The following is a 142,111-nucleotide window of genomic DNA, read 5'->3' on the forward strand; positions in this document are numbered from 1 at the left end:
ATTAAGGACTTTGACCAGACTTCCTGGAATTGTGGTTTTAAAATGCATTCAATCAGAAACCAGCAGACAGTCACGAGTTAATCATCTGGAGCAGGTTAATTTATATAGCATGAAAGAGCAAAATTATGTGACTTCTATCACTCACTGCCTGTTTTTAACCATCCCATAAGAGCATCCCCAACTCGTAAGACTCATGACCTTCTGATTCCTTTCATTCACCTTTTTGCAAACTAAACATTAAAAAAACTGCATATTTGATGTTTATTTATCTCAAATTTTGAATAATCCTGCTTAATCTCTACTATGGACCTCTTTACATGTGTGTCAGTGTCTGTGTCTGCTTCAACCCCCTTACTCTGCCTGTATGTTGATGTTTTGGTGGTTTCAGGACATCTCTGGGTGGAGAGTTGATGTCATTACATCAGCCAATCACAGCACGCCTAGTGCACAAGTGCTTTGAGGAAGCTATCCAAAATGGCTAAGATGGAGGAGGAAATTTTTTTATATTTTTTATTATTTCTTTTTTTTTTTTTTTTAATTTTGCAAATGTTTGATATTTGAAAATTGTTCAATTTTTTTGCAGTCTGAACATTTCATTTTTTGTTTTAATTAATATTTTTGGGGGGCATTTCTGTCATTTTTACAAAGTTTCTGAATTTCAGTTATTTTTTTTATTTTTTTTTAATTAAAAAAATATCAAATTTTTGAAAGATTTTACAAAATATTAATACTTTTTAAAAATTCTTTTCTTTCAGAAATTTGCAAATTTTTGAAATTTCAATTTTTTTTATAATTTATGCTACTAAACGTTCATAAATTTTGCTTGAAATTAATGATGTTACTTTTTTTTTTTTTTTTTTTAAATAATTTCAAATTTATTAGAAGTTGAAAACTAAGACATGACATGTACAATTTCATAAACACATACAAAAATTGAAATAGAAATAGAAATACATTATTTATCCCTGAGGGGAAATTCAGGAGTCGCAGCAGTAATCAAGAAAACAAAAGTAAGAAAGTGTACAGAAAGTGCAAAAAGGTCCACAAGAAAATAGAAAAATAATAATAATAATAATAATAATAATAATAATAATAATAATAATAATAATAATAATAATAATAATAATAATAATAATATAATATTTAGAAATATAAAAATAATATTGTGTAGATAATTATTCACCTGATTTTTACTATTTTTACTTTTTCTTCTTTCATTTTTTTTTCACTTCTCGTCTTTGTTGTGAAGATAAAGTAGATTTTGTGACTCCTAAATGACTTTAATCCAGGTGAGTTGAGGCAAAATGGCTCTGATGAAAGTAAATGTTGCAGTACCCTGCCATAGAGGGTTAAACTACTGAGTCAAATTGGCTGTTTTCATGGCAGTGATTTTACTTTTTCATGAGGTGCAGTTACATCCCTGCTGGTGACAGTTCTGGAAACGAGGTGAAATGAGAGCTCAGGGGTCAGAGGTCAAACTGCTGCTCCTGGAAAGTTTGTTTCATTGCCAAAAAGTTAAAAGTCTGGAGTTAAAAGACCAAAAAAATCACATATGTTAAAAATAAAGTAAGACTAAAAAGTAAATTTACAGACTAATTCAAAGTCATAACATGAATCTAATGGGCTCTGTTGGTTTCTGGTCTGAAACTGAATCCAGTGCCGTGAGTCCTGAAGTGGAATTCAGGTCAGATTGGAAACCCTTCGTCTCATCTCGGCGTGGAGTGTGATCCTGCAGACAAAGTGAGCGGCGCAGTTATTCTGAATATTCATTCAGCGATATCACGTAACACAACATCATTAAGCTGTGGCTGGGTTCAGTTTCCTGCTCGTTTGAAGAGGAGGCCGATCAGCTGCACGCGCTCCGATAGAGTAACAGAGAGGACGAGGAGTGATGGAGCGGGATGGAAAGAAAGCTCACTCCTGACTTACAGATACGCAGAGGGAGACTGGGATTTGTTTACTTGTATGTAGCTTACGATCATGTGTGTATCCCTAGGCGTGTGTGTGTGTGTCACAGATTTAATGACAACAACAATCACCTGATATGTGTGTGAGAGTGAGACAGTCTATAAACGGCAGCACATCACGAGGATGTAATGTTTCCTGGAGTGTGTCGTGTTGGCCAAAGTTTTTCCTTTCAAACTGCTCAGACTTTGTTCCAGAATAAATCCTTCCTCCTGTTTTCAGCAGAGGAAAATTTGGCACAAACAAAAACGACCAAACAGGAAGTGATTAGCCGAAAATCAGCATCTTTAATTTTTGACGGCTGAATTGTGGAATAAAAACTTATAGCTAGTGATAAATGTGTGTGTGCGATGTCAGTTCAACCCAACACCTCCATCTCCTTGGGGGGTTTGACTTTGGCTGCTCCTAATTTCAGACATCAGCTGTCACACACTTACACACACACACACACACACACACATGCACACACACACATAGACTTAACACCTTGCTCTCACAAGTGTGTTGTGATGTTGTCACAGAGTCAGCGGCTGCAGCCAATCAGGAAAGTGTGTTAGTGTGTCTCCTTTTTACTACAAATCATCACGTTCAGCTGTAAATAAGACAGAGATGGTTTAACACACACATGCACATGCACATGCAAACACACTCTCTCACACACACACACACACACACACACACTCCTTGCATGCAGAGGCGCAGATGGCTTGCTCTTACCCTGAGGCTGCCATTAGCAACATGAACGGTTTGGTTGACTGTTGTTACTCTGCACACGCACACACACGCACACACACACTTTGGACACACACAGCTTCTAGAAACCATGGAGAAAGCTCCACATGCTGACAGAATGAATCCACCAAACTCCTTAAACACACTCAAACACTGACGCTGTGTTTGCTGTTTTCTTTAATGCCATGAGCAGCAGACATGGAAACACACCACACTTCATTTTCAGCTCTCACAAACTCACAGACACGAGAACACTGAAAAAAAGAGTCAAAAATGACCATGATAAGAGTGTTAACAGCACAAAAAGTTTGACACAGAGACAGAAAAATTGACGAAAAGATGTAAACATTACATTTATCAATAAATTACACCACAGGTCAAAAGTTTCATGGCCTTATAAAGAAAGTTACACCAATTCTCCAGTGTTTTACTTTTCACATAAGATACATTGATGTGCGAAATCCTAAGCCTGAGACAAAGTGCAATGCAGCATGGGAAACTGAGTCCACCATCATCAGAAAGGGCTGAGGTAGCATGCAGATAAAGAGCATACACTGTAAAAAAAAGAAATGGACGTCCACTTGCTCGGTTCGAAGTGAGGTCGCCACAAAAACTGCTCCCCCCAGTGGCTGGCTGCAGTATAGGCTAAAAAATCCATCTCCCCAGTCATTCCAGATGGGCTGTGGTCAAACTTTAAAAAATTATTACACCTGGTAGAAATGTTTCTCACATCTGATTGTTGTGGTGATTTGAAGATATATTTGGCTGCTTTGTATTCAAGTCCTCTTTTTTCTGAAAAGTTTCGTTTTCATTAGTTATAAGAGGTTAAAAACAAGTCTTTACGTAACGTTTAACGATGATTGACAGCTGACGTTCACGTGTGTATTTTGTAGAATATGGGGATTGTAAAATATGTCGGCAGGTAGAGTCAGGAAGTGATTAGACTCTCGAAAGAAAAAAAATGGTATTATTTTTGTCACCAGCTCCACTCAGATTCTCCCAGAATCCCTCACAGTCTCTGCTGCACAGACTCTGGCTGCACAACTGCTTCAATGGCTGCGCCTGTGACGGGGTATTTTTTTGATACAGTTTCTGAAATCCTGCAGGTCCATCTTGCAAATTCACTCGGCTAAATTCTAACCGGCCCAATCAGGGAAGAGAGGTGGGAGCTGTGGAAGTGATGAGCAGACGTGATGTCAGCAGACTTTCAAACTTGTCAGCGTTCCTTTGATTCCTAAGTTAACTTAACAAAAACAGCAGCAGTCGTCTAACGCCATTATCACAGCTGTTTCTCGTGTTCCTGTAGTTGTTCATCTGTTGTTTCTCAGCAGCAGCACACATAAGCTACATCATACCGTGGCTTGTTATGGATTGGTCTGTGGTGAGAGTGTTAATCAGAACGGTCGTCCAATCACCAGCTGCAGATTTTTTTGAAGTTCCTGGCTCTGAAAAAAAATCTGAAGAACTGCTACCCAGATGGACTAGTGAAATATATCTGTTGCGATTATATATGAAACTGTCCATCTGGAGTGTCAGGTTACTTAAAATCACCAACAAAGAAAATAGTAAAGCAAAAACTGCAAAACAAATGATACAAGTAGCGAACTGAAGCCTCATTTTTCATAAAAAATTATGCTTTTAACAGTGTCAAAACTCACTTTTGATATAGTTTCACTGCTTGAGGGCTGTTTCTGGGTTAATGCATGCAAACTTAACCCATCATGCATTGTGTAATGATCAGAAATGATGATCTAATGTAAACATCAGCATCCACTTTCTTTCTGCACCTCTGTTTGTTGAGCTCCTACACAGATAAAGTTGTAGCATTTAAGTTAGCATAACTTACTGTGCATGTTAGCTAGCTTCCTAAGCATCAAATTAACATTTTTAACATATAATCATAATGTAAACAAACACACTACCTCTTGGAAAAACACATAAAAACACTCTAAAGATAAAAAATTTATATAAAAGAATAGAAGAGAGGGGGGAAATGAATGCTAAGGAGGGGCTGTCTATTCAAATATTTCGTTTTTGCAAATCTTTGAGGTTCTTACAGTTAAATTCAGACAACTATCAGATATATTTTGTGTAATTATACCAAAAATTAGATCTGTAAAATACACATTGACTTTTTTCTCTGCCTTTACAGACATAATAAGCTCCAAATAAGGACAGCGAGCTAAAAAAACCCAGCACTCCAATCTGATTTTCAAGAAGTAAAGAGGGGCTGCAGTTCTTCAGTCCACCTCTAGGGGGCAGTGTGGAGTCCGTGTCTATTTTTAGCTCAGCGTCAGTTAGTGGAGAAGATATTTATAGCATCAGATCTGTGCACTGTTATCCTGCTGAGATTTAGCCCACACACACACACACACACACACACACACACACACACACACACACACACACACACACACACACACACACACACACACACACACACACACACACACACAGAGGAAGATTGGTTTATAAACACACACTTACGCCCATGCATGCAGTCATTCAGAGGGTATCAGACGCCTGAAGGTGATCCTCTGCTGCAAACTGCTGCTGATGGAGAAAAAGGCAAGCTGATGTAAGCATTATGAAGCAGCACACACACACACACACACACACACACACACACACACACGCACGCACACACACACACACAAAGAGAAAGGAACACATCATTTAAACGAAACACGAAGGCTTTAATGGAAACATACAGTCCATCGAGGGAAAAAGACTCACATGAAACAGAGAAGCACACATCTCCCTACACACACACACACACACACACACACACACACACACACACACACACACACACATGTTCATGTTTTTATAAAACTGGCCTCCACATCCTCCACACACACGCCACAACATGCGACACAGAGCTGGCCTGACGTGCCTCCACACAAACGCAGCGGCAGCATTTGTTCGCTAAGTGCCACTCTAAAAGCCCCCAGACCAGTTCACACTCCAGTGCACGCTGGAGCTGGCTAATGCTCCCTGTGGAGACGCTCGGGACAAACACACACACACGCTCTAAACACACACTCACACACTCATGTCTGCTCAGGTTCCACAGGCTGCTGCAGACCTAAACACAGCAGCCAAAACACATCAGCTGACATGATGCTGCAGCTGAGGTTGGGAGAGTGCAGACAGAGAAATGTGACCTACATTTGTTCAGCTGAGAGATGTTTTCGAAGCATTATCACATCAGAAGAGGTTATGACTAAAAACATTCACTGAAATAAGAAAAATCAGCCTTCATGTGCACTGTTTCTGACTGTTGCTGCCGTCGAAAGATGTTTGTTTTTAAAGAAAGAAAATCAACACTAAGACGTCAAGAACTCCACAGAATCGTAAATCCAGCTTTCCATCACCTCTCTCTGAAGCTAAATCGATGCTGTCCATCATAGCTCCACCTTCTGTCAGACCTGAACTCTGACCACAAAACCTGGTGGAGCAAAAGCACAAGTTGTGCTGTATACCTGGATTATCAGCCCAGAAGAGAGCTGCCCTCCATAGGAGACAATAAACCCTTGCTTTTGTTGAATGCAGTGAGAGAAAAGTGGTTGACCATTCCTGTGCAACCTGCAGAAAGACAGACATCGGGTGGTTTTTGTTGTTGTTTTTTTGAGAAAGCTTTTAGTTCCTGGTACTACATTCGCCCAAAGACCCAGGTAGATTATTATTGTTTGGTAGTTATTAAAGGTCCCATATTCTGCTCCTTTTCTGCAGTTTAATCTGGATAAATGATGTCTTCATGAAATGGTAGTAACATATTTTGGTCCAGAAAGCCAATAAATCAAGCACAGCAGCATTGTTTCCAGGCTCTCATAGCCCCTCTGTTCAGAACGCTCTGATTTAGTGGGCGTGGCCTTCATATGTAAATGAGCCACCGCTGATACGGCTCTGCTCTTCTGCATCACTGAGAGCGGCGCCACAAGCTCCAAGTGCACAATGTTTAGAAAACAGCGAAGCGTGTTTACCGTAACATCACAGGCTGAAACAACAGGCCAACCGCAGCTAAAGTTAGCATCCTGAAGCTAACACAGAGACAGGGGGGACACTGAGGAAAAGCTCTTACATCTGCTCCACAGCACACAGCATTTAAAATACTCACATTTCCAGGGTCCCAGGTTTGTTGGTGGATGGTTGGTAATGCGCCTGGATTCAGGACCAGTCTATTGGCTAGCCCTCTGTTGTACTGTTCAAAATTGGAAAAGCAGTCGGCTGTGAAGTGGCTAGCACACACATGCACAGTTTTACTGAGTGTAGCTGGAACATTTCCTTGATAAATGAACTCTAGACACTTAGTCTGTCTTCTTCCGAGATGGGAAGCTTGTGCATGGAACTATGTGGCTGTTTACAGCCAGAAACAAAGCAGTGATGGCTCTTCAACTTCAGCATTCTCCTCCAGCAGTGGGGAGGGAGTTCGGAGTATCTGCTCTGGTGGACCAATCAGGTCAGAGAGCTACAATGTCCATCAGTCAAATGACTTAAGCGGTGTCTCTGATTGGTCAATCAAATGATTTTAATAACTTTTAAACCACAGAGTAAGAGAAAAATTCACTCACTGTACAGTGTGAGGCGATAGTGAATTCAGCATTTTAGACCCAAGCCGTTTCGTGAACCAGGCTGTAATTATGTTTTTAATGCCGTAAAAGTCTGTTTTTTAGCAGCCAGACTCAAGGGGATTCTCGACAAACAGCAACTTTTAGCACTTCCTCATAGGCTTCATTTTTCTAAAACAGATGTTGCCCCTTGATAAAAAGTTAAATGCTTCTAACATGTGGTCATAACCACGCCTCTTCATCTTCTTTGCCTTGAGAAGAGGTGCCATTCAAAATTTTAGGTTGCACGTAAAGGTATCTTCCCTTTAACTTAATCTTTGAACTGTTAAGCCAGGTAACACTGTTTTCTTACCTCACTTATCATGAATGTGTCAGGCTGAAAATCTATAAACTTGTGGGATTTGTTAAGTAAAGCTTTTTTTTTTTTCTTTGACTCCTCAAGTTATTTTTTGAAGTTAAAACTTTTTAAATTAAACAGAATAAAAATGTCATTTTGTTATTTTTATTAAAACTTTCTACTGCAATACTTTTATACATTTTGAAAATGTTAAGTTGACTTAATTTAATTATGTCAGTTAAATAAACTTGTAATTTTAGTGAAATGGACTTAAAATTTTCAGTTTAATATCTATGGAAAGTAATTGCCTGGCATTTAGTTTGTTGTAATGAAAAATGAAGTTAAATCCACTTAATTTTTTATTATACTAGCTCATTTTTTTAAGGCAACAGGTTTTCTCAAATTTTTTCACAAGCTCTTCACAAGACTTGCTTAAATGATGATGTTATCATGTAAGGATTTTCTGATGGGAGGAGTTAGCCCAGGCCCCGCCCACTGCAGACCTGTAGAATGCTGACCAATCAGAGTGAAGCGGGTTTGTGGACCAAGGAGCCTTAAATCAACAGCAGCTAAAACAGGAGGCTGAAAAAAGTTTTCTCTATAACACCAGGGAGTGAAAAACAGAGATTATTCTGAGCTGTAAATCATAGTAAAGAAACTATGGGAGCACCAGAGGGACAGAATACAGACTAAAAAAAGCACAATCCCCTTCTGTATTGTACAACAATCAGTTGGTTATGCTAATGACATCTGCTCACAGGGTTCCTGAGCCGTCAAAATAAAACAGCTTTAACGTCCAGAGAGTCCAAACAAATCGCCGTCTCCTCTCAGTTATTCTGGCGTTTCTCCTGGAGTCCTGTTGTTTCCTTAAAGCCACTTAAAGAGCTCACAGAGGCAGACTGCTGGCTCAGTTTCTGCCCCCTCCTGTTTGTGTTTTCATGTCATTAATATCTGTCAGCTCGCCTTTTTCACTCCGCCGACACGACTGAGCACCTCAGATTGTTTTGTCTGGCTTCCTCCATTTAGCATGTCGTTTCTGCTCTGCTAATGAAGTAAAACAAAAGATGTGCTCCTGACGGAAAGAAGCAGCTTCAGAGCACCTGTGGATGTTTCATTTCTGCTAATGGCTCAGAGAGCTAACAGGTAAAAGCAGACAAACAGCTTCTGGCAGGTGCAGAGAGAAACACATCGAGTGTTTAGGTCTGGCTCAGCTACAGGAACATAATCGAAGCAGAATATGAAAATATTCTGTCAGAACATTCGCCTGTTTTCCCTTCAGATGGAAATATTTGTTGCCAAGCTTATTTACATTCATGCAGCAGGTGAACTGTACACTGAACTCATCCCTAACAGAAACAAAGCTGCTCACAGCGCGGCATACAAATGGATCTGTGTGTGTGTGTGCACTCAGTCACTGCAGCTCTCTATGTGCATTTATTTTGCACTCTGCTGCGCTGAAAGTGTATGAAGATGAAAGAGGAACCGGTGAGCAGTTCAAACACACACCTGCTGCTCGACGACAGCGGCGCAGAGAAAATGTGGATTTATGAATTGTTTGGTTATGCACTGTGGTGAAAATGAGAGAGGAGGAGGAATTGCTCTAATTCAGGAACAATGACTGGAAGAAGATGAATGATGCATGGGAGGAGGTGGGAAAAAACCACAGAAGAAGAAGAGAGGATGTGCAGAAGATACGGATGATGCAGTGACCCCTTATAGGGCAGCTTTAGCTTCATGGTTTGAGACCTGTGAGGAGGGGCTTGGTTCACTTTGCAAACACATGAAGTCATTACGAATCCATCAACACCAGTTTGCACAGAGTAAACGGCTCAGAGGACCAAATCTGTGCAGGTCTGAGTCTTATTTAAGAGCATCACAGCCAAGCTAAAGACCAGTAACCCCCTGCCTGAGTGAACCCTCTGACACCAAAGTATCATACAGGCCATCAGTGGATTCTTCTCTCCTTTCAGCTGCTGTTTGAATTTTTCTCTTGCCCTAATAGTTCAAGAGTTATGGTAATGAGGACAGCTTGTATGAACTATAACTATAAAATGTCATATTTTACAGGAATAATCCTGCTCATTTGTCTCCTATGGGCCTTAATACATGTGTGTCAGTGTCTGCCTTGAACCCCCCTCCTCTTCCTGAATGTTAATGTTTTGGTGCATCGGGACGTTTCTGGGTGAAGAGTAAGTATGGTTACCTCTGCCAATCACAGCGCACCCAGAGTACAAGTCACTTTACGTGTTGATTAGCAAATGGAAGAACCTATCCCAAGTGGCTAACATAGTGGACGTAGCACGGAGAAACAACCAAATAACCAAAGTGGAACATAACGCCAAACAGACAAAGCTTTTTCCTAAACATGGGTGAAGCTTGCCCTGACTTTCACCCACTTTTGGGCACTTAGAGAGCAGCGCGGGATTAAGAGTGATGCAAGTGTGGGTGTGGGTGTGTGCTGCTGCTGGCTCTGAGCCAGTGGCGATTTCTCTAAGACTGTAAGGGAAGCTCAGCTTCCCCTAAAACGTCCCTAAAAAAAGTGGTGACATGCACTGCTGTGTGTACATGTCATTGACAAAATATGAGCTAGAATTCCTTCATCTTTTGTTCAGAATCAGCTCCTATCACAGGTAACTGGCTCCACCTCCTTCTCATTCATCACCGCAGCGTCTCTGCACTTTAACACAGTCGGACGCTGAGCGTCTTCTGACTTCAGCGGGGAAGCGTAGAGTGGGTTGTTCCACTGTGGAAACTGGACGGTCATTGGATAAACGCTGGGCTTTGTCCCGCCCTCGGACGCTGAGCGTCTCTAGGGGTCTATGAGGCAGTGGGCTGGCCTGGACGCTGGGCTTCTGCATGATGAATGGATGATCTGTCTGAGGCTGAATCCCTTTTTGATCGACAGTGAAATGAGCCAGTCAGCGATCTTGAAGTATAACCCTCCACTGGAGCATCTTCTGAGTTGTACAGTCAGTTGTTCTGGACTGATCCGGAGGCTTTATCGATCCCCAGCGACTTTTCCTCTCATAAAAACAATGAGTGTTGTGTTTAAAGATTCTCTCTCTTTTCACCAATAAGCAGCTACAGCTACAGCTGCAGAGCTTCTCCCCCTGTCACTCACACTTACAGCCTGTCGTAGTCTCACGTAGTGAGCCCAAAAGTGAGTGAAAAGTCAAACCAAGCTTCACCCACGTGTAGGAAAAAGCTTAATCTGTTTGGCGTTATGTTCCAGTTTGGTTAATTGGTTGTTTTTCCGTGCTACGTCCACTATCTTAGCTGCTTGGGATAAATTCTTCCACTTGCTAATCAACACGCAAAGTGACTTGTGCACTGGGTGCGCTGTGATTGGCTGAGGTAACCACACTTACTCTCCGCCCAGAAATGTCTCCAGCTGCTAGCAAGCTGGCACGGCGGGTAGAATTTACGTTTAAATAAACAAATTTATGATGTAAGCCAGAAAAAAGTAAGCTTCCCCTCCTTGACTGAGCAGCAGCTGCCACTGCACTGAGCCAAGGAGGAGGAGCCCAGTTTAAATGTTGTGTTTACTGACAAGTAACGAAAATTTCCTGCAGACCCTACATTTAAGGAGCTGGTCTATCTATCTATCTATCTATCTATCTATCTATCTATCTATCTATCTATCTATCTATCTATCTATCTATCTATCTATCTATCTAAATAGATAGATGGATAGCTATGAACACATGGGTGATTGAGGAGCACTTGTAGAGAAAAGAAACTGAAACTTAAGTATCAATCTCATCACCTAACACCCACCCAATACTGATCCCAACCTTGGCGTCAATATATCAATATTTTAGATTGATCAGCACACCACTAATAAAGCAGGGTCTGTGTGGACATTACAATACATTTTTCGTCCGTTTGAGCTCTTCTAGTTCTTGTATCGTGGACCAGTTCCTTCACTTTGACCTTCTGGTTCTCCAGGTGTCCTTCTTGGTGATATGACGCTCTGTCGTCTACCCCTCATGATTTGGAGCTCATTAAAGTCCCTCATATCTTTACATTTTCCCGTTTCTTCATGCTTCCACATTAACTCCAAGGACAAAATGATCAGCTGTTACTTACCGACAGGTGACACTGTATCCGGAAAATCGATGACATTAACTTCACCTGTCAGGACCTTTAATGTTCAGGCTCACTGGTAAAGATCTCCTCTTATCTGCACTCATTTCGACCTTTAACGCCCTTTAATCCAGCTTTTCATCGCCGCAGTGGGACATTAAGAACAAATGTTCTTCATTTTGTGAAGGTGTGAACTGACTCAAGGACACGGAGCAGGTTTCTGTTAAGTTTTATTGAAGCAACACAGTCAGCTCACAGCTGTCCTGACAGATACTACTGCTGCACTGCACACACTCCATCTGCTATGTGCTTACCTGTGTGTGTGTACGGTGTAAATTTAACATCATAACTTTGGCAACACTTCAAAGACTGGATGAGTCAGCTCAGGTCATGTAGCCCTGCGGCATCAAATAAGTTAATAAAGCACGGGTACAAAACAATAAGTTATCAACAGAAAGGCTGTACAGACGGATAAACCGGATCATCAGCAGGTTAAACATGACACACGTCACATAATCATGAAAGAATCATGACTGAATGATATGAACAGAATGTACAGGATTATAATCTGCTCTGAAGCAAGCAATACTGACAAAGGCAGAGCTCTCTTTCTCTCACACACACACATTCACACACAAACAAGCAGCTTCAAGTTACACTCCAGCTCTCTGAAGTCTCCAGCACCCTCTAGTGGTGAAAGATTGTACATCTGAAGTTTATGGATCAACGTTTCCCTAAGGCAGATCCCACCTTCTCTTATCCTTCATCAGAATTAAAAACACCTTTACACAAAGAAGGACTCAGTCTCAGAACTCAAAGCTTACAAGCTTACAAAACAACATCAGTTGTTTCTTAGTGTTTTTAACATCAGATTCCACCTTTAAACGCTCCCCTGTCAGGGTGGACTCAGGTGAATAAATTCTTTGTTTTCCTCTCTCTGATTCACCTCGAGGACATTTGGTATTTTGCTTTGATGCTAACATATCAGACACAAACAGCTTCCCGTCCCTCCTGCTGCGCCGCTCCGCCCTGACATTCAAACGTTTTGGGACAGCTGAGCTCCAGCTGAGCAGCTGAGAGTCCCAGACTCTCGGCTGCTCCACATCCTCAGCAGCTGATACAGCGTGACACAGTTAGGGGGAGAGGATTGATCCAGAGCACGATCATGTGACCACACTTTATGAATGTCACAGTCAATCACTGACAAGACGAGAAACTGATTTACATGTCCCTGTCTCTTGATTCTGTGTGATTAATCAGGGCAAACAAATCCAACAATTAAAAACAGTTTGGTTAACCAGAGGTGAAACTCTTATCAGCAACCTCAGTTTCTTCTTCAATGGTGTCTGTTTCTACGCCTTACAGAGTAAAATGAACTCTACATTCAGGGTTCAGACTCTAAGAACTCTAGAAAAGTCTGAGGAAAAAGTTAGCATTCGAGAAAAAAAGAAAAAGAAAAAAAAGTTGGGACTCAATCTAAAATACAAATTCCAGGAAAAATTCTGTGATAGGTTAAAATTCTAGACACATTTCTGAATTCTTACTCAAATCTCAGAATTCTAGAAAAAGGACTCAATTCTAAAAATGTGGCAGAATTCTGGGAAATTAGTCAGAATTTCAGAAAATGTCAAAATTCGTAAATAAGAGTCAGAATTCCAGACCACAGTCTGAAATCTGATATAAAAGTCAAAATCCTGAGATTAAAGACAGATATTTCAAAAAGTCAGAATCTTGAGTGAAAAGAATTCTAGAAAAGGAAAACTCAAAATTCAGACTTCAGCCTTAGGAAGAAAAACTCAAACTTTGAGACTGAATTCAGAATTCCACAATAAAGATAACTCAAATCCAAAACATTAAAATCTAGAAAAGAAGAAGAATTAAGACTTTGATCTTGAAATGAAGCAGAAAGTCTGAATCTTGAAATAAAAATCAGAGTTCTTAGATAAAAGTCAGAATTCCAGTAAAGTCAGAATCCTGAGATCAAAGTCAGAAATCTAGAAAAGTCAGAATCTTGAATGGAAAGAATTCTAGAAAAGGAAAACTCAAAATTCGGACTTCAATCTCAGAAATCTAAGAAAAGCTCAAATTTTTGAGACTGAATTCAGAGTTTAAGAATAAAAATAATCCAAGTTAAATTTTAAAACTCTAGAAAAGTCAGAATTTAGACTGATCTCAAAATGAAGCAGAAAGTCTAAACCCTGAAATCAAAGTCAGAGTCCTGAGATAAAAGTCAGCAATCCAGAAAAGTAAGAGTCCTGAGGTAGAAGACTTCTAGAGAAGGAAATATTTAAAATTCTGACTTCAACCTCAGAACTTTAAGAAAAACTCAATTTTTGGGACTGAATGTGGTATTTCTAAATTAAAATAACTCCAAATCAAATATTTAAACTCTAGAAAAGTAAGAATTTAGACTTTGATCCCAAAGCAGAAAGTCCAAATCCTGAAATAAAAGTTTGAATTCCACAATAAAGTAAGAGTTTCATCTTTAATAAAGAGAAGTGTAGGAAAATATAGATTTTTGACTTGAATCTCAAAATCTGTTGTAAGAATTCTATAATCTCATAATTTAAAAAAAAAACAAAAACAGAACTTTGATATTAAAGTTGGATCCAGAATAAAGGAAGAACTTAAAGATTTGCTTAAATCTTAGGATTCTTTTTAAAGTCTGAGTTATTAAAATTTTAGACATGTTCCCCTCACTGATTGAACCTAAAAAAGGGCCTCTTGTCATTTTCTTATTCCGACTCTTTTGGCATTAGACATAAACAATCCTCTCAAATTTGAAAGATATTTAGACCAGAATCAGGCAGGGATTCAAGAGAGGGGTACGATCAATGATCTAGACTCTGGATCATAAGATAAGATCAACTTTAGAGCAGGTTGGATGTTTAATCTAAAATAGATATTAAAAACACTCTTATTGTGACGGGATGGGGGCGAGTCTGAATGATGAAGAGGAATCTTTTGGCAGAACTGGAAAACAATCTTTTTCAGTATCTTATTTTTAAGGGCTGAGTTCAGAGGTTTTATGAATCAGCCATAAATATAAACTGTGCTTTCATTGTCTCAGAGACAGATTTTGAAACATCTCTTGTGTGTGAGTACGTAAAACACACCTGGGTGCTTTGTTTACCTGGCTGACTGATTCTTCTCAGGGTACAGGTTTGTGAACTTTGTGTCATGAAGACCCAAACGCTCGCGAAGACGACAGAAACAAGTTTGATGCTGCTGGAACTGAATGTTCTCACTGTCCAGCCAAATTGCAGAAATGTCAGAGCCAGACGGGACCTGCATTGAATTAACAGTATCCATGGAAACTAGCAAAAATCAGGTGCTCATAAACACGGCGGCTGCAGCTCTGCTTTTAAAATCATGATTACCTCCTCAGCTGAAAACTTTGAGGAGTGATTTGGAGTCCTGCTGAGACAGAAAGAGAGAGGAGAGGAAGAGAAGAGGCTACATGATAACTGCTGCCTCCTCATGTCCTTTCCTTGTTCCCCTCCAACATTTCTCTGAATAAATTCCTTCCCTGCCTCTTCATCTCCTCCTCTCCTCCTCCTCCTCCTCGCTCTGTCTGCCGGCCCTGCAGACATCTTATATTTACATCACATTACACAGCCGGAGATGATGAGAGCACGGTGTACCTGTCAGCCTAGATACAGTGCTGCTGCAGCCTTCAGGTTAGGAGGTGGAGGAGACTTCACACACACATGCACACACACAAAGCCTTGAGCTCAATTTCTCATCACACACACACACACACTCACAGTTTCTCTCTGTGTGTCTAAGTGCTGCAGTTGGCTCACAAACACTAACGAGAACATTCAAGTCGTCCTTCTCCTCACACACCTCGGCGACGACCTCACACTCTTCCTGGTCGTCTCCTTAAGTCGTGGCGAAAACACATCAGAGTGCAACTCAAACGTCCGCCTTTGTCCTTCATGTGAACATTCATATTCCATCTCAGCACGGTCCGGCTGCAGTGCATATTAGCGAGACAACGCTGGACCACGAGCACCAAGGCTGCAGCCTCCTTCATTTCATCCAGTGCGTCATATATTAGCACGAGTAAGGCCGTGTCCACGCTAAAGTGGACGTGCAAATACTGTAGATATGTCTGCTGCAGGTTTTCAGTCCACAGTGAAGCATGTAAACGTCAGAAGAATCATTAAAGTCCTCTGACGCACAGGAGGTCAAGTCATTTTGATTCTCAGCTGAAGTGTTAAAGGCATTACAGGTGATGTCTTCCAATCCTTGAACTTATCAACTTGTGAGTCCTGCTTTTGCCACTTTAAAGCATAGCTTCTACACTATTTAGGGAAAAGAGAGTTTGGTTTGTGTCTAAGTAAGTGATAAAGTGACTCTAGAGATGCTAAACTGGGATAAATTCCACCAGATCTGTCTCCAGTCCATCTCCGATCTATCGAGGCTGGTGCACCAGGTATCAATCAGCAAACCACAAACTTAATGAAACAGGAAGTCAACATTAAAACATCCTGTAGACTCACAAAATATATAATATTAAGACCATATCGTGTTTAATTTTTGAAGGTGACAGCGTTACAGATCAACTCCATCACATCTGTGTCTGGTCTTGTCAGCCAAATCACAAAAAAGCGAGAGATGGACTGAAGACAGACCTGGTGGAAGAGAAGTATCTGTGTCTTATTTTCAGTAAAAATGTCTTTTTAGACTTAATATGAGCCACATTCACCCGACCAGTCCAGAAAAATGTCCCATTTTAAGTTTTTAAGGACAAAATGAGGTCTGAATTGCTTGTAAGAAGTTGAAAAAAAATCTGCCAATGGACCAAGAAAAAAGTTACTCATATTAAGAGATTATTCAAATTTTAAGAAACTTAAAGAGCACATTTTTCTTGTTCCATTGGCAGTTTTTTTTTTGCTTGTTTAAAGAAATTTAGACCTTGTTTTTGTCTTTAAAATACTTGAAACGAGACATTTTTCTGGACTGGTCAGGTGAATGTGGTCACATCAAGTATAACAAGACAATTTTAATTAATCAAGACAATAACACTTGATAAGATTTTTGTTAAAATTCTAGAAACAATTCTGAAATCTTACTTAAATCTCAGAATTCTAGAAAAAAAAAGTCCCAATTCTGAAAAAAAAGTGGCAGAATTTTTGGATTTGAGTCAGAATTTCAGAAAATGTCAAAATTCTCTGAAAAGAGTCAGAATTCTAGTCCAAATTCTGAAATCTGAAATGAAAGTCAGAGTCCTGAGATAAAAGTAAGAAATCTAGAAAAATCAGAATCCTGAGATAAAATAATACTAGAAAAGGAAACAGTCAAAATTCTGACTCAAATTTTGTGACTGAATTCAGAATTCCAGAATAAACATACCTTTAACTTAAATATCTAACTCTAGATAAGTACGAATTTAGACTTTGATGTCAAGATGAAGCAGAGTCTAAATCCTAAAATTAAAGTCAGAGTCCTGAGATAAAAGTCAGAAATCTAGAAAAGTCAGAATTTCGATATAACAGAATTCTGGAAATAGTCAAAATTCTGACTTCAACCTAAGGAAGAAAAGCTCAAACCTTGAGACTGAATTCAGAATTCCAGAAAAAAAGTAACTCAAACCAAAACAAAACCAAAACCAAAACAAATTTTGATAAGTTTAAAAAATCAAGAATTATCCTTCTTAATCTTTGCTGATACTCGTGATTTTACAACCTGCTGCTCTTGCTCTGGCTGCCTTCGTCTTTGGATTTTGAAAATTTCCTCACAAACAGGTCATGATTATTCTGATTAAAAAGCCTCTTGATGCAGTTAGGATTTTTGGTTGTGAGAGTTAAACTGATGAGAATGAAATGACTTGTACGCTCCTTTTTCTGCAGCTAGAAGTGAACTTCCTTCACTTTCAAAATAAAAAGTCAAACTTCGTCAGTAACACTGTTGCTGCTTGGGTTAATCGGCTCAAACGTCTTCATCTTTCTACTGGAGGTCCGTAATGAGAAGCAGGAGAAGCTACACAGTAGAAACACCGCCATCTAAAGCCGTCTCAGCAGAAAGATGGGTACACACCGGGTGTCCCCGTCCCCACCGCCATGATGGAGAGGTAGTTGGAGGGGACGTAGCCTCTCTGCCCTCCTCTCGCCTCCACCAGACTCCACTCAGGGTTCCCTCGTTTGTCATGAGGCTCCAGGACGCGCACCGTTTCGCCGGCTCGGACGGAGACTTCGTGGTTTCCTCTTGCGTGGAAGTCGTAGGCTGCAAACACCTGGAGGGGAAGAGGAGAAAGAGTCAGCTCAATACAGGATGAGAAATAAATAAAGGGAACACTTAAACAACACAGTGTAACTGCAAGTCAATCACACTTCTGTGAAATCAAACTGTCCACTTAGGAAGCAACACTGATTGACAATCGATTTCACATGTTGTGCAAATGGAAGAAGCAACAGGTGGAAATTATCAGCACTCAGCAAGACACCCCTAATAGAGGAGTGGTTCTGCAGGTAGAGACCACAGACCACCTCTCAGTTCCTGAGCTTTCTGCTTGATGTTTTGGTCACTTCTGAATGCTGGCAGTGCTTTCACTCTAGTAATCAATTTGATTTCCGATGATGATTTTTGTGTGATTTTGTTGTCATCACATTCAACTCTAAAGAACAAAGTATTTAATAGGAACATTTCATTCATTCAGACCCAGGATGTGTTATTTTTAGTTTTCCCTTTATTTTTTGAGCAGAGTATTTTGGGGTGTTGCTTCTATGTGATTCACTTCCTGCTGTAATAGCAACCTGCGATTCGATATAGAGGCGCTGTGACACATTTTCACCCTCCGGTTCAAATGGGGCGACTTCTAATAACAGCTGAAACGCCAAACTCCAGTTGCCAAAACAGCAATCCAGAAAGCAACGGGGTGCTTCACGAATAGAGGGCTTTGGGAAAGTGGAGAGCAGGAGAGCAGCAGGAGGATCTGAACCTGATCCAGGAGCCTGAAATGACCCGCAAGGAGATTTTCAACTTCTCACCGAGTTGGTCCATTAAACGCCTCCCTCACCCTGTCCCAAAGAAACCTCACCCTGACCGTCCACAGACCAGTTAGTCTGATCCGTGCCGTGATGAAGTGAGTCTCCTCAAGGATTTCATCACCATCTCACCAGCTCTGATCCTGATGCACACACCCAGGTACAGACGTGACACACACAACCTCATAAGCACAACTACAAATCACTGTAATATCCTGGGAAAAGGTTAAGCCTGCTAGTTATGTCTTGATGAATCTCATTCCTGCACACACACACACAAACACACACACACACACCTACGTGTAGAGAAATGAAGGCCTCCTAATGAGCGCCGTGTTGGTGTGACAGAGGGCTTCAGTAGTGCTGATAGCAGAGTTTAGCCGGCTGCTTGTGTCATTAAAAAACCTTCACCTCGTCTCACCTTCGAGCTACAAACCGACGCCGTCCTGACGACTCGACCAATCAGCATTAAATTAGCATCCAGCCCTAAACGGACGGCGAGAGAGGCAGAGCAAAGTGACCATCTGAGGCTGTGAGGGAGCTGGAAGAATATCACCTGCAGTTACAGCTCTGATGGAAATGAAGGGTGTAGAGAGCGTTGGCTGAGGCTTTCTGGAATTTATTGATAATATTACCCTTTTCCAGGATGTCTCCTCGCCGCGGTGACTCCACTATTCATGCTTTTTGTACAGAAGTGTGAGGAAATGAGGTGTTAATTAGATCATTCCAAACAAAAGGTGAAAGTCTGCTCAAAGGCAAAGAAGCTCCATGATTTAGAGTTACACCTCCAGAGAGAGAATGACGATTAAAGTTCTGTTCATGATGGGATGTAGATCACAGTTCAGGGGGGAATGAAGCATCCATCCACAGAAAAACTACTTTTTTCCAGCTTCTGCTCGTTTCTATTTCTGTGTCAAAGTGGATCTTTTTGATTCGCCAACAAGATATGTCGATCTAGTCTCTGCAGGATGCACACACACTGTTTAAAGATCTATAAAATATTGAAATCATTGATAAAAAAGACTTAAAAACTTTAAATGTATTACGCGAGACCTATCTGCAATAAGGGTCATGTTTAAACATGTATAAATTTGTAACAAAATATGTTTGATTATGATCAGCCATTTTCATCATTATATATACTGTTTTTTTAGTTGCTAAACTTGCATTAAATTCACAAATTTCCTAAAAGAGACAAAAAACTACACTAACATGTGTCTTGTCATATTGGATCCTATCAAGTCATATTTTTTCCTCCTGACGCAAATTAAGGTTGGGTGTATCAGGCCTTTTCAATGTGGCTTCTGTTGACTATGGGCTTAAAAGCTCTATATCAGCAATGAATTGATGACATCACAGAGACTTCATCTACATATAACAGTGTCTACAGAATTGTCATATGCCATATTGTATCAAACCGTGCTGTGTGGTGTCATATTATAGCTGTATTTCTAAGTTATTGTTCATAAACTGATTTTTTTTTATCATGTGCAGCTTATTATGACGTGTGTTGCTGCCTTCTTGACCAAGTGACCGTTGTAAAAAAGATCCTGATCTGGGTTTTTCACCTGGTTAAATAAAGGTTTAAATAGAAAATAATAATTATAATAAAATAGTATATCATCTTATAGTGAATTGTAAATAGGGTTGCAAAAGGTTGAAAAATTTCCGGTAAATTTCAGGAAAGTTTTGAATATTTCCATGGGAAAACAAGCTCGGTAATATTACATTTTTAGGATTTTGTTGCTGTCAAATACATTGTTCTAAATATTTCTTGGAAGTTTTGGGATTTGTTTTTTTTTTCCCTTGTTATCAACTAAACCAAAGTTTTCAAAAATGATCTTGGTTGAACAACATTATTGAATGCCAATGCGTCTGTGCACTATGAATCACATGTGCAAAGCACATTTGATCACCATCACTCACTACTTCACCAGCCTACAGCATTTCCATTAAGACCACACACATTACTGGATCTGGAGCCTAAAGCAGCGTTTCCACCAAGCAGTCCGGTTCAGTCCGGTTTGGCACAGATTAGTACAGTTAAGCCTGATCCCGTTTGCGTTTCCGCAGCAAACTGTGTCCTCTCGTGGTAGGCGGCGTGTGAGGCAGATGCCGAAAGCCACAGCTGTCAAACAATAGCGTGACGCCGTAGCAGTGAGACACAGTTTACCTCGCTAATAAATCCAACGAAGAAGAAAAAACGTAACACAGTAAACAAAGAGCATAGATGAAGACATGCAGCATTTCGTCCTCTCTGTGATTGACATGTAGCTCTTTGATACAAAGTGCAATCAAGCTTTGTTTCAGAGAAGTCTGTGTGCCGCCAGGAGAAATGCAGCAGCTGATCCTTTCGACCAATCAATGGTCTGCAGTGTTGTAGCTCCACCTTCTGAGAGAGGATCAGTTCAGAATGGCACCCATACAAAAGGGTCCTAGAAAGTGGGATGGCTTGTCTCTGTTATTTGGGGATCTGTCCCGGGATAAGTCAGTGGAAACGCCACAAAATGTGCGCCGTACCGAAACAAACCAAACCAGTCTGCTTGGTGGAAACGGGGCTTAAGAGTCCTGTCAGGGCGAGTTTTGACAATCGAACTGAGGTGAATATATGTTGTGGTCAAAATAGCTAGCTAGCTAGTTTTCTGTTAGCTTAGCCATATTAGACCACTAACTGACAGACACAGGTAATGTGAAATTGCTATGAGCTAACATTGGTTGGTAAATGAATAAAACTATAGCTAGCTAACACAACTTTGTAAAACTTTTTACTGAATTATATTGACTCCCCTTATTTAGCTAGCTAGAAAGAAAAGTATTTTGTCAGTTCCTGATCTTAAGTTGAATACATAGCCATTTATTGCTAGCTAGCTAGCTTGGTATCTGCTTTGGTGGACCAATCAGGTCAGACTTGCTCCCGATAGGTCAAAAAAGGGAATCGCTGACGTCGGCAAATCCCCAAAATCCAAACAGCTCGTTTGAGGTCAGGATTTTACATTCAGAGGCACTACTAAGTACAGATTTTGTCATTAAATATCACATTTTGTGGGCTGGGAGGAAAGACAAAGACCCACAAATTTCACTAAAAGACTTAATAAAGTGATTTTTTCACAATATGGGACCTTTAATAATATTGTTTTATATCATGAGATCATGTTTTACCACATTGTTTGGTACAGGGTCGTATTGTGTCCTATCCTGTTTCATCCCGTCACAGGGAATTCTACCATACCAAATGAAATTGTACCGTGTCATATGATATTATATGTTGCATTGCATAAAAAAAGTCATTTCATATTCAGATGGTTTTTAAGCCAACCTGCAGTCAGAGTTTCTAATATGAGAGTGTGCTTCAGGGATGATACAGAAGACCATCATGCTGGGTCACAGAGAGGTTGGAGGCCATCCTGACATTGGTACTGGATAAGTGTCAGGATACACTCAGGGCAAATCACTCGGTATGTCACCCACACAGCTCCACGGCCACTCTTTGTCTCAGAGGAAGCTCTGATATAAAGAGATGGATCATACAGCTGCAGATAAACGATGAAACGTTTGGGAACTTGATGCCTCTGACACTCCTCCATGTCTCTCCACTGAAGTACAATAACTAAAGCATGTTACATTGAAAGTTTGTGAGGTTTTAGTTTGCATTAAGGAGAGCAGGATGTTGTTTATGTGGACTCGTGAGGACCGGGTCTGAGGGTGTGTACATCATGTGTTTTCTACATGAGCAGACTCAGGGTCATCGGGGCTGGATGCTGGGGGAGGGGGGCATGAAAAACCGCCTCTGTGAGGTCACGAGAGCAATCACTCACTTTAAGAGGCAGCGTGGAGGCATATCTCTGTCACACACACACACACACACATATACACACTTGACGCAATCCCACTTCCTCATCCTCTCATCTAAATCTCCCTCTTTCCAGAACACACACCCACATAAACATCACAAATTTACAAGCCGTGACACTCTCCCCTCACACTCACATGTGTTGCAAATGTAAATCAATCTCTGCTCACACACACACACACACACACACACACACACACACTCACACACACACACACATGCTATCTCTTTTGTGCAGCGCCGTGCTGCATAAATTAACTCCGACCCTTCACATCGTAACCCACTTACAAGGTTAAACTGCTAATTATGGACCTCTCCATTAATAACACACATGCGTGCACTATCTTTCACATGATTACACACACACACACCCTCACACACATGCACACACTCTCATAGTCAGACATGAGGCAGATTGATGCTTAGGTTGCAGGATTCTGTCACACACATCAGTCAAAGCTTCACACACACACTGTGGTGATGGCGTTTTATGAACATACACACACACACTCAAAGTTTGGAGTCAGATTAACTCAGAGTCGAGGTCTGAGGTCAAAGCAACTTCCTGTCTGGGTTTGGAGAATTAATATGACAAACTGAGTGAGGAAAATATGGAGATTGATGGTTAAACATGACGCTCATGTCTTTATTTAGAGACAGGAAGTGTAAGAAACCTGGAAGGTGAGGACGATAAGTTCCCTTTGAGGACTCTCACCTCTGCATGGTGGGTTCACAGTCTTGAAGATTTGGCTCCTAGAGAAGCAGCAGCTACCCTCATTAAGCACAATACCATTGGGTCAGATTGGAGCATGCACGTTCAAGATGTGCATTGCATCCTGTTTTGATGGAACAACTAACTTTGTGGGCTCACAACAGCTACACCACCAGACTATGGTGAAGAAGCTCTGTTTTTTATTCAGAATTCAGGTCCCTTCTATCTGAGACCAGGGGCCTGTACTACGAAGCTGGATTAAGTCATCCAGGATAACTCTGCGACAACTCGCTGAACTTCACCGGATCTCTGTCATCCAGATCTGCTGTACTATGAAGCTCGTTTTCAACTTGATAAGTGAATCCGGCTGGGATCTGTGCGCGCACACATAAAATGGGCGTGGTTAGCAGCCCCGGAGTATTTTCCACAATGGAGAAGAGAGCAGCCTACGTTACGGCGGAGGCGCAGCAAATAATACGAGGAGTACCACAGTATTATCCAAGCCGGAGGGATTGCTGCAAAAAAATCGCAGACTCTGTGAGTGTGTAAATTTCCAAATTGCTGGTATTAATAGACCTATCTCATCGTGTGACGACACAGGCAGTTAGGTCCTTATTCATTCATGTTGTCAGTCAGTGTGTGTGTGATCAGCATCATATCCCACCTCATAATTAGAAAGAGTCCACTTTCCTACAAATCGTAAGGAAAATGCTCATTATTGGCAGTTTGTATTGCAGATGCAATATCAGTCGGGAAAAAGGATGTGGGAGCAAATAAAAAATAAATATAAAAACATCCTTCAAAGTGGTCAGTATGAATTTCCTGAATTTCTCTTTGGGATAAATAATGTATTTTTCATTTCATGAAAGATTCCATTTGCACACATTTCTACTTTTCCCTGACAATGTCTCAGTTATGATGATCAGTGAGATATTGTTTGTTCACAGCCCATAAGAAAAAATGTTGGGCCAAAAAGACAGGGGGCGGTCCCGCGCTGGAGGACTTCACTCCGGCTGAGCAAACTGGTGACTGTGCGGTCTTTCATGCCCGCCCAAGAACCGATTGGTCAGCGGGCGGTCTGTCACACCCCGTGAGCTCTTATCCTGGAACTTAACCTGCTCCGGACCAGGTTTGGCGTTCAGCATCAGTTACCGGGGCAACGTGTCTGGATAAAAAGAGATCCACATTCATAGTACGGAAAACCCAAAACTTATCCTGGAAGTTATCTCTCTGAGAGCTAATCCAGCTTCGTAGTACCGGCCCCTGGTGTCTTACTTTGTGTGGGACTAGACAGCATTTTAATCACTTTTCCATTGAGATGATGTCCCGCATTACATCGGCTATTGCTCTCAAAAGTGTGTCAGTCTCCGTTCTTTAGGCATGATTTTCATCCAACAGCTGAAAGAGGGCCATCACTATTACATGTGTCTGCTGTCAGTCAATATTAACGTACATGTGGGGTCAGGAGTTCATCAACCTGTCACTTGTGTCCTTCTCACCTCTGCCCACTGACACGAAAAACAAAGGTAAAAGTGTCAGACACCAAAATGCAGATTTTGTGGAAAAACACAATGTTTCTTGGAGGAAAAGGAGCTAGGAAAATATTTATCTAAGCTCGAAACCAGTGCAGGGTGATTCACAGTGAGTGTTTTGGGAACTTGTTTTGGGAAAGTATAGAAGTGAGTATGATGCGAAGCGACACACGTCATGATGCAAAATCTACAAAAAAAGGCTTTTGTAGAAAGTTAAAATGTTGTCACTCATGCCTTTTTGTTTAATTGCGCACAGATTAGTCAACCTTTAGGAGCTGAGAATATACACTGAATGTAAAAAACAGCTGATACTTCAAATGTAAACAATTACAATATTTCACAAGCTCTGAGAAACTTGTAGTTTCTTCGTTCATTTTTTTTAAAAGTAGCTTCAAGTAGAGGGGGAAAAAAAAAACACAAATGTACAAACGGTGTGCAACCAAATCAAATTGTTGTTACTAATATAAGCTTGGTCTCAATAGAAATATAAATGTTTGTCCCACATGTGGCTTGTCAGCTCCTGGTCACCCTACGTCTATCTGTAAACCTCATAACAGTTGGATCAGACATTCCCCTTTGAAGAAGAAACGTTTTAAGGACACGTAAAATGGCTCAACTTTTTCCAAAATATCTCACTTCCTTTATACATCTCAACATGTTGTTAGGAGACTTATTTTAAGTCTTAAGGACCTGAATGTGTGAACAACAGACCTGTCCTGAGAGGCTCAACCCTTAAAAACTGCTAGAGGGCGCAAGTGAGCCAATTTCATCCATCCATATTGGACAAGTATACATTTTCATGAGTTTTAGATCATGTTAAGCATTTTTTTTTTAACACAAAATAATTATAAAAATAGGCTTTCAAATTACAAGGCAAGGCTGCTCAGGCCGTAGAAGAGTGTTTTCCAGTTTAGATTTATAAATACACTGCTGATGCTGTCTGCACTGCCAAGAACTGAAATCTTATCAAGTGTTTTTTCTCTTATTTTAAGTAAAAATTCTCCTGTTATACTCAATATGAGCCACATTCACCTGACCAGTGCAGAAAAATGTCTTGCTTCAAGTTATTTAGAGACAAAAATGAGGTCTGTACCAAAAATCTGCCAATGGAACAAGAGAAAAGTTACTTGCATCAAGACATTAATCTAGTTTCAAGCAAATTTTTCTCGTTGAAAATAAGAAAAAAACACTTTAAAAGATTTCAGTTTTTCAAGTGTGCAATTTTTGAATTTTGAATTTCTGAAAGTAAATCAGCATTTCAAAAATAAAGGCCACTTTGAGGATCTGAACTGTATTATGACCATTCAGTGAGAGTACAGGTCTCTCTGCGTGCAAAAATTCCTCGCAGCGGGTCACATTTTAATCAGTTTACTGTAAAAATATTAAGATATAGTTTGAGGAGATGATAACCTACGTCCTTGATTCAGGGTTAGAGGTAGAGTGATGCATGAATAGACAGTTAAGTCTGCTGTACAGTTACATTTTGTCTCTTAGGCTCCTCTAGGAAAAGGACGAACACCCTCTACTGCCACCTGCTGGTTGGATCTTGTAGTCTGCAATCAAATGCATTTTCTCTGCCTAGAAACAGTTGATGTTTCTCTTTCAGTGCTGATGATTTGGAGTGATTGAGGCTCACTTATATCTGATTAATTCATGCCACACAGTCTATGTTTAAAGGTAATCACTCACCTGGAAGCAGGGCTGGCTCATGACGCTGAGTGGGCGACCCTCAGGTGTGTACGAGTGTCTCCTGATTCCTGTTGCAGTATCAGGTAAGACCAGGTGTGGTGAAGGAGGCGGGTCATCAGTGGGCTGATGATAACGAATCAGCTTGGACGATGGAGCGTAGCCTCTTCTACCTGCAGGAGGAACAGACAGTTAAAGGACAAGTCGTAGTTATGCTGATTCACGAAAATCAAATTATTTTTCACAACTTTTTTTTTTTTTTCAAAAAAGAAACATTTTTATCAATTTTGTCTTTCTCCCTTCTTTATTTTGCAGTTTCTGATATTTTCTGTTTTGCTCTTGGTATAAATAAGCCTACTTTTCCTTGTCTTATTTCTGATGGTTGCAATTACACCAAACATCCAGAGGATGGTGCCAAAGATCTGCATTTAGGTGTTTGTTTTCTATACCATCTGTTTCTCTCAGTGTGGATAAAAATAAATATAATTATTGGTCTTAAAATCAGTAAGCATCCCTAGCATCACATTTATTACTTTTTAAAAAGACAAACTGAAGTAGAGCTGTGATTCTCACCTCCTGCGTCTACGAGCCATCTCCTTTTGTCCCCTCTGGTGTCGGACTCACTGATGACGGCCACCAGCTCTCCTCTGGCCAGATTCAAGTCCAGGTCCCTGCTTCCAACCACAGCCGCCACCACCTGGTAGATCTTTCCAGAGCCGTGTTTGTCAGTCAGCTGCTTCAGACGGCGCTGTGAGGACGGACTCAGAGGCTACAAGGCCAAACAAAGACAAGGAAGAGAGAGAAACGAGGGAAAAGTTATTTAAATGGATCTGACATGAATTAGAAGTAGAAAATTGTTTTGGTATTTTGACTTTAACTTTAGAGCTCAAGAAAAATCCATGGAAATTTTTCCTTAGAAATCTGAAAAAGGTACAAATTATGGCTTTTTTTCTCAGACCTCTAACTTTCCTTCCAGAATTTTAAGAAAAGTTTAGTCAGATTAGTCAGACTTCTGAAGCTTTAGCAAGAATTGTGAATTCTACATTTTATTTAAGAAGTCAAAGAAAAAGAAATCAACATTATTTTTTCTATTAATTCTGAAAAAATCTCAGATTATTTTACATTTTTCCTCAGAATTTGAAGACAAAGTCAAAATTTTGAGAGGTATGAAAAATATTCCCTTTTTTCATCACTATTCTAACCTAAGTCCAAGAATTCTAAAAAAGCTAATCAGACTTTTTTCACTTCATTTGAGGAAAAAATGTCTGGATTCTGGGTAAAAAAAAGTCAGAATTTTGACTTGTTTACTCTAAAATCTTCAGATAAAAGTCAGGAATTCAAGTTTTTCTTTGCTCAAAATTATACCTAATCTCAGAATTCCGAGTTCAAAAACAATACTTGAACTAATTTCTCTTATATATTTTTCAGATCACAGTAACAATTCCCCCCCTTTTTAAAAAAAAGAATCAATTTTGATTTTGACGCTTCTCTTAGGGCACCATGAAATTCAGAGATTAAAGTCAGACATGTCAGGAAAAAAATTCAGTGTGGATTCTGACTCCAACGTCTGAGTTCTACGGAGGCCTGAAAGTGACAAAAACAGAGAAAAAAATCGTTGCACACACTAGAAACTAAACTTAATGAAAAAGTTTCTTATAATCACACAATAATTTACTGTCAGGAAGAGAAAGTATTATGTGCGAAAGTTAAACAGATTCCTTCTTTCTTCTTTCATTTGTCCACTTGAGAAGCTGGCTGGATGTTTTCATAAATAAAAATAATTTAATGATCAAAAATGGTGGAAATAAACTGCAGGTCTTCAAAACCATTTTTAGTTGATGCTCTGGTAGAATACAGTGGTAACAATTTGCTAGTAGAGCCACCATGTCCTTATAGCTTAGTGTAAGGTAGAAATGAAGCTCAGCTACCTCAACTGTCTACGGTGGCCTGTAGGTATCAGCCGATTTGCAAAAGCAACAACATAACGGAAGTTAAGAGGACAGTTTACCTGACGGACACAGAAAAGTTGTGAAAGTAGGTGAAGGATTGTTTTGTTTTTTAACTTAAGCTATGATAAATAAAACTTTAATGCTACATTTATCATGGATGAAGTAGAGATGCACTGATCCAACTGTTTTGGTCCCGATACTGATCCGATACCAGTTTTAAATAATCAGCTGCATGCTCTACTGTGGGATAAGATTGGGAGTGTTTTGAGCAAAAGACATAAAATGGGTACATACGGAATTCCTGAGGTTGATATTTATTTAAAGGTCCCATATTATGCAAAAATCACTTTATTAAGTCTTTTAGTTAAATTTGTGGGTCTTTGTCTTTCCTCCCAGCCCACAAAATGTGATATTTAATGAAAAAACCTGTATTTAGTGGAGCTTGTGAATGTAACATCCTGACCTAAAACGAGCTGTTTGGATTTTCCAGGATTTGCCGACTTCAGCGATTCCCTTTTTTTGACCAATCAGGAGCAAGTCTGACCTGATTGGTCCACCGGAGCAGATACCCCCGAACCTCCTCCCCGTCCACTCCTCTCTCCGGAGGAGAATGCCAAAGTTTAAGAGCTATCACTGCTCTGTTTTTGGCTGTAAACAGCCACATAGTTCCATGCACAAGCAACCTTTACCTCAGTGTCCCCCCTGTCTATGTGTTAGCTTCAGGATGCTAACTTTAGCTGCAGTTAGCCTGTTGTTTTAGCCTGTAATGTTACAGTAAACGAGCTTCACTGATTTCTAAACATTGTGCACTCGGAGCTTGTGGCGCCACTCTCAGTGATGTGGAAGAGCGGGGCGGTATCAGCAGTGGCTCATTTACATATGAAGGCCACGCCCACTAAATCAGAGCGTTCTGAACAGAGGGGCTATGAGAGCCTGGAAACAATGCTGCTGTGCTTGATTTATTGGGTTTTTGGACCAAAACATGTTACTACCATTTCATGAAGACATCAATGATCCATATTAAACTGCAGAAAAGGAGCAGAATATGGGACCTTTAAACTGTAAGTGTTTAAATGTTTGACAGAAGTTTGGTTAAAACAAAGTTTTAGAACTTACAGAAATGATGAGTCACTTGTAAATTTTATTCCCTGTAGACTAAATCATAGTTAAGCCTTAGCGTCAAGTTTGGACCGATCCTTTCCCATCCATGCTTGATCCAGCTTTAAGGGGCTGTATCAGGGCTGATACCCAATACCAGGATTGGATCAGGATGAAGTTGATCACTTACTACTCACTTTTACAACATTTCTGTGTCTGTTTGGATAACTTCAGTTGTGGCTCTGTTGTGTTGTTGCTGACACCCACTGGCCACCGTAACTGTCATATCAAGATTAAAAAGTATAGGTAGTAAGGCACTGGTTGGTCTCAAGTGTGGACGAGATCCTCTTCTGTGTCTAACCAAAGTTATCCTACAGGGCTCTCTGAAATGATTTTGCTGGCGTAAAAACTTTTTCTCCCGTCCAGTAATTACAGCTGCATGGAGATGACAAGAACTGTTTCCTGTCTGCCGAAGTGTGACCGTGCTGGGAAGTGATACAGAAAGTTAACAGACAAGAAAAAGCACATTCAGCGCTTCCACATCCATGACGGATTTCTAATAACACGTGAATGACATGAAGCAGCAGATATGAATCACAATCATGACTCAGCAAATTCCTCAGCATGTTGGAGGAAATTATCGCCTGTCAGGAGCTGCTCGTATCTTCCTTTGTGTTATTACTCTGACGAAACGTGACTGCACTGTGCAAACCTGTTCCCTCTTTTCCCTCTGAGTTATTAATGAACGCTGCAGAGCAGGTTTCAGGAATGTGACCCAGTTTGAGGAGTCTGACAGGAAGGAGGGACGTATGTTGGAGAAAAGTTTGTTCAAACTAATAACAGCTGTCATTAACCGTTCAGTCATTGATTTTTCTGATATCATCTTTGAGCAGGAGCACGTCAGTAAAGTCAACTCTGTTTAACAGAGTTATTAAGATTTGATCTCTGGAAATGAAGTTAATGGTTTACAGGTATGAAAACAACATTAAAAGATTAAAAGTCAATCAGTCTGACAGCTGAGATATTTTCGGCACACTGTTAGCATCAGCTCCTCTTGCACCAACCTGGTCAACGGGGGCGTTTAACGTGTCCTGCACAGTTCGACATAAAGTCTCCAGCCTCCTCGCTCCTTCCAGCACTGCAGATTCAGCCCACTCCCAGAATGCTTTGGGGTTGAGAGAGCTTTGAGGGAGCTGAAAGGACATAGAGAAATCAGTTTTGAGCTGAAAACTTGCAGACCTCTCAAGTATATGTCTTTGCAGCTTTATTCAAACAGGCTCAGAGAGTTGAGTGTGTATATGAGAGCACCTGCTGTGCGAAGCCCTGAAACATCTGCTCCATGTCTGAGGCCAGGTCTCTGTGCAGACAGCTGAATGTCCCCAACATACTCCAGATCATCTGCAGAGCCAGACCGTTAAACTGAGGGAGCTCGTTGAGGAGCAGTGTGTTCATCGTCCTGCAGGAAAAAAAAAATACTTTTATCATTTTATTCACAAGATCAGTTTCAACACAGACACACAGTCTGGCTCTAACTCAGACAAACAGAATCTGTTGTGGAGGAAAGGTGAGAGTCAATATTTGGAAACAGTTGAGAGCAAAAAACAGTTCAACACAACAGTTTACCTTCCTGAACAGAATAAACACTTTAAGTATCTGTGAAAAGAAAACTCCACACTGAACAAAATTTACTGTGGCGCTTTGCTATGATAAGATGAAGGGAAAAGGATTTTTTCCCTATTTGCATTTTATTTCTAATTTTTCATTGACAAATTTTAAATATATATATATTTTTTATTATTGTAATTCATTTATATTCTCTATTTATTGTATCAATTCATTAATTTAATCAATTTTATTTAAGTTTATTTTTTACATTTTTATACTTAAGTTACTAAATTAAAACCAATTGTAATAATTTTTATTTTTCAAATTTATATGTTAATTATTATTATTTTTAATGAATTAATGTTCTTTTTTTACAGTGAATTTATTCTTATTTTATCTTCCTTTATTAATTAATTTATTTTATTTTTATTTTATTATTTTAGCCAAGATTTTTTGATGTTTATACTTTATTCACCTGCTTTGGTTTTTATGAGATATTTGTTAAGCTTTTTTTTAATTTATTTACTCTCCTATTTTTTTTTCTTTTTTCTTTTCTTTTTCTTTCTTTTTTTTTTTTTTACCTTTCTGGAAATATAGAAAACATAAAGGTTTAGATTTTAAAAATTTTCTGACCCTTCATTTGTCCAGCTTTTACAGCCACAGGTTTCTATTAATTTCTAGAATTTATCTCTTTTTAACATTAGCTGCTCCCTTTTTTTCCGGCACCGTCCTACACCTGGCCCACTTTTGATCAGATGTAAAAAAGGCACATGGGGTATGGTTCGTCAATTCTGAGCTACTGTATTAAGATGGCCTATTTGACAGGAACTTGCTCTTTCTGTAATTAAAAATAAACAAAAATGACATTTTTTTTTTTATACGCATGAATTTTATGTTCTGTGTCAGATGATGCTGAATTCTACAAACTGCACCTTTAAAAGCATGTGTAAGAATAAAAGTCCATCATCTGAGTCCATGACTTTAACACCTGTCTATCCTCCTCTCTTTCTACCTGTAGGTGTTTGCCACGGCCTGCTCCTCGTAGCTCAGGTTGGATTTCTCACAGATCACTTCGTAGTCGAGCAGCTTGTCCAAACGTTTCCTGATCAGGTTCCTCGGACCCACCAGGAGGTCCCGGAGCGCACAGAGCGGCTTGTGGATCAGCGTCCTCAACCTCTTCTCCTTTAAGGAAACACAGCAGATTCATCTTCGGTCATACTAAATAAGAATGTTTACGCACAGGTTTTGAGTTCAGAAACGATGATCAGACTCACAAATGTGGGGAGAATCCACTGTCTGAGCGCTGTAGTGATCTCTTTGTAGCAAATAGGAGCTTTCTCCCCGTCCATGTCGAAGTCAAACTCCTCTGTTTTACACGACAGGAACCTCTGAGGGAATAAAAATGGAAGAGATTAAAAACTGCATTTTAATCACATTTTAAGTTTAATTTATCTTGTAAATGTAGCTTCATGATTGTGTAAGAAAAACTTTATTATTAGAGCAGCATTTAAAATTAGGAGACATTTCCAGGCACTGAAAACATAGGAAAATGTAAAACATGGAGAACACAGGACTGACTGTTGTTGGTCGGGGAGAGATGGAGGAAAAAACTCACCAGAGGATAATTTTAGGGTGGAAATGAACAGAAAGGAACTCATGTGTTTGACTCCTGGAGCCTCTGAGTTTACACAGCATGACTCAGAAACATGAGTAGGAATAAATACACAAACACGTCTTCCACTTCTCCACGAGTCCCAAGAAAACCTAAAGTCACGGGTTCATGTTTTTCTAAACTAGTTAGATACCACTAAGGCTCTTTTTACTCTTTAGATAAGGTCTTCCTTTCAATCAACAAAGAAATTTCCAGTGCTCAACACTCTGGGTTTAAAGACTCTGAAAAACTGAAAACACTCAAATGAGACAAACAGAAGTCTGGAGACAGTACAAAAGACAAACAAAGACACATTTATGTTGAACATTTCCTTATCAGCAGTGAGCAGGGACTCTGGAAGCATCTGGAGCCAATGTTTTACTCAAGGGCAAACAAAACATTTATTATGACCTCCTTAAAACTGTCTGTGTGTCTGCAGCCGGTTACAGTCGCTCCTGTTTGTTCTTTTTTCTCTAAACTAATCCGATTTCTTTCTGGCTGTTTCTCTGAGCTGTTTCCTTTCTGGATGTGAGGTTGGAGAGAGTTGTGGACTTTTTTTCACGATGTGATCTCTGACTTTTAACTTATGACTATTAACTGGCTCTCTGTTGGTGTTGTTGATGCTATGTTTACATCGTGTTTAGCTGGTAGCTCTGATGGCTGGTTCATTGAGCAAACCGCTGCAGATTCCTGCTGAACTCTGGGTATTTAAGACGTACACTGTAAACACGGATATGTCAGTTTACTTGAAAAAATGTTAGCTAACTGGTTACTTAAAAAAAAAAAAGTAATGAAATATAAAAACTTAAGTTAATTTAACATCTTAAGTAGTTACGATTATGGAAAATCAATCTACTGAATGTCTTTTATCAAACAAACCTGATGTCTATTTGTTGCAAATCAAAATTTTAGGCAATGTTAAAGAATGTTGCATTCACTGTAAAACATAACAAGTTGACCTTACTCAAAAAATATGGAAATTTGTTGCTTCAAAAAAATTAAGTAATGCTGACTTTAAAATAAATAACAATTTGAAGCAGATCTGTTTTTTTTTCTTGCATTTTTATGCATAGGTTACTTAATCTATTAACTGATTTTAACAATTTACATTGTTCAAATTTATATATCAATTATTTTGTTTTTTAATGAATAAATTTTCTTTTTTTTTAATTGAATTTGTATTTGTATTTGAATTTGTATGAATATTTCTTTATTCATTTATTCAATTTTTTATGTACTATTTTTTAGTCAAGCTATTTTGATGCTTATACTTTATATTTACCTGCTTTTAAGCAATGTTAAAGAATTTTAGCACTGTTAAAGAAAAATTTGAAGCAGATCTGAATAATTACATTAAATACCATTTTAAAGTACAGCTGGGTCTTATATACACAGCGCTTCCTCCTCACTCATGGTTACAAACGCCATCACAAAAAAAATCAGCTCCAATTTCATAACTTTAGTAACCATGAGTGAGGAGGGAAGGCAGAAGATATGAGACCCTGCTGTTCATTGAGATATTGTTCTTCAGGGGGCAGAGGTGGTCTGTACACCACGGCACTGACTGGTGGTCTGTGCTCCATGGCACAAAGTCTTGTACCTACTGACTTTTGCAGTGTGTGCCTAATGGTTAATGTATTAACAAATGAAACTTTTGACTGGAATGACATGCTAATTGGCCAATTTCCAAGTTAAGTGTAGAAGAATTTTTGGGGGGACGAAAAGTCCATATCGTCTAGAGTAGTGGTCCCCAACCTTAAGGCCGCGGGTCAATTGGTAACGGGCTGCACATAAAAAGTACTCAACTTCTAATATTTCAGTTTGATGCATTATCTGATTCTGAGCAACGTTTTATTTTGAAAAATGACTGGATTCTGTCGGTCATACCCATCTATGACTCATTCTTACCGCCAAACCCCCACAAAATAAACAAAAAAAACAAACATCTTTGGAAAGTTTCTTTAGGCAGGGTACAAAAAACAGTGAGGAGACAGAAGAAGAGACAGTTCATGAAAATACTGCCTGACATTGCACCGGTCTGTGGTGAAAAAATGGTTGTGGACTGCTAGCGTAGAGCAATAGACAGCTTATCGATGCCACAAGGAGCACAGACAGCTGGTCCATGCCATGTAGAGCACAGACAAACAGTCTGTGCCATGTGGAACACAAATCTTCTGGGTCACAGCTGCACATCTTGAGGTACAGTAGGACCTCCCCTCCTCATTCACGGTTACAAAACGCAGTCACAGAAACTAATGATTTTTTTGTGCTTACTTAAACAGTAACAAAAGTTAAATCTACTCAAATTCATCAGTTTCAATAGTGAAAACTCGGACATTTGAGTAGATTGAACTTAACAAATTTTAAGTTTTCATAGCTTTATCCAACGGAGTAATTTGAACTTTGGGGTTTACAGTGTACAGAGGATGCAGAGGTGGCAAAAACTAGGAGAGAAGAAAGTTGGAGCAACTGTTTAACCAACTGTTGACCAGTTTGATTCAATGTGCAACAAATTCAGCTCACCCGTAGGTGGTGCAGGTACATCTCCACATTCTCCAGGAGCTCCAGGATCCCATGTTCCACCACGTAAAAGAAACCTTCCAGGGCGTCAAACTCCTCGTCGACCAGCTTAAGACACACACAGGTAAACAAACAGGAAAGGCGATTTAAAATATGCATAAAAACAATAAATCCATGGCTCTGCGGGTGCATTCACAGGCGCATTAAACTACCTTGAAATGCTGATCTAATTTTGCTATTTGAAATATAAAATGAGTCACTCAGCTGCAGTGTTGGACTCTCTGAGGCCTTAAAACCTTATCAGACTCACTGTGACCTCCTAAAGTACGGAGTAGCCAAACAAAGCAGCCTGCAGAGTCAATAAACGCTCATATCAAACATCTTCTCTGTAGGTCAGACGCCCGTCTGATGAATTATTAACTACAGGAGTGTAACTGCAGCTCTCCTTGACCTCACACATGCTGCCTCTTTGAGGGTTTTTTCAGGTTATGTTGACTCTTGAACTTTTATCTCACCTTAGTAGCCATTCCAGTCTCGTGTTTAAAGTGCTGGCTGATCCTGGCCGTCTTCTTGGCGATGCTGTGGGTGTTGAGGCGGTTGATTTTGTCCTTTATGGAGAGAGTTTCAGTCTTCTTGTATTTGTCAGCTGCAAGAAGAAAACAAGGGACAATCAATCTCAAAAGCTTCCTCTAGCTCCAGGGCAGCAGGAAACTGAATCTAAGACTCTTTAAAAGGAATCCATGTGTTAGGTGTAACACCATATTTTCTGCTAAGAAAGCCAAAGTGGGTCATCTTGATGTCTCACCAACTTCTCTGAAGCGTTTGTACTCGTTGATGCGACAGTTTAAGGCGATGGAGGTGTGAGCCGTTTGCTCCAGCAGTGAGTACACCGGGTGAGTCTTCTCCGTGTGTTTCTGGATCGTCTGCAGGAGGAGAGGGTAGCGGGCGATCCGCTGCACCGGCATCACCAGGAAGAAAGTCAGAGAGGTGGCGTTCACCTCAGGCCTGGAGAGATTTAATGTAAGAGTTAGAGTTTCATCACTCAAGTTCAAAAAAGGCTTTATGCAAACTCTTCTGCGTGCTGGCGACACTGTTGGTGCCCTGAAGCAAACCATTTTCACATATTCTGGTCCTGTCCATCGTTGGTTCCATTTTAAAGTGAGGTTTACAAAGTTTTGCAAGGTGTTTTTCAGACAGACATCCAGTTTAACTTTGAGTGCCATTACATCAAAATATGTTAGTTTAACATCAAAAACTAATTTCGGTTTCTGAGTGCTGCCGGCAGAAAAGCTGCAACTAGAATGTGGTTAAAACCTGGAAAACCTACCGTGGAGGAATGGATTGGCATCGTCTATAATAGGGGAGAGGATTACCTCTGCTTTGAGACGACAACACACAATTTATTTTTGAAAAGATGGGAAAGATGAATTATGTGTCCTTTTTTTGTTCCATTTTACATTCTCCCTCTAAGGCACTGCAAAAATCTGAAATCTTATCAAGTGTTTATGTCTTACTTGGAGTAAAAAATGTCTTGTAACACTTGATATGAGACACATTTAACTGGTCAGTCCAGAAAAAATATCTTGTTTTGAGTCATTTAAAAACAAAAATAAGGTCTGAATTGCTTCTAACAAGTAAAAAAGTCTGCCAATAGAACAAGAAAATTTAGCTTGAAATTTTCTTAAACCTAGAATAATGTCTTAAAACTGGTAACTTTTCTCTTATTCTATTGGCAGGTTTTTTATTTTGCTTGTTACAAGCAATTCAGACCTCATTTTTGTCTTCAAATAACTTCAAATAAGGCATTATTCTGGACTGGTCAGGTGAATATGGCTCATATTTAGTCCAAAAATACATTTTCTACTGAAAGTAAGACAAAAACACTTGGTAAGATTTCATTTTTTTGTAGAAGGGGCTTTATGTGTCATTGAGTTTTACCGTAACATTTTATATATGAGGGTTTATATATCAGGGTTCCTACAGCTCAAGCCAAGTTAAATTTAAGACTCTTTAAGACTTTTTTAAGCCGTTTGAAATCAAATTTAAGACCAAGTTGACAACGAACCACAATTGACAAACAAAAACAAAACAAAACAAAATAAAAACACCACATGTTTTACCTGGGTGAGAGGCCATTTTGACCCAATGTTTATTTTAAATAAAACATTACTTTTTGTCTTCTTTTTAACCCCATTTTTACAGCTTTATGCCTATTTTGCCCCCCATTCATAGTTTTTTGGCCACTGTCAGAAACATTTTTGTAATTCTTACATGTTTTTTCAAATTTAATATCAAATTTGATTCCCAATTTTGCTGCCAAAGACTATATTCTTAAGCTACCTATGGATTTTTTTTACACAGTTTTCCCCATTTTTTTTTTTTTTTACAATTTCATACCTATTATGCACCTATTTATTATCCTTTTTCCACTTTCGTACCATTTTTGCCCAGTTTTTGCAATTTCATCCCTTTTTTTTATTCATACACTTTGTCCCACTTCTGGACCATTTTTTATCTTTTTAAGCCTGTTTTTATAACTTTATTTCTAGTTTGCCTCCAAATTTTTTTTTTGACCACTGTCAGAAACATTTTTGGAATTTTTACATGTTTTTTTGACATTAAATTTTCGATTTAATTTCCAATTTTGCTGCCATAATCAATTTTCCTAAGCCACTTTTGGATTTTTTTTTGCCAGTTTTTGACCTTTTCTTTCCCTCTCCAGGCACTGTAGTTAAAACCAAGACATGCGTCTGCTCTGAAAGATCCTGGTGCAGCCACATCACTGATTTGTTAGTTCTGCTTTTGTGATTACACGATGTTGCCATGACAATAAATCAGTAAATTCTTTTTGAAAAATATATACATTTTGCTAAATATTTTTTTAGTTCAATCTAACATAAATCTTATTAATGTGGTTAGATTTTTAAGACTTTTGAAAATTGGATTTAAGACATTTTAATGCCAATTAAGGCCTTATTTTTAGAATTATGAATTCAATGCCTTTTAAGACTTTTCAAGGATCCGCAGGAACCCTGTATATATTTAAGTGAAGTTCCTGTTCTTACATTAATGTTTTTTAAAAAATGGTTATATGTATATTAGTGTTGTCAGGTGATTAAAAAATTAATCTAGTTAATTAAAGAATTTGTAATTAATTAATCTAATTGTTAAAATTTTAATCTTGCATCTGCTTAAGGGCCCCAAATAAAGAATCTGAATTCTAGGACATTAAAAAATTGTAGTGTATGACTAATCAAATGAATACACAAAGAAGAGAAGATTTGTAAATCCACATTTTTTCTATCGATTGTAACCGTTTACTGCGGTAGAAAAAAATTATGTTGGGGGGGGTCTGTTGGAGCTTGTCAATCAAAATCATGCTCGTTAACGACTGTGGGTGAGAGCGGTGCGCTCTTTGGATGAGAGCTCAGCATGGATATGAGGAGAAGATGTGAGATGACAGAGACATAGCGAGACGCTGCAAGTCAGAAAAGTTCAGGCAGCTCACGCTCCAACTCAGGATGTGTCGTGGTAGCTCACAGAGAAAGAGTGGCGCGATCGTGACGGTTATCATGGAGAGGATCAAAGGATGGAGCGCCGAGATGAACGGGATCAAAAAAGTACGTTTTGTCTGTTTTTTGGATCAAAAACAGGAAGATAGACATAAAAGAAGAGAGCCCACTCTTCTTAGGTAGTTTTGGTGTTTAAATAGTCATAAAAAACAATATTATTTGGGTCTTGAAAGATCGTTCAAGGTGCTCTGAAAATGGCTGGCAGCGAATGAGTTAATCTTGCATTAACTTGCGGGGTACCTAATTAATCTAACTAACGCGTTAAAGTGCCGTTAATAGAATTATTGCTCCCAGCTCCTTCTGAAATTGATAAAAACTTACGCTGAGGTCTTGATGACTTTGACGATCTCGTTCCAGAGAGCCTCCTTCTGCTTGTAGCTGTTCTCCACCACTGTGACGTAGTTATAGTTCGCCAGGTATTCCCTGTAGGCTGCTTCAATGTCTGAAGACAGGCTGAGGAAGGAATTACCTGTCAGGAAAAAAAGAATCAACCATCAACACTACACATTTTAAAGAAATAACCATGATTTTCATGTAAAAGCATCAAAAGATGCCTGTAGTTTGAAAAAATCTTCACGTTTTATATCTTTTTTTAATGAGAAAATGTAGGCTTATACCTCCTAAAATATTAATGTTCCACCCAAATTTACAAATGTTACATCCTTATTTTCATTAGTTTTACTCGTTTAAAAACCAGAATGTGAAGTGTGAGCCCACACTAAGTGTATTTTCATTTATTGAGTTAAATAAAGCAGATGTTTTAACAACGTATCAATAAAGAAAAGACACTGTCACGTTCCCAAAGTGCATAACCTCAACATTAAGCTCCTCTGTTTGTTTGTGGTGGAGCACAAAGACCTGTCTGAGAAAGCTTCAGTCAGCTAGTTTCGATCCTCGCTCATGAATGTGTGAAGATGAAACGGTTTCCTGTCAGGAAGTGAGTCAGAACCATAAACCTGCAGAGACAGGTCTCTGTGAACCCAGTAACAGCTTCACTGCTTCCTGTGGGGGATTACTCTGAGGTTGTGAGGTGACAAAGACCACTACAGGTCCTCAGAGTTAGGGTCAGAGGTTCAGGTCTTACAGAGAGTCTCCAGGTAGAGGGGGTCTCCAGGTTGGCTCTGCTTCTGGTCCAGCAGGCTGAGGAGACGACTCGACACGTTGATGACTTCCTCGATGTGGAGGAACATGCCGTCCAGGTTGACAAGGGGAGGCTGTGGAGGGCAGAAACACAAAAAGATGAAGTTTCAAACTTAAGTTTGTGATTTTTTCAGAGTTCATAACTCTTCAATTTCATTTTCCTGCGCTGACAGCCGACTCCATCCCGGGCTGACAGTGAAACCAGTATCACAGCGCCCCTTTTCCACATTTTGTTTTCATCCTCAGAAATAACAGCCCATGAATTTTCCATAGTCTTTTCTATTGACTTTTATCAATTCCTTTAATGTAGTCTAATACTCAATCATTTTTTAGTCCTAAAACATCCTAAGTAAAATCAGTATCTGTATGGTTTGATGGCTGTGCTGCTGAAACGTTGTGTTGCTGCTGTATTTGGTCAAAAAACAAAGATAATTCATTTAAGGGGGCTAACCAGACTGAATGTTTTAAAAAATAAATTAACAAAAAAATGAAAGTGTACTGCCAGAAAATGGTATTGAAATACGGTACAGGATGAGGGCTACTAAAAAAAAATTATGGAAGTAAGATCATTAAAAAATGATTTTAAAAAATCCAATAATAATAATAATAATATTAAGAAGAAGAACAATAATAATAATAATAATAATAATAATAGTAATAATAATAATAAAAATAATAATAATATTCTTGTTGTTATTGTTATTATCATTATTATAATTGTTGTTGTTGTTGTTGTTTAGTTTTTTTAATTTATTTTTTAATGATCTTACCTCCATACTATTTTAGTTAATAATAATAATAATAACAATAATAATAATAATAATAAAACACAATTATTATTATTTTATTACTTTATTAGTATTTAATGTAAACTATAAAAAACTAACAAGAATAAAATAATTAACACTAATAAAGTGTTTTCCCTGAACCTTTTGAAGAATTTTATTTGAGAAATTAGAAAAGGGTTCAATTCTGAGAAACAAAAATCTTAATAAGTTATTATAATTAATAAAGTAAAAATTTGAATTCCACAAAGTCAGTATTTTGAGAGGTTTTTTTTTATTATTAAAAATGTTTATTTAAAAAAAAAAAATCACATTTTGACCCTTCAGAAATTAAATTTCCTCAGAATTGAGCCTTAGTCCCCGAATTCCAAGTTTTGCAGAATCTTGACTCTAATACCAGAAAACAGACTTCAAGGTCAAAGAAAAAAAGGCACTATTTTTATTTTTATATTTGCATTCTTTCAGCATGTTGTGAGTCATAGCAGTAATTTTGGGGGAATGCTTTATGATTGCATTTTAACTTAAACAGAAAATAATCTGTATTTTGTACTGGGTCTATACAAACAAAGACATTATGTCTAGGTAATACTGAATATACCATTGGCTCGGGCTTTTCAACAGCACCACAACGCTACATCTGTGCTATAACATTAAAACAACACTGTTTGAAACCTGGGGCTTGAGTCTGCACGCTGTCATGTTTACATTTTTTACAGTATTATGGTGTATAATCAAGCCTTAAAGAGGAGTTTGACCACAAACAACAAACATCAGCGCACAGGAAGCCAACATGTTGTGGGAACTGGAATTGAACAACAGAAGGATTTACTAGCATTAGCATTTTGTCCCTCCATGACTGCACGGTTACCATCCAGTTTAACATTACGTCATGTGTGTCTGCTCCCTTAAGAGAGAAATGCTCATGCTCAGCTGATAAAGAACCGTTTCGTTTGTGTGCGTTCGATTCTGATGAGACGACAGTGGGCCGTGCTGGAAGACCAAACAATGAGCACATTGCTCTCGAAAACAAACCAGTGACTTTTCCCGTCCCACAATAGAAGCATTCAGTCACATTTTTTCCTCCGTTTCTCTGCTGCGCCTCCTCTGGTCATCTCTCTGCTGCTTCTCTCAGACATCATTAAACTCCTCCTCTCGTATTTACACACCTTTCTCCAGGTGATTTCACTCTTTCTACTCTTTCAGATCAGCTCATAAAACCTGTCTCCTTTATGTTTGAGAACGATTATTGTGCTTCTGATGTAATGAAACCTCTGAGCAGCTCACCTGTAGCTTCTGCAGGTTGCTCCTGATGGTCACCGTGCTGACTTGAAGCAGTCTCAGGTAATTCCTCTCAGACATGACCAGCTCCTCTATGGCCAGCTGCTGCCTCTGAGCGGCCCTCTCTTTCGCTGCTCTTTCGTCCTCGTCAGACTTCTTTCTGGCCTCTTCGGTCATCCTCTCGTCTGATATCGAGCTCTCGAGTTTTGCTCCGCCAGTTTTTGTATTTTCGAGTCCAGAGCTCTCTATGGACACATTGGACTCCTCTTCTGAACTCTCCTCTCCTGACAGACCTGTCTCTGTACTTCGGTCTCTCTGCTCCTGGAGCTTTTCACCCGCTGAGTCCTTCTTGGTGACCTTCTCGACCCCTCCGAGGGGTGACAGAGCAGGTTTAGGTAGAGACAGAGTGAAGGAGGAGGGCTGAGGCCTCCTGGGGACCTCCATGTTGGAGATCACTGTTGAAGAGATGAGGGCAGAAAGTTAGAATTTCAGGCAATGAAATACATATTTCAATCACCTGGTTGATGTTGGAGCTTGAATGTTTGGCTCTACCTCCAAAAATACTGGGGGAAAAAATCCTCTAAACAGTTTTCATACGGAGTCCCTAAAGGGACATAGAGGAAAAAAAGTTTTGCAAGTTTTAGCGGTTACGGTTGAATTCATCAGCAACCTCCCATTCCACCATTTCATTTTTGACCCCTTGGACAACATTTGCGAGATCCTGAGAAAGTTTTGTGAGGTCTTGAGAAATCTTTTTTTTTTCTCCATGTCCCCACAAGGGTTCCATACTTTCACCTGGAGGATACCCGAAGAAAGTCAAAAGACCAAAGAAGAAGATGCTGACAGTTTACGTAACAAGAGCTGCAGAAGATTAAGGCTGGGTTCGTGCTGAAAGATGCTGTAAGTGTGGCAAAAACATTCTCTTATCTGAAGTTGGCAGCAAAAATCCAGACAAAGTTGGGGTGTAAATTTTAACATTTTGTGCTCATCCTTAAAACTTCTTAAAGTTTTTTTTTTTTTGAAGGGACAAGTGCCTAAAAATAGTTTAAAAGAAATGAAACTGAAACTTAATGACCATAATAAAGTCACAATTTCATTGAGTAATATACACCTTCATCTTTTGTTCAGCTGTAATAAAAAGATAATATCTGTCTGATAAAGGTTTGGTGTTGACTGGAAAAAACGTAAAACTCCAGTTCATCCTTTGGGTACAATAAGATTGTTGAGGAGATGATAATAAATTTAGTCCACTTCCTGTCCTAGTAATTTTTTGCAAATATAACAGCTAGCTTTCTATAATTTTTGAGCTTTTGTGTCTGCTGCCCCTGGCTGAGGAACAACCTACCTCTGTATTAGGGATGGGTACCTTTCACATTTGAAAGGATACAGTACTGATGCCCGGTACCTGGCAAACGGTACCAGTACTCAATGGTACCAATTTTTGGTACTTTTTGTGTTTATGTGGTAAAAAATATCCATTTGTTCGATAAAAATATATTTTTTTCAATTTAATATATTCATTACTCAATATCAAACCTTGCAATGCTGTGTTCATTTCCAGCATGGAAAATCTCCTACTCTTTCACTCCCTCACACTCCCAAGGTTGCATTTAGGTACCTAAACATGGTACCTTTTGATTTTATGTGAATTGGTACCCGGTACTTTTGACAGAATTGGGTCGGTGCCTATAACAGTATCTAACTCGGTACCTATCCCTTCATCTCCATATCCACTCTGTGTAGTCAATCAAGGTTTTTAAATCTTCTCTTAAGACTCACCTCTTCTCCCTGGCTTTTAATAATAGCTGATTGGACATCTGGTATAAGTTTTTATAAATTTTAATTAATTCTATTCTATTTTATTTCATTTTTATTGGCTCTGGTTGTATGTTTTTATGTATCTCAGGATTTTATCTGTTTATTTGTGATCTGTACAGCACTTTGGTCAAATTTGGTTATTTTGAATGTGCTCTATTAATTAAGTTTGTGTTGAGTTGAGTTGATATTTTGAATCCCAGTGAAATTTCTTTGAATAGGTTTGTTCTACAGAAGTATTTCTTTGCTTTTATTTTTGAAATTCAGAGGAAAAGCTTTAAATAAATTAGTAGCTATAGTTAATAGGTAAGTTTTCGGTCATTAAAAGCTTTACCAAAATCTTAAACACTGATAAGACTTGAGAGTAAAAAGATGCTTTGAAACTGATTATTGATCGTTTAAAGTCGTGGCAAATCATGCAAACATCTGTCTTATATTTCTTGAGAGCGCATGGAGGTTTTTCTTTGTACCTTTGTCAGAAAAAGTGATGACAAACAGGATTCAATAACATCCTTGTGCCACAGATTATCTCTTTGACTTCTTTAAGTCCTCCTCTTTCACACCTGCTGTGCTCCTCAAACAAAAGTCAGGAGTGACACATTTACATGACTAAGACTGTATGTAGGAGAAAGAAACCTGCTACAACCATGGAGGATTATTTACAGATTGCAGAAAGAGCTCAGGATAAAGTTTCCAAACATCTACAGCAGCATTCCTTAAATTTCTCAGCAGATAATGTAACATTCCTGCTCCTGAGGTTGAATCCTATAACGGTTCAGTCAGCAGAGGCTGTCTGTAACGTTTATCTCACAGCAACATGGAGTGAAGGAGTGTGTTGTCATGGATCCTCTGAGCTGGATCACCACGTGAGAGACTACCACAGCCACTGCTGTGACAATTAGGCCCAACATGAATCAGCAAAACAGACGTCAACAGAGGCTTTAAAGCACCCACTCTAATGAGAGGGTTATTTTTGACTCGCTTATTGAACTACATCATCATATCACAAGCACAGAGTTACTCATGATCGCATCTCTCAGTTGCGTTTCTTTTTGTTTTTTGTGTTGATTGCAGTGACACCTGTGGATGGACTCAGAAGTGTTTGCGTTTCCCATTTGCGTTTCCACAGCAAACTATGCCCTCTCGTGGTAGACAGCGTGTAAGCTGGATGCCGAAAGCTGCAGCTGTTAAACAATAGCGTGACGCTGTAGCAGCACGACACAGTTTACTCCGCTAATAAATCCAATGAAGAAGAAAAACGTGACACAGTAAACAAAGAGCATAGATGGAAGACATGCAGCATTTCGTCCTCTCTGTGATTGGCATGTAGCTCTTTGATACAAAGAACAATCAAGCTTTGTTTCAGAGAAGTCTGTGTGCCGCCGGGAGAAATGCAGCTGCTTTCGCCCGGTAAGTGACGATTCTTTTGACCAATCAACGGTCTGCAGTGTTGTAGCTCCACCTTCAGAGAGTGGATCAGTTCAGTCTGGCACCTATACGAAAGGGTCCCAAAAAGTGGGACGGTTGTCTTGTTTATTTGGGGATCTGTCCCGGGATAAGTCAGTGGAAACGCCGCAAAAATGCACGCTGTACCGAGACAAACCGAACCATTCTGCTTGATGGAAACGTGGCTTAAATGTGAAGGTTTGAAGACTCCTGTAACCTGTGCCAGCCTTTAATGAATCCTGGTTAGCTACGTCCTGCCAGTCATCTACCAAGCAGAGCGAACGTAACCTCACTCTTCATTTTATTGATAGACTCAGGTTTGAACAGACCACTGCAGAATAACTGCTGACTGTGGGTTGGAAAGGACATCATCACAAATAGCTTAGCCCAGGGTTTAGCTCGTGCTCTATCACTCCCCTGTTTCACTTTCTTCTCTCTGACCTTTCATTTTGACAGTCATGCTCCAGTGTCCACCATCTCTACAAATTAATCCAAGAAATACTTTCCAATACTTTTCTCACTGCAAACCCTTTGCCAGCCTGAGTGATGTGCTCCAAAGAAAATCCAACCAAGACACAAAAACTGAGAAATCCTTACAGTGTATTCAGTTAATACAAGTTTCCTTTGATTAAGACTCCACGTTTTGATTTGTTAGTTCTTCTTTGGTTTTTATGGTGTGAAGAACTTTTTAACACCTATTTTGATCCTTATTAACCATGCTTTGGAAACAGAAGTGAGAACTTTTATGACGTTTTTGACAATTAGTTGTGAGAGCTAGGCTTGGTTTCTATCCTGGAGTTTTTATTTCTGAATGATTGTAAGTTCTTTGCTGTTGAAACTCTGCATGGCAGTCACATTCAGACTCTTCACCTTGAAAAAAGAGATCTTAAAGGGATTAATCTGGCAAAATTAGGTTAAATTCATCAGTGAAACTTTAAATTTTGTGACGTATTTCAGGTCACTTGCTGTCTATAGAGGTCTGACAGAACAATGGTGCTTTTAAAGCCCAATCAGCTGTTTCACAATGCCATGGAAATAGGTGATAGTGGCTGTAATCCTTTCTTTCTCCTTCTCTAAAAGGGGTTTTAAGGCTTAAGCAGCATATGGTGGAGAGAAGATGAGGATTACTGATCCACAGCTAAAGATGAGCATCAAACTTCAGGACTTTTTTTAAACTAATGGAGTCATATCGCCTGAAAAACTTTCTTTAAAAGGCTTTATATAAGGATTCAGTCTAATACCGCTATTACAATAAAAAAAATTGAGTGTTTTTTTGTTATTTTGTGCAGAAAAAAGTTACTCACAGGCAGTTTGTGTTTAAAAAACTGAAAGAAAAAGATGCAGAAAAACTTGTCCTTGCTTTTGAAAGTTAGTTACAGACACTAAAGTTTTAATTCACCACAAATACCTTGCATGACAAACACCTCTGAGTGAAATCTGACGCACAATCAGAGCTGAGACAAGTACTGCCAACAATCTGAACCCAAATTGACCGCAGTGTGTGTGTAGGTGTGTGTGTGTGTGACGGAGTATCTTTAAAAACATCAACATGACATAACAGAGTGATTACCTTGTGCAGAATCCCTGATTCAGCCGTAGCGAGCCGCGGTCTCCCTCCTGTCTCTGTTTGTCCCGTTAGGCTCTGTCCTGACTGAAGCAGAAATCTGCTGCAGAGGACTCGCTGCAGCACTGCAAACACACACACACACACACAGGCATAAACGCACTAGTGTAACTTTCTCCGGTGACTCGCACACACCAGACCGCTGCTGGGCCTCATGTGGCAGGAGTGTGTGAGGCAATAACAGAGCATGAGTGTGTGAGGGGAGCAGGAGGGGGGGATGGGAGTGCAGAGGAAGGTTGGTCGTCTGTTTTGTGGAGGAAAAAGAAGGGAGGGGGAGGAAAGGTTGGCTCACACACACTCACACACGCTGCTGAATGAGCTGATCGACTGCAGCAGCTGGTGGGAAGAGGAAGCCGCACTCACCCAGGCCGGTCGCGATTGGCTGGAAAAGTCTTCACACTGGAATGAAGGGCCAATCAGAGAGGCTCATGAAACTCTGAGGAGACCAATGAAGACGCAGTGCTGAAGTGATTGAAGTTTTCCTCTCACGGGAAACAAAAGCATAGCGGGACGCCCCATCCTCTTCCAATTGCAAAGGGATTTTCTGGATTTCCTGCTGTAAGGAGACAAAAAGGAATTTATGCCTCTCTGCTTTGGGTTTCTTCAACTGGAAGTAATGAATTTATTATCATGTTTTACTCTAAGCACGGTTACAAAAAAGGAGCATGGTGCAACACTCATTACTCTGTTTTTTAAGAAGTTTGTCCAACTTTCTCTTTTTAAAAAGAAGCTCAAGTAGTTTGTTTTTCCTCTGGTTTTGTAGATACACCTGTGAAAACACTGAGAAAGGAATTTCACATGTGGTGCAACAAGCTCTGAGTGTGAACAGCTGTGCTGAGAGGCTGCATGAAGCTGGGCTCAGGCTGCAAGTTTGTCATCACAAACCTTCGTTTCTTGTCTTAACTGATCAGAAACCAGGGGCTGTATCTGCAAAATTTGGTAGTCCAAGAGTAAAACTGTTCAGGGTTTAAGACTAAAAGTAGGGATACCTGATACTGATACCTTTCTCTGATAAATCCCGCACTCTGTTTGATGATTCTGCTGATGACAAATCATATTTGTTGTGTTAAAGCGAGCCCTGTTTGCGAACAGAAATATGTATAAGGAAAAGGAGGGGTTGTTGAATTCAATAACAAGGTTCACTTTGGGAATCTGGTTTAAAATAGTAAAACAATACAACTGGAGAATGAGGCAAAGATTTTGAGTTGGATGGCCCATGACTCTAATTTTAAACCAGGAAGCCTAAACCAAGGGTTTAAACAGTGGGCATCTCGAGGCATAACAATAATTGACGGATTAATTGAAAAAGGAGAAATAAAAAGCTTCATTAAACTGAGGAGAGAATACGACTTAAAGAGCAAAGATTTTTTTCATGTACCCACAAATCAGGGATTGTTTTAATAAAGAGATAAAGCTGGATTCATCATGTGAATTAAACAGACTGATGACAACTTTATGCAATGCATAAAGAGGCACAGTCAGGAGAATAGTTTCAGTGCTGAACCAAAACATGGTAAGAAATAGTTTAACTCCCACTCTCTACATTGGAGATCAGTGGGAAAAAGAACTAAAGAGGAAAATAACCAAAGAAGAATGGCATAACATGTGTAAGACGCAAAGTAAAACATCCAGCTCTAGAACGTGGAGGAAATATGGCTGGAGAAATAAAATATGATTTTTCATCACCCCAAAAATCAAAGGAAAATCCTCACTTGTCCCACAACCTTGCTGGAGACCGGTTATGAAGTTCCTAAGAAACGTGAAGTGTTGTATCTGGGAAACTTAACACAAGAAAATATTCAAAAGAAAGACAGATACCTGGTTGGAAGATTACTTGCGGCATCTAAGAAAGCCAAAACAAGAAAGTGGTATAGGGAGGACCCTCCCACTCCGAAAAACTGGTTGGACATTGTGGAAAAACTATACTACATGGAGATCTTTATGCACAATTTTAGACTTCAACAATCTATTTGTCAAAAAAAAAAATGGAAAAAGTGGATGGACTTTAAAACCCAACTGAAAGACTGAGGAGAATGGACTATTTACAAGGAGGTTATATGAACTTTTGTTTACTGACACCAAGTTGTTGTATAACATATTCTTTTGTTGTAACCTCATTAAAAAAGCGAAAAAAAAAATACAAGTATTAAAAAAAAACTGTGAGCCCTGTTGGTACCTTCTCGAGGAACACTCACTTTCTAAATGTTGCAAGAAGCTGTTTTCCTATCATAAGCTGCGTTTCCATTACACTTTTCGCAAAATAACAGCGATATTCCTGAAGTTTCGATAAAGAACAATTTCCCCTTGCCGGTGTTTCCATTAAGAATTGTGCACAACTTGAGTAAAGTGAAATGTAACGTCTGTCCGGACGCTGATTCATGAACATTGGTGTTTTTATTCACCAAACTGACAAACTGTCGGCTGTGATCATGCCCTTTTGCAATGAAGTTTAACATTGAAACTTCTGAAAAACCACGTCATAAGAGCGTAAATTCTGGCAGAGAAATTCTAAATTTGAGAGGTTTTTTGAAAATGTGGTGTTTCCATTACAATTTATTGCAATATTTGCATTTTGCGCAATCTAGGTGTAATGGCAATGCTACTGCTTTCCAAAGAGAAGTCGTCCCACACAGCGGACATGTTTGCAATGTGGAATGATTTACAGCAGCCGTAAAGCGTGACGGTGCTGAAAACATGTGAAAACTGGATCCATCCCGATCATGTAACAAAATCCGATACTATCCAACCCTCCAAAAAAAGCTGTAACAGGCGCCGATACTGATCAGTGTATCGGATCGAGACATCACAAACTAAAAGACGATTATCTTCATATTTGGAAAAAAATACTCTGTACAGAAGGAAACTAAAACTTGTTAAGAAGTTTTAATTACTGTGATTGCTCCATATTGTCATGATAGCATCACACAGATGCTGCAGATCCACAATGAGAATCTCCCGTTCCTTCACATCCCAAAGGGGCTCTGTTGGACTAAGGAGACGAGCAGGCTGAGGTGTTGATCCAAGGTAGGATGGATCAACATAGGATGGATGGCTTTCACCTTGTTTACTCCAAATTCTGACCCCACCATCCGAATGTGGAGCAGAAATCTAGACCCGTAAGACCAGGAAACATTTTTCAGTCCCCTATAGTCCAGCTCGTCTCCACCATGTCAAGTTGCTGTTGTGTGATTGGCTGATTACATGTTTGTGGTATCGAGTAGTTGAACAGGTGATCCTGACACAGTTTATCTTTAACAATGAGGCAGTTCTTGGCCTGTTATCGCACTCTGAGGCTGTTACCGGTCAGTAAAAGCCCCACTCAGCTTCAGAGATGGTTTATGATTTGGTTCCACACCAGAGAATCAATCTGTTACCTCCATAAACACACCGTCCATCCACACAGCCCATCTGTTGTTTTACAAAGTGCAGAAAGGTGAAGCTGCTGTGAATCCAGAGAAGTCACAGAGTGAAGACGGAGCAGCTTAAAAGCTGACACTGATCTGTCCTGAAAAACTAACAGTTGGACCGTGAACTCATGCACTCATATCTGTTTCTTCATGCCAAAAATCAGTATTTGGGGTGAAATTCTGCACAGAAGACCTGAATCAGCTGTGTCAATATGTTCCTATATAAACATGGACTTCAGATGCACAATGAGGAAATTCATCCCAGCTGCACTCACTGATCCAGGAATGAAGAAAGCAAGAAGGCAGCAGCTAATCTGATTCATTACATCAGGGCGTCAGAGGAATGCTGCAAGACAGGATTCTTTTATCAGCTGACTTTAAGTCACCTGAAGGTGTGTTCAGGAAAAATAAGGCTGAGACAAAAAGCTTCAGGCGCTAAAAAATACTCTGTACAGTGAACTCTGAACTCGCATGATTCAAACCTCTTCCTGTGGGATCCTGTGAAGGCGTTTACGACAAAACTTTTAGACTGTTAAATAGGTCGAGCTGATATGGCGGCTGAGTTTATCTGATAACGGTGTGGAGGAAGCAGAGTCAATATTACACAAGCTGTCGAGATTAAAGTTTGAAAAGATGCAGAAAAGGCAAAAAGTGATGCCGAATCAGAAAAACGTGGGTCCAAAAATCAGGTCAAAACTGCAGTGGCCAATAGGTGTCAGCCGATTTGCAAAAGCAACAACACAACAGAAGTTAAGAGGACAATTATCCTAACAGGCGCAGAAAAGTTGTCAAAATAAATGATTTTTTTTTTTTTTACCTCCAGCTCTAATGCTAATGTTATTGATTCATATAGCTAAATATAAAATGACCTATTTTTCCGGTAAATAAAGAAATAAAAGTTCTATGAAGGATGTTACAAGGTGAGACCTCTACCAAGCTTATCTATCACAGATGAAGGTAAAAAAGATTTCAATTTCTTTACTTTTGCAACTTTTTTGTGTCCGTTGGGATAATTAACCTCTTCTGACTTTAGCTGTGGACGTACTTTCAGCAAAACAGCTTAAACGATAAAATCCAGATCCTGCCATAAAAACATCCTGACATATTTCCCCCATATCGCCCCCTAATGGAGAAGAGTTTGCTGATGTTCACGTAACATGTAACACTGCAGAAATCTGACCACTAGGGGTGCACTGATCACAATTTTTAGGCCCATCACTGATCTTTAAAAAGCCTGACCAGTCGAAACCGATTAGGGATGAAACTGTTTTTTTTTTTTTTATAACTGACAGCATATACCTTCAATGTTCCAATCTGATCATTGAACAATACCTGTGAAACAATAAAATCTCTATGTTTTGACTTAAACAACCAATAAAGTGTCCTGAGTTTTAGGTCTCAGAGCAAAAATCGGTGCATGACAATGGCTGGCTGTCAGACCTTCCCAGAGGTATATGAGATCAGTTTCATATGTAAGGATGGGCCGATTACCTAAAATGAAGGAAATCGGCACCGATCAATCGGTACATGTCTACTGACCACTTATCATCTGGTATCGAGAGCCACCTGAGGGACAGGCGAGCTTTGATTTCATCAGTCTGTGACAATGGAACATGATGTTTGACCACACATGAGCCACGTTTCCACCAAGCAGTCCGGGTCGGTTCAGTACGGTTTGGGACGGTTTTGGTACAGTTAAGCCTGATTCCGTTTGCGTTCCCACAGCAAACTGTTCCCTCTCGTGGTAGGCTGTGTGTAAGCCGAATGCCGAAAGCCGCAGCTGTTAAACAATAGCGTGACGGTGTAGCAGCGCAACACAGTTTACCTCGCTAATAAATCCAACAAAGAAGAAAAACATGACACAGTAAACAAAGAGCAACGATGGAAGACATGCAGCATTTCATCCTCTCTGTGATTAGTATGTAGCTCTTTGATACAAAGTGCAATCAAGCTTTTGTTTCAGAGAAGTCTGTGTGCCACCAAGGGAAATACAGCTGCTGTCGGGGTAAGTAACGATTCTTCTGACTACAATCAATGGTCTGCAGTGTTGTAGCTCCACCTTCTGAGAGTGGATCAGTTCAGTCTGGCACCCATACGAAAGAGTCCCAAAATGTGGGATGGCTCGTCTCGGTTTTTGGGGATCTGTCGCGGGAGAAGTCAGTGGAAACGCCACAAAATGCGTGCCGTGCCGAGACGAACCGAACTGGTCTGCTTGGTGGAAACGTGGATTTAGGGACAAGAAATCACCGGTACACAGATTGAGATTCGTGTTACTTTACCAGTATATACACACTGTAAAAAAAATGATATCTTATAAATATATGTCTTGTTTTCAGTAGAAAATGTCTTTTAGGACTTAATATGAGCCACATTCACCTGACTAGTCCAGAAAATATGTCTTGTTAAAGTTATTCAAAGACAAAATGAGGTCTGAATGCTTGCAACAAGTAAAAAAAAATCTGCCAATGGAACAAGAAAAGAGTTACTTGTATTTAGACATTATTCTAGTTTTAAGCATAATTTTCTTGTTCTGTTGTCAGATGTTTAATATACTTGTTTCAAGCCATTCAGACCTAATTTTTGTCTTTAAATAACTTGAAACAAACTTTTTTTCTGGACTGATAAGTTGAATGTGGCTCATATGGAGTATAACAAGACAATTTTCACTTAAAATAAGACAAAAACACTCAATAAGTTTTCAGTTTTTTGCAGTGCACATGTCCTAAAGGTCATTTTCACAAGAGATTCCAGGAGTTTTTTGAGATATCGAGGTGTGAAACACTTCCTTTAAAGTTTTGGCTTAAATAATTTCTTTTTTTGGGATGTTATGACATTATAATGCCTTATTTTGGATCTTTAACTCTGACCACCTCCAAGATGTGTGTTGGTTTTATTTTAAGAGTCTTTGATCAGAGGAAAGGATGAGTCTGAGGATGAGTAAAGAAGAGTCAGAGATGGAAGGAACGGTGACTCAGTGAGACGGTTAAATGTAGATCCATGTCTACAGTAATAGCAGGGTTGGTCCATTACATGTGTAACCTCAGCTAAAGACACAAAAGCTCAGCTTGACTCTGATAAAGTCTCTCTGAGGCAGAACAGCTGAGGGAAGATGACGAAACCCAAACAGAGAGCAGAGGTGATCCCTTCTCTCAGTGTTTACACCCTCCCTGTCAAACTCTCAGATCACCGCAGAGGGAGAGGATTAGGAGTTCACACTCACACCCGCACGCTGCTGTCTTCGCTCTGACCCAAATTGGCAGGTTTTACTGTGTTATTTGGTTTGTTTCACACCCTGACACATGCTTTAGACTCACACTGCTGGAGGTTTGGTGATCTGGCACCGAAGAGGAGACGTTGGCAACAGCAAGTGTTGAAGAGAAGGCAGTGAATGAAATCCTTAAAGACATCTTTTTTTTAAGGCTTGTTTTGACATATTTTGGGCTCTGACTGGCTTTTTCAACAGCTTCTAATCCAGTTTATCAGTGCTGTTTTTCACATTTTTAAGAATATGGAGGTGGGAATCTTTAGGCTTCATTTACACATCAACATGACCTCAAAGAATTCGATGATTGCTGGTTTGCTTCAGTTTTTGTTTGTTTGTTTTCTCGCAGAGCTGACGGATCTTAAAGAGTTAGCTCTGATCCAACTAAACATAAACAAGCGACTCCCTTCTTCTACAAGATAAAACAACAGTTATGTCAATGGACATTCTTGGCTGATATTTCTTAATGATATCAGACATGTTCATAAACAAATCAGCAGCCTAATGTGCCCTGAAAAACATCCTGAAAATCCCTGTCTCGATTCTTTAAGGCATCCTGCTTTTAAAGTGGACGGATTTCCTTTTCATACATTCAAGGAAGTTATGCAAGGACATACAGTTGTACAAGTTTAATCAAAACTAATAAGGTTGCCAATTGATGTCAAAGCTGAGACAGGACAGAAAAATGTCTCTCAGAATTTCTGTAGCTGTGTGCAATTTAAGATAACCCAAACATCTCCAAGTTGTCTAAAGGTTAGTGAGAAAAAACATGTTCTGGATGATGGATGAATAAACAAGATATTTGTCTTCTTTGCTCTGAGAGTAAGTGACCTTAAAGAGGAATGATATGTGACAATGGCAGTCTAATAATAGACAGTATAATTACCGGTGTGGGTTATGTGTCTTTGCTCAGAGCGAGTCTCGCCAGGGCATCAGGGGAAGGGTCAAGAGGATGAGACATCATGATATCCTCGGTATCAGTGAAGAGCTGAAACAAACAAATTAAGACAGACTAAACTTTACTTTTCACATCAGTGAATGATAAGTTTGTCTGTCTGTGTGTCAGTCCGACCCACAGTTGTTTCTGGTGAGTGTTTTGACTAAGACTTTCTGAATTCTTGTTGAAAAACAGATTAGAAAATCAGGTGACAGGAAAAAAAACACAAAAAAGTTACATAGGTGAAGAAGTTCGGGTTCAGACAACTGTTCAACATCAACATCTGATAAATCAATCAGATTTTATTCAAAGTAAGTAAATGATTATAAGACTGTGCTGACAATCTAAGGAAGGGATATTATATAGAAAAGGGAGATGTTAAAACTCAAGATAAGAAACTTGATCTTCCAAATAAAAGAAATCCTTAGATAATAAAATACAAGTAAAAGGGAAAAAAATGCAGCAAATTTAACTCTAAAAAAGTACCAAAATGATAAAAGGTAAGCCAATAAAACACAATAATAATAAGATAAGACTCCTTATCTTGTCTTGATGTTGGGTTTCTGCTAATAAAATTTTATTAACATTTACGGGTCTAGACCTGTGAATGTTTTTGTAAAGTGTCTTGAATTAACATTTGTTATGATTTGGCGCTATACAAATAAAGATTGATTGATTGATTGATTGATTGAATATGATGATACAATTACATAAATGAATGAACAAATACCAAAACAGTCCAAAGTGCTGTCCAAAAAGGAAATAAACACATAAAAAAATGAACAGTAAGCATTTGGTAAATAAATAAACAATATTAGTTTACTAAATTAAAAAAAGAATGTATTTCTTTGAAAATGAGCTCAATTTTTACTAGATAGGTTAGTTAGTCATGGAGCAAAAAAAAGAAAGTTGTAAGGAACTATGTCTGAAAGGGTTACATACACAACTTCAACATTTTACATCTTAAACTGAACCAATAATGCAACGTTTGACATGTGGATAATGCAAAGGAATGCAGTTGTGACCATTAATATGAATACTTTGATGAATTCACCGATTTATTCATCAAATCCTCCTTAAATACCACATTTTAAAGCTCTTCTGTAGTTCAGATGTAAAAATATTCCCTGGTTGTTGTGATTTAGTGACATTAAAAAAAAACAGCAGGGTACAGTCAGTGAGAGATAAAGGGGGCGGCAACCACAACAACACGTTGGTTTTTATTAGAGATTTTAAACATTAATTCAGTTAAAGGGAATAAAATTCTGTACGTTAACGTCAAACCGCCAGAACCGCGTTAGCACAGAGCCTCAGACCGCGTTAAAAAGCCCGGTTCAGTCAAAGGTTGGTGGATTAACGGGCTCTTTCTGCTCCATTGTGTCAGAAACAAACAGCGCCAAATCCCATCAACATGTGATAAACGGTTACCTTTCTGTTACTCACCTGTCATCAGGTGCTGTACCTCGCTGTGATGTCCTCGTGAGCCCTGTGTTTCTGATGTCGAACTCTAGTTCACCTGTTGTCAGTCAGTAGCAACCTGCAGTTCGTCAATACACGTTAACAACACACTGACATCCGGTTAGTGCTTTTCAAAATAAAAGAGACGATAACGTACTTGTTTTTCAGAGTAAGAGACAAAGCCTATCAACATATATCCACTCTTATAAATACGCACATGCCATTATCTTTTTTGTCTTTCAAAAAAAATGTATATTTTTTTAATGAGACAATCATTTTAAGCTCTCATTTTATTGGAGCACACTGGTATTTTAGTGCCTTTTAATCTTAAACTTGTATCCTTTTCCTATGGCTTATTGTCTACAATTAATGATCTTGATATATAAATAATCAAGCTTTTCCTTAACTGTTAAAATAAAAAATAAATACATATACAAATAGAATAAAAGTAAATTGATTAATGATGTGACAATGAGGTAAAACAAAATGCATTATAATATTAAAACCAGCATACAGGGTATGGATAAAAAGAATCTGAGATACTCAAAATACTTGAAAAGGCTTTAAAAACAAAATGCTTTCTTAAGATAAAGCACAAATAATTTAAAATCTTAGTAAAAATAACATTCATTATCATTTTGTCCCATGGAAACTGCGTAATTTCAAAGTATAGGTACATATCTGCTTCAATTTAATTAAAAATGTGTTTTAAAAAATCTATTTCCTCTTTTACAAGGTAATTTTATGTTTTTATTTTGCCCATATGCATACAATGCTTCTATTGAAGTTACTTGAATAATGCGTACACATTTCAATGTTTAAGACAAAAAAACCCTGGAGGCCTTGATTTATATCTATATGTAAACATAATTTTAGGAGTTAAAGGAGAAATAAAATCAAATGGAGCAAGAAACAGGCGGAAAAAAAAACAGTTTTTTTCAACAGAAGGACTGGAAAGCCTTCAAGATGTTTTTCTTTTTATTCAAATTTAGAGATGTTTAATTAAAACAAAGGTTTTATTAATCAAGTTTTATTTTAATCTTATTTTATTTAATTTTTCATAAATTGTATAAAGCAAAAATGATGAAAACTTTAATAATTCAGTTTCTGGTGCTGTGCACTTACTCCACGTCACCAGGGGGCGCCAACGCTGGCTGCGTCTGTTCCTGCGTCATCAGAGGTGAAAGGTAATGTGCCTGACAGCGCCACATGCATGATGTTGTGTTGATGTTTCTGAACATTTCTGGAGCTTTATAAGTTACAGCGGAGTTATCTCATCAGGTTTGACATTTTCTTACTATGTTATTACATTTCGGACTGTTACGTCATAGAAATGATATTGAATTTTGGCGGTTAACCGTCAGGTTTGGTCTTTTAGCTGCTTTAAATGTAAGCTTAGTTCCATTGTCGGACACATTCTTTCCACCTTCACTTTTGTCTTGAAAACAACTTGCATAATTTTAGTGCTCTGTTTCAGTAGTTTTAAAGCTTCTCTTTTTTTTAATCGATTGAATTTCTGCCTGTTGGCGTAATATAATAGTCGTTAAACAACCTCTTATATCGTCATCATCAAATCTGTCATGTTTATTTCAATAGAACATTTATTGAGGACGAATAAGTGGAAAGCAGATTATTTTATCATGATTCCTCAAAAAGAAGATGCTTTCTGTGATGGATATAGAAAACAGTTTATGTCATGTGTGCTGAGTGATGTAAAACCTAAATGAGTCAAACTCTACTCCCCTTTATGTTCTCAGTATGTTACCTCTTTCTTTTCTTTCAGGTGTTTTGCAGCCTTGAGTCACGTCTGATTTTCCCTCTTAGGGGAAAAATGAGAAACTTGAAGCTGTTGAAGAGCCTGCGGAGCTCTGAGCTGCAGGGTCTGGGCTCCCCACAGTGTTTCTGTGTGCGGGCTGACACCGGATCACTGCTGGTCGCCTCTAACTTCTCCATCACAGAGTATGACCCACGAAGCGGCCAGGTGAGCTGGTGTTGGCAAACTGTACCTCTCTTACCTGTCCTTCAAAATGAGAATCCGTCCACTCATCACCTCTCTCCTACAGGAGCTCAGCGAGGCCTCACTCACAGCTGAAGGTTTCCTCTCAGAGGATGGTAGTGGAGAGGTGGTGGGACTGCAGGACTTGGCTGAACTCGAGTCAGCATGTTTGGCCACAGCTGGCGGTGATGTCATCCTCTTTAATTTCAACACATGCAAGGTGAGCAGCTTAAAATGGATGGAAAATGTTTTCATTTTATCATTAAGGTTCCTGACAGCAGTGTGTGATTTTCTCCCACAGCTGGAGTGTGTTGGCAGTGTGGACAGCGGTCTGACCTCGATGAGCTGGAGTCCTGATGAGGAGCTTGTTATTCTCACTACTGGTCAGTGTGTTGTACATATTTTATGTGACACTTAAAGTACTCATCACCTGTTTTTTTTATCATACTCTTTAAGAAAATATACCATTTGAACAATGGAAAGTGAGCTTAATGCCTCATCGTTATATCTGTGATGACAGGTCAGGAAACCATCATCATGATGACCAAAGACTTCGAGCCCATCACTGAGGTTGGAATCCACCAGGATGACTTTGGTGAAGGTACGCCCACAAGAAACAATTTATATCTGATAGATAGATAGATAGATAGATAGATAGATAGATAGATAGATAGATAGATAGATAGATAGATAGATAGTTATTTTGATATGCTGCATGGTGTATCTAATAGGAAAGTTCATCACGGTGGGCTGGGGAAAGAAGGAGACCCAGTTTCACGGCTCAGAGGGGAAACAGGCCGCCCAGAGGAAGGTCCAGGTGTGTATATCATCATCATCATCATCATCATCATCATCATCATCATCATCACTGCTTTAAAACATTAAACTGAATCATAAATGGTTGAAAAAGCTGAATAACTGAAAACATTCTGACTGTTGCACCCTCAGGAGGTGCAGCCGGCTGCAGCCTGGGATGACCGCAGACCTCGGGTGACGTGGCGAGGTGACGGTCAGCTGTTTGCAGTCAGTGCTGTTTGTCCTCAGACTGGGGCCAGGAAAGTCCGGGTCTGGAACAGAGAGGGGGTCCTGCAAGCCACCAGCGAACCCATTAATGGACTTGAGCAGGCGCTTTGCTGGAAGTAAGGGGACCCTGATGCTTGAATTTATGGACTATGGAAGACTCTTATGTCTTGAAAGCTAAGCAGCATGAACAGCTGTCTGGTTTCTCAGGTGTAAAATCAGCTCTCCTTTTTGTGCTTAGACCTTCAGGCGGCCTGATAGCGAGCACTCAGCGCCATCCAAACAAACACAGTGTGGTTTTCATGGAAAAGAACGGACTGCTGCACGGAGACTTCACCCTCCCATTCAACAAAGACCAGGTCAAGGTGGGTTTGACTCATCTAAACTCACATTTTAAGAAGGTAGTGCACAAAAAAGAACATAACCAGTGTTTATTTACATTTTCTTTTTCTTTTTTCTTTTTTTTTTTTTTATATTTTATTTACAGATTTTTCAATTTACAAAAATCAATATGCTGGTAGTGCAATACACTAGTACCCATTTTGATCAAATACACAAATAAACACAAGTATAAGGATACAGGACACATAGACATTAAGGAAAGAGAGAAAAACAAACAAACAAACAAGACAAAAAAAAACACAATGTGGCTGCCAGTTCATGGTACATAGTAGTAATAGTACAAAAAGTTTTAAAGTTGTTAACACAAGAGCAACGGTTCAGTAATGAGGTAAGCGACATAAAGATATGGTAGAAGAGACACAACCTCGGGACCACCAAAACGGTCTCATGAAAGCAGGCTGATGTCACAATATGCCAAAAAAGGTCTCCAAACTTTCTCAAATTTAATCTCTGTGTTGGGTTTGTGCAGATGCATTTTTTCCATTTGAATAACATAAAGCATGTCTTTAAGCCAGTGCAAAAAGCAGGGTGGTGAGGTGGATTTCCAAGTGAGAAGAATAAGTTTTTTAGCAACCGCCATTCCTAAAAGCAATGCAATCTGTAAATCATGTGATAGTTTGAAAGTCTCTGCAGAGCACCCAAAGATGGCCAGGTTGTGGTTGGGTTGAATGTCTATGGAATATGCTTTGGAGAAGCATTTGAAAATGGAAGTCCAAAAGTTGCACAGTACAGGGCAAAAGCAGAAAAGATGTGCCAGGGAACCTTCGGCCAAACAGCATCTGTCACATTCAGAGGACACTGAAGGGAAGATGTGATGAAGTTTTGTCTTTGAGAAATGCAGTCTATGCATCACCTTATACTGGATCAATCTGTTTATTTACATTTTCTAACACTGATATGTGTGTTGCAGGTGAAGGATCTGCTGTGGAATAGTGACTCCACCGTGTTAGCTGTTTGGTTGGAGGATATGACCGCTGGGGAGGACAAACAAGTCAAGACTTACAGTAAGTTTGGCCAAAGTTAGAGCTTTAATTTGTTCATTTTGAACATTTTTCAAAGATATAATTTAGGAAATGCTTTAAAAATTCTGATTTGGCTAGATATTTGATGTGTAAAAGACAGTTAGACACGAAATTTTTGTGTTTCTCCTGGGAAGATTACAAGCTTTTTTTTTCTCAAACAATAACTCAGTGAGGATATTTCCAGCATACTCAAGTTTCCAAGTGAATGTTGGACTAAGCACAATAGCCACATTTAATCTGAAACCCTAAAAAGCAAATTGGGATTTGATACGTCTTTACGTAAAGACTGAACAGGATCGGCTCTAGTATAGATCCTTGTGGTGCTCCAAATGAGCAGCAAAGGCATGACGATGATTGTGCAGCTCTAATTTCTGCAGTTTCACCCTGCACATTTCAAGATTCTGTCTTTGCTTGAATATATTTGTAACGTGAGTACTGCTGTTTCTCGTGCTCTGTCTACAGTCCAGCTGTGGTCTGTGGGGAACTATCACTGGTATCTGAAACAGAGCCTGGACTTTGGCAGAGACTTCCAAAAGGCTCCAGTTTGCGTCATCTGGGACCCTGAGCGCCCTCTAAGGCTCCACATGCTGACCCGAGCCTGGACCACCATCACGTATGACTGGGGCTGGACGACGGAGAGGAGCCCTGGGCTGGACGCCACGGACAACGCCAACGTGGCTGTGATTGATGGAGGTGAGGACGCACGCAGACGTAGAGCTGTGAAGTGGTTTCAACGTGAGGTTAAAGTTTTTAAATCTCCTCTGTAGATAAAATCCTGGTGACGACCTTCAGGCAGTGTGTGGTTCCTCCTCCCATGTGTTCATTCGAGCTCCAGCTGAACTCACCGGTCAACCAGGTGACCTTCCTCTGTCAGCCTCAGAGGACCAATCAGCTGGCAGCAATGACCTCTGACGGACAGATCTCACTCTACAGACAAGGTGGGATCTATTTCCTTTTTTTATGAAGTTACTCCGATTGATGTTACTCTGATTGATTTATCTTTTTTACCCAACACTATGTATAGATTCAGGAGAGCAGGCTGAGAAAACAACAAATGGATTCAGGATGGTGTCTCGTCCCCTAATCCTCCAGAAAACCTTCAGGTAACAACAGAAACCTGAAATGCTGTTCCACCCTGAGCTCACATTGCTTTCTTCTCTCCTGACGTCTTATTTTATCTTCCTGCAGAGTGACGCTTCAACACGAGGAGCCGCTGGCTGTGCGTCAGCTGCTGTGGCTGCAGGATGAGCTGTTTGTTGCTGTGGTTCCTGGTCTGCTGCCGACCTCCTCCACCGTACTGATGCTCCATCCTGGTGTGGACGCTGATGACACGCTCACTGTCAGGTCAGCAGGAAGGAGTGGAGACAACAATCCCCTCATTAGTCTTCAAATGACTTGTTTTGGATCAGAGCTAATAAAGCAGACAGCTTTCAGGACTCATTGCTGTGTTGATCTGTTTCAGGTCGGAGGTGGAAGTGGACGGTGTCATCGTCAGTGTAGTTCACAGCTCTCAGTCTGGGACTGTTGCTCTACAGCTGGAGGATGGACGGATCAGAAAGCTGCTCTGGGGTCAGTCACTAAATAAACTGTGTGACATTTATGATGCAAAAGTAACTCATTTTGGTTATTTCCTGCTGTGAAAACACGTTCAGCAATAGTCTGAGATTCAACCTCTTGCTTAGAAGTTTCCTTCTCGAGACAAAATAAATTGCTGACCATGAAAATCATGCAAAACACCAATAGTTTATAACTCTCCAATGAGGTTAAAGTTAAGGCAGGTACACATGACAGGATGATTGGGCTGATTTTTGTCCCGATCTCCTCCTTACGATCAAAGCCACTAAAGGCCCGATTGTCTGATGACATCATGTGTGATTGTCCTGTGGTGTGGGGTGTGTTAAGAGTGATTTCTTCTGGTTGGAGCCGCTCGGAAGACCTCTGATTCAAAGATCGTAGGTAATGAACATGTTTAATATTTGGGACTAAAAATCCTGTAGTGTGTGGTGCGCTCCAAAGGAGCTGAGCAGGTACAGCGTTTAATGTCGCTTGTACCAGGGCAAAGACGCGAGCTGGCTCAGCTGACTGACTGAAGAGGAAGTAAGAAATTTCTCTGTAAAACTTAAAACAACTTAACTCTCTTCCAACTCGCATTGTTATTCATACAGCCCATATCCCCGCTGTCTCCACAACCTTTTCCGTTATCTCTTTTCTTTGCATGTTTTTTTTTTAAATTCTAGAGTTTAAAAACAAACATTTTTGCTTTTTCCCATACGTCCGTCATGTTTGTCTACACCAAAGTCACATCTTACTACGCAAGATTCGAAATATTGAGCATGAAGAAGCTGAAGCTCTGCTGAAGAATCTGTTAGTGTGTGGTGTCCTCAGAGTGCAGACCACACACTGTGAGATCAGGGGAGAGAAATCTTATGCGATCTGTCTTTTGTTATCATCAAGTGTGTGCTCTCTTAATGTGTGAAGTTTTGGAGAATCCTGTAATGTGTACCAGCCTTTACTCTTCTGATTTGTTTATCCCTGCACTGAAAAAATGAAATTTCATCAAGTAATTTTGTCTTTTTTTCATAAAAAAATATCTTCTTAGACTCAAATTTAGCCCTGTTCACCTGATCATTTCAGAAAAATGTCTTGCTTCAAGTTATTTAAAGACAAAAATGAGGTCTGAATTGCTTGTAACAAGTTAAAAGAATCTGCCAATGGAACAAGAGAAAAGTTACTTGTATTAAGAGATTTTTTCTAGTTTCAAGCAATTTTTCTAGCAAGTTTTTCTTTCTTCAACATTTTTCTGGACTGATCGGTTGAATGTAGCCCATATCGAGTGTAATAAGACATTTTGTACTTAAAATGAGACAAAAACACATTTTTGCAGTGTTTGTCAGTTGGCAGAGTTGTATCTTCTTCTTCTTCTGCCTCGAAATCAATAAAAAAGTCACTTTCGAAGGTAAAATAGTTACTTGACATAAAGACATATTTTTTAGTTATTTTATTGTGAATTTTTGCCCAGATTGTCCTGAGCCTTCAGTTGAAGATTGGCGTGAGTCCAGTGGATGCTGCATCAACTTCCCAGTCCCCTGTGTTCAGACGGCGCTCTGCAGCATCAGTGAAGAGGTAGAGATGCCCCAACATGTGTGATGACATTGTGATACCGAAATGTAGTTTTTATGTTGAGGCTTAAATTTTCTCTCTTTGTGTCTTCAGGAATATCTACTCGGCCTGACAGACAGATCTCACCTGTACGCAGGAGACACAGAGGTAAGCCGTCAGCTTTAGGTCACATGTTTCTGCGTTTTGTTCATCATAAAAAAACTTTGAGAAGAAGTTGTCAAGATACTTCACCAGGGGGCGCCACCCAAAAATCTGTCTGAGGCAGAGTGACCAGGGAGAGACTGAGGTCACGTTTAGGGATTAGTTATTGTTAGAGGAATAATTCAACTCTCAGACAAATTCAGAAAATTTAGTTTTCACATTTCTCAGTTTATTTTCTTCATTTAGAGATTTGCTTGATGCCACGGCCCGGCTCATGGGCCGAGACAAATATGGGAAGGCCACAAAATACATTTCTTTCTTTCTGCTTCTTCTCTCTCAGCTGGCCTCCAATATTTCCTCCTTCGCTGTTTGCAACGATTTCCTCCTCATCACGACACACTCCCACACCTGTCGCTGCCTCCAACTGAGCACGCTCACTGTCAAAGGTCTGTTCATTTTAATTTCCACATGTCATAATTAGTTGTTATTAGTTATTGTAAAGCTGATCTCAAGCACTGTTGATGGAACAACCTTTGATCCCACAGGGCTGCAAGCAGCTCTGGCCTCAGATGTTGTTCAGAACGATGAGACGCTGCGGCGTGTGGAGAGAGGATCAAGGATCGTCACTGTGGTTCCTCAAGACACCCGAGTTATTCTACAGGTAGGTTACACACACACACACACACACACACACACACACACACACACACAAACTTCTGATAATGTACAGAAAATTATGGAAGCCCATTTTCGACACGTGTAAAACAAACAGAGGAGATTAAATGGATAAAAAAATCATGATAATGTCAATGAAGTCAATATAATAACATGAAAAGTCAAATTTATGAAAGAAAAGTTCCTGTTCTGCAGAAAATGGATCATTAAAATGAGATAAAAGTATGTAAAGATATTATTGATTGGAGGGAGGGAAGCTATTACAAGAAAGTGGTTACAACCCAATGATTATAAAAATAAAATAAGTATTGAACGTGTCAACTTTTTTCTCGTTACATTTATTTCCAAAGCTGCAATTCAAACAAAATTTGTACCAGACATTGGTATTAACTCAAATAATCCACACATGGAAAGAAATAACAATGTTCAGGTCCATAAATAATGATTGTCTGGAATTACGTACGATAACACAGGAAAAAAGTATTGAACACGCCATGGAAAGGCTGTGTACTTTGGCAAGGAAATGCACCATACTACCTGAAATCAGTCAGTAATTATTACTTAAACTTCCAATTAGTGCTAACCAACATCAGCTGGGCTAGAGCAAATTGATGGTCCTATAAAAAAGGTTGTTTTTTCACCAAGCAGTTAAATACCACACACCTCATGATGGGTAAAGGCAAAGAGCTCTCTGAAGACATTCACAACCTGATTGTTGCTCAGCATCAGAATGGAACTGGTTACAGACTTATATCAAAGCACCTGAATATTCCAGTCAGCACCGTTGGGGCCATTATTCACGAGTGGAAGAAGCACCACCTTACCATCGACAGGCCACGCACAGGAGCTCCTTGAAGATTTCTGACCAGGGAGTCATAAAAATAGTCAGAAGAGTACTCAACGAGCCAAGGACCACCTTGAAAGTGCTCCAGAGAGACTTGGAGGCAGCAGGTACAATTGTTACAGAGAAAACAATAGGCAATGCACTCCACCACTATGGCCTCTATGGACACTCAGCCCGCAAGACTCCATTCCTCAAGAAAAGGCATGTTGAAGCTGGTTTAAAGTTTGATAAACAGCATCTTGACAAGCCTGTAGAATACTGGGAGAATGTTGTCTGGTCAAATGAGACCAAAACTGAACTTTTGGGCTGTCATACTACAGACCATGTTTGGAGGAGAAATGGCTCTGCACATCACCCAAAAAACACTTTACCAACAGTGAAGTTTGGAGGTGGAAGCATCATGGCATGGGGTTGTTTCTCATCTTTGGAAATAAATGCGATGAGAAAAAAAGTTGACGCGTTCAATACTTATTTCCCCCACTGTATGCTCCTCCCTGGAAAAAATAAAATTATGAAAAAACGATAAAATATGGGATCAAAAGTCAAAATTATGAGATTATAAAGTTAAAATATGAGGTTGAAAATTTTAATTGTGGGATAAAGAGAAAAAATATATTATTTTTAGAAAGTCACAGTTTTTAGAAAGTTATGAGATAGAAAGTAAAAAATATGAATTGTGATTGTGCCCAGATGCCTCGTGGGAACCTGGAGACGGTCCATCATCGAGCGCTGTTGTTAGCTCAGCTCAGGAAATGGTTGGACAGGTGAGTTTGATTATCTTCTTTTATTAATCTAAACTGAAGCCAAATGATGAACCTCAACTAAACCAAAATTTCACCTGCTGTTGTTGTTTTCAGTCTGAGGTTCAGGGACGCCTTTGAGTCGATGAGGAAGCTGAGGATCAACCTGAACTTCATCTACGATCACAACCCAAAGGTGAACGAAACAAGTGTTTTTTATTCATTTATGAATAAAAACTGAATGGCTCTTTGTTTATTACTTTATAACACCAGTACTGGGTGAATCTTGAACAAACAGCTGATGTGTGTTATTCTTTGGTTTTATTTCACAGGTTTTCCTGGAGAACATTGAGACCTTCATCACACAGCTCAGCTCCATCAACCACATCAACCTCTTCCTCACTGAGCTCAGGTCAGACTCCTCAGATCTGCAGCTGCATGTTTTACTTTAGATGAAAGAAATTCATTCATACATTCTGTCTTTATTTACGATTTTGACAGAGAGGAGGACACGACCAGCAGCATGTATCCCCGTCCCGAAGGCAGCCCGGTCCAGACTCCTGCTGGTTCTGGGCAGAAGAAGGTGGACGTGGTGTGTGATGCTTTGAAGAGCGCCATGGAGTCGATGGATCTGAACAAGTGAGGGGAACTAAAGTGCACATGTTTGTATGCATAACTTTTTGAAATTCACTGAGTGTCTGCACAAAACTCTTGGTTCGAAACACTTGCACACCAGATCGACTTATGAAGTTGTAAATAAGCTTTGAGATCTGGTGATCCTGCAGGGTCATGAAGTAAAATTGTTGTTTTCCTCAGGTTCTTTCTCTCCATACTGACGGCTCATGTGAAGAAGACGGTTCCTGAGCTGGAGACCGCGCTGCAGAAAGTCCACGAGCTGCGAGGTGAGCGTGCTCATGACCTGCAGGTGTTGGATATTTCAGGAGTAGAAAATTTCTCTACATCCTCTTATTTTCTTGGTTTGTGTCTTCTTTAGTGAATCCTCCTGAAGCTCCAAACGCTGTGAGCGCTGAAGAGGCTTTGAAGTATCTCCTCTTCCTCGTCAATGTCAACGACCTGTATGAACACTCGCTAGGAACGTACGACTTCGATCTTGTGCTCATGGTGGCAGAGAAATCTCAAAAGGTATGAGAGCAAATATCATTTTCCTCCGTTTGTTCACTCTGCTGCTTTATAAGCACACCAACGATTTAGTTCAATAACTGATGTTTACACTCACTCTGTGAAAAATTGCTCAGTGTGTATCTGATACATCTCTGTAGGATCCCAAAGAGTACCTCCCCTTCCTGAACATGCTGAAGAGTCTGGAGACAAACTATCAGCGCTGCACCATCGACAAACACCTCAAACGCTACAAGAAAGCTCTGCAGCACCTCAGCAAGTGTGGTCAGTCCCAGCCTCTTACCTGTTTTTATTTTATTCATCATTTAGTCCGCAGATTTCCTGATCTTTTTGTGTCTTTGTGTTCAGGAGAGGAACATTTCCCTGAAGCTCTGCAGCTGGTGAAGGAGCAGAAACTTTACTCTGAAGCTCTGCGGCTGTACCCAGCAGACGGTCCTCACTACAAGGTGAAAACAGAGACAACATTTTCTCTTCTCTCTTTAATGTTTGTGTTCATAAAGATCAGACCATAAAGCTGAACACTAACCCTCACGTTGACCTCCAGGCCCTGAGCTGTGCGTACGCAGAGCACCTGGTGGTGGAGCAGCAGCAGGGGGAGCAAGCCGGCCTGTTGCTGTGGAGATGTGGAGAGTTAACCAGCGCCCTGCAGGCGTTCACCGCCAGCTCCAGCTGGAGGAACGCCATCTGTGTGGCTCAGCAGATCCCGCTTCCTCCGGACCAGTTAGCTCTGCTGGCCAGAGATCTGGCAGGTAACCATGACGACAGGTCCACGCTGCTGTAACATCAGTGCTTACAAAAAAAAAAAAAAAAGATTCAGTTTGTTTTCTGCTCTTTCAGAGAAACTGACTGAACAGAGACGGTACTCGGAGGCTGCTCTGCTGTTGGACCAGTACGCTAAAGTAAGAAAAAATGAACGACTCATGGTCCTGTGAGAGAGTTTCTGGAGTTATAAAACATCTGGAAACATCTTCTGTCAGTCAAATCATTGAGTTTCTTTATTTCCGTCTCTCGTAGGACTGTGAGGAGGCCATACTGGCTCTGATCACCGGAGCAGTGTGGGAGGAAGCGCTCCGACTGGTTAGTGAAATACATGTTTGTTTTTTCCACATTTTTTTCCTGCTTTATTTGTTTATTTCAACACATATGAGCCTGCATAAAAGTTAATTTAATTTATTAACATGGACAATGCATATTAATTGACATCACAGTAAATATGCCAGAGTAAGCCAAAGGGCTAGTTTTCATCTGTAGTCCCTGGCCAGATGTTAAAGTGGGCAACCTAAAAAGCACAAGATAAAATAAAACAGAGTAAAATAAAATGAATGCAGAGTCAGTTGTTAGAAAACAAATCACACCTGAATGTTAAACAATACTAAGATCTGAGAGAGAGAGAAAAAACAAAAACAAAATAAATATAATAAATAAATGGAGAAAAAAATAATACATACCTTTTAATAATGGAAAGAAGAAAAGTATGTCTCAGGAGAGGCCGAGAAGCCTCCTGGCTCTCACAAAAGACTTTAGCTTTCTCAAGTAATAAAACTACAGTCAAAAACATACAGACAAGAATTAAATCACAAAAATATGAGCTAATCCATCAAATAACTTTACTATATTATTACTCTTGAGTAAGATCTTTGCTCTATGTTTCAGATTTACATGCACAACAGGCAGGACATCACTGAGACCAACCTCAAACCTGCTCTGCTCGAAGGTAAGACAAGAGAGGAGGGACCAAAGAGACAAAAAGAGAGACAGAAAAATGTGTTTTTCTGTATGTTTTTAATTAAAAAATTGATTTTGTAAATCGTTTTATCTTGTTTCAGCCGTCAGCACTCAGACCACCTTCTTGGAGGCGCAGGTAGCGACGTTCACACGGCACAGGACCCGGCTGGCTGTGGTCAGAGAACAGAAGGAGAAGGCCAGACTGGACATGCTGGGTAAATGGAGACAGAGCATTAAATAGTAAAGAAACATTCTGGAAATATGACTTATCTGTTTTTATCCTCCTCATCATCATCAGATGAAGATGGTCCAGACTGTCCTGAAGCTGAGCTTTACTCTGAAGCAAGCAGCGTACTGACCGGCTCCAAGTATTCTCACAGCAACTCCCGCATCTCCTCGTAAGACAAACACATGCTCATAATCAGGCCACCTCCAGCAAACTGCTACAGTTTGCTTTTTTCCATCAGTGCTTTGAATTTGGTCGTCTTTTTTGACGCTCTGCTCTCAGGAGGTCGTCAAAGAACCGTCGGAAAGCTGAGAGGAAGAAGCTGAGTCTAAAGGAGGGGAGCCCGATGGAGGACCGAGCGCTAATGTGTGCTTTGGGTGACATCATCACCACCGTGGACAAGATGAGAGGTAGAAACACACACTCAGACTCTGGATATTCACTTTAGAATTCTGTGTGATGACGCTGGTTGTGACTGACATCTCCCTCCCTGCAGAGGAGATTCACAGCCTGCTGAAGGCGCTGGTGTTGTTCCAGTTTCACAAACAGGCTGAGAAGCTGCAGCTGGCCCTCAGTGAGGCTCTGCAGATGATGGAGGCAGCAATCCCAGAGGTGTGGCCTGAAAACCTGCAGAGCAGTCAAACACCGGTAAAAAAACAAGCTTTGACGATCACATTTTTAATGTACCTCTGTGTTTCTCTGGGGATTTTAAACTTGTCACTCCTTTGTTTCAGCTCACGGGGCCGAACTCGACAGCAAACAGCATCATGGCGTCATTCCAGCAGCAGCAGAGACCTGCAGCTCTACCACAAGGTCGGCATGAACGCAGAGTGGAAGTTTCTCATCTCAGACCTAAACCTTTTGAGTCACATTAAAGTCATTTTCATTTTAATGATGCTGAGTTTTCTTCTTTTTCTTTGCAGCTGCTGAAGTCCTGACGCCTCCAAAGATGAGGAGCGGGGTCAAGTGGAAGCTCACTGTTCTTTCTTGATAGTTGTATTTGTATTATAATTTTATAACCTGTAAAGTCAAATGAATATAATGTCATAAATAAAGATTCAGCGAATGTCTCCTCTCTTTGGATCATTGCTGTGCTTCTTTGGGAAAGCAGTTTATGGTTTGCGTAAAAGTAACAACAGAAGTTTGTTTTGTTATTTACACTGCTACCTATTGCGTTTTTAATTTTCAACCTTAAGCCACTAGAAACTAAAATTTCAATGAATAGTTCATAAAAAAGACTGAGTATCTCATTTTCAGTTTTTTAGCTCACACTCCCTACTTTCCTTCTTTATCTCACATCCCCAATTTTATAAGACAATTAATATTAGGTTTCTCATACTTTTGACTTTTTATTCATTTTCAAAACTGTATCTCAATTTTAAGTTTCTCATTATCTTCATTTTTTATATTCTTTATAATTTCAACATTGAATCTAATAATTTACATGGAGTGTATAATCTTGATTAAGTATCACATAGTATTAGTTTGTTAAGTTTTCAACGTTTTATCTGTTAACATCAATTAGGTTTGTACTCATAGTAATAACTTTTTATCTCATATTTACTTCAAGGCAAGTTTACTTATATAGCACTTTTCAGCAAGGCAATTCAAAGTGCTTTACAAAGAAAAAATATTAAAATAAAACTATTAAAATCTAATTTAAAAAACAGATTCAAAATAATAAGACAAAAAAATTAAAAAAGTTAAAACAGATTTTTAGATAAATGTTGCAGTGCAGAGCTGCAAAATTGTGTGATCAAAAAAACAGTCTGTAAAGTATTTAATTGTTTCTTCTTTTGTTTTATATTTTTCTACGTCTTTAAATTCTTCTATTTTATAATAGTTATAAACACTTTTTTTTTTCCAAACGGGCAGTACCTGCTGAATTTGTTGTTGTTGTTGTTGTTCTTCCGGTCCTGCAGAGGGCGCTGGCCGCAGATTATGGTTTCCCGTGTGTCACATTGATTTGAGTCCGTCACGGAGCAACAACACCACATGTGAGGGACTCTGCAGAGTAGAGATGTTTTCCTCCCTGAAAAGCAAAATCGGGCAGGTGTTGCTACCTGGAGATGAATTCTCCTTCCAGACCGACGAGACCATCTCTCTCACGGGCCCGACGAAGCAGGAGAAGGTGGTGTGTGGACCGGGTCTGAGGCGGAGCGGAGACCGGCTGCTGGTGTGTAAGAGCGGCGTCCTGAGACATAAAGCGCCCAACATGTTCTGGATGGATTCTCAACAGAGGAGGGTGAGTCTTTTTAATTCTCCAAAAACCTGCTACGTTTTCATATGATGTGGAAATCCCCGGATCTAAATGGAAACTGATCAAAACGAGCAGCGCGAGATATTTGCGAGATCTGAACGAGAATTCGTTTAACAAGAAGATACGAGCATCAGCATTCAACAGTTAAGACAGAGTGGAGTAATAATGTGTCTCTAGGCATGCCGAATTTCTTGTAAGATATTAACTTATCACCACAACAATATATTAAAGTTTGAGAGGTAACTGTTTTTGATATACAGGCCAATAATGTGTAAATTGAATAATTTTAAATGCAGTTCAGCAGATTTTGCACTGAGAGGCCTCCATACAGTGGGCAAAGGTGCTGCAGCAGTGCATCCTGGGAGTTAAATATATGTCTCTGTCCACAGTACGTTGCTGTAAAAGGAGAGGCAGTCATCGGCATCATAACAGTGAAATCTGGAGACGTCTTCAAAGTGGACTTTGGAGGAAGTGAGCAGGCGTCTCTGTCCTACCTGGCGTTTGAAGGAGCCACAAAGAGGAACCGCCCCAATGTGCAGGTGAGACACTGGAGACTGGATGTCCAGGTTAGAGATCCTGACTGAGCATTCATGTACCTTCTTTCTTTGTGTGTGTGGTGTACCTGCACAGGTGGGAGACCTGGTCTTTGCTCAGTTCGTGGTAGCCAATAAGGACATGGAGCCAGAGCTGGTGTGTGTGGACAGCAGTGGGCGAGCCAATGGGATGGGGGTGTTTGGGGGAGGAGGTCTGCTCTTTAATGTTTCCCTGGGACTCGTCAGAAGGTAAAAACATCCCCAGACTTTGCTGTTCATCTCCCCCTCCCAGCCTGTAATCACCCCCCTCTCTCTGCCCCCCCTCTCAGGCTGCTGGCCCCCCACAGTGACGTCCTGAAGGATCTGCAGCAGCTCTTTCCCTGCGAGCTGGTGGTGGGGATGAACGGCCGTCTGTGGGTAAAATCCTCCAGCCTTCAGCGTACCCTTATCATCGCCAACCTGCTGCAGAGCTGCGACACTATGACAGCCCCTCAGAGACAACAGCTGTTCAAGAGGGTGGCACAGGGGGCGCTGTAGAACTGTTGGACTACATGCTACACCTGCACCTCTGTGGTCGGGAGGCAGTAGGTGAGTTCAGGTCTACCAGGGGAAATCCAGAGACTTTAAAAACAGGTTTTCTAACTGGTGTTTGAGCTGCGGGAAGTTGTATCACTATGACACCTGAACTTTAATTCTTATATGAGTGTGTGTGTGAACCGTGATGCTCACATGAGGGAGCCCTGTGGTGTTGGATTGGTTTTTACAGATATATGGGTTTTTTTGTAACATTTGTACTTTAAAAACAAACTGTGATAAATGAATTTATGCAACCAACAACCTTTATTTTTCACTGTTTCAAGCTTGTTTTTAGGATCTCTGGGCTTATACCCATACCATTTTTTTGGAGGGAGTCTCGTCTGGAAACTCAGATTTTGTATTAAATGAAGCACCAGAAAAAAAAGGAGTTCTACCACAAACATGGACGTTTTCTCCATAAACATTTATTCTCAAATAGATTAAGAAAAAATAGATTTTTTTACAACGTTTTTCTTTATATGACTTTTTATACAGTACTTTATGTGCATTTAGAAAAACTAACAAACAGCAGTAAACGAGGCAGCAGAGAGCCAGAGCTCTGACAGGCAGCACAATCCAAACCACAAAGGATGCTGGGAAAATATGGAGAAGTGCAGGTATCAAAAACCAGAATGACCCATCTCTAAACTGATCAAACTGGCTCTAAAATCTGAATAAAAAGTGAACACTACGTTTGTTTTTTAGGCTTTCATAAAAGTGCAAATAAAAAAATGTCAGAGTGAGACATCGGAGCGACTCGTAACACAAACCAGTTTGTTTTGAAATATAGTGACACACACACACAAACACTCTCAGCTGATTTACATTCAGAGAGCAAAACACACACACACACACACAGGTAGACAGACAGACAGACAGGTGAAATCTTAAGTAACTAAGGTAACAGGACTCTGTAGTGGAACACATGCGAGGCGAACGCAGAACTTTGGCAACAACAGGCTGAAGGTCGAGTGGCGACTGAAAAAAATACGGCAGACATCTTGTTGGTGATGTCACAGTGCGGAGTGAGGAGAGGCAGGGGCCCGGCAGGGTCACATGACGTGTTTCTGGATCCCCGGGACAAACTCCTTAGCGTTTGGGTTCAGACTGCTGTTCACCTAAAGGAGGGGGGACAGAGTAAGACATCTTCAGGTTTGTCTGTGTGTGAGACAATTAAAACTTTTTATTTCAAACAGAACTAACTATGGAACTAAACTATGGAACATACTTTTGTTGTAGTTTTGGGTTCACGACGACCTATGCTCTGTGGTTTTAGACTGTGAACTTACCGTGATGTCAAAGTCTGCATCTGCATGCACGTCTGAGTCCAGGACGAGCAGGCTGAGCTGATCCTGCAGCTGAGTGACGGTCTGAGCAGGGAGGTCTCTGGAGGGAATGAACCACTCCCACTGCTCCTCCTCTTCCAGCAGCTCCTGAACGCAGCGTTCAATAAATTCCTCCTCCCACAGCTCCTCCTCCACCTGGCACAACAACACAGACATCGACACATACAGGGAGGCAAAGATGAAATAAGGTCACTGGGGGAACAGGACTGAGGACAATTTTCTTCTACTGCAGATGTCGCGGCATGATTGAAAAGACGGTGTGTGCTATACATGTGGAGGAGACGTATCGACCAGAGTCAGATTAGATATCTCCATTATTTTTCAGGTTTATTAGCTTCTCTTTTATTAGACAGGACAGCTGATGATGGAAAAGAAATGTGGGGATCAGAGAGAGGGGAAGACATGCAGCAAATGGTCATAGCTCAGAGAAGGAATGGCGACAGCTGCAATGAAGACTATCGCCTCTGTGTATAGGATGAGGCATAAATAGCGATAAGAGGAACTGGTGACCCCCTGTGATGGGAATACACTAATTGGCCAACCCCAAAACTGAAAATGGATACTTATCTGTCCTCTGGCTGCCTTTTTTTCCCACCTGTCTGTTTCTGTTTTGTCTGATATCATTTTATTTTGTTGACAGCCTTGCAAGTGATTTTCTTCTTACATTGGTATTCCTCAATCAATAATGTCCTTAAGAAATTCCTCCAAAATTCTACTAAGATTAGAGATATCACTCCTGCTTCTCCTTCCTCACTCTGACCCTCTATTCACTTCAGGATTCATTGTTTACCAATCTATTCATAGTCTTCAAATACCTCAACCTTTGCAGACCCCTCAGATTCTCTCAGCAGGGCTTAGTGGTCCCATTTAAGGCCGGGGACAGGACCTCCTCAGCAGCAGCTGAGGGACACCCAGAGGTCATTTGACAGGCAAACCTGTTTCAACATATCTCTATTCTCAAGCTAGTTTTATTGTAGAAAATTTCCTCTGAACTAGCTGTTAATTGCTTGTTTTATGCTGCCACGTATATAGCCTGTCTGTTCTTGTGAAGCATGAAGGCAGAACATGTTTGCTTTTAAGGTGATGTATAAATAAACTTATAAAGGAACACAATATACTTGGTATGCATCAAATTAGCACAGAGAATAGAACAGAAATAGTTTTTTTTTTACTATTATTTGAAAACGACTAATGCTAAGAGCCAAATATACTCATTTCCAGTGTTTTTCTGTGAAACCAAACCAATCCTGTTTAATTTATTTGATTAATCGAGGTATTCATTTTCAGAAAAGAGGACCGGTAGCTGCTCAAACTTTTTTATATACTTATAAAATATTTCTTCTTGAATCTGTGGGCCTGTAGGGGTCACAGGTTTTGAAATAAGTGTCTGAAGTTGAAACGAAGACACCTCCACCTTTATGTATTGGTGACATAATGATGCGTTCACGTGCTGACCTGGTTTCCAGCTGACACGATCACCTGTCTGTGTGAGTGTTACCTCAGGTATGCTCTGGTTTCTTGCGTGGTCGTGCGTAAAACAGCTTCCTCGGGTGTGGGTTTGTACACTCACCTGTCTGTTAAACTCTTCTTCGTTCTCCATCCACAGGTACTCCGCGAACGGGTCGTCCTCGGTGATAAACTGGTTACTCAGGATGACCTCGTTGCTGATCGTCATGTTGTGGTTAGCGTTGTTGAGACTCGGGTCTTTCATCGCTCACAGCCTGGATCAGTTCAGCGGTCACACTGTTGACTGCGGGCAGGGCACAGAGGGCAGATTTAACCTTCAGGCAGAGAACAGTTGGTCCGTTATGCCAGCGTTCAGGGTCGCTGTGATGGCCGCTGACTGCCGTTTTTACAGTGAACACAGTGTAATAACTGAGTAACATGGGCTGAAAAACACCAAGACATACATTAAAGCTGAATGAAATCAAGTAAGAACGCAAATATCGCGCTAACCTTGAATAATTCCCCCGTAACCTGATGTTACCGATGACACAGAACCAAATGGTCAACTCTGTCGAACTCTTCTGGAACTGTAATGGCCGCGCTGCCTCTGTTTGTTTACAAGAAGAACGTCACTCCGTGCTCGCTTCTGATTGGACGAGCCGATCTGTTGCCTTCATGTGACACATGACCTACTTAAACTGACAACTCAAGATAATCGGAAAATAGGCTTGTCCTTTATGACGCCTGAAAATATTCAGAATAGGATATGAATCGACTCCTGTTCTGCCTCGAAAATCAAACCTCTGAGTTTCAAGAATGTTAAAGTTGTGCACTCGAACAAATGCACAAGTCTTTTATAAAGACAGTATCCAGAAAATATCGGATCTGCTGACAATATCAGCTTCCTAAAAACTAATTTATTTACTCACATTTTTAAAGCTGACTTTTAATACACCAGTTTAACACATTATTTAAATAAAATCTAATTTATCCCATTAGTCTGTGCTGCACTACAACTTTTATACTTAGATTTTTTTTTTAACATTTAGTATTTCTGTTTTTGTCCGTGCTTGTACTTGCATGTACTGCTTTAATTTATGTTTTCTTGTGTGTTTTGTTAGTCAGTGAGATGATTATTTATATAATATAACTAAACTTGCCTCGCCTTACATTAAAAATCTATTATATTTTTATTTTAAATGTTTTTATATCAGTTTTCTTATTCTTTGAGTAATCACGTCGGTTTATATCTGTTTAATATATATATATTTTCATTCGTGCTGCATGTTTGTAACTATCTGCACCATTTGACCAAGGCAAATTTAATTTAATGTAAGAACTACAAGATGATCAATTCTGAATGTCCTTCATCACTAGTAGCACATTTCTGCTTTAAATAATGTCTTAAACACAGTATTAGAAGTCACAGAGTGCGTATCTTTACACATTTTTTAGGATTAAATGTTAAAAAATCAGCAATTAATTCTCCAATCGCATGCTATTCTTTTTATTGTTTAGTTGCGCTGTTAGGGCCAATTATCGGAGTGCAACATATTTTACACGCGGGGCTTCAGTAACCAGAGCTTAGATTTCTGAGTGACTCTTGAAGGCAGCACTGTAGTCTAGACTGCGGACCCACCTTGTTCACTTCACTCAGCAACTTTTTCTTCAGCAGAACATCTAGCCAAGAGTAAACGATAACCATCTCTTGAATTTTAACGACTTGTCATTTAAATATATCAGCGAAAAGCAGATAGCAACTGCATCACAAAATCATTCGGTTTCATTCACATCTCGTTTACGAAGACGAAGCATCGCGATACTTCCACCGAACGTTAAGTTGCATGAGCAAATTTGGATACACATAAGCTGCGCAGCATATAAATTCAAGGTAAGAGTTGTGCTGTGTTCTTACATATTAACCTTAAAGTTCTCAGAATTAATCGTGATAAAACGCTGTAACAACCGTTAGCTTATGGCTTTACCCAGAGGTTAGCTGTAGGGAGCACTGAACTTCGTTTTAAGGGCCTTTGGCGTTAACGGTTGCGTGCACGAGCAGGCTGATCAAAACTAACAGTCTGCTAGCAAAGCTCAGCTAACCTCAACTATTTAGCATTGCTTACTTATTTGTTGTTTTTGTAGTTGTTGCACCTAAGTAAACATTAAACCACAATGCTCATGCATGGCTCCAAAATAAATATCTGTATTTTGTTTCCCTGACTTTTGTATGACTACTGTCAGGGTTAAACTAAGCGAGCTAACGGTGTTAGCACACCTTCATGCCCTCCCCATTTAAAGCATGCGGTTCGTATTTGCAAGTTACTGGAGAATGTCATACATTCACATATCAGATAGTGTTTCGCTGTCAACATGGAAAACAAGAATCAGGCTGTGTTCAGGTCCACTCATTAATCTTTATTCACACGGCGCCAAATCACATCAGACGTTGTCTTGGAAAATCAGTAACAGGCCCAGACCTGCTAATGTGATATTATTAACAGTGATTGGACTTAAAGCCAAAATAAACAGTCTGATCTCATCCCACCAGGAGTAAAAACCTTTGCGGCGTTTGTAAAGCTACAATGTCAAGGAAAAACTTCCTTGTTTTGGTCTCATATTGGGAGAGATGTGCAGAAACCATGTAAGGAGAGAAGATTCAAAGAAATTACAGAAATGCAGAGAGAGAAAAACCGACAGAGAAATACAGAGATCCAGGGAGAGACGCTGACAGAATCCATCTTTCTGAGTTGTAGTGAGGATAATGATGGTGAGACTGTAACCGCTGGAGTCTGGCAGACCCACAGCAACATCCTTTTTCTTTCATTGTAACTGGACACATTTTTTATTCCTAGTGAACTATTTTTATGTATCTAACAATTGACACCGGTTCTGAGAGCGTTTCTTTTGCAGCGAGGCTTTATCCAACACACTTTGTCCTCATCATTTTCTCCCTTCTGGTCTGAGGTGATCTGTGAGCCTGCAGGGCCTCTTCTGTCTCCTTCCTGTCCTTCTTTATTTTCCTTTCATGTTCCAGCTATCACAGCTTAAATCAGCTCAGGTGACTGTAAAAGAATCACAGTCGTTTCCTTCCGTGTGCTGCTACGGCCCAGTGCCTCACCACTGTCTTGTGTTGTCTCAGTAGAGACAGCGTCTGAAGAGTATCTCTACCTCATTGTGTTTTCTACAGAAATAAGACGTTCTACAAGAGAAGAGGAGTTCATCCACACTGTCAGAGTTTGATCTGACAAAGAAAAATCACAGACTTCTAGACAGACTCATTTTCTAGCTGCTTTAATCTTTATCTTGACTCACCTGCACAATAACACTTTGAAGCCAGAGAGCTGCTCCACTTTGTAGCGTGATGTCTCAGAAGACACAGTTGGACGGAGGTCAGAAACACTTCGCTGTGGGTCAGGGGCTACTAGCTGCTGCAGAGACTTTAAACTACAGCATGAACGATCAGCGATCCAACCGGCAGATGGGGGGCATGGCTTCTGGTGTGGGGATGGGTGGTGGTAATGGTGCTGGCTTGGAGGGCCATGATGGCAGCTCTCAGATGTCCCGGCTTGGCAGTGGAAACCATCTTGGCAACACTATGAAGCTGTTTGCCAGTTTGGGGCTGTCGCCCTCTGACCTGGACGCTCTTGCTGAAATCCCTGAAGAGGACATCAGCGTGGAGACGCTGCCGCACATCATCAGGCAGCTAAAAAGCCGCAAAGGGGAAGCAGGAGACCGCAGGGCTGCATCTTCAATGTCCTCTGAGGCCACATATCAAGGAGGAAGAGATAGCTGGGATGAAGCACCCATGGGGAGGATGGGGGGTCCTTCTATGGGCCAGGGTTCAGCCCGAGCTCAGTCTTCTGGAGACTTTGGGTTCAGTTCCATGCAGGACTCTCCCAGCAGAAGCTATGGCCTGAGCTACAGCAGCGGTGGGGTTGGGAGCAGGCAGAGGCCTTACTCTGAGCTTTCACACCACGATTCCTACAGTGGCCTGGGCTTGGGTCCGTCTTCCTCAGATTCCATCTTTATGCCCAGGAGGGTTGGCCCCCCACCACACAGAAAAGTCCAAGACTTCTTGGGAGTCAGGCCCCCAGTTTTTCCCCATCTGTGCTCTCTTTGTGACTTTGAAGTGCATTCCCTCATGGTGAGTACCATCCAGACTCCTCCTCCTCCTCTTCTTCTCGGATTAATGTTAAAGTTTCAGGTCAGACTCTTGTTCTTGTGTCCACGGCAGTCAGCAACAGGTGGTAGTCATTCCTCATGTGACCAGTTTGCATCCTTGTTTAAATCTCCTTAAAGCATGTGTCTTGATTTTCTTACACCTGAAGCTCTGCAGCAGAAAACTGTCAGATTTGGCCTCTTCAGTCATCACCACATGTCTTAAAGGAGTAGTCCACCAAATAAAACTTGCCATCATTTCTCCCTTATGCAACAGTCCTCATATTAGATATTATCATTGATTACACATTTCGGCATCTAAGCCACTTGAAAGACTTGGCAGATAGACTCAGTTATTGTAGAATTAATGATCTTGCTAACATTCTTCTTTCAAGAAACATATTTCATGGTAAAGTATCTGAGAGTCAGTGTCACCCAGCCTGAGACAGACTTAACCAATCAGCAGCAGTGAAAACAACATAACTACAGTCTCATCAAAGTCTTGAAACCCAGAATCAGCTGTTGACAACCCATCCTTGAACATAAGATATCAGTAACTGATGTAATAATCAAACTTTTAGTCAACTCTTAGATGCTAGGAACAGAATTTAATCAGTTGTTTTCAGCTTGTTAAAGGATAAGTTCGGTTTATACAGCTTTTACATTGTTTATAGAATGAAGTAGAACAAAATACTCACCCAGAAGGTTTTCCTGATCCAAGCAGTGCTTTGAGAGATATTTAGATCCAAAATCATGCAGCTGACGTCTGTATAATAGGATCCATCAGGGCATAGACAGCGCCGCCCCTAAAACTGCATGAACCGTTCAAAAACTCATGTTTTTCACCAATATTCCATCATGGTCCGCTCCGGGTTAGTCCTCTGCTGCAGTCTGTGTCACTCCAGACAGCGCTGTGTGGCTTTAATGACCTTTGAACTGACAAAGACTTGTTTACCTTTGCCCCTCTGCGCATGCGCAGTACTCTCTGGAGAGCTGACTCCTTTCTTTGAGGGGCAAATGTAAACAAAGTCTTCGTCAGCCACATAGCGCTGTCTGGAGTGACACAGACTGCAGCAGAGGACTAACCCGGAGCGGACGATGATGGAGGTGGAAAACACAAGTTTTTGGACGATTAATGCAGTTTTAGGAGCGGCGCTGTCCATGCCCCGATGGATCCCATTATACGGACGTCCGCTGCACAATTTTGGATGTAAATATCTCCCAAAGCACTGCTTGGATCAGGAAAGCCTTCTGGGTGAGTATTTTGTTCTACTTCATTCTATAAACTATGTAAAAGCTGTATAAACCGAACTTATCCTTTAAGTTTTTTTCAATCAGCTGCTTTAGTTTTTTTGTAAACCAGGAAACACTTCACAAACTTTACTAAATGCAGTCTGGTGTAAAAACTGACTTGAAGACCTTGAGGCTTTGTCCTTTTTCAGCTAAACAGTCTAAAGTTTCAATATTTAGGTGAACTATTCCTTTAACATAGTACATGAAAAGGAGAAACAGCTTGTGGAGTTACTCTGTTTGATTGTGCAGGATTGGAAGCAACACACTGATGGACTTCGACATGCTGAAAACAGGCGTGTGTTGCTTAACATGTGAGTCCCTTGAATACACACAAACAAGATCTGATCTTTGTTGACGTGTCGAGATGTAAATTTAACACCTGTTGTTTTCAGGTATCCAGACTGGGACCCTGGTATGCCCTCGGGCAGAGGGTAGGACTCACTTTTCCTCAACTCTTCAAATCCATAATAATTGAATCTCTCTGATGTGCTCTGTGTTGTTAGTTTTGGTCATGAGTTTTGAAAACCAGCTGGCTCATGATTTATTGTGTGTCTTCCAGTGGGGGTCTTCTGGAGACCCCAAACCTGTCTGCAGGGCTGCTGGGACCTGCCCCCTTGTCTTCAACTCCATCATCCGGTGGGATGTCTTCTTCCTGGGGTAAGATTCATTTCTACACGCAGTTCTTTCTCCTTTTTGTGCGCTGTGTTGACATTGTGTTCGTGCAGATAAGGAATTTAAAGGGTGGCCCGTTCCTGTAGACCTGTTTGTGGATTCCACGTTGATGTGTCTTGAACTCCCTGCAGTCCCAGACTCCTCCATCACTTTATGACGCCTCAATTAGCATAAAATGTCTTCAGTCCTGTTCCTCTGGTGACTGCCTTTCCTTTCAGCTTCCTCTGTCTTTGTGTCTGATGACAGGAGGAGGTGCAGATCTTGGTGTGTCAGGAAAGAACCTACCAGGACAGAATAAGGTCAGCTTGTGCTCTTCTGTCATTAACACTGATAATTGATCCCTTGTCAGAGGTGTGCTTGTTTTGTCTTCCCTGTAGAGACGTGTCATAGGTCATCCTCTGGACAGCTGTCATGTCAAAAGCTTTTCAAGTGATTGGGGTTAAGTTTACTGAAGTAGACCAATAGATGGCAAAAAAAGAAAGTTAGATTTATAAGTGGCTCTGAATATGACTAAACACTTGTAAAGGTTTGTGAAATCATTTATCAAAAGAAGTTGCTCCTGGTAGAAACAGAAAAACCATGCCTTTGTTTAGTGAGTTATGTAAGGCGGAGTGTTGTGGGTCATATGTACAGTGTGTCCACACGTGCATATCTCTAATGTGAGGTGGGTTTGTTCAAAGGTCTTTTTTAACACACGTTGCTTCCAGAGGTTTCTGCACCGCTGAACCTCATGGTTATGAATTAATGTAATAATGCTTTAGTCTGTATTTAACTGGTGATGGATGTTTCCTGTCGGCAGCTGAGGAGCAGGGTGGTGGTGGTGAAGTATGACAGGAAGCCGCTCAGCACCAAGACTCTGTTTGCTTTCGCTGAGCCATTTGGAGTCCTGAGGGAGACTCTGGTCCTGAAGAACAAGGTGAGTCTGACTCTGAAAAACAAAATCAACTTTCTTGTTAAGTTGATTTTAAATCCTGATGTGCAAATTATTAGATCATAGTCATCCATGAGCAGTGGCTGATTATGTACATAGTTACATGATGTGTGTGGGTTAGCTATCAGCAAACAGCTAGTTACAGGTTTGTTGTCATTGCAATGTCAGTACTCACAGAAAACACTTTGAAAAAGTCTGAATTCAGTCCAATTGTTATTTATTTTTATTTTATATTTTAATATTTATATTTTATTTATTTATTATTATAATTATTGTTATTATTATTTATTTATTTTTGTTATTATTTTTATTATTCAATTTAATATTTTTTTCCTTGCTACTTAAAGTGATACTCCGGGATGGAACAAGTTGGGTCCTTTCACAAGGTTTAGGGCAGAAATTACCCCTACAGCAGTGTTTTTGTACAGCAGAATCCCAGGGCGCTCGCACCAAACACCCCCTCCCTGCTCCTCTGCCGGTTTCCTCTGCACTCAGACGGGGCCATATTTTACTTGACCAAAAACACAAATAAACGGACTCCCACCGAAAAAATCTGATATCGGTCTGCATTCACGCTTTATTCAGAGAATTTTCAGCGCGTTACTTTCACACAAAAACACCGCTAAATAAGGCTCTAGTTCTCATCGTGTCTCTTCGTCCTGGCAGACTACCTGCGTTTGTTTATATCTGACACGCCGCACGCGGACTGATACACTAAGCGGCGAGCGGCTTGTGGCCAGATGTGGCTCTGCAGCGGAGGTAGCACCGTTTTACGCCACGATGAGAACTAGAGCCTTATTTAGCGGTGTTTTTGTGTGAAAGTAATGCGCTGAAAATTCTCTAAATAAAGCGTGAATGCAGACCGATATCAGAGTTTTTCAGTGGGACTTCGTTTATTTGTGTTTTTGGTCAAGTAAAATATGGCCCCGTCTGAGTGCAGAGGAAACCAGTAGAGGAGCAGGGAGGGGGTGTTTGGTGCGTGCGCTCTGGGCTTCTGCTGCACAAAATCACTGCTGTAGGGGTAATTTCTGCCCTAAACCTTGTGATAGGACCCAACTTGTTCCATCCCGGAGTATCACTTTAAGCTCTATTTTTTTCTATTTTGCAATATTTAGTGTTTATTTAAAATAATTGTAAAAAGAGGGTGTGGTTAAACCGAAGTCAAATTCCCTGTATTCTTGAGATATTTGGCGAATAAAGTCTATTCTGATTTGATGAATGAGGAAGTTTTAAAATAAAGTCATCGGTTGGCTCAGCTTTTGAGTTGGTCTGCTCTAACAAATCTCATCGCAGTTAACATCACAACCACTGAGCTGTGAGCTTGATATAGGACGCGTTACGCCATCGAGCTGATAATCAGACACATCAGCTCAGCTCATTATCTGCACATGTCTCATTGAATCAACCTGTGTGTTTCTGTCAGGCCTTCTTTGAGATGAACAGTCACGAGGAAGCTCTGGACATGGTGAAATACTACGAGCTGCAACCGGCCTCTCTGTACGGCAAACCGCTCACCTTCTACCTGTCCAAGAGGCTTCTGGTCATCGAGGTAAAGACACTCCTCTTCATCTCTCTGCTTGATGATATGGATAAGATGAGAAAACAGATCCTGATCTCCTGTTCCTCACCTGCAGAAAGATGACCGTACTTCAGAGAGGCCAATGGACCGACCTGTCAGAGAGCTCAAAGGTTACGGGAGTCAAGTGGTTTTCTTCTCCAACCTGCCCAGAGAGGAGGAGAAGAAGATGGAGCTGCTGACCATCGCTGCTCGCTTTGGCATCGTGGAGAAACACCTTTTTCTAACTGACCAGGTAACCTGCAGAGTTCAGACTTCATAAACCTCCTTATTAACACTTACAGCATCTCGACACTTTGCTGATCTGGTTCTGTTTCCTTCTCACAGGCGTTTGTCCAGCTGGGGACCCCCGAGGACGCAGAGATGCTGGTCAAATATTACACCCTGAACCCACTCACCATCAAAGGTCGACCAATCCGCCTCAACATCTGTGCCAAGTACAAGACCCTCAAGTGAGTACACTCCTCCCCACACACACACACACACACACACACAGACTTAAGATCTTCACTAACTCTGAGTCCTGTTTCTGTCAGTGTGAACAAGAGACAGGGCGGCTCTTCAGGAGACAGTCGAGGTCAAAGGAGCAGCAGAGGAGGCACCTACTCCTCCCCCGCCTCTGGAAGCAGGACTTCCTCAAGCTCCATCAGGGCCTCCTCCTCATCCAAATCCTCCTCCAGCTCCAGAAGCAGAGAGGAGAAGAAGAAAGAGGAAGACGAGAGCAAAGCAAAACCTGGGGAGAAGTCTGCAGTGGAGGAAGAGGAGGAGGTGTCTGGAGTGATGGAGGGAGAGGAGGAAGGCGGAGATGTGGAGGAGGAGCAGATGGCTGATGGAGATGGGGAGGAGGAGCCAGAAACAGATGAGGAGAAGGGGGCGGAGACTGAAGAGAACAAACAGGAGGAGGTGAGATACGTGGTTTCTGTTTGAGGATGATTGAAGGACACAGATGAAGAAGGACTGAACATGAGAACGTCAGATAACTCCTGCCTGCTCTCCCTCCACAGTTTCATAATTAAATGTCTATGTTTTGTTTTTTAATCAGGTTCCAGCTGGTGATGATGCCACTGACAAGCCTGGAGATGTGGGCGGAGCCGAAGCTGAACAGGGGGCGGAGTCAGAGGCACAGACTGCAGAAGCAACAGAAACAGAAAAACCTGAGACCAAAGACGAACAGAGTGCTGATCCAGGAGAGAGTTCAGAGACGATGGACGAGTCTGCAGATACAGTATGCTCTAATTTAACTCTGGATGAATCAAAGTAAAATAGGGAGCAATGAGAAAGAAATAACACATAAACACGGGATACAGCAAAAAAGGTGGCTTATTTATAAGGACAGAAGATTAAAAAATCCACAGGTTGATGAAGGAAGGAAGAGCCTTGATAAAGCTGCAGTCACACTTTGATTACCGAAGCCAAAGACGTTACAGGCTGTCGTTTTATAACCAAATTAACGGTGCTCAGGAGTAGTAGTGAAAAAGTTTCCTTGAGTTGTTTTTGGGTGTATTCCAATGGTTTTAAATGCTGATCCTGATTTTTTGTATCAAAAGTTTGATCGACAGCAAAAACAAACTTTTCCTTAGAGAAAAAACATGCAAAAACAATAACAAAAAATCTGATTGTAGACACCAGCTGGTTGATCAGAACACTGCTCTGATTTAACACACACGGTCTCCATAAAACTTGACATGAGAGCTGATCTCTGCCTCATTCACAGGCTAACATTTTCTAGTGCTCACTGTCAATTTTATGCTCTCAGTTTTTCTAAATGAAGGATGAAAAAAATATCACACAAGACAAGTTTTCCCTTTCCTTCATTCATCCTCCTTTTTAGTTTCTATATACTTTAAATAAACAGAAAGAAAGCAAAGCGGAAGTCATGGATTTCATTGTCTCCTTTTCTTTTGTTGTTCAGCTCGATCAGGACTTCCTGGAGAACATGGAGGACTTTGTGACGCTTGACGAGCTGGCAGAGGATGAAGAAGAGGATCAGGAAGAGTCTGACGCCATAGGTTTTTTTTTTTTTTTTTCTCACCAGAACAAAATGTTTTAACCCATAAATGACACTCAAAGAATCTTAGGTATCTTTATTGTTCCCCTAAACAAATTTCCCTGTGGGGACAATAAAGATACCTTTGACCTTTGAAGAACTCATAGTACAAATGCTTCCAATGTGTAGAATTGCAGTGTTTACATTTTTCCTCCTCTCTGAAATAATCTTAAAGTGTCTCATTGTTTCTGGTTTTAATGATGATGCAGCTGCAGACAAACCAAAATTGATCTTCTCTTTTCTTGTTTCTCTGTTTTGTCAGATAACTCGAGGAAAGGGGTACGTACCTGAACTTCATCCCTCACGTTTACACCTGTAACTTTCTGGCTTTTATATGTTGGACACACCTGTTAAAGCTCAGATTTCTTCGGGTTTTCAGGGTATGAGGGTGGTAAATGTTGTTGGACTCAGGCGAGGTTACACCTTCATGGACGAGCTGCTGGGGCTCGCTAAACCTTTTGGGAAGCTGGTCAAACACCTGGTACTGGACCTGAAGCCAGAGGTACTTCTGACCCTTAAACTGTAGAGTCTGATAGTTTAATCAAAGCTTCAACATCACAAAGAATCTAAAATGTCAATGTGCCTCCGTGTTTCCAGGCGTACCTTCAGTTTGAGAAGGAGGAAGAAGCCCGAGCGATGGTTAAGTTTTACAACAACAGCAACGTGACGGCATCGGTGTGCGGCCGACCAGTGAGGATCAGCCACTCCATGAGCTACCCAACCATTCAGGTGAACATCTGCTGTTTATTTTCTTCATCAGAGAAACTCCTCCGTCACTTTAAGAGCTACTGAAACATTTAAATCTGGGCTCCAGTAGCTCGATTCATCAGGGTTTACAAAGCAGACATTACAGCCTCTTTACCTGCTGCTCTATTTGTTTGAAACCTTTACAGTACAAAGAGTGACAAATGTTGGGTGTTTCCTAAATAAAAAGTACTTCACCTAGACCCTCTTTGTACCTCTCCTGTGTTTTGTGCAGCGACCTATTGGGATTATTTTGAAGTAAATCAACTTTATGATGGTAGGCCACAAAGATTTCCTCTGTATATAGTATCATCTTTGTGGTTCTGCCCTTTACCATTATACGGTTTTGAAGCCAAAAAAGCCCCATCAGAGGAATTGTCATTATGCAGCCAGAGTCTGCAGAGAACCTGCAGTGGAGCCAGGTGACAAATATAGATATATATTTTTTTCTTTTAAAAGTCTAATCTCTTCTTGGCTCTCCTTCCCGACGTACCCTACTATTCTCTGAAAAACAACATAAGAACGGCAGCTGTCAGTCATCGTGAAACATGATGTAAAACCCTGTTTCTAACCTCTTATAAGTAATTAAAACAAAACTTTTCAGGAAAGAGAGGACTTGAATACAGGGCAGCCTGATAATGTCTTTACGTCATCACAGAATATGGATGTGAGAAACATTTCTAGGAGGTGTATTTATTTTAAAAAAAATAAATAAATTTTCTAACTTGGCGATTCAGAGGATATCAAGATCACAAGCTCGCCCAATCAGAGGCACAGCTCAGGTCACGTGACCGACAGGCGCCCCTTGCCACTCCCAATATGGCCGTGATTCCTGATGTGCTTCATTTTCCATTTCAGAAACAGACAGGTAACATCAGGGAGACCACGTCCATGTTTTATACAGTCTATGGTGGAGACCTTACTTCATACTGAGCAAGATGACTTTTTTTTTTAAACAGTTTATGGTTTGAACACAATAAAGAAAAAAGTTTGCTGACATGTCAATCTTTTCTATTTTCTTGAACTGATTTGGAAACAAAGTTGAGTGTTTTATTAACAGTCTGTACTGATGTTTTCCTGTTTTCCTTCAGTGTGGCTCCAGTAAAGTGGTGTACGTAGGCCAGATCCCCAACAGTAAATACTCGGACGAATCCCTCCTCAAACTGGCCGAGCCGTTCGGACGAGTGAAGAAGTATTTCCTCAACAGGATCAAGAGAGAGGTACAGAACCCAGACCACAGGGTTCGGGAGCTGTCGTGAAACCATGTGATGTTAACCCCGTTTCTGTTATGTTCAGTGTTTCATCGAGATGGATAAAGCTGAGGAGGCTGAGAAGATGGCAGAAGAGTATAAAACAAACCCTCCAAAGTTTAACGGGAAACGTCTGATGATTTACGTCAGCAGGAAATACAGACAGCTCAAATATGGGTGAGTTCTCTTACTATCTTTTTCATGTATTTTATTTTCTTTATGTAGCAAATCTACATAATGCAGCACTGTGTTAAAATAGGAATGACTCTGGAGCAGGAGTCAGAATAATTTTGTCTCTAAACGTGTTTTGTTAAATCTGCATCAGGCATCACTGTCCGGGTACAGTGAGGAGAGAAAGCAGCAGCTCCAAGTCCCCGAAATCCTCAAGACACTCTGAAGAGCCTCCAGCCAAGAGAGCTAAAGAGGAGATAGAGCCACAGGAAGAGGAGGAGGAGGAGGACAAGGGGGACAAAAAGGAGGAGCAGATGGAGGAGAAGAAAGTGGAGGAGGAGAAGCAGAGCTCTGAAGGAGAGAAAAATGAAGAAGAAAACTCAGCAGAGAAGATTTCAGAAGATGCTGATCAGAGCCAGAAGATCAGCTCAGATGTGAGTAACAAGGGTCTGACGTTTAAAACAAAATAAATGAGTGACATTAGATCATTCCTGTTTGTCTTTTTCAAAAGGATTTTTACTAAACTGATTCATTAATGAATAAATAACTGATACAGAGATCTGTTATCTATTCTTGGCTGCAGGAGTCGAAGCCAGATGAGGAGACTTCCACCAATCAGAACGGAGAAGCAGAGACCCCCCTGCAGAGCTCAGCATCCCCCTCGCTGCCTCTACAGACCTCAGTGTGTGAAATCATAAATATATAAACTAAAACCAAAGTGTTTGACGCCTTTTTGAATGTCAGTGAACTTATTTCTGATGAAAGAATCTGCTCTCAGTTGTGTGATGTCAAACAGGAGGAGATGGAGATATCGACCAATCAGAACGGACAGACTGAGGCGTCTCTGCCGCCTCCAACCAAACCGAGCGTGGCGTCTCTGCCGCTGCCTCCCCATGACCCAGACACGCCCATCGGTAGGAGGGGATCAATCAGAGAGCATGAAGAAGAAACAGCAGAACGACATTCATCACATTCCCTGCTTTGATTAAATGTTATGAATAAAATCTGTGTGTGCGGGTGTGTGTGTGTGTGTGTGTGTTTTCAGGTGTTGAGCATGTGAAGATGGGTTATTACTGCCGCGTCTGCTTCCTGTTTTACTCCAATGAAGACACGGCCAAGAAGACACACTGCAGCAGCAAAGCACACTACGACAAGCTACAGGTGAGACGCACTTAACACCTGTCACAAAGCTCCGCCCACACCTTACAACACCTGTCACACAGCGTCCTTTACACCTGTTCCTGCCTGACAGGATAATTGTAGACTGTTCATCATGTATTTAAAACTTTTCTAAAAATAGGAGGTGATTGTTTCCACACACTTTCTGACAGCAGGCATCAGGTGAACGTACGTGATTGGAGCATCTTTTGTGACATTTCTCTCACTTTTTTCTTTTAAAGAAACATCTGGAAAAAGAACAGAACAAAGCGGAGAAGAAGAAAGGGAAGAAGACGACATCATGAAACAGAGACCGACGTTTGTATGAGCTGGAGGATTTTCTTTTTTTAAACTTTATTTTAAACTTTTTTTTAAGTGTTTGGTCTCTTCCTGTTTCATTCTCTCTGGAACAAACGTCTGAATGCGATTAATTTGTTTTTTTTTGTTTTGTTTTTAATAAAAAAAAAAAGAAAAAAACCCCTCATGTTTGATTTTTTAAAGTAACATTTAAACTGTGACAATAACAACACAAAACACTGACTTCATAGTTCCAGAAATGAACACATTTATCCTGAACACTGCTTTAAAGAGAGGACAGGGACATCAGTTTGTAGTGTCAACTAAATAATACTTTAACTGATAAGCAAACATGCTTCCTTAAGGAAAATAATATTTGATCAAAGCTTCTGAGGTAATATTAAAACTGAAAGTGAGTTCCTTTAGTTCAGTCATACGTCAGCTCGCCCATGGATCTTTCCCCGTCTTTTCCTGAAGAAGGAAATAAAAAAAGTTCAGAGTGAAGATCAGAAAAAAAGAAGAAGCTTCAGAATAAAAGTGCTAAATCAAAACTCTGTACCTGATACTTCCTGTAATGCTCCTCGCTGCTGCAGTGCTGCTGTTTGGCCTCGTCCTCGTCAGCGTAGATCACCTGACACAAATTACAGAAATAACCCACGACTGGACGCACAAACTCTGTACCTGAAACACAAAAAGACGAGGGGTCAGTTAACACAGCACTCCTGTAAGAAACAGAAATATGTGAGCGTGGGTTGTCTAATTTCACTCTGATGGGTTAAATCAACTTTCTGAGATCTTATTTCAGCGCCGACACTGATGTTTTGGGGGTCACTGGTCTACAGGGGGCCAGGCTGAAAAGTTTAGGAACTTGTGCTCATAATCATAATTTGTGTATTTTCTTACCAACAGGTTTGAGGGGTTTCTGCAGCTCTTCAGAGACACTTATTGGTTCGGGCTGTTGCTCCTCTTTGACCTGGAAGTCCTGCGGATCAGCAGGTTTCTGAAAACAGATCAGAGACTGTTCAGAGAGCTGAAACAGAAAACACAGGTGAAAACTGAATCCAACAATAAATTTATCTCTTTTCTTATCCACTTGTTTTGGTTTTTAATCTCATTTAAGTTGAACGTCTTCAGTCTAAAAGTGAGGCCTTAATGTCAGGTGATGTGCCAAGGATCATTAAGTTTTGACCTGCAGCAAGTGTTCATGTACCTGTGCAGTTTGTGGTCTTGGAGAATCTCCTGTGAAGTCTTGTTGGAGTCCTGGACTCTGTAAATCCTCTCCCTTCTCTTGAATCTCCATCTTTTCCTCCCCTGACGCTTCAGCATCATTTGTTCGAGTTTCCTCGTCCTCTGACTCCTTCTTGTCTTTTTTCTCAGGCACAGGGTCATCCTTATGACTCCCTCTTCTTTTAAAAGTCCTGTTTTTACTTGATTCAGTCTCTGGACTCGTTTCTGTTCCTGAATCTGTCCTGGAGCTTTTTTTAGAGCCTTTTTCAAGACTCTTTTCACCCTGTGACTCCTCTGCCATCAGTCTGGAAGCGGAGTCTCTCTCTGGAGGCTTTTCATTAGTCAACTCTGTTTCTGGAAGCTTTTCATTGGTCAGCTCCATGCCTGGAATCATTTTATTGGCCGACTCTGTCTCTGGAGGCTTTTCATTAGTCAACTCTGTTTCTGGAGCCATTTCAGTGGTCGACTCTGTCTCTGGAGGCTTTTTACTGGTCAACTCCATGCCTGGAAGCTTTTCAGTGGTCAACTCCATGCCTGGAGTCGTTTCATTGGTCGACTCTGTCTCTGGAGGCTTTTCATTGGTCAACTCTGTTTCTGGAGCCATTTCAGTGGTCGACTCTGTCTCTGGAGGCTTTTTACTGGTCAACTCCATGCCTGGAAGCTTTTCAGTGGTCAACTCCATGCCTGGAGTCGTTTCATTGGTCGACTCTGTCTCTGGAGGCTTTTCATTGGTAAACTCTGTCTCTGGAAGCTTTTCATTGGTCAACTCCATGCCTGGAATCGTTTCATTGGCCGACTCTGTCTCTGGAGGCTTTTCATTGGTCAACTCCATGCCTGGAAGCTTTTCAGTGGTCAACTCCATGCCTGGAGTCGTTTCATTGGTTGACTCTGTCTCTGGAGTCATTTCATTGGTCAACTCTGACTCTTGAGTTGTCTCTTCATTGGTCGACTCTTTCTCCAGTGTGGTCTTTTCATTGGTCGACATTTTCTCTGTAATAACTTTATTAGTCGACTCTTTCTCTGTAATAAATTCATTGGTTGACTCTTTCTCTGGAGTGGTCTTTTCATTGGTTGACTCTTTCTCTGGAGTGGTCTTTTCATTGGTCGACTCTTTCTCTGTAATAATTTCATTGGTTGACTCTTTCTCTGGAGTCTTTTCATTGGTCGACTCCTTCTCCGGAGTCTTTTCATTGGTCAACTCTTTTCCTGGAGTCGTCCTGGAGAGTCTCTCTGATCTCTTTACTGGGCTCTTTTTTCCCGGGGATTTCTTGGACGCTGACTCTTTCTCTGAAGACTTCCTGTGAGATGTTTTGGACTCCTTCTCTTCGCTCCTCCGGGACGTTGACTTCCTCCCCTCAGACCTCCTGCTGGACTCATCTCTGTCTGATGTTTTGGACTGGCTCAGCCTCTCGCTCCTCCTGTTGCTTTGACTCCTGCTCTCGCGGCCTCCTTCCTTCAGGCCTTCTATCGACTCCACAGAATGGCTGCAGAGTCAGATCAGAGAGATTTAGGGAAAAACTGTGGATATATCAGACGTGTGAACAGGGACAGAGAGGAATCTGTCTGAGACCCACCCATTGAAGAGTCTGGTGTATTTCCTGGAGATGTCAGCGAGGATTCTGCAGCCGTGCATCCAAAGCGGCCGGGCTGTCAGAGCATCTTTGACCTTCTGAGCCTCGGCAGACGATGACATCTCGATAAAACCCTGAAATACACAGACCCTTTGATAACACCACAAACTAAAGAAAAACTTTCTGAATGAAGTGCATCAAATTTTGCAGAAGGTTTAGGGGCTTGTGTGAGTTTGATGTGTTTCTCACCGCTTCACGCCCAGGCACCCTTAAGAAAAGCACAGCCGTCCCGTACCCGCTCACCAGCTGGATGAACTCAGCGTCTGTGAAGACGTCCAGCGGGACGTTTGAGAAGAAAAGAACTCGGCTGGAAGGAGACTGGAAACAAAAATAAAACATCAGACACATCCAGAGGAACAGAAATGGGACTGCTTCAAGGAACAAAAGTCCTCCTTACTTTTCGCTGATGGCTGACTTTTTCTTCTGCAAAAAACAAACCAGAAGTCTGAACATCACACATTGATACTTAAGATCATGTTTAGAATATGATAAAGCAGAACAAATCCTCTTTAAATATGATAAAGGTCTTTCAGATTATTGAATATTCAGGACTTTCTCCACTCTCTGTCATCCTTACCTGCATCATCACAGTTGAGCTCGTCCAGAGTGATGCAGCTGTCCAGATCGATGGGGAAATCCCACTCACTCTGGAGACAAACACACACAGAGGAGGAGCAAAGAAGCTTAAAATGCAAATTTTTATCCATTGGACAGTAGAAACACTGATTACCCATGCAGAGGGCAAATAGGTAGGGATTCATTTGTCCACAGTGGGGCGCCAAAGCTGAGAGAATTCTCAGAGTAACTCAAAATCTAGTGAGGACAGGACCGACCGCACCTAAACGGTTCTTCAGAGGGTGCATCTCAATTCGTTAACTTCGTGCCTCCTCCGTCCTATCTCCTCCCCGGCACGGGAATTACTTCCTTAGTCACCATTTTAAAGACTGTCTCAAAGCGATAATTGCGCTTGAAGGAGAGAGGAGAGAGGATTGAGGAGACTGATCGGAGGAGCGATGATCGAGGAGACATGAGAGCTGGCTTTGCAGAAGTCTTTTCACTGAATATCACTCTCTGATTGGACGCTGCAGCAGCTCAGACTTCTCTACATGAAACTTCACAAACACAACAAAGTTTAATGAGAGAAAAGACGAGCTAAGTACAGGCACAGAGGATCGTTCAGAAATGGATCATAAAATCTGGTAATTAAGTGTTCGCTGTGAGTTTAAAGCACAAAATACTGAACACAACCATCATCAAATCAATATAACAGAGGATTAATACAGAAAACTGACTGATAAATAATATCTTCCTGAAACACAATAAACTGGGTTATATTAATAAGTTTCAGAGTTCACCATCGAGATATAGGCTAAATAATTCATAAATAATCTAACAATTACGCATTTTACTGGTAAAGTGATCCATGAGCTTCCAAACAGCTCACAGAATAAACAGAGAGCAGGTTTTCTTCATCGTAACGTGTTTGTTAAACAGGTCAAAGGAACAGACAAATCTCTGTTACTGTTTGATCAGAGTTATTACAGCGCACATGTGCAAACAGCTGTTAGAGCTGACTGACAGATGATCCAGAGGTGATCAGCTGATGCCGTCATCACTGAAACACATCGCTTCATGTGACGCTCCGAAGGAGAGGATGTCCCATTGCTCTAAAAACGAATCTCCTCCATCCTCTCTCCTCTTTTCATTTCCTCACGTCTCTCCCATCATCTCTGGTGGGACGGACTACGACGCAAGAGAATGACGCAAGTGCAGGAAGGAAGGATGGAACTTTATCGCTTTGAGGCGCACCCAGAGACTCAGAAGTCTGACTGATAGACTGATCGGCGAGCGGCTCGTAGCCAGCTGTGGCTCTGCAGCGGAGGTAGCGCCGCTTTACGACATGATGAGAACTAGAGCCTTATTTAGCTGTGTTTTTGTGTGAAACTAATGCGCTGAAAATTCTCTAAATAAAGCGTGAATGCAAACCGATATCAGATTTTTTTGGTGGGAGTCCGTTTATTTGTGTTTTTGGTCAAGTAAACATTGGCCCCGTCTGAGTGCAGAGGAAACCGGTAGAGGAGCAGGGAGGGGGTGTTTGGTGTGAGTGCTCTGGGCTTCTGCTGCACAAAAACACTGCTGTAGGGGTAATTTCTGCCCTAAACCTTGTGATAGGACCCAACTTGTTCCATCCCGGAGTATCACTTTAATCCAGACCGCTGCTGAGTTCAGGATATCACTGAATGATTATATCAAAGTTACTCCAATCCCGATCAAAAGTTTCAAACAAGACAAAAGACAACAGGGTTATCTTATCTACTGTGGTTTGAGGACTTTTTCTAGATTTGATCCAGTCTGATCGCCTCAATCACATCAAATTTAGACCTCAGGACAGTTTACAGTTGTATTGTCTGAAGTTTGTGATACTACGGAAGCTGAAAACTGAAAAAGTGACGCCTTAGTGAGGAAATCATTTTTAAAATCTGTTTGCACCTCTTCATTCTTGAGCAGAGTCGTCTCCTCTTCTCCCACAGATTTAGTTTCTTCTTCCTCCTTCACACAGATCTCCTTTCTTTCCTCTTCCTTTAGTTGAGTCCGTCTCTCCTCGTCTTCCTCCTGCTCATGATGACTGGCTTCTTCATCCTTTTTACCTGAAAGGAAATCAAATCAGAGGTTACTTTTAGTCTTCCTCTTTGTGTTTCAGTAAAGATTTGAAGCAGACAGCTCAGATTTGGTTTCTACCTTCTTCAGGTGAGTTTGTTCTCTCTGCAGGACATTCCTCTTTCTCCTCTTCTTCAGTTTCCATATCTTCATCCTGCACACTCTCTCCATCCTCTCCGATCACCTCCATCCCTTCGATGTCGCTGTCATCATCAGACGACCTGAACGATAACACGCGGCACATTTTCACTTCTCAATCACAAACTCTCCCTCAGAGGGTTTGTTTCTAAAAGATCCGAAACTCACTCTGTTTCCTCTTTGATGTGTTCTTTCTCTGCAGCACCGGGTGTGTCTCTGACGGGATGTGGATCAGAGCTGGACCCTGTGGAGACCGCTTAGAGGAGGAGAAAGAGGTGTTGGGTTTTAGCGTTTACAGAGGAGTCAGCGTCATTTTGATGAATAAAAGAGTTCAAATAAATCGTAAGCAGTAATCAAATAATTTGTTTTCTATCAGAGCTGAGCAAAGCAGAGAAACTCCTCCTGTCTTCTTACCTGGTGTCTCAGTTTTCTCTGGTACCACTATCTTCTCCTTGGACCTGGACTTGGATCTGGACCTCTCTTCTTTCCTGTGATGCTCTGCTGATTTTTCCCCGGGCTCAGATTTTCTTTCATTACTGGACTTTTCCTTGGACTTTGACCTGGTTCTGGTCTTCCTATATCTGCTGGATCTGTCCCCAGACCTGGATCTGGCTCTCGATGCTTTCTCTCTGGATCTTGATCTGTTTCGTCTGGAGCTTTCTTTAGACCTTGATCTGGTTCTGGTCCTCCCATCACGGCTTGATCTATCTCTGGATTTGGTCCTTGTGTCTTTTTCAGACTTTTCTTTTGATTTTGATCTGGTTCTGTATTTTTTTTCTTTAGATCTGGACCTGGATCTGGTTCTGCTCCTCCTCCTCCTGCTCTCCGTCCTCCTCTCTTCTCTATCTCTGCTTGAGCTCCTTGTAGTCTTTGTTGTTTCCTCTTCGTACCTCTTGGCTGACGGGACCCTCCTGCAGCAGAGAGAGGACACATGATGGATTAAAAACAGGAAAGACCAGAATAAATTATTAATCCCTCTGTCAGGTCGACTGTGCTCACATGAGGCTTTTGTATTCTCCAGAGAAGGAAACTTTTATGAGATCATCGTTGATCCTCAGGTTGTTGGAGGCATAATAATCTACAATCTTTTGAGCTTCAGCTGCATCTTTCATCTCGACAAACGCCTGAAAATAAAAAAGACGAAGTCAAAAATGATCTCACTCTGAACCAAACACGCTTCCTGAAATTTCAGCCCCTTGGAGGAAACTCTGAACGGTTTGGGGCGTCTCACCCTGGAGGGCAGGAACAGGGTGTAGAGCGGCGTGCCGAAGCGTTTGATGATGCTGATCAGATCCGTCTGACCGTCTCCTGATGGGGTCGGAAAGAAACTGACCACAGAGGAACTCTGAGAGGAAACACAGCGAAGGATTAAAGGTGTGATCTGGGTGTTGTGAATCTCTTTTGAGAGATTCTTCTGGAAGTTGTGACATGAGCTGCAGCCTGAGCGAGTTTCTACCTGCAGAAAGTTGAAGGTGCTTGAGATCCTAAACTCCATCAGCTCTCCGTTCACAGTTGGAGGGTAGTTCGTGTGAAACTTCACCAAGTCCTTTGCCTGATCCATGGATCCCAGCTCAACAAACGCCTGCAGGGTTCACAACACATCAGATTTTAACAAGAACCACAAGGCGGGAAAAACTGCAGCAGTCTGATTACCAGGATGGATGAAGTGACTTCAGCGACTCACTAATGACGGGAACATGAGGATCTTGACGACCTTCCCAAACGGTTCAGCCAGTTTCCTCAGATAGGCTTCATCCACAGCGTGAGCCGGAAACTTCACACACACCACTTTACTTTTCACTGAGGACTGACAGGAAACAAACACATGATGCTTTTTCAATTCAAAGTTAAAACCAGGGAGATCAACTCAAGTTTAAAAACCCTACAACTGTTTTACCTTCTGTGTTTTTGTGTTTGGCTGCGGTGGATCTGTTAAAGACAGACAGTTAGAGATGTTAGCGGAATCGATCAGTCAGCTGGATATTTGTTTAAAGATGGAAAACAACAGGGGTGGGAGAAAAAAACTGAAATATAATATATAACGGTTTGACAAAAAATCATTTTTTGAATTAAACTGTTTTTGTGAAATGTTTTTAGGCCCCACGTGATGTGCGTCTTATGGGAAAATATGGCTCCAGTTTTAGTCTGTAGACATTATCATCATCATTTAACTTTTTCACATGGTCTGGTGTTAAAAAAGCACACTAAAAATCACAAAAATTGTAAATATCAAACTCCATTTTAAATCAAATCAGCATCCCAAAAATCGTGATAGAACCAAATCCAGAGAATAGCATATCATCCCAGCCTGAGAAAACAATAAAAGCTGTTTTACTGGAGTTCTGATTGGTCGTCTGCGGCTTGCTGACGGGATTTTCTTCTTCCCTCTGTTGCTCTGGTTCGTTGTTGACCCTTAAACAGAAGAATAGATTTGATTAACCTCCATAAACCTCATGACTCAAAGCTGCTGTTTCAGGCTGTATTCAGACCAGAAAAGTCCTTTAGTCCACTTGTTTGGTCCGGACCAAAAGCGGATTTTATTTTTATTTCGTTTGGTGCGGTTTGTATTCAGATTGTACTTTTTGCAAGTGGACTATATTCTGTAAACACATCCACGTGTGTGACGATTGGTGCTCTCATTGGACAGCACTGACAAAGGGTGGCACACAGAATACAGACCCGGAAATGGAGGTAAACGTGTGTTTGTGCTCTTATTAGAGCTGCAAAATCATTTTCAGTTTCAAGATCAGCTCCTTCAAAGAAGGCTTAACAACACCGTTTACAATTTTGGAACAGCGAAGACGAATGCGCGCAGCAAGGAGACGCTATGCTCTGTGTGTCCTGACCCACAACATGCTAGCAACAGCATGGCTTAACAGAAGACGGAGGATCAGGTATGAAACAAAGACGGTTAGGTTACGGTGGCTTTAAAGGCCCAAAAGGCGCATGTATCCAGTAATTAGTTCGGATGGACCTTGGTTTGTATTCAGACCTGCACCGAGGAACCATGAACTGCACCAGAGTTCGTTTGGAAGCGGGCCGAGACCACCTCAAAAAGTGGGTCTCAGTCCGGTTGTTTGGTCTGCACCAGGGTTTGTTTGTGTCTGTTCACACCTGCATGGAAAGTCCGCACCAGCGTGGGAAATGAACCCTGGTCCGTTTAAAGTGGACCAAATAGTCCAGGTCTGAATACCACCTTAATTTAAGAAGAGTATGACACTGACCTGTCCACTGTCTCCATGCGACAGTCCCAGCTGGGGAACCTGCAGGAAAATCATCAAACATGTGTAAATAAACACATCAACACATTTTTTGCTCTGAATTTCCAAAAGAACTTGTTAAATGGTATTCAGAGTGTGTGAATACTCACTTCTGCAGTAGGTTGAGCTGTCCGTCTGCATGGTGAGGCCCGTTTATATGTTTCAGCCAAACCTAGAACACAAACAAGCATGAATCACACTGGCCTGCTCCAACTGTTTCTACCTGAGAGCTGCAGCAGCAGCAATGACATCATCCTCAGCAGCAAGAAGTGTGATACTCAACTAACCCTTACCCCATCACCCTGGAAAAATCAGAGGAGAGGTTCGATGAGGAGGAGGACACGCTAGTTACCTTTTCTGACATCACAGTGATAGCGCACAGAGAGCACGAGTGCGGGTATATTGGCGGCGTCGCTCCGTGGAAGTCCAGAGCGTTTTGTCTTGAAGGCATTGAGGCTGTGGACTGGCTGCTGCTCCTGGTGGAAGTCTCAGACCCGCTGAGCCCAAAAGAAGGTCTAAGATAGGACTCCTGAGCTGGAGGTAATGTGTAACCAACTGGTCCTGGCTGGGAGGGGCGAGTTGTTTGGTCTCTGCTTGCTGGGCTGAAAGAAGGCTGGTTTTGAAAAGAAGCTGGACCTACGTCTCTGCCAGTCTTTCCATACTCAAGTCCTGGTATGTGGTTGTAGTCTTTAGTGGAATCATGAGTTGCATTTCTGGAGGTCTCGCTGAATTTAGAAGCTCCTGGTCTGTAGCTGAAGTCTTGAGAGGGAACCAGGTGGCTGCTCCTGCCTGGCGTTACAAACTCAGAGGTTCCTGATTGGTGGAGGTAGTTCTGAGAAGAAACTGGGCTGGGGTCTCTGCATGTCTTACCGTACTCAGATGGACCTCCTCTGTGGTGGAAGTCCACTGCATACCTGGAGGAGGAAGATGATGATGATGATGGTTGTGCTCTAACACAGCTTAAAGCGATGGGGTTCCCCCAGCGGTCCAGCTCAGCTGGAAGAGGACTGGGTTTTATGTGCTTGGTTGGATACTGGACCATGTGGCTGTGGGGATGGTCCCGGTCATTGGAGGAGAGTCTTGCAGCTGGTCGACCAGTGGAGTTGGGTGCACAAGAGGAGGAAGAGGTTGAGGAGGGAGAGGGTGAACCCTGAAGATGAGGTTTCACAGTCCCCCTCTTTCCTTTGATCTGTTTGAGGACCTGAGGCAGGGACTCTACCGTGAGGGCGTCTTCAGGCATCTCAGCGAGCAAAGCCAGGTCGCTGGGCTCCAGACCACAGCTGCTGAGGACGCTGAAAGCACTGTCCTGTGTCCACCTGGGCACCGCTCTGGAGGACGATGATGATGACGACGACTGGTGGGATGAGGAGTAGGACTCCTGAGGGGCCCAGCTAAAGTCATGGTCAGGCGAGGTGTGGGAGCGACCTGAGGAGCTGTAAGATCCTGGATCCGGTTTAAGACTGGAGTCAAGCGGCTGTCGTCTGTAGGGGTAGTTGTGAGACATGATGGGAGGAGAAACGCTCAGAGCGTTTCCTGCAGACAGAGGGTGTCAAGGAGACAGGAGAAGTCAAATCACGGCAGAGAACATTTCATCTGGAAAGCAAACAAGTCAGAGAAATACCTGCTCAGAGTACAACAAAGAAAGGATAAATGATGATTTGAAGGAGTAAGCTGCATTTTAAACATCATCTTTAACCAAACATCTTACCTGAGTTTGTTACCTCATCCAACAAACAGAACAAACATTGACTCCACATTTTACATTCCTCCGAAAAAGATTGAGTTCACTTAGTATTTTAATCTTCATCAAATTAATCAATTTTTTTCCCTTTGAAAACCAGTTAAAACCCACAATTGTCAAGCTCCACAGCAGAGGACCAGCCAAAGCAGATTATTTGTTATCATCTGACTTGTGTGATCCCATTAACTCTCGGAGGAGGGTCACACAGGTGAGAAGATAGTAGGAAATATCACGAAAAAAAAAAAACAGAAGGCAAAGCAAGACAATATTCTGGTGCTTGCTGCTCAACTTAAAAACATTTATAAAGAATAATGATGTTTAACTGAACACTTAAAGTATTTTCTGATAAAAATTTATGAATAAATAGATAAAAAATAAATAAAAAAATCACTATACACACAAGTGTCATCAGTCCCCTACCTTCCAAGTAACGGTTAGGTTTTTGTTTTTATGTATTTTCACTTAAGGTAGCTTCTTCGTTATCTTCGTGTCATATAATGTTTTATTCACGTTTTACTTTTCCATTTTAAATTAAACACTAAAAAGAAACCAAAGGGAGAAGTCAGTTTGAAGAAACACATTGGAAAATACCAGCTAACTCCTGAGAAGAGTCTAACGGTCACACAGACGACTCTGAACATTAACAGGAGCAAACAGTTAGCCTGTCAAGCTGTTAACGATAAATACCAACTAACAAAGGCTTTTATGACAAAAATCTATAATATTAGATGGTTATTGAACATTAACAGCAGTCATTAGTGTGCTCTTGTTAAGTTTACCCTCATAAAAAGGTGTAACGCTTGCTCTTGAATGCTAAAAACATGAGCTCTTCGTTCATCAACAGTTAGCTGTCCGCTAACGGCTAACACATAAAAACCTCCAGCAGATGACTTACCTTTGATTTAAACTCAAGCTTTTTTATTATTATAATCCCACAGCAGCTCACATGGGGTGGAATATAGAGTTGCGAGGCTTTAAATACAGCTAAATAGCAAAATAATCAACAAAAGTCGAGCCTATGGCTAAAACAGTTCATATCTTACTCTTCTTCGTCACTTGAAATAGTGGCGGCTCGCAAACCAATGTTTGGGGTTTATACCGCCACCTATTGTACCGGAGTGCATGTAACATAGAAATCATAATCAGAACTCGGGTAATTTAACCAGTCTATGAATTTAACAATAGGGTGTGAGGGGGTTTATACGTCTGTGTATAATATTCGTAATACAACCAGGAAAATTGAAATAAAATGAAATAATATGCAAATGAGTATTTTTGAATTTATAAAATATTGATTAAAAAATAAATGAAAATAATAATAAATAAAATTATTATTATTAATAATAATAATAACAATAATAATAATAATAATAATAATAATAATAATAATAATAATAATAATAATAATAATAAAGTAAAAAAAATAACATTAAAATAGCTTAATAAATCATTCAACAACTAAATCAAATCATAGATTTGCACCTTAAAAAAAACATTGGAAGAGAATACCAACCATATAGAAAAGGCTAAAAACCACCACCATGTAAATGCAAGTAAAACTAATATACAACTGTTTATAATCTTCAAAGATGTTGCCAACTTTCAATTCTTTTTTGAATCAATATTGATGCCAATTTTATAATGATTTATTCTATTTTAATTTTGTCATATAATTGGTTGTCATATAATTATATTTTGTAATATAATGACCTGCAGTTTATAAATACTGTCTGTCTTTCTCAACAATTCTGTTTTTCACAGTTTTGTTTGCTGCTCATTTTCTTCTATCAATAAGTGAGGCATTTCTGGTTATCAGTGCCACTTCCATTGGCAGCTCTACTTTTGCCTTTCTTGTTCAGGTCTGATTGCAATTACGTAAGACAAACCACTGGGTGGCGCTGTAGGAATTTTTACCAAAAGTAAATAGCTTACTATCACAGCTTTTAAAAAAGCCACTTTAGTTTCCTGTCCGTCATCATAAATGTGACGCTGGTGGCTCTTCAGTTCCACTGGAGTGTCTGAAATGAGTTTGCTTTAAGATGTCAGAATTCCTCTATGATATCTATTTCATTCTTTCAAGCACACAGAAAATGTGTTAAAAAAGATTTTCTGTATAAATATGTCTAATGATAATTAAAACCTGTAAATTGGATGCTTAATACTAAATAAAGGATTTTTCCATATTATATTTATCCCATTCCACTTAGAAGATGTAGTTGTTTAACTTTTTTTATTTATTTACATTTTTTATATATATTTACATTTTATATATTCAAAGGTCCTTAAATGCCTATTGCATTGTTTTGCAGGACAGATGCATATCTGTACGAGCATGTGTCAATAACTGTAAGATGTGTGAGTTTCTGTTGGTGGTTTTTCTTTGTTCTATTTTATTTTATTTATTATTTATCTGTTTCTTTTTGTTTTTTGTAGACTTTGTCAGCCGAGTCTGGCTGTAAGGCAGTCAGAATTATGTTGTTTTTATGTCTGTGTTTCTCAGAATTTCTCATCTAAATTGGATTATTATTTGCCATAACTACACCAACTATTTCTTCAAATCTTGAGACACTGTTTCTGAGAAAACACTTATTATATCCCCAGATGAGCATGAAATTTCACATTAATCATATAAATCCTTTTCTTCTTTGCCAAAGGAACAAAATACTACATGTAAACAGATAAATTTTATAGACAGTTGTTTATCTAGTTGACTGATTCTCTTCTTCTACACATTACATGCTTGTTTCTGTCATTTCAGGTACAATGAATATAAATAAGGTTTTTAAAATTGACAACAAAATAGGTCTTACTTCTTACTGCAACATAAATGTGTGTGTGTTGTAATGATTATATAGGTTGTACATTGATTTTCTATGAATGCTAGAAAAAAATTATCTCGCAAAATCCATACTAGATTTGACATTTCTTTAGATCTTTATAGTATAATAATAATAATAATTCAAAGTGCTTCACACCTCAGACCCACAGACTGTATGAAATAGGCTCAAAGCCCAGACCTGGAACACAATCCAGACCGACCCTGTACACTGATTCTGGAGCCGCCAGAGGAAAAGTCTTAACTTCAGACACATCCTTTTACTAAAGCTTTAATTCCATTATTTTCTTCATTTAATATTTTACCTCTTTTTTATTTTTTTTTACTGCTTTGTTCCCTGTGTACGGACCTGTGGAGCTCAGACGTAATCATGTTAGTGTTTTCATCACTTCTGCAGCAGTAACTCTGAGCTCAGCAGGTGGCGCCACAGACCACATCTTTACTTCCTCTAAAGACTCAAGGAATGGATGGTTTTTGTTTTTAGGAACAAAATCAGAAGTCAGTGTCGATGATATTCAACTTTAGGCAACTGACACAGTCTAAAAAGATTCAAGTGTTTCATTGAATATGTTTGAATTATTTTCTCTATTTGACAAATAATGTGCAAAAATCTCAAACTGTAACAAAATTTCATATAATAGACAGGTTTGATTAAGAAAAGGTAACACATCTTTATAAAAGAATATAAAACTGCAGTTTTTTTTTAAAGTCAAAGTTTGTGCTATACACAGAGGAATGTTTAAAGAAATATAAAAAACAGATTTCTAGCTGCAAAAAAGATTAATGAAAGTCCAAATCCATAAAAAACTATCAATAAATATGCAGCAAATTTTTCTCCTGATAATAAATTATCATTCAAATAGAGACAGAAATGCAGTTAAAAAATCAGACAGAAGAAAAATAAATTAGATATTATATCAACTGTGTTCATAACAAACGTTTAAAGAGAAGTGTTTTCAAAGAGCTTCGACAGCGCGGCAGGAACTCAAGAGGATGACAAAATGATGATGAAAAAACAAAATACAACTTTAAATGTGGAAGACAAGAATTTTAAATAAGCCTAAATATGAGTCAATAAAACAGAGCAAAAATAATGCACAGGGAAAAATATATTTAAAGCAGAAATATGAGAGATTAAAAAAAAAATAAAGCTGATGTTTAAAAGGATGAAAACGTGTGGTATCAAAGAAATGATCCTGAAAATAAAAAAGGAAATAAACTTTTACTTCTTTAAATGTCTTTACACGGCTGTAGTCCTGAATGTATTTACTGTAGCCGTTGTTTCTGCTCATCTATTTTCCCAAAAGCGTCTCCAACATGCTGTTAAATAATCTCACAACAATACATACAGTTATGACATCTTTATTTCAGCCTCTTGTAACCTTTGTAAACATATTTAAACCCTGCAAACTGCATGAATAAATCTGTCTGTCACTCACAGCGTTTATCCGTAAATTTAAATTATTCTTAAATTGGACAAACAAAAAATTAAAGCTCATACAAACCACAAAAAGGACACATTTATATCTTCCTGTCCCACAACAAAAAAGTAGGTTTGAAGGATTTTATTGTGCAAAATAAAACACAGATTTTAAATTTTGTTAGATTCCAAAGTCCTCTAAAAATGTCTCAAACAATTAAAATCTGTCTGATACAAATGTTCAAACTGAAAATCTTGAACAAATCCATGAATAATGTGAATTCGCAGAATGAAACTGCCAGTTAAAAGAAGATTTAATCTTTAAAGTCAGATTCTCCACCTTTTTTACTTTATCCCCATGTAGTTGGTACGGTGTGTTATTTTTCTGTGTATCAGTGTGTGTAGTGCGATGTGTATTTCTGAGTCAAAGTAAAGAGAATAAATGAGGCGTACTGTCCTGGTGAGTGAATCTGAAGCGCTGACATGTTGACGTGAGGTTAATTTGTCATTAGCTTGTTTAATTGTGAGCATGTGGAGGAGCTGATGACACAGAATTACCTGCATTCAAACACCTGAGTGTGTGTATACATGTGTGTGTGTTTGTGCGAGCTGCTGATCAAACATGTCTGCCAACAAACAATGAAAACACACCGGCTCTGGATGTGTTGTTTGAGCGAATGTCAAGGACTCAAGGATTATTTATTGTCATGCCAGCACAGGAGGCTGCCACAGGAGGTTAAACAGACTTTTACACACACAGGTCCTGATAAAAAAAGACCATGAAATAAAATTTTTAAAAAAGACAAAGAAAAAAGGGGGTGTAGTGTCACGCTTTATATTTCTTCTTATGCGCTGGAAACAAGTCTAAAAATATATACTCATATTGTTTACATTAATCCTCAGGTATAACTGCGTCCCTCAGCTTTGTCTTGCAGGCCCCTCCTAAAGGAAGGATATCAGAATAAAAAGAGGCAGAGATCTGATCCAGTTCCCAGGACCATCCCGCCACTTTAGACTTAAAATCTTGACAAGCTATAATTAATAATATGTATAACTCATGACTAAACCTTGCATTTTAGCTCATAAATCCTCAATATATCCAAATATTTAAATTTAACCAAATAAAAATGATAGTTTATCAAAAGATAATCTGCATCCTCTGCTGCAGAGCAGGAGATACACCACTACACAGTACGTATCCAGTTCAACCCACAAAGCATGCTGGGTGTAACAAAGTGAGCCAGACCAGTAGCATCACATTTTACATTTTTTTCTCCCTCATTAGGTCAAAATCATGAATTTAAAAGAAACTGAGGTCAAAACTGAAGTAAATACAAAAACAATTTGTAGTAATTGTAAACATTCCTTTGTTCAGAACTACAGGTGACCAGCAGAGGGGGCTAGCAGCAATACAATGGGGATAGCAGACAGTTAGCTTTGTGCTACATTACCCCTAAAATTGAAGTTTTCTTCTGCTATTTTATCGGTTTGTTTTTTTTTCTTTGTGCTATATTGCTCTCAACAAATAAGCTTTATTTACAGATTTGTGGTGTTGATTTTTAAAGTGTCAGCTTTTTTCCCCCTCTATCTTTGTACTGTTGGCTCTTTTCTTCAATGCTTTTAGCCTGATACCAAGGGGAAACATCTATGCATGTGCTAAAAGTTGCTGTTCATCGAGAAGCCGCTTGAGGCTGGCTGCAGAAAGACCAGAAGTAAAAAAAAAAAATCATACTTTTTCAGCATTAAAAACACATTTAAAGCATGGTTAAAAAAAAAAAAAAACGGCTTGGGTCTGACAAAGCAATTTGGCTAAAGGCACACACTGTACAGTGAGTAAATTTTTTTCTAAATTAGCGGTTTGGAAGTTGTTAGGACCGTTCGATTGTCCAATCAGAGACGCAGCTCAGCTCATGTGACTGACAGGCGCCCTATAGCTGTTCGAAAGGAAACTCTTAGCCAGCATCAGAGCAAATGTGGCTGCGTTGACGGGTGATATAGTGGAGGCATATGTCCATGTTTTATACAGTCACACTATTTTCTCACTGTTATTTTGTTTTGCGATAATTGCTGCATGCTTTACTAGCCTTTCACTGCTATCTTCTTGCTTAAAATGTGCTGTTATCTGTTAGCTTTATAATATGATAGCTATGTTGTGTTGACAAACATGTCCGTGCGCAATTCATGTTTTTTTTCCCCATTTTATTTATTTATCTATTATCGTTATTTTTTAACATCTAGATTTTTAGAAAAGTGTTCATTTTGTTAGCTTTTTGCTGCCCTGCTTGTGCTATGGGATATTTACGCTGTTAGCTTTCTGCTTCAATATTTATGCTGCTAGCTTACACTGTTAGCTTTTTGCTTCAAATTATTGACGCTGTTAGCATTTTGTGACAAAATACTGACACAGATAGCATTGTGTGCTCTGAGAAATTTGTTTACTGTTAGCCTTTTGCCACAAAATGTTGTGCTGTTAGCTTTGTGCTGAGATTTCTATACTATTAGCCTTGTGTAATATATGTTTTTTTGCAGTTAGCTTTGTGCTCTTTTAAATGCACAGTTTGTAGAAACATGAATATCTAGCATAGTTAAATTTAAGATTCAAACCCTCTCTTATTCACCCCTTCCATTGGGGGAGCAACGGTGGCTCTTTGAGGACAAGAAGCCACTGTGATACATGATACGATGATAAAATTTAAGTGTTAAATTGTGTTGTTATTTTACAGGTATTGGTGAAAACTGGTTGTTTAGGCACTTCATAAAGCTGTATCATACTTTCATTGACTTTCAAAGTTTTGCCTCGAACCAGATGTTAGCAGGTTTAAACATTTCCTGTTTTAGTTTTGGTGTTTTGGGACGTTGTGAGCACCATGCCTGGCTCTGAGGGACCTGATATCCTGTCATCACCTGCAGCAGAAACAGAGAAACAGCTGACTGAAGCCAAAGTTTCAGATTTGTGCTTCATGTATGATTAAAAAAAGGAACTTCTCTCTCGCTTTAGGGACTCAGAGCTGATGAAGGAAACCACCTGAAGTCCCCCTAAAGTTTCCCATCAGCCCCAGGAGTGAGACGTACATCGGGGACGAGCGGACGGACGGCTGTAAACGAGACAGAGCGTCAGTCAGATACGTCTGATACAGATTCAGACACTCGTCCATCAAGTGATTAAAAGTAGTTTGTGTCTTTAATCAGCTGACGGGTGTCCAACGTGGCGTCCTGAGGGGATAATTAAGAAGCTGCTGCTGATGGTGGAGAGTTAAAGTGAGTCGTATCTAACAGCAGCACTTTACTGACTCACACTCTGCTGCCACACAAAGTGATTTGGGATTTCTTCTTCTGCAGGTCTGAGAGGGAGAAAATCCCCCGACAGGAGCGACTTTGGATTTTTAATCCTCTTTGAGGATAATAAGAATAACCTGATGTGTCCGCGTGTCCTCGGCGTCCCTCTGTCAGACGGGCACAGATGATAAATGGATGTTTCTGCATTATGTATGCCTGTTTTGTTGGGACGATGTTCATCCGAGCACTTAGTCTTTAAAAACCTGATGAGCTCCTCCTTCAGCTTTCTGCCCCATTTCCCCGCTCTCCTCCTCTTCGCTGGATTTGCGTCTTTGGCGGCATTAATGTTTAAATCCACTGTTTGTCTGAGCCGCACTTTGTTTTGTCATTAAAGTGGAAGAGCGGCTCATGCCCCCTTCTGAAAGACAATCCTGCTAAGTGAAAGGGAGGTAAAAAATTCATCAGGAAATTCAGATTCGTGTATCACTTTGCGTACGACAAAAAGGCTCCGTTTGAGGGAGCAGACGTGTTTGTTTGGTGACACAGGAAACACTTTGAACGTCAGTTAAAATTTTTATGGTTGATTTCACTAATGTTTGACATCATTAGACAACAAAACCATCAGATGCTATGAGGCAGTCATTTTTAGTACTAGTTTTAGATTTTGGGTGAAATTATTGCAGATTTAGGCTTGGTAGGGTACAGAATTTCTTAGGGGACACTGAGGGAGAAAAAACATTAACTATCTCAAGGATTATATTCAGGATAATTTCTCCTTTTCCGACTGAAGAGCCCATAATCTTAAGAGAGAATCGGTGATCATTTTTTTAGCTGGGCTTCAGGTAAAATTATGTGAAATCTGTCTTTACCAGCATCTATACATGCTTTCACATCAGAGTACCCAAACGCCAAAAAAAAAGTGACAGAGGTGCTGAGTTAGCAACACTGATGTGCTGGTTCAACCAGCCTGCTTTTTGAAAAGACAAAGGCCACAAGCCAACTATGTCGTGACATCATTAAATATATTTTTCTGTATATATTGACTGGGTCAGGATAAACTGTCATAGTTTACAAATACAAATATTCACATTGGTCTTGAGATCTTGTATTTTGGTTTTACTCTTCTAAATGTTAACAAACATTCAGGTGTTTTTTTTCTTTTAGCCCTGTAAGGAGTTGGTGTTCCTTTGTAAATTTTTTGTCTGTTATGGGGTCATTCTTTGGTGGCCGAAACACCAAAAACTTTTCATTTTAATAAATATAAATATAACGTTTGATAGGTGTGATATGTTCGTCCACGTCAGAGTCATAGACTATCACAGACTGTACTGTAAAAAAAAAAGGATGTCATCTTGCTCGGCTCGAATCAAAGTCGCCACAAAAACTGCTCCCCCTGGTGGCTGGCTGCAGTATAGGTCAAAAATCCATCTCCCCAGCCATTCCAGATGGGCTGTGGTCAAACTTTAAAAATTAAGACACCTTGTAGAAATGTTTCTCCCGTCTGATTGTTGTGGTGATTTGAAGATATCATTTGGCTGCCTTGTATTCAAGTCCTCTTTTTTCTGAAAAGTTTTGTTTTCATTAGTTATACGAGGTTAAAAACAAGGCTTTACATCACGTTTAACGATGATTGACAGATGACGTTCTTATGTATTTTTTGCGGGGATTGTAAAATATGTTGGGAGGTAGTGTAAAGAAGAAGTTAGACTCCCGAAAGAAAAAAAAATATATATATTTTTTTGTCTCTCCACTCAGATTCTCCCAGAATCCTTCACAGTCTCTGCTGCGCAGACTCTGGCTGCACAACTGCTACAATGGCTACACCTGTGACGGGGGAATTTTGGCTTCAAAACCGTACAATGATAAATGGCGGAGCCACACTGTCCACTCTATATACAGTCTTTGTTTGAAACATGCAACCAACCTTCAATTATCTTACAGACATAAACAAACATAGCCCACTATCCTCACACATTAGACTTAAGTTTTTAAAAAACTGACCATCATACAAAGAGATGTCTGTGTTTCAAAAACTTAAGTCTTAAGTCCTGTGTCCACCAAGTGGTCCAGTTTGGATCCGCAAAGTTTGCTAGGGTTGGATCAGTAAAACCGGGTCCTACTTCTACAGCCAAATGTGCCCCCTCATGGTAGGCAGCGTGTAAGCAAGATGCAGATAGCTGCGTCAGCGACATAATATCGTGACGCCAATGCAGAGTGTCACAGTGTACCCTAATAAATCCAGTGAAGAACAATGAGCAATGATGGAAGACATCCAGCAATTTGTCGTAATGTTATAGGCGCAATTATAGCAATCAAGCTTTGTTTCATCGAGGGCTGAGTACCCCCTGTTGATTGGTCTTTTAACCAATCAACAGGTTCCAGGGTTTCTAGCTCCACCCACTGGGGTTGGATCAGTATTTCTTACACCCCAACAGCAGGGTACCAAAAAAAGTAGGATGGTACAGGTCTGTAATTTGGGAACCTGTCCCAGTTTTGGTCAAAGAAAATGCCACAAAATGCATACTGTACCGAGATGAACAAAACTGAATCACTGGTGTTCTTGAAACCTCTATTTCAGTGACCTACAACTCTGTTTATGAGAGAAAAAGCTATTAAAAATGTCCATGAGATTTACATTATGGTTTATGATAGTTTCTAAAAATGCCATGATCAGAATAATTCTCCAACGTTTAAATTACAGCTCCAAAATGTCCCACTTTTATTGAGTTCCTGAACACATCATGCTCAACTTAGTACTTGAACATATCAATCTCATTTTGATTTTAACACTTCCTGCTTCTTGGAAGCCCAATTTTTTCCCTCTCCTCTTTTATCATGGTCCCTGAATGCATCATTGACTGCTTTCAACCTATTGTCTCAAGCATCGTACCCTGAAATACCAGTCCCTGATCAGATTTGGTGTTAAAAGCTAACAGTGAGGATGGCAATATTCAAAACAGCAGAAACACACAAGAGTTTCTAACCCACACACTTCATCTCTGTCCCCCTGCAGGCCCGTGAACCTCAGGTTGGGCCTCGGCTGCTTTATCTCCAGCCTGATGGCTCCCAGCGGGAGAATTGAACGTAATAGTTTCTTTGAACACAGCACAGTCATTTAAATTGCTAATTATGAAGGAACAAATAAATAAAACATGACCTTAGCGTGTTTTATCTCTCACTGTAAAAACTTTGGGCGACAGTAAATCTCCTCCAATCGTCTGCCAGCGTCTGACGAGGCTGATGACTCGGTTTTATCAGCCGCTCTGTAAATGTCACAGGATTTCAAACAAGTCATTTGTTTTATTGAATGCAGTTACATGTTTGTCTTAAAGCTGTAGGTACAGTTCCTGATCTGGGTCTAGATAACCTGCTGCCAAACAATTTCTCAGGTATAAATGACTTACAGTAAATCAGTCAACTCTTAGGGCTGATGAAAACAGTAACTCAAAGATGTTTCATTTCATTAATAAGACTTTTTTTTAAAACTTCTTGTATCAAACTTTTAACTTTGATGTATTAATCACATCAGTTAAACTTTCTTTGTCTAAAGATTTATGAATATGTTCACCAGTCTGAAATGGAAAATGTAGGGATCTGTAAAAGCTAAATGCTGGTCTTCAAAGTAGTATCGACCAATCAGGCGTCAGCAGGGAAAAACAGTCTGACAGCAACAGCTGGTTTTCTGAATTTCTGAGATCCGTCCTTGATGGACCAATAGGACGAGTAATTTTTTGTTTCCGGCAGCCATTGTTCTGCTGAATAACTCTTGGTAATGTTGGTTCTGTATTTACTGTCTTTAATGGACTATTTATTTTATCTATTGTTGGTTTGTTGTCCGTGTGATACTGCTGGCTGCAGAACAAAATGCCCCTCGGGGATAATAAAGTTTACCTTGAACCTGCTGTTAATGTTGCAGCTCAAAGCCCGCTCCATTTCCAATATGGGCCTGGAAAATGTGGCTCTGATGCAGCTCGGGGAAACACACGACGAATAATTGGGCTCTTGTATTTTGGGCCTGACAGTTCTTCTAGCATTGCAAGAAGTTGGTGGAGCATTTTTTCTGTTATGGGTTTTTTGTTCTTGGTGGTTGAAACACAAAGAACTGGAGCCAGATTAGGCACCAGCTCTGAACTAGCACTGGAACTGGCTTGGTGAAAACTATCAGGAACTTAAACCCCCGTTCCCACCAAGCAGTTCAATTCAGACAACCATAAACCAGGTGCTGACTGAATGTTGACCATGTGACTTTACTGACTTTAAAACTTGCTCCCATTCACTTAAAGGCCCCATATTATGCAAAAATCACTTTATTAAGTCTTTTAGTGAAATTTGTGGGTCTTTGGCTTTCCTCTCAACCCACAAAATCTGATATTTAATGACAAAACCTGTACTTAGTAGTGCTTGTGAATGTAAAATCCTGACCTAAAACGAGCTGTTTGGATTTTGAGGATTTGCAGACGTCAGCGATTCCCTTTTTTGACCAATTGAGAGCAAGTCTGACCTGATTGGTCCACCGGAGCAGATACCCCCAAACCAAGAGCCAAAGTTGAAGAACCATCACTGCTCTGATTTTGGCTGTAAACAGCCACATAGTTCCATGCACAAGCTTCCCTTCTCAGTAGAAGACAGACTAAGTGGCTAGAGTTCATTTATGAGGGAAATGTGCCAGCTACACTCAGTAAAACTCTGCATGTGTGTACTAGTCACTTCATGGCCGACTGCTTTTCCAACTTTGGACAGTCCAACAGAGGGCTAGCCAATAGACTGGTCCTGAATCCAGGAGCATTACCAACCATCCTCCAACAAACCTGGGACCCAGGAAATGTGAGTATTTTAAATGTTGTGTGCTGTGGAGCAGATGTAAGAGCTTTTCCTCAGTGTCCCCCCTGTCTCTGTGTTAGCTTCAGGATGCTAACTTTAGCTGCAGTTAGCCTGTTGTTTTAGCCTGTAATGTTACGGTAAATGAGCTTCGCTGTTTTCTAAACATTGTGCACTCGGAGCTCGTGGCGCCGCTCTCAGTGACGCGGAAGAGCGGGGTGGTATCAGCGGTGGCTCATTTACAAATGAAGGCCACGCCCACTAAATCAGAGCGTTCTGAACAGAGGGGCTATGAGAGCCTGGAAACAATGCTGCTGTGCTTGATTTATTGGCTTTTTGGACCAAAACATGTTACTACCATTTCATGAAGACATCAATGATCCAGATTAAACTGCAGAAAAGGAGCAGAATATGGGACCTTTAAATAGATGTTTCTGAAGAGCTAAAATTAACTTTTTAATCTAAGTATAAGGTAACTGCTTGAGTCAGTCAAAGTTCAAGTTCAAGTCAAGAAAATGGTGAAAGTTTAGATAAATCTGAGTGTATTCAAAAAAAAATCACTTGTGAATAATACATTTTTTTTTTTTTTTTACCAGTTTTTAAAATTCTGTGAACATCTGCTACTGTATGCCTGAACTTTCCTCTTTGGGATAAAGTTTATTCAACCTGACATTAACATTTACAGGCAAGGACAATAATTTCATCACCCATTAGTCTGCTCACCAAACTCAGCCTGAAGGTTGAGATCTTAGCGGCCGGTTTAAAGGTGAACAGCTCTGAAATAAATGTCTGGATGGAGAAATGAGGCATTAATATTTGTAGTGTGTATTGATTGAAGTATTGATCAGAGTCCATGGTGGTCAGCTCTGTTTAAAACCAGGTACATGTTCCTGAGGTCAAAGGTCAGAGCTCCATAAATGATGGAGACGTACGGAGAGTTGCATGTTAACCTTATCGAGCCGACTGAAAACTAAATCTCCATGTTTTACTGCGTCTTCGAGGTTGATTAAAATGTTCCTGCCATGATGAACAAGAAGCTGTGAAGGTGATCCGTGTTCGACAACTCTGGGGTTTGTTTCTAATCTTCATCGACAAAGTCAATCATCAGAGCAGTAAAGCCTCGTCTTTGTCACGCAAACACACGCAGACATACAACACGTTAAGCTGCCGTGAAAAGAGCTCAGCTTCATCCTGTTTGAGGCGTGACGTGCAGAGGGACTCCTCCTCCTCCTCCTCGGGATCCTGACACTCAGACAGAGGAGATATCAGAGTTTAATTACAGATGGCCTCACAGGGACCAATAAATTTGACCTTAGTGGAAACTTTTATAACTCCTAACATATAAATCCTGAAGTTAAATTAAAAAGGAGACTTTAAGAAACATCGAGAAAAGCACAATGAGTCTCAGTCGTTGTTTATAAGTCGACTTAACGGACTGATGATGGACCAGCTCTTTATTTCCCGCTCCAAAGACCGCCTCAGCTCCAACCTGAACCCTGCAGCCCTCCCAGCGTGAAGCATATTTTCTTGTCTGAAACTCACAAGCTTGACTTTTCCTGTGGGCCCTGAATGCAGCAGCAGGTCTTCCTTCCCATCATCACCTCTGAGTTCCAGCTGCGCCGGGATCACCGGGCTCTGGTGGCGGTTTCGGTCGTGGCGAGCTGCTGTTGAGGAGAGGAGAGGCGAGGGCGATGGCAGATGGCTGGCGATCCCCGGCGGGAACCAAACGGCCACTTTCGACTGCCACCCCCGCTGAGAGGTGAGGGGTTTTCTGCTCAGGCCAACAGGGGCGAGAATGATGCTGGGGGTGATTCGGGCCTCGCCTTCGACATCCATCAGGGCTTAGTGTTAATGAGAGGAGGGACGGAGGGAGGGGGGAGGCGCAGAGGAGAGGAACAGGTGAAGGGAGGAGGAGGAGAGAGGTGAGAGATATTAGTGAAGTGATAAATAAGAAAACAACAGGGGGGAGGGAGCGCGGGAGAGGAGGGATGATGCAGCGAAACAGAGAAGGCATCTGGATACACGTGATGGAAGAAAGTTTGATCCGAGAAAAATAAAGGAATAAAGAAAATCATCACATCAGTAATCATCACTCCATCCCTGAGAGAAGCAAATTGTACGTTTGATCTCAAAACCAGAGTCATTTCAGTCAATAATAAAGGTTAATCTGTTGGAAAACCAGGAAACAAAAGCTGCAAAAGCACAAAGAGAAAAGAAAAACCTCGCGTGGTGTTCCTCAGGGCTCGACCTTGGGGCTCCTGTCAGTTTCAGACACTAACAAACTTTTCAAACTTTACACAAAGAGAGGAAGAGAAACACACAAAAAACTGCCTGTAATTAGAAATTATCCTCCTCCATCCCTCCAGGAGCTTCACTCCATCATCAGCTCTCCCATCATGCCTCACCTGACACAACATTACAGATGCATTATGGGATCTGAGGGCGAGGGGACGCAGAGCTTCCTGAATATTTGATAAAACATGAGACGACCAAACGGGGGTCGTCAGGAGACGAGGAGGGTCATCAATATTACATCAGAGCGCCACATGGATCCTGCATGGAGGAGAGTCGCCCTCTTTACTCATTTATCTCTTTCCTTCTCTTTGTTTCAGAGTTCGAGTTTGACCAGAAACTGAAGTTTCACAGAGACGCTTTATCCTGGGTACACCTCAGGCTGCTGTTTCCTCTCTTTAGGATCAGAAAAACACAAAGGGTGATGGATGAATCTGTGCTCCTAAAGGCGAGCAGGAGGAAAAGTTGAGTAGGGTCTGCAGAATCCTCCACAGAAACCAAGAGCTGTAGAGTAAAGCTTGAAAGTCAGTGGGTTGTAGAAGTAGTTCGTAAACTCTTGGTGTATTACCCAAAGCCAATCTAGAAAGCTCAGGCCTCTTGTTAAGAAACAAGTTGGAGAACTAATTTTGGTCTTTTCAAAAACTTCAACCCAAGCACTAACCTCTGTGAAAGTTTACACCACGTAGAACGAAAAGATGCCTTTATGAGCCGGAGTTTACAGAAGAAGAAAGACGATATCAGTTCAATCAAATCGATATCAGTGATATCAACCAATTCTAGAGTACATTTACTGAATTTCGGTTTACTAGTGCAAGTGTAGACTTTACGAGTAAAGCAAAAATTGTCACTACTTTGCAAAATGCTGAAAACTTATCAAGTGTTTTTGTCTTATTTTAAGTACAAATTGTCTTATTACACTCCATAGAGTGAGACTATTAGACTTAATTTGAGCCACATTCGACTTATCAGTCCAAAAAAAATTCTTGTTTCAAGTTTTCCAAAAATAAAAGTGGTGTGAATTGCTTAACACGTAAAAAAAAAATCTGACAACTAAACAAGAAAAAATTGCTCTAAAATTTGCTTGAAACTAGAATAATGTCTTATTACAAATAGCTTTTTTCTTGTTCCATTGGCTGATTTTTCCTTTTACTTGTTAGTAAGAAATTCGTACCTCTTTTTTGCCTTTAGAAAACTTGAAATAAAACATTTTTTCAGGACTTTTCAGTTAAATGTGGCTCATGTCAAGACAAAAAAGACATTCTTTACTGAAAATTAGACAATATCACTTGATAATGTTTCAGTTTTTTTTTTTTTTTACCAAAAAATGTTCTCTAGTTGTGCTAGTAGACTGTTTGTAGTCTACTGGTACAATTAGTAAAGCCAACTGAGTCACTAGCACTTCTAGTAGACCTAGTGCAAATAAAGTAGGAGGGATTATAAACAAATACAGCACACGGATTGGTTGTTCTATTTTCAAAAGCCAATGAGAAGCCTGAATTTTTTTTTCTCCCCTCTCTTATTAGCATATAAGGCTTACTGTCATGAATCCCAGGAAAAACAAGAGAGGAGGACCCAAATGCAGGTGAACTAAAAAAAAAAAAACCTTTATTTTAACTTAACTCAAAATCCAAAAACTCAAACAAAAGAAACCAAATAAAAAGTGCTATGAAACTTACTGAACAAAACCAAGAGGAACAGGAGCACACAAGACATGACGCGGGACAGCCAGAGTGACAGCAACAGTGACAGCAACAGTGACAGCAACGGTGACAGCAACAGTGACAGCAACAGTGACAGCAATGGTGACGGCAACGGTGACAGCATCGGTGACAGCAACGGTGACAGCAACGGTGACAGGGGACAATGACGCAACAAGGAGCACATGGAACACAGAAACTATATAGACAGGGGAGTGATCAACACAGGTGTGAAACAAGACACAGGTGAAACACATGAGGAGCAATCAACAAGGAGGGAAACACAAGGAGAACTTAACCAAACACAGGGGAATTCAAGACAGACTAAAGACACTGAAACACAAAAAGACAAACACATGACAAGAACCAAATCAAAACCACAAGGGAGACAAACTAAGGACAAAAACCGGAAACACTGAACACTTAAGAATAACTGATTAACACAGGTTACACAGAAACATAGGACAAGAACAGAATTACAAATAAACACAAGAAAACCCAGAAATACACAAACCAAAAACCCAAACCATGACACTTACTGTAGTACTAGTGAACATTTTCAAGACAACCAGTAGTAAGAACAGAAAAGTTACTTGTATTAAGACACTATTCTAGTATTAAGCAAATTATCGAGCATTTTTTTCTTGTTCTATTAGCAGATTTTTTAATATACTTTTGTTACAAGCAATTCAGACCTCATTTTTTCTTTGAATAACTTTAAACAAGTTATTCCTGTGGACTGATAAGTTGAATGTGGTTCATATAAAGTACAACAAAGCAATTTTTACTAAAAATAAGATGAAAAAACACTTGATAAGATTCCAGTTTTTTGCAGTGTGACAGTGTCCCCTCCAAAATGGTTACGCCTCCAATATATCAGATATGTCTGCAGTTCAGCTCAGCTCTGTTGCGTCTTGACTGCGTTTGTCAAATCACACCGGCTGTGTGTTCAGTCTGGAAAGCTGTATGACTGACAGACAGTTGGAGTCACAGACCGAGGAGTTCCCACACTTCCCACTCAATTATCAAGTCTCTCTTCATTCATGTTGAGCTGTAAAACCTCAAACCTGTTGACTCCTGGTCTGGCTCTGCTCATTATGTCCATTTGTTGTCATAGTCAAGCTAAATTTGATCCAGTTTTGACACAGTTTGTTTTGTTTTGAAAGTCACTCTGTGTTTTAAAGTAGTTTCCGGTCATGACTTCCTGTCCTCTCCTGTTATAACAGAAACCTTTCTTTAAGTGACGAGGTTTAGAAAGTAAGCTGGACCCACTGTGAGAGGCAGAGCGTAGGTTTCCTGCTGCTGGCTGAGTTTATAAACATAAATCAGTGTTGGTTTGTCAGAGTCAGCGCTGAGTTCAGGATATCAGACCACACATATGTTGTCACGTGTGTGTGATGTTCATGTCCACGGCCCATCATCGCGCTCTCTAACAGCCTTTAACAAGCACATTTGTGTGCCTGATACACAGATATTCTTCAGTGTGTTTTTTAAAGAGACCTGATAAAACACACACACACGTGTCCCCCCGGGCCTCTCTTGGCGTGCTCTCCCATAATTCCTCTTGTCCACACCACAAAGCGTCCTCCCTCAGCAGCCTGCAGTCCATCAGAGAGAAGAGCGCCGAGCCGCCGCCGCCATTATGGCGAGTTGTGGCATCCTCGCGGGAGCGTGGAGCGGCGCTCTGCCTCTGAACCTAAAAACACGGAGCTGTTTGTGCTGCTGTTGTGTTTGCGTTCCTGCGTTCAGATCGACGGCTACACAAACAGCGAGTTGGCTGCTTAGGTTGGCAGAGACGCAGGTTGTTAATTATGTTTTCCATGCCAAGCATACAATCACACGGTAATTGGAGCTGGAGCAGAGGATTGTGGGAGTGCAGTGAATGATAATGACTGTGTGGTCATCTGCATCATCATCATCATCATCATCATCACCATCAGTATCATCATCAGTACCATCAGCAGAAAGTTGGTGAGCTGCTGCTTAAACAGAAAACACACAGAGTGGAAACACTTAAAACACTTAAAACACAGGAAACACACATGACAAAACACACATTTAACACACTAAAGACATGGTGTGAACACTCTGAGACACAAACACACTGATTACATGACACGCTCCACACAGGTAAAAGTCAACACATCAATTAACAGCTCTCTGTACGAACAACTCTAAAAACTTGGGCACACTTATTGGAAAATGACATGTGGCAAAAAAATAAAGGGATTTACAAATTCCTCTTAGACCAGTAGAGGGCAGTAAGACAACAATTAAGGCCATTTAGCAAAAATGATGCTATCAAAGGAGACAGACAAGCCGCATTGCAGCTAGCCTGTTAGCATGGAGGATATTTAACCTGTGCTGATTTTGAAGATGCTTTATTGCGCTGTAGATTGATTTGTTGAGTCTTGAAAAGAAGTGAGCCCTTGAGACGAAGCCTTGCCGTCTAAAGCATGAAGACAGCTGAGATGTAGCCGTGTTTCAGCTGCAAACGGAACACTAGGATTTGACAGAAACATTCACATTATTAGGCTCAAAGAAAACCACTGTTTGGGAGGGACTAAACCAAGTCCATCACAGCTGGAGGTCATATTATTGTGAACGAAGGGACCGTTGCACCACCAGTCAGAAACATTCATCTTGCAGGCCCCACCTCTAATAGTTCCTGGACCTCTGGAAAGTACCACTGCTCAGGTGGGGCCATTTTTGGAGGGTAAAATTATCCCCAAGTACTACATGTCTTCCCCAGTTCAGATGGATGAAATGCTCTTAGTTCTGGGGGGAGGGGGCTAGTTCCTGGGAATGGGGCCTGTGGTCAAAACACCAGGCAGTTCTGTTTGGTTCGTCTTGGCGCGCATTTTGTGGCGCTTCCACTGAGTAATCCCGGGACAGATCTCCAAATAACTGAGACAAGCCATCTCTTTTTTGGGACCCTTCTGTAGGGGTGCCAAACTGAACCAATCTGATCCTGGAAGGTGGAGCTACAACACTTAAGACCGTTGACATTTCTGAAACAAATCTTGATTGCATTTTGTAACAAAGAGCTACATGCCAATCACAGAGAGGACGAAATACTGGATGTCTTCCATTGTTGCTCTTTGTTTACTGTGCCGCGTTTTTCTTCTTCGCTGGATTTATTTGTGGCGTAAACTGTATCACGCTGCTATGGCATCACACTTTTATGTAACTGTTGTGTCTGTCGGCATTCAGCTTACACGCCACTTATCACGAGTTTGGCTTGTGTTGGCTGTGGAAACACAAACAGGACTAAGATTTACTGGGCCAACACGAACCAAACCATACAGATCTAAACTGCACGGCTTGGTGGAAACGGGGCTTTGGTTGGGGGTTGGGTTGGGGTGGGGGGGTTAGTTCCTAAATTTAATACCTTTGGTGTGTGTTTTTATTTGTTTTGTACTAAGAATGATGTTTAGAGAAAGTACAAAAAAAAAACAAAGAGATGGGCAGTTTTTCTTTCTTTGTTTTCTTCTTTAAGTGATACTCCTGGATGGAACAAGTTGGGTCCTATCACAAGGTTTAGGGCAGAAATTACCCCTACAGCAGTGTTTTTGTGCAGCAGAAGCCCAGAGCGCTCGCCCCAAACACCCCCCCCCCCCCCCCCCCCCGCGCTCCTCTGCCGGTTTCCTCTGCACTCAGACGGGGCCATATTTTACTTGTCGGGGGGCGTGCGGACTGATACACTAAGCGGTGAGTGCCTCGTAGCCAGCTGTGGCTCTGCAGCGGAGGTAGCGTCGTTTTACAACACAATGAGAACTAGAGCCTTATTTAGCGGTGTTTTTTGTGTGAAAGTAACGCACTGAAAATTCTCTAAATACAGCGTGAATGCAGACTGATATCAGATTTTTTCGGTGGGAGTCCGTTTATTTGTGTTTTTGGTCAAGTAAAATATGGCCCCGTCTGAGTGCAGAGGAAACCGGCAGAGGAGCAGGGAGGGGGTGTTTGGTGCGTGCGCTCTGGACTTCTGCTGCACAAAAACACTGCTGTAGGGGTAACTTCTGCCCTAAACCTTGTGATAGGACCCAACTTGTTCCATCCTGGAGTATCATTTTAATGAGAGAGTGAGCTAACCATTAAATCCAAAAACTACCACTGATTCAAAGTACAAAGTAAAAAAACAAATCACCTGCTATTCTGGACTTTGCATGTGTTGACATGTGTTGACATGTGTTGACGCATGTCCCTGTTGAGTTCTTGTTTCCATAAACTGTCAGGACAAAATAAATATGCTTCATGTAGACTCTGAACATGTTGAAATATCACAAGAACATAAACGTGTTATAAACAGGCAGACTGATCTGTCAAACCCACAGAAACACTGTGAGAGAAACAGAACCCAAACAGGATCAGGTGTAAAAACTGCTGCTCTGCAGAAACACCAACAAACTCCACCTGACTGTGTGTGTATCCATCATATTTAGAGTGCAGAACAACCAGGAAACAATGTTCATCTGTGAGAACAACTCTGTGTGTGTGTGTGTGTGTGTGTGTGTGTGTGTGTGTGTGTGTGTGTGTGTGTGTGTGTGTGTGCAGATTCAGCAGAAAGAGGCTGCAGCTTCTCTTTTTATTTATCGGGTGGCAGCGAGTGGCTGCTGCTTATTTACAGCAGATTGTTTCTCCAGATGTTTAACAGGGGGAGAAATCCCCATACACACACACACACACACACACACACACACACACACACACACACACACACACACTCTTTGTCCAGATGGAAGTCATTCTTTATGAGACTTCATAATCCTGGTCTCTGAGAGGAAGATGGAAGTGAAGCGTCTCCTCCTCTTCGTGTCTCTGATGTTCTGCAGCTCTGTCCACATGTTTCACTGGAGCTACATGCTGTCTCACAGCGGGGCTTAAATTAAAGAAGGAAACGGGTTTAAACATGTCTGTGGGTTGATATTGGACCAGCCCTCTGTCTGTGTTAAAGTACAAACTGTTGTTATAACACTCAATAATCTGAACTGAAAGTTATGAATTGATGGGCTGGTTTTGAGTTAATATTTTAAGTGTTAAATGAGAAGAAGTAAAACTGAACCTTGAACCTCTTTGCAGACGGCAACAGGATGTTCACCTGTCACCTGAGCCAGCCATGTCTTTATATAGACAATACTTGTTAGTTTATTACCGTCAAAAACACTGAGTTATGAAAAACGTGTACTGATCGAGGAACAATAGAGCTTTTGACCCGACTGTAAACATTTCCACTTTATTCATTTATTTATTTATTTCATGGGTGTGTATGCAGTTTCTGGTGTCTCTGCAGGCAGCCTCTTGTGGTTGCTTGATAAACTGCAGTTTTTTGCACTTCTGTATAAACTTTGAATTTTTAGACCATTGGTTGGTAATTGGCAGTAACTGAGGGTCTAGAATAGTTTTTTTTTAATGCTCACAAAAGGATACAGCTTTTTGCCTTGATATCACAGAATTCCAGAACTCTGCAGTTGAATGTTAAAGGATACTAGAAATCTGCAGTTGGGTATAACAAACTTCCAGAACTCAGTAGATGGATGTTAAAGAACTCCGGAACTCTACTGTTGAATGTTTGGCATTCTGGAACTCTGCAGTTGTATGTAAAAAAAAAAATCCAGAACCCTACAGTTGGATGTAACAAAATTCCAGAACTTTGCAGTTAAATGTTCAGAGTTCTGCAGTTGGATGTAAAAAAAATTCCAGAACTCTGCAGTTGGATGTTTGGCATTCTGGAACTCTGCAGTTGGATGTCACAAAGTTTCAGAACTCTGCAGTTATATGTTAAGAGTTCTAGAGTTGGATGTAACAAAAATCCAGAACTTTGCAGTTGGATGTAACAGAAGTCCAGATCTCTGCAATTGAATGTGACAGAATTCTGGAACTCTGCAGTTGGATGTAACAGGACTCAGGAATTCTGCATTCTAAATCTCTGCAGAATACAAGAACCTTGCAGTTGGATGTAAAAAAGTTCCACAACTCTGCAGTTGTATGTCACAGAACTCTGGAACCCTGCAGTTGGATGTCACATAATTCTGGAAATCTGCAGTTGGATGTCACAGAATTCTAGAAATCTGCAGTTGGATGTTGCAGGGCTCCAGAACTTTGCAGTTGGATGTCACAGAAGTTTAAAAAACTGCAGTTGGATGTTGCAGGACTCAGGAAGTCTGCATTTTAGATTTCTGCAGATTAATTACAGAATAATAGAACCTTGCAGTTGGATGTAAAATAAATCCCAGAACTCTGCAGTTGGATTTTACAGAGTTCCAGATCTCTGCAGTTGGATATCAGACATCTTTATTATGACATTGGCCTAATGAGGATTCCATAAACATTAGCTTGCTAAATAACCTGCTAACTATTAGAAACCAATATTAGTAGTGCTGTTCACATTGTAGTGCTCCATATATATTTTGGCTGTAGTCCTCATTGCAGCGGTTTCTGGGTTAATTCCCATCTTTGACTACTTGCTGCATGTTGGACAAGGCTTCCTTTTCCCAACAGAGACAAAACTGCTCAAAACAAAACAAAGAAAATGTTTCTTAATACACAACTGTGCAGTAACTGAGTTCTTCCAATGTAGTTTCATTGCTCCAAACCTTGACAGCATTATATTGGAGTCGCTGTGGGTTATATCCTCAGGGGTTATATTTCCAGTTTGATGTCACAGATTTTTTCCTTTTCAGCTTAAGTGTGATGTTAGCCAACTTGGAAACAACGTGTTAGCCACTTTTATTTGATGCTAAACAATTGCCTAGCTCAATATTTTGGTAAGAAATAATCTAAAGTCTTCCCTTCTCCTTTCACTTTACTACAATCAGATTTTGGCATCCTCAGTTCCCCGATTTCAGATTTTCACTGTGTGTTCTGAAGTACACACTGAGATCTATTGTTTAAAGAGTTACTCTGTTCAAAAACAAGATAAACTTTGATATCAAATTTGTTTAAAAAAGATGAAATGAAAGAGGGACAAAACTTGAGCGTTCATAACAAAGAGATTTCATAATATTCCCACAGCTTTTATTGGAAAAACATCCACCTCTGAAGTCCAAGTTTCCTGTGAGACTTCCTCTAAAGCAGAGCAGATTTTTAAACCGCTCTACAATGAAAACGCTTTGTTCTCCGTCTCTGTAACGCTGCTGCTCTCAGTCAGTGTGGGCGAGAGGGAGAAAAATAACAACACCTCCCAAAAAAAGGAAATGGCAGATTGATGAAAAGCCAAACTAGTCCCAGGACACGGCGCTCTTCTTCTGCACAATATTAAAAACTCCCACACGTTTCAGGAGGAGGGCAGAATTAGCCTTGCCGGGACGCACTGTAAGAGCCGTAATGACTCATTTGTTTCATCCTGATGGATGGCGCTCCGGATGGAAGAGGACCTCGTTTAAGGAGCGCCGCAGACGGTGATGAAAGACAGCGGGCGAAGGACGACTCCACGATCACGGGGAAGGTCTTATGCTCGCAGCTTCAAAGTGGCTTGGACCGCCAGGGTCGCTCTGAGGGGTGACGGGGAGAAAATAAAATCCTCTAAACAAGCAGCCAACACACACTCTCACACACACTTTGAAGAAGGGCAGGTGGTGCTGATGAATATTCAGGCGTAGAGTCGACGCTCGGCTGCCAAACTAACCGCCTGTTTGCTTTCTGTCACCTTCCAACTTCTGATAGATTTGTTTTTCCTCCCGTAGGACACAGATCAGTGTGTGTGAGTGTGTGTGTGTGTGTGTGATATCGCAGAGAGCAGCAGTGTGTGTGAGCTTCATAGCTGCACACAGGAGTAGGTGATGTTCAGGTCGGCCACAGGTCACCTGGATGTGAACCACAGATCTGTGTGGGCTCAAAATGTTTGACCTGAATCTTTTTTACACAGAGGAGCAGACTCTTGGTACGAATACAAGATTGAGTCTGAAAACGACACCGGCTGAAGTTAGTGCTGATGCCTTTTGCTACAAAAACCACCCAGACCGTCATTTTGAGCATGAATTAGTCTCATAGATTAAGTTTAAATGTCTCTTTAAGTGATGTCAGACTAGATGATATATGGCTGCAGACACTCTTTTCAGTCTTTAGTCATTATTCTGTCTCTTTTGTGCCCCTGTAGAATTCCTAAATGATTTACAGTTTACAAAAAAAAATAGTTTTTCTCTCCCTGGTGTTTTGGAAAACCTCTATTTTAGCCTCTGCCTGAAATACGTTTTAGCTGCTGTCACTTTAAGGGCGCAGCTAGCTAGCAAACCGTACCATGCTTAAGCACGCTTCAACGCTAAAGTCCAGTTCATTTGGCCAGTGTGACCACAAGTGTGCCATGTTAAAGCACGGTTCACTTCATGCGCGAGCACAAGCACATGGACATGAGGTATGATCCATGACGATGATCCTCTTGATAATCACGTTACTCAACTCAGTCAAAATAATGAGAAACGCAATTCAATCCAATTTTCATGCAGTGTATTGTACAATATGTGAAAACAACAGTCCCCAGTGTCAGAATCCATTCAGAGTCCAGTTCCAGTTTTTCACCCTTTCCCCTTCAATTACAACTCAATCCGTTCCAGTGTTCGTACGTCCAGAAAAGCAACTTAACAATCCGCTCTGGGTTTGACCGCAAACCTCCACACAAGCAAGTCAGAAAACAAAACAGAAAGAAGCGTCTGTGTTCAACAACAATATGCAGCGCTTTTCAAAACGTACGTGTTGGGAGCAGTTACTCACGCTACCTAGGGTCAGTCAGGGTCTTTCAGGCCCCGTTTACACGGAGACTCCCGCAACGATTCTTCCTTTGCGTTTTCAAAAGCCACCCGCGTTTACATGAGGACGGCGTGAAAACGATCCGCGTTCATACGACTCCAGGAGGAGAAGTCTCCTCTTCTGTTCTTTCTTTTTCTGCCGTTTTGTTGTGTGAGACGGTCGGCAATCCAACCATAACGCGCATTACCGCCAACTACTGGCTCAACTGGAAATGTGGCTGAGCGCGGAGCCTTCACATTAAACTGCGAGTGCGCATGCGGTGACGTCAGCGTTTCACCCTGAGACGCTCCGCTCTGTGTTTACACGAAGCTGGATGGAGGAGCGGATTCAGATCTTTCCACTCTGGGGAGCGTTTTCAAAAGTTTGCGTTTTCACTGAAAACGCAACGTGGTCTCGTCTAAACGGAAGGCCAAACGCAACGAAATGTTTGCGGAATCGACCGTTTTCGGCGTCGTGTAAGCGGGGCCTCAGTCAGTCGGGTTTGACCCTCGTCTGGACCGCCATTCCTGATACACTCCGTCCGACAGAAACATCCACAATGAAACTTAATTCCATTGGGCCCGGCACTCCGGGTAATCCTCCGATTGCAGTGTATAATCCATTTGAAGGTCCCCTTATCCGGATTTGAGAGGCACCGTGCAACGCGGACTTTTATGCACAATCGCACGTGAGGCACACTGAGGCACCGCCGGCTCTACCCCCATACCAAAGACTTCCTCCCCAGGTAAGTTATTCCCTTTCCGGGTCAACGTGTGGAACAGTGATTGGGGGACTGGAAGATAAAGGGTGTTAACTTATGCAAGACCGGCATTAAGGCATTGCCTGTTGACTGTGGTGGTGTTGTATGTTTCTCCTGCTGGTCGCTACAGTCTCTGTCCGACAGGTAGGAAATTTTCGAGTGTCCATGGCGTGGAAATTTTCTTAAGGCTCCCCTCTCCAAAATCCCCCTTCACTTTGATTGGCCAGCCCTTTGGGGATCTGTCAGGGAGCGGAGCTTAAAGGAGACCACAATATCCTGTGAGCCCCTTATCTTGGGACAATAACTTTGATCTTATGATGAGGAACTTGTGCATTATTTTTAGGATGGAGTTTATGATCAGTTTACAGGTAGATTCAGGGATTTCTACAACATATGAATATTTAGAGGTTTGGAAATCTGTGCACATTTGCTCATCCAGCACCTTACATTTATGTTTAAGATACTGGGATACAGAATACTCTCTCTTTAAAGTAAAAGATCTAAATAAGTGGATATAGAGCTAAGGCGCTGAAGGCGTGGTGTGTTAAGTTTTCATCCACTACTTTTACTGAAAAGCTACAGGTGAATAAAGTGTCCAAGAGACCAGCTCCACAGATTCCCATTAACCACCAGCTTCAAACATCCTCCCACCATCACTCCTCTCCTCCTCTCCTCCTCTGTTACGTCTCTCCCCGGAGCTTCCCGTCCGTCCGTCCTCAGAGATCCTCTTTGCTTCCCACGTTCCTCTCATCCTCTGCGGAGCATCCGAGCCCTCACAGAGCAGCTGCTGCTGCTGCAGGACCACCGACCACACGGAGCACAGCACGCCACGCCATCTGTGAGGAGGGAGGAGAGAGGTGAGCCGCTCTGAAGATTACAGCTGGTTTTCAGAACAACTGGAGGTAAAAACCTTCACACGTATCTGCTGCAGCAACTTTTATCTGCTCCCGTTTAGTTGTCACAGAGGATGAAAGAGCTGAAGACACAAACTATTTACATCCCTAAGTGTAAACATGTTTATGTTTGCTGTAAAGTTTTTAACATGGAGCTCTATGGGGACTGACTCGCTTTCAGAGACGGTCTCTAGTGGACGCTTTAAGAACTGCAGCTCCTCAGGGGCTGATCCTGATTCACAAAACAAGGAGTTCCTGCTTCTGTTTAGTGTTTAATAAAAGATACACAACCAAAGACTTTACCAGATACACACATGGAGTAACACACACACACACACACACACACACACACACACACACACACTCCCAGCTGGTGAGCATTAGAGTTTGTGGTTTACGGTTGTCCTGTTAAAGTGCAGCGTGTTGTGTCGGTGCAGAATCATTCAGGCTGACGTGTTTACGGTGGAGGTGACGGCGTGTGCAGCATGTGGGCAGCAGATGATTCAGCTCCACCACACACACACACACACACACACACACACACACACACACACACACACACACACACACACTCACACACAAAGTCCACCACCATTGAATTCACATCAGGACACAGTGAGACTTGGGTACTCGTCTGTTTTCTTTCTCTCTAACTAAAGTGACATTTCGTGATTTTTAAAAGCTTCTCAGGGACGAATAAATCCTGATGTCACTTCCTGCAGCTGAGTCTGGTTTTATTTAGAGCTGAGCTGTCAAACTTCAGATTCTAACACATTTCAGAGTCTCCCTGATGATTGCATTTCCAAACGCTAGGGTTAGAAAAAAATGATGTTTTACTGCTCTCACCTGTCAAAGAAGTTATTTGAGAATGCTTCCAGACATTAGTTCTGATGCAAAATGAAACATTAGTCCAACTTCAAATCTTGAAAAGTACTAAAAGATATTCATTTAAGATCATCATAGATAAATAAAGATAGAGCCATGTTTTTATGACAGAAAGTCTGTCTAAAGGAAGTTAATTTTAGAATTTGAGATTACAGTTTATCAAGCATTAGCTTCCAGATTCATAAGTAAGGGTTTTCTTACTTTTTTTTAACTTGCTCCTGAATTTTGAGCTTTTCACTCCTTGGTTTGACAGAAGAAGCCTTTTAAAGGTGTCAAGAAGTCAAATTTCTGACTATGGGTAGAGTAACTTGATCCGTACCAGAAATAATGCTAACCAACAGGTACTGAACATAACAAAGACCATTTTTTGAGCTGATTTAAAATTATAACTTTGTTTTATTGGCTGTATGCAGACCTTGTTCTCCATTACTGCCTCAGTGCATGACAGCAAAGTGAGCTGTTGCAACCGTTTCATGTGCATTTGCTAACGGGTTTAGACTCACTTATCGGGTTACTTGAGTTAAGGCCTTTGCACACCAACAATGATATGAATAAACGGCACAACATTGCGAAAAATTTGGAGGCGTCATACTCAATCTCCACAGCTATTCTCTTCCAAATGATGTCTTTGTAATTGTTGTCTTTTTAGTTAGTCTTTTTCACAATCAATCTTGAATGTTTTGGTATGCGACTTGTCAACAACCAGTCTTTTGATTAGTTTGATGTGTACTCGTCACAAGCAAAACTTTGGAAAAATTGACCTTGTCGGAAAAAAAAAGCCACACTTTTGCTCAGAGAAAAAACATTGATAGTGTGAAGCTTGCATTGAAAAAAGTAGGTTTGAACAAATAAAATAATCATGGTGTGCAAAGGGCTTATGATTTAGGCCTTGGATTTTTACTCCATTGGCAGTTTTTTAATATCCTTCAAAAGCAATTTTGAGCTTGTTTTGGTTTGTTAGATATTAAAATTAAACATTTATCAGGATTTTTCTGGTGTCTGTGGCTCATACTAGCTTTAAAGATGCTTTTCTATATATTGTCAGCATGAATATTAAGTACCAATGCTGGATGTTCGGACCAAGTGTGTGCAGATTTTCTGGTCACTACGTAGTCATATAGAAGTCCCTGAATTCAGCTGTAAACTGATGAAAATACTCATGTTCTGAAAAAGCAACAGATATTCACCAGATCCTGATGCAATCTCAAGATCTTAACAAGAAATGATGAGGTCATCACATTCAGATCTTCTAGCTCAGGAGTGGCTGACCAGTCAGAGACCAAGAGCCACAGAAATCACTGTGATACTACAAACAGCCACATCACACACATGGTCTTACAAACGCACTTCCTCTCTCACAGAAACTAAATGACACACAATGAAAATCAGTAAATTTCCAATTTTCAAAGCAACATTTATTGTGTTTGTGTGTTTAAATTTGTACATGGAGCCGTTTAAAAGACAAATATCTGTTTTTACTGCTATCTATCTATCTATCTATCTATCTATCTATCTATCTATCTATCTATCTATCTATCTATCTATCTATCTATCTATCTATCTATCTATAAGCACATGAGCAATTGAGAGGGACACTTGTAGAGAAGGGGAACCGAAACTTAAGTATCAATCTCATCACTCAAGTGTTGGTCAAAACTGATCCCAACATCAGCATCAATATATCAATATTTTAGATTGATCCACTGACCACTCATAACAATATATATATATATATATATATATATATATATATATATATATATATATATATATATATATATATATATAAAATTTTCTTATGAATGGTTCAAAGAGCCACATGAAGCTCGCGAGCCACAGGTTGACCACCCCTGTTCTAGCTGGTTCATGAGACTGGTTTGTGGCCTTAAACATTAGGGTCTACTCATAGCTCTGCCCCTGACAGGCCTCCAGAGGGCTAGCCAATCAGAGAGGAGGGGGTTTGTGGTGCAAGGCTCCTTGGAGACACATCATCTCCCAAAATGAGGATGAACCAAAGGATTTTGAAGAAATTGTGTGGGTGCCAGATGGAAGGAATGAAGACAAAAAATTACAATACCCCCTCTTTAAAATGGCGAGAAAAAAAAAAAAAAAACACTTGAGAAATAATGAATTTAAATCTGCATGATAAAAACAAACTATTCCAACAGAAACCATGTTATTAAACCACTTCTTGGACCTGGTTTTGGTTTTTAAGAACTCGACCCATGTCCCATCTGTTTGCATGGAGGAGACAGGCTTTACAACCTGTTCTGCAGCCAGTTAGTTTTTTGTAACTGGATCCCAGTTTGAACCAGTTCAGACCCAGTAGAAGATTTACTGCCGTGTGTCCTCTGTAGGGAGAGGGGGCTGATGGGAAATGTGGTTCTGATTTGTAGAAACACGAGCACTGACAATAAACTACAGATCAACTACAGGTCCAGTCAGGACACTACGACTCTGCGTGAGTGTGTGTGTGTGTGTGTGTTGCTTAGGCTTAAACGATGCTGATATAATGAGTGATTCTGATCCGTTTCCTTTATTCCGTCCACATGTCCCGTTCTGCTCTCTGATAAACGATCCTTGTCTGTCAGACCTGAAGCCCGCTGCAGCTGTGAACACTTCATGATGTCACGCAGGACGCCGTCTATCTGCCCACCATCTCTGTCACCTCCTCCACATGACTTCAGCCTCCGAGCTGCAGGAACATCTGCAGGGAGGTGCAGGGATGATAATCTGACAGATCCTGCAGGAATTAGACGAGATTTAATTTATTTGAGGCCTCTGAGGAGGTATAAACGCAGAAATGTTACGTTTTATTCGTTTAGATAAATACGTGTCAGTGTGAGCAAACCTGCCAAATGTCTCAGTCCTGGGCCAAGTCTTAGGTTTCAATCAAGGTAACAAACTGTCCTTCCTAGCCTCCAAGCAAGCACGAAACACTGATGATACAGCCAACCATTACTCGGTCAGTCCTCACAGTCAAGACTCTCAGACAGACAAAATCCTGCAGGCGGATCCACTGGATCAGAACAAGATCAGAACAAGATCTCCGTGACCATGACGTCCGATCTCTCAGCGGGTTTCAGATTCTTGTTAATTAATTGTCTCTGCACCAACATCTGTCGTCTCTGGAGTCTCTCTGCACGCTGCTGCGATTCAACATTTATACAGCGGTCCTTACAGCAGCCATGTTTTTAATGATGAAACATATGGAATACAGCCGAGCAGGAGGAGGAGGAGAAGCTGTGATGGCTTTGGCTTCATGAAAAACAGAGGGATATGGTGGAATGAAAAGAATCAAAACAGGATGAATGAGCTCGAACACAAGAGTTTGTTTTGAAAGTTTCATTTGAAATACAAATATTAACCTATTCAAAACTTCTTGTTATTGTGGATGAACATGAAAGCTTAGATTAATTCAGAATCTGAGCTGTTGTCTTACTTGCTATGGACACTAAGAATGCTAAGCTACATGGCACATCTTTAGCAATAAGTCAGGAGCTCAGTTAAGTAGAAAGCTAATGCCTGAAGGAATGATGTTGTTAAGTCTCTTCAAGAAAATTAATTATATGCATGCAACAAATTAAATTTGGCTAGCTCTCCGCCCTTCAACTTGCACATGTGGAGCACCATTCACTGCAAAAAAATAAAATTCTGTTTTTTCACATGAGAGTCTTTACTGCTGCTCTTCCTGCCTTGACTTTTTATGCAAGCATATAAAAAGCAGGACAGGTGTCCTCTTCTCACATGGGTTTGCTGTGCCTGACTTGACTTTCTATGCATGCATATGAACAAGAGTGATGTGCTCTGCCCGCCACTGGCTACACTGCAAAAAACTGGAATGGTATCAAGTTTGTTTTTGTCTAATTTCAAGTAAAAATCGTCTTATTACACTTTATACGAGCTACATTCATCTTATCAGTTCAGAAAATGTCTTGTTTCAAGTTATTTAGAGACAAAAATGAGGTCTGAATTGCGTGTAACAAGTATAAAAAATTGGACAATGGAACAAGAGGAAAGTTACTTGTATTTAGGCATTATTCTAGTTTCAAGCAATTTTTTTAAGCAAATTTTTCTTGTTCAATTAGCAGATTTTTTTTAACCTGTTATAAACAACTCGGACCTCATTTTTGTCTCTAAATAACTTGAAACAAGAGATTTTTCTGGATTAATTAGTTGGATGTGGCTCATATCAAGTGTAATAAGACTATTTTTTACTTAAAATAAGACAAAAACACTTGATACTATTCCAGTTTTTTGCACTGTAGCTAGTGGCGGGCAGAGCACACCACTCTTTTTCATGTGCATGCATAGAAAGTCAAGTCAGGGACAGCAAACCCCTGTGGGAGGAGAACACCTGTCCTGCTCTTTAAATGCTTGCATAAAAAATCAAGGCAGGTAGAGCAGCAGTAAAGACTCCTGTGTAAAAGAACACAGCATCAGTGAAAATAACAACCCCTATGAAATCAGGCTAAGGTGGAGGTGGGTTGCAGTTGTCAGTTGTCAGTCACTGATGTTCTGTAGGACAAGATGAACTCCTTGCATACTTTAGCAGTTAGCTTAGCCACACTTAGTCTTAAAATAAAGAGTATAGCAGAATCCTGATCAAGTGCAGGACCACCTAGAGTCAGCGATTTTAAGTTGTCCAAAAACTTTTGGGGTCTGCAGAGAGTTTTTGGTGGAATGAAAGAAATGTTTATGTTCACAGTGGGTCGTGTGTGTGTGTGTGTGTGTGTGTGTGTGTGTGTGTGTGTGTGTGTGTGTGTGTGTGTGTGTGTGTGTGTGTGTGTGTGTGTAGTTAAGATCGATTTCTCTGAATTTCTAAGAACAAGTGAACTCAGTCCTGTTCGTCCTACATCTGTGATCCTGCAGGAGACGCCTGCAGAGATTCTTTCTCCCACCTTCACTGTCCCACATCCCTCTGTGTGTGTGTGTGTGTGTGTGTGTGTGTGTGTGTGTGTGTGTGTGTGTGTGTGTGTGTGTGTGTGTGTGTGTGAGTGTGTGTAAGTGAGCGACTTCCTGTGGTCTCATTATGTTTGCCCCGTTTCCCTCCAGCGAACATCAGATGTAACAAAACCAGAGGACAAAATAAGAGCATTACTTTTTAAAGACGTGTCCTGAAGACGGGAGATGGTGATGCGCGCTGACAGCGGCTGCTAATTGGAGTAAATTAATTTACCTCGGGCGCCGATGTTCGCACAAAGCGCCGCTCGCCACGTGAATAAGTGATGATCGGCAGCGCCCGTATAAGCCCCGACTTTTTGAATCATTTAACGCCGCAATCTGCTAATTAGCAGGGAGAAAAGCCAGCTTTCAGCCACAATTAAGATAGGCCTCTGTCAGTCAGGGGGGGTGGAGAGGGAGCGCTTCATTTATTCATCCTCTGAGCAGATGCTGAGTGCAGCGGGGGTTTGGATGGAGAGATGCAGGATGGAGAGGGAGAGCTGAGGGATCTGAAGGGCCTGGATCAGGAAGGGGGGGTGGAGTGGGGGGGGTGGGAGGGCTGGCATGTGGTTGAAGAAGTTTTCCACCCCCCCCCCTCCACCCCTCCACCTCTTTTTCTTCTTCTCCTGTTTCTGAGCCTCAGAGGAGGCGAGCAGCGAGGAGGGCCCGCCACCAACCAAAACAAAGCAAAACAAAAGAACTGATCTGTGAGGGGGGGGGCTGGTGGTGGTGGGGGGGGGGGGTTACAGGAAGGTGGTGCTCGTGCTTTAGCATCTCCAGGCAAACACACACACACACACACACACACACACACACTGAGAGGGATCCTGCTTCACACGCAGAGTGTTAAGCAGTTGTACAGCCCAAGGTCAAACACGACCCTGCAGGTTCCCTGGGTCACAACACCATCAGCCCCTCCACCCAGCAGCAGCGCGGCTTGGCACAGAATCAACTGAGCGCGCTCACGGAGGATCTGTCTTTAAAGAGAAACCTCCCAGCTGAGTGACAGATCATGTGATCACGGAGCTCTTTGTTTGCATCAGACGCAGATACTGAGCTGATGTGTTGGCCAGATATTAGACAGAGTATCATCTGATGACTGTTTTCGAGATGCTTTAATCTGATAAAGGCTTAATGCCTTTAAATCTTTGGTTCTGTGTTAGATATCCTGAAAACGTACATCCATTGAGGCACTAGTTCTTCAAATGCTTAAATTTTACGTCACATTAACAAAGGCTTCAGTCCTCAAGTTGACGGCCACTTTCAAAAAACAAACACAGTCAGGGCAACAGTCAGTGCAACAGTGACATCTTATTTCTTTCATCTATTATTGAAGATACAACCCATGAAAAGGTATGTCTTTGTTAACCTGAGACACATCAAAGTTTAGAAGAAGCAAATTAATATTTTGTGGCTGTGATCTGTCTCCTGTCCTTTGTCTGTTTTGTGTTGAATCCAGAGAAGAGCTCAAAACAAAGATTAGGGCGTGCACATATCAGCTTTCACATATCAATAGTTGTGTGACATGCATGAATGTGAGAGCCCAATGTGAATTTGGCATCTCATGGCATCATCTCACGGCATAATCTCATTGCATTGTCTCATTGACATGGCATCTTCTCGATCTCATTGCATAATCTCATTCTTATGGCTTAATCTAATGGCATTATCGTCTCATTATAATGGCACCATCTCAAGGCATCATCTTAAGGAATCGTCTCATTCTCACATCATTATCTCATTCTAACAGCATCATCTCATTCTCATGGCATCATTTCATGTAATCATCACATCGCATCATCTCATTCACATGGCATCATCTCATTCTCATAGTGGCAGGTAATGGCATCATCTCAGTGCATTATCTCACCCTCATGGCATCATCTTAAGGCATTATCTTGGTCTTACAGTTTCATCTAATGGTGTCATTTTATGGCACAATTCTCATGTCATCATTTTATGATATCATGTCATGGCATCATCTCATGACATCTTCTCATTCACATGGCATCATTTCAGTCTTATGGTGTGATCTAATAGGATCATTGAATGGCATCATCTCATTTTCATGGCATCATCTCATGGTTTTATTCTCATTCATATGACATCATCTAAGTCTTTTGGTGCTGACCAATGTCAACAATTAATGGCATCATCTCATTCTCATGTCATCATTTCATCGAATCATTCTATGGCATTATCTCATGACATCTCCTCATTCAAGTAGCATCATTTCAGTCTTATGGTGTCATCTAATGGTGTTATTTAATGGCGTCATCTCATTTTCATGAAATCATCTCAAATTAATGGCATCATCTCATAGTTTGATTCTCATGGCATCATCTCATGACACTATCTCATTCACGTGGCATAATTTCAGTCTTATGGTGTCAACCAATGACATCATCTCATTTTCATGGCATCATCTCCTGGCTTTATTCTCACGTCATTATCTCATTTACATGGCAGTATTTTATGGTGGCATCTTATGTCATTTTTATCATATGGTGCCCTTTTTCAAGTCTGTCACGGCCACAACCTGTAAATATTTGAGTGTTATATTTTTTCAACTTTAGATTTGCCCAAAAAAAATCATTCAGGACCTGGTTACAAATATCCAAGATTTATAGATTTGATAAGGCATGTGCATTTCCTTCCTTACAGGGATGTTCATTTTCTAGTATTAGACAGCTGTGAGGCTTCTGCAGTTCAGTTTAAGTGTAATTTGCCAGAATGTGTAAATTACGTCAAAAATGCCCACAAAGTTGCATTAAAAGTGATCACAGCAAACTCTAACAGGGCTCTAAAGTTTGGCAAAGCTTCATCAAAATGATTCTGATACTCTGACGCTGACTCCACTCTTTCTGCTTTGCTGATGCCCTCTGTCAGGGACCAAGCAGTAAGGACACAACAAAGGAGTTTCTTTGTTTGAAAAAGTGGGTTATTTTTTATTTCACCCAACAAAAAAGAACTGTAAAAATCAAACTGCTAACAATTCCGCCTATAAAAGAGGTCAACTTAATATAACTGAACTCAAACTGGACATAACGTGCGAACATAACAAACAGACCTAACACAATGAAACAATAGGACGACTTATATAGTGGTTTGGCCAAACCAATTCAAACACAAGGGGAAAACATAACAGGACAATGTGCAACCTGATACAAAACTAAACTAAGAAACCCTAAATCCCCCCCGTGACATCGGAGCAGTTGGAATCTTCCAATTTGCCAGCCTCCAGCATAAAAGCATTGGCTGCCCTTGGCCCCGCCTTTTGCTCCCTCCAGGAAGTGCCCTTCCCCAGCAGCCAGGTAACTCAAAACAAAGGAAAAATGGTTAGTGCAACAGAAATGTGTCTAATCTTGCATTGTACAAATGTGCGCGCTAAATTTAAACAATGCAAAACTAAATTCTGAAATAAACTAATGTTAAAGCAACCTAATGTGTTCGTGGTTTATTGCAAAGAAAAGGTGTGGTGAACTAACTGAGGAATGAATTGAGTGGAGCTGTTACCCCTGTGTGGCCCTGGCCATCACACCCTCCCTGCCTTGGCATTTTTATACGTATGCATGTGAAAGAAAGGAGAGTTGTGCTCTTCCTACCTCAGGCTTTGATTTGTATTTGTGTTGTTACTGATGCTCGCTCTGTTCTAAACCCCTGAGGGTCTTTGCTACTGCTCTCCCTGCCTTGGAATTGTGCTTTTCCAGCTTCAGGCTCTGACATTCCATCATTATACTTGATCTCAACTTACAATACTATGTTCAATTGCAACCCCCTCTTTTGGTCGATGTGCAATGTAAAAGTGCCTCAAAATATTAATATTTCAGCCTTTAACCATCCCGGAAAATGTCTGAGAAATCCTGGAGGATGGGCTAATGTAAGGATTTTTATTTGGCAGATGCTTTTGACACGGACAACTGAGATTGAGTACAACCAAACGAAAATCCAGACAAAAGAGAAAAATATGAAGTGTCTCTTTAAAACCAATCAGACACTTTATTTTGAAGGTATGAGAAGGTTTTTGTGTCCTGTGATCTCCAGACTGTGAAAGACAGAGAGGCCGTAAACCTCACTAACACATCAACACACACACATACTCTGTTAATAAAACCTGTCAGTTCATACGTAAATCAGTGTGTGTGTGTGTGTGTGTGTGTGTGTGTGTGTGTGTGTGTGAGTGTGTGTACAGTGGATCACAGCAGCGGTTCAGGGATCTCCTCCTGAACATCTCCTCGCTCTCATTACGACATTGAGCGCTGTATCTTTCTGCGACCCGGTCAATTTATTCACGCTCAGGCCCGGAGAGTCCTGCCCCGGACATCCAGCAGAGCATCGCCGCCTCTCAGCATCGTGACAGCGGTCTGCGGTGATGAATATGTTAAAACAGGAAGCTCAGAGGATTTATGACCCACACAGAGCGCTGCATGTTTGCATGTAAGGAGGTGATTATGCAGAGAGGAAGTAGCTCAGGGTATTTATTTGTCAAAGTAGAAACACTAGACTGTGGGAATACTCTGCTGCAGGTACAGAAGGCGGGTTGCAGAGGTGGGACTGGAAATGTCGAGGATCAAGTCGGAAGTGACTCTGAAAACATGGATCTTACTGTAGATCTCTGAACTCGGGGTCAAAGTGAGTCCTTTAGAGAAATGTGACTCTCCTGCAGCATGTGAAGACTTCCTGTGCGTTTCTCAGGTGAAGTAAAAAACCTGAACATGTGATATTTACAGCCCTGCTGGTATAAATGTATATATGTACATTCCAGCAGTGTGTCGGCCTGTTCCCGTCGATCCTGGACGCTCTTCGCTTAGCTTGGCAGCGCTGCTGATGAACCCCCCCTCCCCTCCTGAAATTAAAAAAATAAAACCCCTCGTGCTGCCTTCAGAGGCTGAAGTCTTTCACTTTGATCTGAAAGTCTTTGCAGCCTCATTGACTGTAATGAGATCTGGAGAATCCGTGAGGACGGCGGGGATTTGACGCCGAGCCGAAAAACTCCGGCCGGGGAATCGAACGCGGGCACAAACAAAATCGAAAGAGGAGAAAGAGGAGGAGGAAGATCTCAGATGGCTTGGCAGGCACTTTGCCTTCTCCCCTCCCTCCCCCCTCCTCCACCCCAATGTTAATTTCCCCAACGTCTGAAATTCAGGGTAGGTGGGGGGGCGCTGAATGGGGGAGGCGGGGGGAGCACGGTTGGCACCGAGGCTGCTGGATGTTTCTCTTTGCAGTGGCGTCCCCTGATGAGGAGGTGGCGTTTCTGTAATCTCACCAGCTGACTGCCGTCCAGTCCATTAATCAGTCAGTCAAGGTCTGAGAGGCCCCCAAGACCCCAGCACGCCGAGGGGGCGGGCGGGAGGCAGGGGGAGGAGATGTCCGCCGGCTCTGGGTCAAGGAGACAACGTCTGTGTCACTTTACTGATACACAAACATTTACATGCTTGTTGTTTGGTCCCTGAACGCACCACAGCGTCTCAGCTGACCACGGAGTCCTCAACCAATCACAAGTCAGGACAGCGGTGACCAATCAGGATAGAGTTTATCAGGAGGTGTCAGGAGTTCAAAGAGCTTCTCAACTGTGCTTAACACTGTCACAAAAACTGACAATTACTGAGTGTATTTGAAGGCACCAATGCCTAGACTTATCTATCTATCTATCTATCTATCTATCTATCTATCTATCTATCTATCTATCTATCTATCTATCTATCTATCTATCTGACTCTCCATCTTTTTATTTTTCTGTCTTTGTCTCTTTTTCTCTCTTAGCGTTGGTGCCGTTGTTTCTTTGTGTTTTCATCTCACTTTCTGCCGTTTGTCTCTGCCTCTGTTTCTCTGTCACTTCTATCTTTGTCTGTTGTTGTCTTTATCTCCCGCTTCCCGTTTTTCCCTCCATGTCTTTGTCTCCCAATCTCAGTCTCTGTGTCTCTGTTTTTTAAATCTTGATCCCTCATTCGCCATCTTTCTGTTTTTGTCTGTCTTCTCTTGTCTCTTGTTGTCTTTCTTTCTATATTCCTTTTTTTTCTCTTTCTGCGTATTTGCCTGTCCTTATTCTCTATATGTTTTGTCTCTATGTTTTTCTCTCTTTGTCCCTGTCTTTCTTCCTTTCTTTTTGTCTCACTAGGCCTCTGTCCTTCTGTTTCTCTTTGGGTCTTTGTCTCTTCCTTTTTTTACTCTTTGTATTAGGGGCTGTTTACACAACAACAGTTTTAGGTTGAAATGCAAAGTATTGTTGCATTTCAGCTTCGCATTTATATGGAAACAGAGTTAAGCTGTTACTTAAGTGGAGATCTACCAAAAACAGCTTCTGGACAAGACAGCTATGGCACCAACTACAGGCCTGACACACTAATTACAGTGTTTTCAGTCTCTCAGCGTTCCCGTTTAAATGCAGATGTTTTTTCACTCCAGTTTAATGTTTTCGGATTAAACTGGGCCTCAGTCTCTATAGCCGCATTTCCACCAAGCAGACCGGTTTGGTTCGTCTCGTTACGGAGCACATTTTGTGTCGTTTCCACTGACTTATCCAGGGACGGATCCCCAAATAACCGAGACAAGCCGTCCCACATTTTGGGACTCTTCCATATGGGTGCCAGACTGAACTGATCCCCTCTCGGAAGGTGGAGCTACAACACTGCACATCTTTGATTGGTCAAAAGAATCATCACTTCCTGTGCGACAGCGGCTGAATTTCTCCTGGCGGCACACAGTCTTCTCTGAAACAAAGCTTGATTGTTCTTTCTATCAAAGAGCTACATGCCAATCACAGAGAGGACGAAATGCTGCATGTCTTCATCTATGCTCTTTGTTTACTGTGTCACGTTTTTCTTCTTCGTTGGATTGATTAGTGGGGTAAACTTTGTTGCGCTGCTACGGCGTCATGCTATTGTTTAACAGCTGCAGCTTTCAGTATCCAGCTCACACGCGGCCTACCACAAGAGGGCACAGTTTGCTGTGGGAACACAAACGGGATCAGGCTTAACTGTACCAAACTGTACTGAACCGTACTGAACCGAACTGGACTGCTTGGTGGAAACGCAGCTTATGTCCTTCTCCGTGTCTCTCTATTTCTCTTCCTGTGTATATCAATCTGTTAGGGGCTGTTAGCACAACAACAGTTTTAGGTTTAAACACAAAAGTATTGTTGCCTTTTTGCACTGAATTTTTCTGTCACAGCACTGCCACTGTTCCAGTGTAAAAAGCATTGTTTTAACTTAAAAAGCCATGTGTAAACCAGACAACAGTAACAATGGCGGACTCTCGTGTCGTGTTTATGCTGCTGGATCTGTTGACTGCCTTTAACAAAATGTCTATCTGTTGCTCCACTTCTGCACTTTCCCTGTTTTGTTTATTAGCAGCCAGTTACACTTCTTCAAGTCTATGGAGCGGTGTTTCTTTACAGTTACATCACCAACTATAGGCCTGGCATGCAAACTACAGCGTTTTCAGTCCCTCAGCGTTTCCGTGTAAACACAGATTTTTTTTTTACCGCATTCTTCTCAAGTCTCCTTTAACTTTGTCTCTTTGTGTCTCTGAGTCTGTAACTTTTTTGCTCCGGCAGATCCGTCTTTGTCTCTGTCATGTTGTCTCTGTTATATCTCTGTCTCTCTGTATTTCTGCTTCTGTATCTTTCTGTATCTCAGTGTCAAGGAGATTCACTCTTTATTTCTGTCTTTGAATCTAAATTGTTGTCTCTTTAGTCTCCGTGTGCCTGTGTGTCTTAATCTTCGTCTGTTTCTCTGTAACTTTGTATTTCTGTCTTTTTCTGCAATGCTTTCTCTTTTTAAATATCTATCTTATTGTCTCTCTGTGTCTTCCTTTCCCTCCGTCTCTGCTATCTGTCCTCTAACACTTGTTAGTCATCATCCTCAGAAAAAAAAACTCACCTGAAACTCACCTGGTCTGGCACCTGCTTCTTTCTGTTACTGAACTTCAGGTAGAGACGTTAAGACTTTTTATATTTTTCATTAAAGTATCGGGGTCATAAGGGTCAAAAATTCAAATTTAACTCAGTTTTGACTGCATCAGGTTTGTTAATACGCCCACTCTGTTCATTTTTCACTACATTTATTCCACGTGTGTTGAATATTAAAACATTTCTGGAGACGCAGAAGAGTTTAAAAGGATGTTGTTGAGGTCTGTAAAGGACCTGGTTTTATAAAAAACAGACCCAGTACACCTTCAGACCCTGCAGGTCTTCCTGAAGACCCAAAACGGTCTTTCTGAGTCCTCTCAGATCTCACCTGATAAAACTTTCTGTTGACCCCTCGCATTAATCATGTGACCTCTTCGAGGTGCCGCAGGCTACAGGTTGAGCACCAGAGATCCTAAGTGTGAAGAAGATGGATTCAGGTGGTGCAAACCTCTGGATGACAGTGTGTGTGTGTGTGTGTGTGTGTGTGTGTGTGTGTGTGTGTGTGTGTGTGTGTGTGTGTGTGTGTGTGTGTGTGTGTGTGTGTGTGTGTGTGTGTGTTTAATTAAAACAGTGTATGAGTAGGAGAGGTCATTAGCGCAGAACAGATGGGGCCCTGGTTGCTGTGGAGACGCTCCTCATTGTTTACAGCTCGTCTGCATCCGTGTGTGTGAGTGTGTGAGTGTGTGTGTGTGTGTGAAGAGATGAGCTGCGGCACATTTCCCTGCAGCCATCGCCCAGGACACCATGGAGCTCGCCGCTGCTTTGTTCCAGTAAACGTTCATTCAGTCGAACATCTGCAGCAGCGCTCTGAGCTTTTATTTTGAAGGTTTTATGCTAACATCCTGCTCCAATGATGGTGGTGATGATGATGATGGTCTTGACAATAAAGAGGAGGGTAGGTGGTGCCAGGGTCAGAGCTCTGCAGGGTCATGCCCTGCAGACACTCACCGCCCTACCTTTACCTGTGGGGGCCGTGCTGCATTCAGGTGCCACAGGAAAACAAAGATGCTGCAGAAAAACACCCGAGGTGAAAATTTAAGAGGTCAGAGACAGAGTCAACCGGCCCGTTTCCTCCTCTGACAAGCTTCACGTGGACGCAGCGCCGCCTCCTCCTCCTCCTACATTCTCTTCTCCAACATCCATCTTTAATGTAAAAACCTCCGACAGAACAATGGCTCCTCCCTTGGCGCCGGCCCCGCTCGCTAATAATTAGCCGGGGGTCATCATTTTTTGATAAAGGCGAGCAGCAGAGAGACGGAGACAGACAGAGGGACACATTTCATTTGCATCATCACATGTTAATGCTGCTCTCCTGCCAGCGCAGGTCAGCGCGGTGTGGGGATCGTTGGCGGGGTAATTAGCTCGAATCCCCGTCGCATCGTCTGAAATATTGAAGATGGCGGGCCGAGCGCTGCAGAGAGGAGGATGTAAAAGGAGAGATAGCGAGGCGGTGGATGTCTCCCTGCAGCAGCAGAGTTTCACTGCA

General features: G+C 40.9%; 6 protein-coding genes across 12 annotated transcripts; 3 read left to right on the forward strand and 3 right to left on the reverse strand.

Annotated features, from left to right (window-relative positions):
- Positions 1-17,154: 17,154 nt before the first annotated feature.
- On the reverse strand, positions 17,155-56,108 carry arhgef37 (Rho guanine nucleotide exchange factor (GEF) 37). 2 transcript variants are annotated; one of them, XM_074674284.1, is made up of 17 exons: positions 55,996-56,108; positions 54,502-54,603; positions 47,310-47,502; positions 46,893-47,011; positions 42,068-42,516; positions 39,943-40,072; positions 39,180-39,327; positions 36,092-36,291; positions 35,802-35,932; positions 35,290-35,394; positions 32,390-32,503; positions 32,128-32,297; positions 30,819-30,966; positions 30,575-30,703; positions 27,037-27,232; positions 26,467-26,636; positions 17,155-17,932 (listed from the first exon to the last, which is right to left on the reverse strand). In XM_074674284.1, the coding sequence occupies exons 5-17, from the start codon at positions 42,503-42,505 to the stop codon at positions 17,714-17,716; spliced, it is 2,298 nt and encodes a 765-aa protein (XP_074530385.1). In that variant the 5' UTR covers positions 42,506-42,516; positions 46,893-47,011; positions 47,310-47,502; positions 54,502-54,603; positions 55,996-56,108; the 3' UTR covers positions 17,155-17,713. The 2 variants fall into 2 exon arrangements, with proteins under 2 accessions (XP_074530385.1, XP_074530386.1); XM_074674285.1 differs by lacking the exons at positions 47,310-47,502; positions 54,502-54,603; positions 55,996-56,108 and having other exon boundaries at positions 46,893-47,242.
- Positions 56,109-57,144: 1,036 nt separating this feature from the next.
- On the forward strand, positions 57,145-70,144 carry elp1 (elongator acetyltransferase complex subunit 1). Of its 2 annotated transcripts, none has more exons than XM_074674634.1 (36): positions 57,145-57,197; positions 57,794-57,991; positions 58,074-58,226; positions 58,308-58,389; positions 58,527-58,607; positions 58,738-58,823; positions 58,955-59,145; positions 59,268-59,391; positions 60,339-60,432; positions 60,913-61,143; positions 61,218-61,388; positions 61,475-61,553; positions 61,639-61,794; positions 61,913-62,019; positions 63,470-63,573; positions 63,664-63,717; positions 64,052-64,157; positions 64,257-64,372; positions 65,921-65,994; positions 66,088-66,166; positions 66,303-66,382; positions 66,472-66,609; positions 66,787-66,872; positions 66,965-67,113; positions 67,251-67,374; positions 67,459-67,556; positions 67,655-67,859; positions 67,948-68,009; positions 68,125-68,187; positions 68,764-68,824; positions 68,937-69,050; positions 69,134-69,233; positions 69,344-69,471; positions 69,558-69,709; positions 69,796-69,874; positions 69,985-70,144. In XM_074674634.1, exons 2-36 carry the CDS (start codon positions 57,842-57,844, stop codon positions 70,050-70,052), a joined length of 3,945 nt encoding a protein of 1,314 aa, XP_074530735.1. In that variant the 5' UTR covers positions 57,145-57,197; positions 57,794-57,841; the 3' UTR covers positions 70,053-70,144. The 2 variants fall into 2 exon arrangements, with proteins under 2 accessions (XP_074530735.1, XP_074530734.1); XM_074674633.1 differs by having other exon boundaries at positions 57,195-57,291.
- An 840-nt stretch (positions 70,145-70,984) lies between these two features.
- Positions 70,985-72,850, forward strand: exosc3 (exosome component 3). Its single transcript, XM_074674886.1, has 4 exons — positions 70,985-71,306; positions 71,711-71,860; positions 71,952-72,103; positions 72,184-72,850. Exons 1-4 carry the CDS (start codon positions 71,082-71,084, stop codon positions 72,389-72,391), a joined length of 735 nt encoding a protein of 244 aa, XP_074530987.1. The 5' UTR covers positions 70,985-71,081; the 3' UTR covers positions 72,392-72,850.
- Positions 72,851-72,930: 80 nt separating this feature from the next.
- On the reverse strand, positions 72,931-75,853 carry LOC141793973 (polyadenylate-binding protein-interacting protein 2-like). 3 transcript variants are annotated; one of them, XM_074674889.1, is made up of 4 exons: positions 75,733-75,853; positions 75,347-75,526; positions 73,720-73,911; positions 72,931-73,548 (listed from the first exon to the last, which is right to left on the reverse strand). In XM_074674889.1, the coding sequence occupies exons 2-4, from the start codon at positions 75,485-75,487 to the stop codon at positions 73,483-73,485; spliced, it is 399 nt and encodes a 132-aa protein (XP_074530990.1). In that variant the 5' UTR covers positions 75,488-75,526; positions 75,733-75,853; the 3' UTR covers positions 72,931-73,482. The 3 variants fall into 3 exon arrangements, with proteins under 3 accessions (XP_074530990.1, XP_074530989.1, XP_074530988.1); XM_074674888.1 differs by having other exon boundaries at positions 75,347-75,557; positions 75,733-75,837; XM_074674887.1 differs by lacking the exon at positions 75,733-75,853 and having other exon boundaries at positions 75,347-75,697.
- A 1,031-nt stretch (positions 75,854-76,884) lies between these two features.
- On the forward strand, positions 76,885-89,637 carry matr3l1.2 (matrin 3-like 1.2). The gene is made up of 23 exons (XM_074673527.1): positions 76,885-77,113; positions 78,410-79,366; positions 80,923-80,984; positions 81,066-81,104; positions 81,233-81,330; positions 81,592-81,644; positions 82,145-82,261; positions 83,700-83,825; positions 83,911-84,087; positions 84,180-84,304; positions 84,389-84,773; positions 84,895-85,077; positions 85,765-85,861; positions 86,162-86,178; positions 86,279-86,401; positions 86,497-86,628; positions 87,735-87,863; positions 87,940-88,070; positions 88,219-88,498; positions 88,648-88,746; positions 88,843-88,978; positions 89,110-89,225; positions 89,465-89,637. The coding sequence occupies exons 2-23, from the start codon at positions 78,584-78,586 to the stop codon at positions 89,525-89,527; spliced, it is 3,471 nt and encodes a 1,156-aa protein (XP_074529628.1). The 5' UTR covers positions 76,885-77,113; positions 78,410-78,583; the 3' UTR covers positions 89,528-89,637.
- A 63-nt stretch (positions 89,638-89,700) lies between these two features.
- Positions 89,701-101,235, reverse strand: LOC141793123 (uncharacterized). Of its 3 annotated transcripts, XM_074673526.1 has the most exons (23): positions 101,070-101,235; positions 98,786-99,966; positions 98,544-98,605; positions 98,398-98,436; positions 97,509-97,585; positions 97,071-97,102; positions 96,858-96,980; positions 96,630-96,755; positions 96,405-96,518; positions 96,173-96,297; positions 95,588-96,084; positions 95,342-95,429; positions 95,117-95,256; positions 94,868-95,025; positions 92,955-93,024; positions 92,775-92,800; positions 92,567-92,695; positions 92,321-92,451; positions 91,167-92,230; positions 90,730-91,076; positions 90,423-90,519; positions 90,079-90,200; positions 89,701-89,990 (listed from the first exon to the last, which is right to left on the reverse strand). In XM_074673526.1, the coding sequence occupies exons 2-23, from the start codon at positions 99,935-99,937 to the stop codon at positions 89,958-89,960; spliced, it is 4,752 nt and encodes a 1,583-aa protein (XP_074529627.1). In that variant the 5' UTR covers positions 99,938-99,966; positions 101,070-101,235; the 3' UTR covers positions 89,701-89,957. The 3 variants fall into 3 exon arrangements, with proteins under 3 accessions (XP_074529627.1, XP_074529625.1, XP_074529626.1); XM_074673524.1 differs by having other exon boundaries at positions 90,730-92,230; XM_074673525.1 differs by having other exon boundaries at positions 90,730-92,230; positions 98,786-100,026.
- Between the last annotated feature and the right edge of the window lie 40,876 nt (positions 101,236-142,111).

This window comes from Halichoeres trimaculatus, unplaced genomic scaffold (assembly GCF_033239565.1).
Source record: "Halichoeres trimaculatus isolate MK-OKI-2021-1 unplaced genomic scaffold, fHalTri1.1 fHalTri1_scaffold_7, whole genome shotgun sequence".
In the NCBI taxonomy this organism is placed as follows: Eukaryota; Metazoa; Chordata; class Actinopteri; order Labriformes; family Labridae; genus Halichoeres; species Halichoeres trimaculatus.

Excerpts from the sequence above, each read along its gene's own strand:
- arhgef37 (XM_074674284.1), bottom strand. The coding sequence starts at position 42,505 with ATGGAGGTCCCCAGGAGGCCTCAGCCCTCCTCCTTCACTCTGTCTCTA. Across the intron at positions 36,292-39,179 it reads AAAGTCATCAAGACCTCAGC|GCCTGAGGTGAACGCCACCT; the intron begins GTAAGTTTTTAT and ends AAATCTCTCCAG. Across the intron at positions 26,637-27,036 it reads ATGGCTCGTAGACGCAGGAG|GTAGAAGAGGCTACGCTCCA; the intron begins GTGAGAATCACA and ends TTCCTCCTGCAG.
- elp1 (XM_074674634.1), top strand. The coding sequence starts at position 57,842 with ATGAGAAACTTGAAGCTGTTGAAGAGCCTGCGGAGCTCTGAGCTGCAG. Across the intron at positions 61,144-61,217 it reads CGTGGCTGTGATTGATGGAG|ATAAAATCCTGGTGACGACC; the intron begins GTGAGGACGCAC and ends TCTCCTCTGTAG. Across the intron at positions 61,554-61,638 it reads ATCCTCCAGAAAACCTTCAG|AGTGACGCTTCAACACGAGG; the intron begins GTAACAACAGAA and ends ATCTTCCTGCAG.
- exosc3 (XM_074674886.1), top strand. The coding sequence starts at position 71,082 with ATGTTTTCCTCCCTGAAAAGCAAAATCGGGCAGGTGTTGCTACCTGGA. Across the intron at positions 71,307-71,710 it reads TGGATTCTCAACAGAGGAGG|TACGTTGCTGTAAAAGGAGA; the intron begins GTGAGTCTTTTT and ends CTCTGTCCACAG. Across the intron at positions 72,104-72,183 it reads TCCCTGGGACTCGTCAGAAG|GCTGCTGGCCCCCCACAGTG; the intron begins GTAAAAACATCC and ends CCCCCCTCTCAG.
- LOC141793973 (XM_074674889.1), bottom strand. The coding sequence starts at position 75,487 with ATGAAAGACCCGAGTCTCAACAACGCTAACCACAACATGACGATCAGC. Across the intron at positions 73,912-75,346 it reads AAGAAGAGTTTAACAGACAG|GTGGAGGAGGAGCTGTGGGA; the intron begins GTGAGTGTACAA and ends TTGTTGTGCCAG. Across the intron at positions 73,549-73,719 it reads ATGCAGACTTTGACATCACG|GTGAACAGCAGTCTGAACCC; the intron begins GTAAGTTCACAG and ends CCCCTCCTTTAG.
- matr3l1.2 (XM_074673527.1), top strand. The coding sequence starts at position 78,584 with ATGTCTCAGAAGACACAGTTGGACGGAGGTCAGAAACACTTCGCTGTG. Across the intron at positions 85,078-85,764 it reads TGGACGAGTCTGCAGATACA|CTCGATCAGGACTTCCTGGA; the intron begins GTATGCTCTAAT and ends TTTGTTGTTCAG. Across the intron at positions 88,071-88,218 it reads TACAGACAGCTCAAATATGG|GCATCACTGTCCGGGTACAG; the intron begins GTGAGTTCTCTT and ends AATCTGCATCAG.
- LOC141793123 (XM_074673524.1), bottom strand. The coding sequence starts at position 99,937 with ATGTCTCACAACTACCCCTACAGACGACAGCCGCTTGACTCCAGTCTT. Across the intron at positions 97,103-97,508 it reads GACGACCAATCAGAACTCCA|ATCCACCGCAGCCAAACACA; the intron begins GTAAAACAGCTT and ends TGTCTTTAACAG. Across the intron at positions 92,452-92,566 it reads GGGTGCCTGGGCGTGAAGCG|GGTTTTATCGAGATGTCATC; the intron begins GTGAGAAACACA and ends TGTGTATTTCAG.